Source organism: Watersipora subatra, chromosome 7 (genome assembly GCF_963576615.1).
Source record: "Watersipora subatra chromosome 7, tzWatSuba1.1, whole genome shotgun sequence".
Taxonomy (NCBI): domain Eukaryota; kingdom Metazoa; phylum Bryozoa; class Gymnolaemata; order Cheilostomatida; family Watersiporidae; genus Watersipora; species Watersipora subatra.
Window position 1 is genome coordinate 36,458,751 of NC_088714.1, and position 120,731 is coordinate 36,579,481.

Here is a 120,731-nt window from a genome sequence, read left to right on the forward strand (position 1 = left end):
GCCTTTACTGGGAATTCAACCCCAACCTGTTGTGCACATGTCAGGCATCCTAGACCATGATGCCCTTGAATGGAACACCAACCTGTTGTGCACATGTCAGGCATCCTAGACCATGATGCCCTTGAATGGAACACCAACCTGTTGTGCACATGTCAGGCATCCTAGACCATGATGCCCTTGAATGGAACCCCAACCTGTTGTGCACATGTCAGGCATCCTAGACCATGATGCCCTTGAATGGAACACCAACCTGTTGTGCACATGTCAGGCATCCTAGACCATGATGCCCTTGAATGGAACCCCAACCTGTTGTGCACATGTCAGGCATCCTAGACCATGATGCCCTTGAATGGAACACCAACCTGTTGTGCACATGTCAGGCATCCTAGACCATGATGCCCTTGAATGGAACACCTACTTTGTACAATATTTCTTCTGCTTTGCCTAAAGACGCACACATCACACAAATAAAAAATATGCTGTTTCTAATGCATTAGTCAATCAAACTCGCAACCAATTATGCAATGCACTGCTCAGCTCTTAGTAGCAACCATCTCGCTGTATATAGTGGCAATGTCGTTGTAACATTTTATTTTTCACATTAAACAATCATTTCCGCTTTGTAAAAAGACTATCGCCTACCGAAGAAATGTTGAAAATCGCAGTTAACCTATTCTATTTGTAAGCCTACAGATGCTCCACTCCGTTTATCAATTATTCATTCCCACCATCATAAAGGCATGGACACACTTAACACCAAAACATGTCACAAACCAAACACTCGTCTTTAACATCTAAAACATTTTGCTTTGTTTATCTCATCATCTATTTAGTAGCAAAGGCAATGTCGATGTCATTGCCATTTCCAAAAAATGTTAACAACAAATAGATCAACCACACCTGATGCCGGAGTGGTATCTTCATATAGCCCATCTTTTGGATTATGCATACATGCTATATAGCGGAGCAGTAATGTCACCACCTATCCAGCCGTGTATGAATTGAAGTCCACAAATCAGAAAGGAAGAATTGTTTTAGGATTAACATTAAAATATAACATTCAAATAGAGGGAAGAACATCTTGTGAGCTTCGCTCAATATGACTACAAAAATAAATCATGCTCATGTTAGTAGAACTCCTTTAAATGAAAGAGCCAAAACTGCTCGAGTATCAGCGCAACTACCTGACTTTGTGTATGTAAAATGCGTACTCATCATTAAAATCTTTACAATATACATTAATATTTTACAGTATGCGCAGTGGAATAAGATACAAGGTACACTGAGATCACTCAAACCAGTACACAAATCACAGGAAGACAATAGCTATTCATAGTACAACATAACAGTATGCTACAGCTATACAAGTCTATTAATATTTAAACTAGCACTAGATTGTCATAGCCTGACTTCAAAGCCAATGAAGACGTCCGTAACAAACAATGCGTGTAGACTGTTGGCCAGCTGCATGTGAAACACAGATGTAAACACTTGCTCTTAGCAGTCTTAGCTAAAATCCTTTTAATTTCTTCCCTTTGCTTTTCTTCTGACTCGCCTGTGTTGCCTGAAATGATGACTCCCCTGTCCAGAGACTACCGAGATCGGGAGTAAAAAAGGCATTGATACTGTGAGTTGATCCTGCATCGCTGTCACCCTTCATAAAGAAAGAGCAAACGATAGCAGCTGCTTACAAGTCTAGATGTGTAGCTAGACAGATATCTAAATCAATTTGGATTGACTCTTTAATTTGGAATCAAATCAAGTTTACATGATCAGTGATCATGGCTGATTATGGCTGAATACAGTGGCAACTGAAGACACGCCCAGTTACAGAGAGCAATTTAAGGTTGGACGCTACTCCTATCACCATTGGTGGCCTTTTTTTAGAAATTGAAAATTGACCAGTTGTTTGCAGGCTCGGTGTTCTAGACCAATAGGCTAATATATGTATAATACTAGTTGAATGCCTGACGTTGCCCTGGTAATAAAAAAGTCTTTGCACCAAAAATTTATTTGTATTTAACATATACATTTACCATCATAACTTTTTAACTTCATATCATGAAAAAAAAGTGTGTAAAAACGGTGAAGGTGTTTAAATGTGATATATAATTAGCAAGTAGTGGCTAGATAATGTATGATTTGTAACAAATGTTACAATGAAAAGTGAATCGATACTGATACAATTAAGACTAACTCAAGAAAAAGCAAAAGGAAAATCATGAATACCGTAAACCTCTAATTGAACGCCATGGCGCTATATTTTTCAACCCTTTCTATATAGTGGTGGTCAATTGGAGGTGGTGTTCAAATAGAAGCTGGCGTTGTATTTTTCAAATGGATCGTCAGAAGTTTGGGAAGATAAATTTAGCTCTTTTATGGGCGAAGTGAATGTTGCCTATATTTTGTCCTTTTTTCCGTGGGCATGTTAAACATTTTGGATGCAATACATCTGCAAACTTATCTCTAATTTGTCAGAGATCTTTGAATAAAATATGCATTGGAAAACCGAAAAATCTTTCTGCCATTTGTTATCTATTGCTCGCAATTAATCTGTGATGATATTATAGCCTGTGCCTTGTTTTGCAATTTGTTAAAGCTTTGAATTTTTTATTTCATCATAAATTTGGAGGCACATTTTTATTTATATCTATATTTAGCAATGTTGAATAAAAGCTCAGTGCACTCATAGATATGTTTGCTAGTTTTCAGCTAAAACCAGCTTTTTATTTGCAATAGAAAATGAGTTAAGAGCATCGATCCATTGTAAGCCTTGCTAAAATACTCGTGAGGATGCTATCAAACAATATGCTATACATCTGCAGATTTATAAGTTGTATAATGATAATCGATCGAATGCTACAAACATATATATATATATATACATGTATATATATATATTCATGAACACGTGACATAAACGAACCATACCTATATTACATGCAGAAAAAAATTAACGTTTAAAAAAAAGATTTGCATCATTTACTCGGATAGCTGTGTTCTGATTGTTTTCAATGAAACGAGCTTCTGGTTGTCTAATACCACAATGTCTTCTGACCTCAGCTCTCCTTCTGCACTGCTGACTAATCAATATAAGCGTTCAAACAATTTTTTCGGCAGAGCAATACTGTTACGCATTGCATTTAGCACAAAAGCAATGTGTATAAGTTATGCTCGCTAAACGCAACCTTCACCCTAAAACTAGTCATTCATCTACCATCGTAAATGTAAACCGTTTTTTATATACACGTACTTTGAGTACCATGACTGTGTTAAACAAGGAACTACAGTGCACCCTCAGGATACGATTACCTTGATATACGATTTTTTTCACTTTACGAAGTTGAACATGGTGAGATTTTCACCTCATATGAATTATATTTCACCATTCGAATTCAAGAAAATTTTCGCTCGAGTTCAAATCTGGCAGTCGGTGTGCTTATTACGTACGTCGAAATAACAAAGACGTCGAAATAACAAAGACACCGAACTGCGGTACACCAAAAACAATTTCACAACGTCTAGAAGAGGCATGATGACCGAATTCTCTCAGGTCAGCATTCCACGTGGGAAATTTTGTGAAAAGTGTGTAAGCAAGAGCGAATATTCATTTTTAGAGTTATACTCCATTTTAGTATAAACTTTTATTCAGCATACATATATAACTACAAGTACCCGGCATCTATATTTAATTCGTTAGCTATGGAATCTGAGACCGATACAAACGTTACAAGATGAAGGAAAAATGAAATCTATGACAACAAAGTTGGAGGTCATAAATAAATAGGAAGAAGGCGCTCGTATTGTTAATATTGCCAAGGAATATGGTTGCGATCAATTACCAATTGCAATTATTGTTATTAAAAACAAGAAATTTGTTAAAGCAAACACAAGGAGGAGCTTAGGACTGACGACTTGAAGGAGTTGAAGGCCATGCATGAGATCAGCATTCAAGTGGAGACAACCATTTAGTAGTGACAAGTAGAAGAGGCAGAAAAACCTACATGGGCGGAAAATTTTCGTTCAATTTATTTGTGTGGACTGGTACATAAAAACAATACTGTACAATGTATGTATAATGTATATCATTAATTTATCTTCTTTGTGTGGCATGTTTTTTATGTTTCATTTTATTTCATGTTTTATTTATTTCATTTTGATTTTGTTTTATTTTCTTGTTTAACCATGTCTTTGCAGGTGGGCCTGTTTTTTACTACGTAAATACAAATCATCGTATGTATGTAACTCATATGTAACTAGCTACTCAAGATAGTTGACGCATCCACATTACTTTCTAGAACTTGCTAAAGCCCTGCCTTCTATGGTATAAATACGTACAAACTTCTGCATGTATGGTTACATTGATTCTTGCGCACATTTCATACAAGACACGCTACTGTACAACCTTCTCTGGATCATTTTACAAGCGTTAGCTCGCTAGCAATTTTTTGCATTGCACCAGCATTTACACTGCACCAGCAAGCATCATCCTCAATAGGTCATCAAGTAGACCATTTTCTACATTGCACCAAGTTAGCTTATTTTCTTAAAGCATTCTCTGCATCAGCAGGAAAGATGTGTTTTCCTGACCATTTCTGTTTTTCATGACCCCAAAAGTGTTAAACTTTTTCTTGCAAAGTCAGTCGAAAAAATTGGACAGGATTATACAACTTCTTTTATTTTGCTAAAAAATTCCATTTCATTACGTATTAAATTTATTTTCAAGTGTACAGTAACATAATTAGCATTGATACGTCTTGGCCTCCTCTCTGCTCTACTCGCTACATGTACCAGCTCAAGTCACGTTACTCCAAAGGTATGTATATACTGAATAGTAAATAAAATTTCATTTTTTTCTTCGATGGCCATTAAATGGTCAAGTGTGCAAAAGGCCGCTTTCGATAGCTGCATCGCTCGGCCTTTCTTGTTGAATTAGGTTAAAAAAGGTTTTAACCAGACACGCTAAATGAATAATAAAGAAGCTAAAGACACGCTAAATGAAGAATAAAATATTCGTGATATTAAGTTGAAATTCAGTAAAATAGTTAAGACATACTAAAACTTAGTTTCATATGTGAGTTTAGTGAGCTAAACTTATTTGAAGTGAACTGAAAGTTTATGTTATACGTACGTCTTGAAGGTAAGAACTCTTTACCGTACGTACTGCATTTTGTACACACATAATGTTGCATTTTATTGCAGATCGCAACCATTAAAATACACTAAATACAATACAGTTATTGTAGTAACTACATATAGCTACTAAAGTTAATATACAATTTTGTTACTAATTTTCAATATGTACACATTTTTATAAAAATTTTGACGATTTCTACCAGGGGATGTTTGCATTGTATAATTACAATGGTCTCTATACCCCTACATACTAATTTTTCACCATACGATGCCAACCATGGAACAGATCAACATCGTATCCTGAGGGCGCACCGCACCATTAGCCTGAGCCAGTGATTGATTATTTCTATGGTGTTGTTTTCAAAGTTTTAATGAAAAAAATAAGAAAAGCTTTGAAATTGGAGGAGAGACTTAACTGTTATTGATGTGAACGAAACATTATTAATACGATTCTAAGGACACTTTTCTACTGATCAATTGATAAAATGGGCTCGTAAAGATCAAATAATGTCAAGATGGCAACAAATGGAGGTGACGCTCAATTAGAGAGTGGCGCTCTATCTTTTAACCCTTCTCTCAGGGCGCCGTTCAAATAAAGGTGGCGTTCAAATAAAGGTGGCGTTCCATTAGAGGTTTTAGGGTATGTTGAATCAATAATAAGAAAGAGTACATAGAAGTGTGTCCATAAAAAGCGTTAGTGTTGCTGCAGAATTATCTCTCCCTCTTTCTCTCATCGATACAGGTACTAACTTATCAGGGAGATATAAAAATTAAATACACCAGTGAAGTACACGAGGGTACTTTGTCTGATTGAACCAAGAAAGAATATAGAGGCAATTCCTACTCAAGAATGACCATGGGAACAGCCTTTTAGTTTTACAATTTCTAGCGATTGCCTTTTGCAATATACGGAATTGAAATTGTGCCGTTACAGTTACACTGTAACGGAACATTTGAAATGACACAATTGAAAATTACAAATAAAGATGAATAATGGATTTTGAAATAACTTAGAAAATTTCAAAAGAGCAACAAACGCAAAAGGTAATATTAATTCATAATAAAACGTACATACTTAGCTTTAATCGCGATAAAGCTATCGTAGATAAGCTGAAACAGATAAGGGTGGCTCAGCCTTGCGGTTAGGTGCGCGTGTTTGTATACTTTTACGGTATGCAAACACGCAATAGCAATGAGTTAAATTCCAGTGCGGTAGGAATTCTCATTGCTAGAATTTCAAATTCTAGAACTGATCTTTGTTATAACTAGCTGTACTACCTGGCGTTACTACCTGCGTAAAAATCTGCACAGAATATTGATTTGTATTTAACCTATAACAACATTTACCATTCTAATTTTCAAACTACACATCATATTTTGTGTAGTTGAAATAGTTCGAGAAAATAAAAACAACTAAGGTTTTCCAACTTTGGTCAAACGACTGTAATTTTCAAACTTCATATCACGAGGAAAATGTTTGATGCAGGTCAAATAAATAAAAATAAATAAAACAACTATAAAAGGATTTAGATGTAAATTTGAAATAATTAGCCATAGCTAAATCAAGCGGTTTTGCTGCGATTACAATAAAAGATGATTCGGTAATGATACAATATATACGAACTGGGAAAACAAAATAAAAATCCTGAATATGTTGAATTAATAATAACGATTATTGCATAGAAGTATGTGTATAAAAAAGATGAATGTTCCACCAGAAGCTATATATCCAAATTTTGAATATGACGATACTGGTGCCTCTCAATACTGGTACAAATGTAAAAATGAGATATACGGCAGTACTGTCTTTGTCTGACCAAACGGAGAGCGAATGTTAAGGCCCTTCCTATGGAGATAATATAATTCTCTGCGTGTGAAGAATTGGCCTTGACCCCAGATATAGTAATTGAACCTTACGAAAAATATTTTTAACAGGGCCATTGTAACACGTGGGCGCACTGCTCAAATAATAATTGAGTGTATACGATATAGGGAATATGATAACTTGATAAATCAAGAAGGCTTATGTAGCTCAGTGGTAAAGTGCTTGGAAAATGATCTTGTGGATGCAATCATAATGAGTTCAAGACCGAGCAGTAAAATTTTAATTCCAAGATTTTAATAGCTATAGCTGGAAGGACACGCATACCAACACTGATAAATATATATAAGTACTAGATAGTATCTATAGTACTAGCTGTACTACCGGACATTGCCTCACAAATAAAGTCTTTAGACAGAAAATCTATTTTTATTTAACATACCGTATACAACATTTACCATTCTAACTTTTAAACTTCATATCATGAGAAAATATTTTTAAGCAGTTCAGATGAATTTGCAGAAAAAAGAAAACAACTGTAAAGGCTTTCAAACTTTTTCAAATAACTACAACTTTTAAATTTCATATCATGAAAGAAGCGTTTTGTTGAAATAAATTAAGAAAAAAAAACTGCAAATGCGTTCAAATGTAAATGTGAAATCATAAGCAAGTAATGGCTAAATATAAACAGCTTAGCTATGATTACAATGAAAAATTATTTGGTATACGATTATAAGATTTTAGTTCGTTTCAGTGTTGGCATCATAATGTGAAAATATCGTATAGAGTGGTATAGAAAACCCATAGTAATTATATAACGCAATCACTGCCTGTTAAAAATCACCGTCATTAAAAATATTGAAACAACATGTTAACCTTAGCAACTTAGTAACTATAGTTACCTACAATAACTTTGGTGCATTTTATGGTTATGATCTGCAAAAATGAAACATTACAATGTTCTACGTGCAGAGTTCGTACCTTCGAGACAGACGTGTAACATAAACGCCATATCTAACTTATATGAATTTAGCTTAATAAAAACATACTTGAAAAAAGTTTTCGCAAGCATTTTATTAAACTTTTAACTAAGATTTTATCAATTTTTATCATCTGTTCGCGAACCGTTTAACAACAACGGATGACGCTGAACTGAGATATAATCGCCAAATTTTAATTTCGAGAAAAATTAATCTTGATACCGTTTTGGGGAAAACAAATTAGCCTTAGTGCAGAGACGAAAAAAGCATTGTGTTTCATAGAGTTAATAGAATTCATAGAACTTCAATTAACACACCATTTATCATGGAAATACCTATCAATTAATGCGCTATTATCAGAATTAAAAAAACGTAGCATGGCTGGGATAAAGTCTTCGGAGCAACTGAAATAAATTAAGAGAGCAAATAAATGTAGATATGAAATAAATAGCAAGTATGTAAACTATGAAACAGATGATTTTGTAATGATACAAATACAATTAATACAAACTGAAAAAACCCAATAAAAATTGTTATTTCGTGTGTAATATGTACAACAATTGCAAATTTTAATTTCGAGATAATCTACTGTTGATATCATTTTGCCGAAAATAAATTAGCTCTAATACGACGAGGACGAAAAAACATCGCGTTTCATAGAGCTAAAAGAATTCCGAGAGTTTAAATTAATATGGTGTGAAAATGGAAAAGGACGTATACGTTAAATAGTAAAAGTGAGCAATGGGAAGAGCTTCCGTGGTCTTGTGGTTAAAGCACTGGATTATCTAACTGCGTTCGAAATCTTTGTGAGTTCAGCAAAATGCGGAATTTTAACTTCAAAATTTTTTAAAGTTATAACTGGACATACCGAAAACAGACAAAAAACTTTGAGAAATACATATAGAACTATAAGAACGTACATTTTAGAAAAGATTTCGTTAACATGGAAGAGGCGTTTCTTGGAGGAGCAATTACCTGGCAGATGTCATAATCCTCGGGTTATGACATCCCTGCTTTACGGGTTTTCCGCCTTACAATACGGAACATGATGTTTTTCCATCCCCTCCATACGGTATTTTTTCGCCATATGACATCAACTAAAATGTCCCCCAAAATTCAAAGTTGGCGGTCGCGGTGTGCTGATATGCTATTCGCCAAAACTCCTCCCACTACACGTTAAATGCTCTCTCTCTCAGTTTGATATTTTTTGTGTTTCATAAATGCTTTGATATTGCGTGAGTGAAATGAAAATTGAAGAAAAGGAAGCAAAAGTGAAAATTTATTGTGTATTCTAGGGTTCAATATAGTATTCACTATGAACTTTAATTCATTATACAAATATACCTATATAACTTTAATTTGTTAGTCGTGGGTCCCAAGATGGATAACGACGTCCAAGGAAAAAATCATTACCACAGCCATAAGCAGATCATAACCACTAAATGCACTAAAGTTCCTGTAGGTAACTTTAGTCACTAAGATTAACACACTATTTTGTTACTAATTTTTATCATGCAAATATACAAATATAAATTTTTGATGTTTTGACCAGGGTGTTTGCATTATATAATTACTATGGGCTTCTATACCCTTCTATGACATTTTTGCCCCACAATGCCAACACCGGAACAAATTAATGTCGTCTGGCGAGGTACACTGTACTTTTAATAGACAACTGACAGTTTTATCAATAGCTTGTCTAGTGATAAGTTTATAACACTTCTCAAATACTGACTTGGATATTTATGGCCGAGTATTGTGGGTTCTCACATCAGCTATGTGGATAAAGGGCAATATATCAATACAGTCATACCTTGATATACAAGTGCCCTAACATGAGAAATTTGAGATAAGAGTAAAATTTCAAGCAAGATTTTGCCTTAAGATATGAGACAAATTACGAGGTGGTTTTCGATGAGGCCGCTAGGCCAAATAAGGGAGAGGTCGGTTTCGATGAGGCCACTAGGCCAAATAAGTGAGAAAAACGGCATTGCTCAGTCTTTCTCGTCGAATAAATTAAAAAACGGCTAAAAACGATAGTGAAAGCCAAGATGAAAAAAGAAAACGAAAACAGAATTAGAATCAAGATTGGAGTAAGATTGAGACTTATTTTTAAGTGTGTGTTTAGTAAGCTAAAGTCATTTAAGTTAAATTTAAAGTTTATGTTGTATTACGTAGCGTCACAAAAATGTAGTGTAGGCTACTGAACGCGCTGCCGTTAAGTCTCTCACCTGCTACCATCAGTCTTGAAAGTAAGAAATCCGTGCAATACTGTACATAATACTGTACATAATGTTACATTTTATCGCAGATCATAACCACTAGATAGGTTTTTGTTACTTTGAGCAGGTAGTGAATAAATTAAAACAAGGTTTTGCATCGTAATATTCTATTTGAAGTTGTTTTTTCAGAGGATGGGAATGGATTAATTTGTATTTAGTAGAGTTATATAGCAAATATTGCTTTGAAATACAAGAAAATTGACATACGAGCTCTGTCCCGGAATGCATTGAGCTCGTATGTCGAGGTATGACTGTATATCGATATCTGCCATATGGCTACATACAATAACGAACTTTGTCACTGCAAACCATAACTTTGGATAAGCATTGAAGCATAAGCTGCTCACTAAGAAGCAAGCAAATTCAGAAATGTTTCCAAAGAAAATGTGGTCAAAGTCAATTTTGATGTCAGGTTGAACCATAGAAGTTCTCCGAGGGCCAAAATAAAAGTACCATGTTGACAGACTTTCCAATATTTAAAATACATGAAGATGAGTGTGCATATAAAATGCGACTATGTTGAAATAACAAACCCTAAAGCGAGTGCGAGGGGATGCGAATCCAGCCTGCTTCTTCACTGATTTCAAAGTCCTTGTTGAAGCCTTAGAATGTCCAGATGTTGAACCGGCCCTGAGGACGCCAGCTTTGTTGGGCAGACCAGACAGAGAAGAGAGAGCATCGAGATCTTCAGAGCCTAGAGTGCTGCAAACAGTACCGACCCAGATACGCGCGGTGATTGGCTCGGTAAGTAGGAGATAATAATAAAGTTCATAAGCAAAAGAATAAACCTACTTCCACAAAATTATGAGCTCAGGTAGGGAGGCCAACATAGATGCCGGCAAATCCACACCTTTGTGGATTCAACATGCAGAACAATAAATGATTTAGCTGGTTGGTTTGAAAATTATAACTGGTGAACAAAGGCTGCCTTTCCTTGAGGTTCTTTCTCAACATAAGAATTGGTTGCTGATATCTGAAGACATGGAGAACATGAGACTACCGAAGCATTCCCTACAATGAAGTATCATATCACCAACAACAGGCTGGTGGTCTCCTCACCCTTCTTGTTCTTGTTTTGCCAAAATTGCTCTTCTTTCATCCCAATCCTTGTTTCGCTTGGCTAGTTCCTGAGAGATGTCTTCTTCTTTCCAGAGCTAAAATGTAGCTTCACTGCACAATCATATGCACTCCCAACCTCACACAAACCCGTCAACAATTGCTATCGAGGTTTTACAAGGTTTTAATTCAACCATTCAGTCGAATACTTGTAGATAACAACAAGGCATGTCCTGTTTTACCATAGATTTACTAGTGTAATGATAGAATTAATAACGCTAACTAAGCAGTCCACCTACCCTAGGACACTTATATTTCGCTAGTATTTAGTTTCGTGAGTAGCATACAGAGTAAAATTTCGCAGCAACTTAATTTCGCAGCTATGATGAGTGCGAAAATATAGTGATGTGAAAGTAAATGTGATGAAACAAACATAATTAGATTTCTCAGGTTAGTTTAGAAAGTATAATTTCTCAGGTGAGGTTCTCAGTATACTGAGCAGGTATACAAACACAGTCTACCAGTTAGTATACTGAGCAGGTAGATAAACACAGTCTACCTGTTAGTATACTGAGCAGGTATATAAACAGAGTCTACCAGTTAGTATACTGAGCAGATATATAAACAGTCTACCTGTTAATATACTGAGCAGGTATATAAATAGAGTCTACCTGTTAGTATACTGAGCAGGTATATATACACAGTCTACCTGTTAATATACTGAGCAAGTATATAAACACAGTCTACATGTTAGTATACTGAACAGGTATATAAACACAGTCTACCTGTTAATATACTGAGCAGGTATATAAACACAGTCTACCTGTTAGTATACTGAGCAGGTATATAAACACAGTCTACATGTTAGTGTACTGAGCAGGTATATAAACACAGTCTACCGGTTAGTATACTGAGCAGGTATATAAACACAGTCTACATGTTAGTACACTGAACAGGTATATAAACACAGTCTACCTGTTAGTACACTGAGCAGGTATATAAACACAGTCTACCTGTTAGTACACTGAACAGGTATATAAACACAGTCTACCTGTTAATATACTGAGCAAGTATATAAACACAGTCTACCTGTTAGTACACTGAGCAGGTATATAAACACAGTCTACCTGTTAGTATACTGAGCAGGTATATAAACACAGTCTACCTGTTAATATACTGAGCAAGTATACAAACACAGTCTACATGTTAGTACACTGAACAGGTATATAAACACAGTCTACCTGTTAATATACTGAGCAGGTATATAAACACAGTCTACCTGTTAGTATACTGAGCAGGTATATAAACACAGTCTACCTGTTAATATACTGAGCAAGTATATAAACACAGTCTACATGTTAGTACACTGAACAGGTATATAAACACAGTCTACCTGTTAGTATACTGAGCAGGTATATAAACACAGTCTACCTGTTAGTATACTGAGCAGGTATATAAACACAGTCTACATGTTAGTATACTGAACAGGTATATAAACACAGTCACCTGTTAGTACACTGAGCAGGTAAATAAACACAGTCTACATGTTAGTATACTGAGCAGGTATATAAACACAGTCTACCTGTTAGTGTACTGAGCAGGTATATAAACACAGTCTACCTGTTAGTACACTGAGCAGGTATATAAACACAGTCTACCTGTTAGTATACTGAGCAGGTATATAAACACAGTCTACCTGTCAATACACTGAGCAGGTCTATAAACATTCTACCTGTTAGTACATTAAGCAGGTATATAAACACAGTCGACCTGTCAGTACACTGAGCAAGTATTTACACACTCTATTAACCCAGAGGTATTTAAACTTTCCCTGTAAGTTGATCGCAAGGCTCATGATACTGGCCAGACTGACCAACTGGAGACATAGAGACATCAAACCTTGAGTAAGAGATTGCTGTTAGAGTCACTTCCGGCTTCTTTCTCAGGGTCATAGCTTCGCAGCAACACTGGATCTATAAATGTTTCCTGATGAGAATCGTAGTATTTTCCCTTCTGATGATTCTCAACGAACACTGCACTTTGCTCGAAAGTCAGTCCACATGACAAGCACCTGTCAAGCATGTCGTCGATTTTTAAAAGATATTCGCGGTATCTTGGGAAATGAGAGAAGGTAAATAGCATCAACAATACTGATTAGCTCAACACTTGCTTTCCAAAGCTGAATCTAGAAAAAAACTGAGCAATAACTTTCCAATAGCCAGTACTTATGCCATTTCTATAGCTATTCCACTTATGCCAATTCTAATAAATCGTCTAAGACCTGCTGGTCTAACAAACTAGTAATTATGCTAGTCTAATAAATTGTCTAAAACTTGCTGGTCTAACAAACCAGTACTTATGCCATTTCTAATAAATCGTCTAAGACCTGCTGGTCTAACAAACTAGTAATTATGCCAGTCTAATAAATTGTCTAAGACTTGCTGGTCTAACAAACCAGTACTTATGCCATTTCTAATAAATCGTCTAAGACCTGCTGGTCTAACAAACCAGTACTTATGCCATTTCTAATAAATCGTCTAAGACCTGCTGGTCTAACAAACCAGTAATTATGCCAGACTAATAAATTGTCTAAGACTTGCTGGTCTAACAAACCAGTGATTATGCCAGTCTAATAAATCGTCTAAGACTTGCTGGTCTAACAAACCAGTAATTATGCCAGTCTAATAAATTGTCTAAGACCTGCTGATCTAACAAACCAGTAATTATGCCAGTCTAATAAATCATCTAAGACCTGCTGGTCTAACAAACCAGTACTTATGCCATTTCTAATAAATCGTCCAAGACCCGCTGGCCTAACAAACCAGTAATTATCCAGTGTCAGGTGTCATCAGCAACATTTTTTTCCTATCAAGGTTAGTTTCATTCAAAAATCAGGCACAACTATAGAAATTGGAGTTAAAATTAAACCTAGGTAAACCATAGGACTGAAAGTTAAATTTCAATAATAAAGAAGGTATTTCTAGACATGATCTCACTAGCGCTCAGCTCACGTGTAGTAATCTATACTCGGCACTAGCACTCAGCTCACGTGTAGCAATCTATCCTCGACACTAGCGCTCAGCTCACGCGTAGTAATCTATCCTCGACACTAGCGCTCAGCTCATGTGTAGTAATCTATACTCGGCACTAGCACTCAGCTCACGTGTAGTAATCTATCCTCCACACTAGCGCTCAGCTCACATGTAGTAATCTATCCTCGACACTAGTGCTCAGCTCACATGTAGTAATCTATCCTCGACACTAGCGCTCAGCTTACATGTAGTAATCTATCCTCCACACTAGCGCTCAGCTCACATGTAGTAATCTATCCTCGACACGAACGCTCAGCTCACGCGTAGTAATCTATCCTCGACACTAGCGCTCAGCTCACGTGTAGTAATCTATCCTCGACACTAGTGCTCAGCTCACGTGTAGTAATCTGTCCTCGACACTAGCGCTCAGCTCACGTGTAGTAATCTATCCTCGACACTAACGCTCAGCTCATGTGTAGTAATCTATCCTCGACACTAGCGCTCAGCTCACAGGTAGTAATCTATCCTCCACACCAGCGCTCAGCTCACGTGTAGTAATCATCCTCCACACTAGCGCTCAGCTCACATGTAGTAATCTATCCTCAACACTAGCGCTCAGCTCATGTGTAGTAATCTATCCCCCACACTAGCGCTCAGCTCATGTGTAGTAATCTATCCTCGACACTAGCGCTCAGCTCACGTGTAGTAATCTATCCTAGACACTAGCGCTCAGCTCACGGGCAGTAATCTATCCTAGACACTAGCGCTCAGCTCACGGGCAGTAACCTATCCTCCACACTAGCGCTCAGCTCACGTGTAGTAATCTATCCTCGATGCTTGAGGTACAGTTAGCCTGTCTTGACAAACTGTTGTTTTGCGGAGTTGTCCCCCCGTCAAATGGGTGAGCAACACAACAGCTTGTCACAAGACGTACTGCACCTGGTGCATCAGCTGCACTTATAGGGAGTTGGTCTTTTCCGTCTATGCGGCTTGGTTGTGATGTTATGTCGGTCACTCCATTGGTAATCATATTGAATTTCGCGCAAAATTGTATGTAGAAAAAAAAAGATTACAACGTTTAACCAGCGATCAGTCTCTGCGGTAAACTTTAGCAGAACTTGAGAACTTAGGCAACAACAGCGAAGTTTTATTTCTATTTTTGTATCAGCCAGTTTTATTTGTTCTAATGGATTTTATTTTCAATTTATTTTATTCTTAAGTTCTACTAAAGTTTACAACAGAGACTGGTCTTTGGTTAAACGTAGTTTTATTCTTTTTACATAAATTTTGCGCGAAATCCGTTATGATTACCAATGGAGCGACCGCCATAACATCGCAGCCAAGCAGAATAGATGGAAGAGAACAACTCCCTTTCAGTGCAGCTGATGCATCAGGTGCAGTACGTTTTGTGACAAGCTGTTGTGTTACTCGTCCGCTCGACGGGGTGACAACTCTGCAAAAACAACAGTTTGTCAAGACAGGCTAGGTACAGTCAACCCGCGACTTACAAGCAGCCCAATATACAAGATGTTTGATTGATGAGTTATGATTCAAGCCAAATTTTGGCTTGGTATACGAGCAGTTGCTTTGAAAAAGGTGCCACTATATGACACGTAAGGGAAACATGACCCAGGGTAAGACGCAATATAGCCTTTCCTTTGCTCTTACCATACTTCAGACATGAATATAAAAGTATTTAATTAAAACATAATTTCAGAAATTCCAGTGATGATGGGGTGCTTTCTAGGCACGGCATGCATTAATTCAGTTTCAGTTATGTAAGTAAAATGAAATTAACTTGATTGACATACGATTTAATTGATAATACAAGCTATATCACAAAAAACTCAAATTTGTATTTCAAGGTTTGCCTGTACTTAGTAACCAACGAACGTGTTTAATATAAAACGCTACAAACAAATGACAGACAATGGCATTAGTCAAAGAAACTCAAATGGTACCTCTTTAAAATGAGCAATAGGAAACGAGCTCTTAACTTTTTATAAGGAATACGAGATACGACTTTAGGCGACCAAAAGTAACATATGCATGTAGAAGAAACTACTGTACAGCATTGCGCTAATAATCAAAATACAATAAGATAATCTAGAATAAGAACCTACGGGAAACTATCCACAGAATCATTTGCAACTCCATCAGTTTGAACTTTACAGATGGGGCAACCATCCCTGGCGGGCAATAAAGAATTCTTCGATATAAAAAGCGTTGCACCCAACGGATCTTCAGTGCAATCGTCCATTTGTTGTCCTACTACGACATCATACCTAGAGCAGAAAATGCAAAGATAGAAATATTACAAATACAGTAAATATAAATGATAACTTCTATATACAGTCATACCTCAATATACAAGTTCCCCAAGATAGAAGAAATTTGAGATAAGAGCAAAACTCTGAGGTAATTTTTGCTTTGAGATACGAAACAAATTTAAAGGTTGACTTGCAACAAAATTCACATTACAGTTATTTAGTATTAAAAGATTCACCATGTCTTACTCTGCTGTGTGGTAGGTGCAAAATATATGGAAATGTGATTACAAGCTCTTAAAAGCTCAAAAACAAACAACTAACCGCTGCCATCACGAAACCGCCGTAGATTGGAACAAATTTATTTCTCTGACTTAGTCAAACGAATTGGTTATTGTTTTGACACGTGATGTTCTCATGTGAAATGAAAGGCCAATAAAAGGCTCAATATAAAACTTCTCGTAGCACTGGTTTATGACAAACACTACGGGTTTTACGGAAGAGCCCTTACCAAATATAGATGCTCGCTAGTTTACAGTTTTGTTTCGGCTTGGTTTAATCGTCTAGTCATAATCTGATCATGTGACCCATACTACCTGCCAAACAGCGCGAATAATTTCTGCAGCATTATTTTACTATCACAGGTGACCAACAGGCTCGTCATGTTTATCAGAGGATGATATGCAATCCTTCGAGCAACACAATGTCGTGTAGAGAGATATAAAAGCCCATAGTAACATATTACAATGTACTATGTGCAGCACATACCATAGGCAATTTTTACCTTCGAGACGGATGTGTAACATAAACATTGAAGTTAACTTAAATGAATTTAGCTTACTGAACACATACTTGAAGCTCAGTTTGGTACATACATGTATTTTACTGAACTAAGCTTCAACTTTGTCATTATCAAAAACTTAGTCGCTTATTTGTTTCTGGTTTCCCTTTTGCAAAAACTTATAGCAAATAAAGCTGAACTGAGAGAGTGAGCGAGCATCACATATCTTTCAGGCATTGTGAGAGGGATTTCGACAAATAGCATATCGGCATCTTCGTTATTTCGACGTATTTAGCAAACCAACTTCTAAATTAGAAGTGTGTGTTCCATATTGTGTGAAATTGCGTTCCACATCGCAATGCGAAAAAATTGTATAACGGGGACATCATAAACCAAGGGCGCACGGTATTTGAATGCCACCTTTATTTGAACTGCACTTCTAATAGAACGCCACTATAGAAGGGTTGAAAATAGAGCGCAACCCTTTAATGAGACACTACCTTTACTTGACCGTCACTTTGACATTATTTGATCTTTACGAGCCCATATTAGAGAGTGATCCATAGAAAAGTGTCCAACAAGATGGTACTAATAATGACTAATAGCGTTATAATGATTGTAACAATACTTACAATAATACTAATAATGCTACGCCAATAACAGTTAATTTTTTCGTTGTTGCTATAGTGGTTGGCATGGTTTTAGTGATGGTAGGCCCAAGAAGATCGATCATGACAATCATCAGAACTAAACTTTGATTCAAAGTCACTGAGGTCTACACCTGATCGATTGTCTTCAGATTCGTCCATAATTTGGTTTACATTTTAACCTAAAAACTGTAAAGCGTTATGATGAACAATTAGAACACTCTACAGGAACATTGTACGACTTATTAGCATCCATTGTTGTGGTGTATCGAAGTCCATTTTCTAACTTCAAAGCTTTAAGGTTTTTCTTTAAAACTTGCTCCTAATAATAAAACTTTGAAAGCGGCACTATCAAAATAATAACTGCATCTGGCTAACATCTTTTACTTGTTCCTTGTTCAAGTCGGTCTGATTATTTGACGTATGTGATAAAACAGTTTAGCAAAAATTCTGAAGCCGACGACATTGGTGTTGTTCCGCCCGAATGAGAGCACAAAATATAGGCGACATTAGCATAGCTCCGCCAGTAAAATTGGTAAATTTACTTTCCAAAAGTTGTGACAAGCTAGTTGAAAAATACAGCGCCACCCTCTATTTGAATGTCACCTCTGATAAAAAGCCAATATAGGTGAGGGGTTAAAAATACAGTGTCATGGTGTTCAAACAGAGATTTTACAATAAGTTAAGTTTAAATTTTATGTTATGTTCACAGTTTATATTATGTATTGTCACAAAAGTGTAGAGTACTGAACATGTTGCCATCAAATCTCTTTTATATCTTCGTGAGTCACTAGCACTCGTCTCCAAGGTAAGGACTCTACACTTAGCTTTACTATAGGCTATACTCAATCTTTTCAAGTATAAATCGCGGTGTCCCTCAAGGTTTTATTCTGGGTCTAACCTTATTCTTAATATATATATTAATGATTTTGTGTCTTCTACTAATTTTTAAAACCTATTCTATATGCTGACTATATAAATTTATTTTTTGAGTCTAACAATTTGAATGACATTAATATAATAATGAACTTCAAAAAATTGAACAATGGTGAAATACAAATAAATTAACTGTAAACATGGACAAAACATTGCACATTGTAATGAGAAATCATCAAAAGAAAATTAAATTAGAAAAATCAATTAAATTATTTGATTTGGAGTCAAAGGAGACATCTTCAATCAAATCCTTAAGAATATATTTAGACAGTCACCTGATATGGGATAAACATCAATAAGCTAAATAAGCAGATAGGATCTATGTCAAGCCTGATTAGTAGAAGCTCTAAATTTTTACCCAGAAGCATTATGGAACTAATATGCAACGCGTTTATTAACTCTAAAACTAGTTACTGACTGGGGTCATGGGTAAATGCTCCATTTAATTATTTAAAAAAAACTAAAATCACAAAAATGTCTAATGCCTATATTTAAAAAAACACCACTGACTTCATCTCGATCCCTGTTTGTTCAGCTGTCTGTGTTGCCTGTTGACAAACTTTACTAGTATAACATTCTCTTGATAGGTCATTTAAAGTTTATTCAAGTGATGACATAACAGCAAAAGATTCACACTATAAAACCAGATTTTTAGGAACCTCTCTACCTTTACCATTATTTTATACTGCTTCAGATAAAAAAAGAATTGAATACAGAGTACCATCACAATGGAACAGTCTTCCAATAGACTTATGCAAAACCTTTGCATCTACTAGTTTTGGAATTAATGTTAAAAGCCATTTGTTAAGTCTAGATTAATCCAAACCTGCTGTTTGAGTGTGCCAATTCCTGTAGGCCCAGTGCTTCCACTAGCTGCAGTGCTACTGCGCATGTGATATTCAACATGCCTTAACAAGTAGTAACTTAGCTTTCATTTATTTGGTTTAATTTAATCAATATTATAACCATATCTTAATTTTGCTTAATGTTACATTCCTACTAATTGATGAAATACACACACGTACGCACACATACAGTATTGTAAATGATAATGCTAATTTTTATCAGAGCATAACCACTATATAGGTACCGTAACACCTCTAATTGAACGCCACCTCTATTCAAACGCAACCTCCAATTGACTGCCACCCTGAGAGAATTGAAAAATAGACCGCCACTCTCCAATTGAACGCCACCTCCATTTGACTGCCACTTTGACATTATTTGAACTTTACGTGTACATAATATCAACTGATCAGTAGAACAGTGTCCACAAAATCGTTTTAATAATGAATCGTATATATCAATAACAAATAATTTTCTCGTTGTCCAATTCCAAAGCTTTTCATTGAAACTTTGAAAGCAGTACCATAGAAATAATCAATGAGTCTCAGGCTAGTGGTAGCGCTCTGTCCAACGTGGTCTTTCTACTTCGAAGTAACCTACATATATAAAAACGGCTTAAATATACGATGGTAGATGAACTTTCAGAGCAACGCTATAGAAACAATTTTTGTGTCAGGTTAATATTAGTTCCTTGTTTAACGCGGTCATGATACTTCGAGATAATGGCATAAAAAGTATAAAAAACCGTTTTCCCACGACCACACGAGCGGAGCGGAAGTGTGGGAGTTTTTATGATAAATGCATGTGCACACAACTTACGAAAATTATTCATCAACAATGAGACGAACCCTCGTCAAGAAATTTCATCCACAAATTTAAGCATCGGAATGTAAAGTCGTTAAAGTATAATAACGATACAAAACACATTTAAACCTATTTAAATATGTTACCAAGTCTTTGTAAACCTTCGATAATATCTTAAAACTTACCCATCTGATCGGATTATACACAAATAGACAGATTAATTTGAACGAAAATTGCCACAAAAAGCTTGAAAAGCTCGGTTTAATAAAAGTTAAGACCGAAAATTGAAACACCAATAAAGCCGTGTGACAGATAGTAGAACTATTTAGCAGTGCGCATTTCACGAGAAAACCGTGCTCATTTCATCAGTCTATGGCATTTTTTACTTGTAATCGAATTTATTCGAAGGTTTCTGTAATAAACGTAGACCGTTTGAGGCGTAGACCGATTTACAGGTACGAAATTGTGGTACACAGTTTATCAGCCTGTGTTTTTTGTCCAATCACCGAAGGTTTCATTATTTGAAACGTTAGCCGAAATTCTTTACAACTTATGTACAAGCTAGGGCCAAACTACAACGCCCCTTCATGACGAGAACGTTTTTTGCTAGTTTTATACGCGTGAATGCTCCTACTCGCTTTCTGTTAAAGATCGCTTATCAAAACCATTCTACATTCAACGCAACCAACTTTCAAACTGTGTCTAATACACAGTAGCTTGCCATTTTACTTCCAACTTTGCATTTCAAAGTTATAATAAACATATTTCTTTATTGTTGTTGAATTACATACATTACAGTAAATTAGGCCTACTGTAACAGCTTTATAACACTTTTATAACAGCTTTTATTTTGCTGCAGTTTGCAGAAATCTTCCAGACGCGTGAACGCTCATAGGTTTTCTATTATTGCTGTATTACTATATTAACAATATTGGTTATTTTAATAATATCAGTGCATTTTACTTATAATATTGGCCAACATTGCATTTCTCCTATTGCAAGGGAGAGATATAAACGTGTAATATTTTCCTTTCATTGTTGTTGTTTGTCATGACCAAACACTTTTTAAATAAATTTTCTAAAAACCTATATAAATACCACAACTTCTTAATATTGCTACCTATGACGTTTTGAAATGTAAACAAAATTGTGTATTGGTTTTCTATTATTACTGTATTAATAAAATTGATTATTCTAAGAATATCAGTGCATTTTACTTCTAATATTGGCCAATATTGCATTTCTCCTATTGCAGGGGGAAAATATAAACATCTTTTCCATTCATTATTGCTGTTTGTTGTATATAATAACACCCACACCCAGTACATTACAGCTACCATTGCAGTTATCTTATTGCACTGCAGAGCCATTTGATTGCTAATATTGCATTTCTCAACCATCAGTACCCTTTCTTTTTTGCCGATATCTCTGGCCATCTCTTTGGTCGTGGGCTGTATGACAGTGGAATTTCTAGTTTAAATTTACTATGGTAGATAGAACTTTTGAAGCAACGCCATAGAAATAACTAATGTCTCAGGCTAATAGTAGTTTTTTGTTTAACGCGGTCCTAATACTCCCAACGACATGCATATTTAAAAAATGGTTCACAAGTTTTGGACCAAAAGTTACGTTTATTGTGAGCAAAACGTTTACGCTTTGCATTAGTGATAAATGTAGAGCGAGAAAGTTTTGCTTGGCCAAAAATTGTTTGGACGCTAATATCGACTAGTTCAGCAGTGCAGAAAAAGAGTTGATGCCAAAAGATATTGTGGAAGGCATTGGCCAACTAGAGGATGTTCGTTCCATCGAAAGCAACAATCAGAACGCAGTTATCCGAGCAAACAATGGAAATACATGTACTTTTGTTTTAAAAACGTTAATTTTTGTTTCTGCATGTAATATAAGTATGGTTCATTTATGTCTCGTGCTCATGAATGTATATATGTATCATTTAATAGATTATTGTTGTATACCTTATAAATATGCAGATTTATAGCATGTTATTCAATAGCATCCTTGCGGCTATCTCAACATGGCTTACAATGGATCGATGCTCATAACTCCACTTCTATTGCACATAAAAAGCTAGTTTTGGCTGCAAACTGTAGCAAACATATCAGTGAGTGCAATGAGCTTTCATTAAACAATGTTAAATATAGATATAAAATAAAAATATGTCTTCAAATTTAGAATGAAATAAAAATTGAAAACGTCAACAAATTGCAAAGAAGGATACAGGCTATAATATCATTGCAGGTCAATTGAAAGCAACTGATAGACTGATTGATATCAATTGGTAGAGATCTTTCTTGGTTTCTTGATGCACATTTATTAACTCATCCGCACCCGACTAATTTCTAGGCGACCCCATATACAGCAAATTTTTCAAAAAGTTGCCGTAATTCAAATTACTACTACAGGAGACAGACTTGAGATAATTTACTCATTCAAATTTCACAATAACCAGCCAAGTCTCATCTTTCAAATTCTATTATATTTATATAGACAACTCATATCCCATTTATGTAGATTCGTGCCTCAAAGAAGGTAGTTTCAGGAAATCTCCAATTTTGAAAAAATTGTCATTCGCTGACACAAAGTTAGATTTGCACCATAAAAGTTGAAAAATATACAAAGTTTGACTGAAATTACTCATTTACTACATACAATACATAGTTATGAGTATTATTGATACGATATGCAGTTAGTCATGAACATGAAAATTATGAAACTCTAACTTTTCCTCACAAGTATCATCCTTCAAACAAAAGCATAGCAAATCTATATGCCAATATAACTCAAATAAAACGCCATAAAAATGTTTCAAATAATAAAAATATGTTCGACAACTCTATTCTTGACTTTTCAGACTTCATAGACAGCTCTAAGAATCAATATGATCCTATCGAAACTGAAAGATGTTAGTCTGACTGCGGCTGGCAGCCTGAAGATTGCATTTTTATTTGAGCATAACGATTCAATTTGGCAAAATTAAAAGTTGACAAAAACTTTGAAACATTAAAAATAATGTTTTAATTTAATTTATGCAGTCTTTCAATGCCTTACCACTTCTGAATCTGCATATTTACTTCTGAAGTTAAAAAAAATTATCGCGAACGGTAAAATTTCAAGTCGGCAGGCACGGTGATTTCCGGTTTTGGTAAATGTTGAGATGGGTGTGCTAATTTAGTTATAACTTTTGCCAGGGACGTCATAGAGGCATAAATTAAAGTTTGTCTGATTGGCCAGATGTTTTTCCTTCTAACTAATCAAAAATTATTTTTTATAATTTGAAAATAACGATGCAAGGAGTCAGTAGATTTCAGACGCGAGTTAACTCGCGTTGGGTGCTTAGCAACGTTATAAATAGGTGAGTTAACTCGCGCCTGGGTGCGAATGAGTTAAGAGATGTTTGACAAGTTAGAGGTAGGTTAGTAGATTTATTACATTAAATATGTTTAATATTGGTTCACCGAAAAGAGAGGGCAGAAAATAGGCGACATTCGCTTCGAAATTACGGCAAAAATACGGCAAAATTTTTCTTTCGAAAATTCTGACGAGCCAGTTGAAAAATAGACCGCCAGCCTCTATTTGAATGCCGTCTTCAATTGACCGCCACTATTAAAGAAGGTTGAAAAATAGAGCGTCATGGCGTTCAGTTAGAGGTTTTATGGTAGTTGTTCCTTTGTGAGAGTAGGTGGTGAATTAGAGTGATTAAAAACATGTTTCTCCATTGTAATATCCTGTTTTTACAAGGTTTTGCAGAGGATGGGAACAGATTAATTTGTGTTTATTTATTTTATAGTGGATAAAATTAACTTGTTGAGAGAATTGACATAGTCCTCAGTCCAGGAATGCGTAAAGCTTGTATGTCGAAGTATGGCTGCATTTTTAAAATGCTAACTCATACCTGTATACATGCATACAATGAGATGAGGGTGCCATCTGTAATTAATTAGAACCAACTCTAAAACATTGACTAATGCAAAAACATTGAATAATGCATGTTCTAGTGACATTGCCAAAACAGCGGATAAAAAATTACAAACCAGACTTGGCAGTGTTTGCTAACATCTATTGACATGGAGGGGCTCTCAATGACTGGGCCAGCAGCCTTTGTTCTATCACACAGTTGTTCTGTCTCAATGTTCTTTCTGTATGTTTGCTCAAATAGATCACCTTGGCCTGTAAAGCAGTGCACAAGGAATAACAACTTCTGTAGAAGTATTCTCCTCTGAAGAAAATAAAAAGCAATTCCCCTTGCAAGGGTAGCTTAACAGATACAAATAATAGTGATCAGTTAGTGATCAGTTAGTTCAACTAGACCTCGCTAGCTTCTACAAAATCACTGTGAAAAATGATCTTACATAGTAATGTAACTGATAGGTGCAAGTAAGGGAACCAGCCGTCAACAACTCAAAAATATATTGAGCATACCGAAGTTGGAAAAAATCAAGATGTTGCGGGCAAATCAAAATGATCAGATTTTTTATATAAATCGACCTTTTCAATTTTTATAAACTTTTTGAGGTGATTATATTTATACTGCTTCCAGCAATACCAAAATACTAATTTTACACGACCAAGCCTTTAGATCTGCAATTGAAGTTTGGTAGGAATATAGTAGTTAAACTGCAGTGAGTTACCATTAGAGACGCCCCGATTCTAAAATCATCAGCCGATTCAGATACCGATTCACCGATTCTTAATTAAAAATAATCCGATTCAGATCTTTTGTGTTGCATAAATCATTGTTCATTTTATTATAGAAAATACAAATACTCATGTATTTATTTGTAATTATGGGAAAAAAGATTTATATATATATATATATATATATATATATTCACATACTGATATAGGCCTACCGCGCATGTAGTAACAAAATAGTCTATGATTCTTGTAATTTGTAATTAATAATAGTAATTATTGTTAGTGGTACAGCTCCCCCTGTGTTAATGAAGTCTCTTCTATTGTTGAATGAACTGCTGCGTCTGTTCAGGTTTACAGCAAATCAATGTTTCTTTTAATTACTGTTAGTGATTCAATTACCTCAGTGAGAAATCTTTCTTCTATTACTGTCAATGTAGCAAGTCGTATTGAGAAGGGACTCACTCGCCACAGATGATGGAGGACAGGCTAAATACCAATAAGCCACTGGGGTTATTTTGTATGACACAAATGATACATTGTATCATCAGGATCAAAAGAGAAATAGATAAATTTATGCATCGTCTGCATGAATTACTTTTGTAATGCTAGTAAATAGAAATACTACACTGAATTCTTGTTTTTGTTATCTTGTTCGTGATTGGTTGCAATAAATCCCATTGCTATAATTGGGAAATGCCACACTTTGTGATCACGCCCTGGAAATTGAGGTAGAAGTGACCGCAGCTACTTACAAGGAAAATATATCTGTTTTAAAAGAAAGGAGCAAAAACGCCTTTACAAGCACAAATCTTTGGCCAACCGGCAGAACTTTGCAATAGTAAGCCACGAGGAGAGTTCTGATGATAACTTCCTTACCAGCCATGTAGTAGCGAGAGAATCGCCTTTAACATCTACCCAAGACAGTGACAGCGATATAGAGGTGCTATTACCAAAATAACTAGTCAGAGAGCACCATTACACGCTAGTATTCACTTATCAAGAGTATCAGTTTAATTGTATTGCTCTAGACAACCGCCATAGGCCTATAGACTAAACTGTTTATATTTACTCCATTCATCGTTTGTAAAATTTTATTTGTATTTGAAATATTTTATTTGTACTCTCAAGTTTGTAATAAATTATAATATATCTATACATGAAGTAAAATATATAATTTAATCATGTTTGCTGCAGCTATATCAAGGAGTTGTTGTCGATGAAGGGGTCTAGGTTGACTGGTTGCTTCTCTGCCAATATTCCTGCCTTGATGAATATTACTACTTGTCTTTAGTTTTCGTAATCGGAGTAGGTTGTTTCATTCTTAATCTGCAGTAAACACAAAAAAGAAAAAATATTAATAAGTGTTAAGGAAGTACAAAAACAATAGCTGAAGTATTTAATGAAAGCGATCAGTTTTTAAACAAAATTAACTAATGCAGTTAATTATGGAAAAACGTATCTGCACTGCAAATCAAATACATACCATAATGTCCAGATCGGAATCATGATCGTCCTCAACTTCGGTATTAGAGATTGATGGGGTTGATTTCAATGAACAAAGACTAGGAGAGACTTTTTGCGATGACGAAGACATGGCGAATAACTTGTGAAAACCTTGAATAATTTTGTAAAGAAGTTTGATGCAATGGCAATAAAACTCGAAGCCCGGCGATGATTTTAAAGAAGTTTTAGAACTCGGCTACGTTTAGTACTTCTGCCTAGCGGCTATTTTTGCGATGACGCCATTCTGCATATCTTGTGACAACCTTAAATAATTTTGCAAAGAAATGTGATGCATTGGCAATGGTGTTAGCTCAAAGCCCAGGCAATGACTTTTAGTATTTATATTAAAAACTAGCCTAGCAGCTAGTTTTTAATTTGATGCAGTAGTTAGTCTCCCTTGTGATTAAAATTAGAACTAATTATTCACGGAATTTAATTCGCGAAATTGACTGTTCGCGAAATCGTGAATTTTTATAACCAACGAATATTTTCATCCTGTAGGGTAATATAAAACTGACTTGGGATGAGAAAGGCAAGAATCTTAGACACATGGTAATGGATAATACCAATGATTTAGAATCTTCTATATCATTGCTAATACAAAGAGTGACCAATTAGAAATTAAACTAATAACAAACTAATGAATTGAATGAGATTTAGAAGCAGTTAAGTTGGACCACTGTATTAAACACCCATTAGACATGACTGAAAATAACTAGACGAGATAGCTTTTGTCTAAGGTTGGTTGAATTAGATTCCTGCTTTGAAGCAGCATAGTGTATTCTGATTTTAATATAGCGATTTACTATAGTTTTGAGTAGATTGGTGGCATGCACTGTGCATGCACTGTGCATGAGACAATAATTCTCCGAGACATCCATCCACCTATGTAAGCTCTATATTGTTAAGTTTATTGTCCTTCTTCAGTATTGTGATCAAATTACTTTGAATCCTATTCCTCTGCTCTAATCGACAGACTCTCTGCTGTAGAGTTTTGATTCTTCTTTTTAATATTGAGATACGTATGACAGCAGGCTGTTTAGGTCTACCACCGCGTTGGCAGCTCGTTGTCGAGGCTGTAGGTGTGTCCTGATTGCTAGAAGCTGCAGGTTGCTCATCATCATGGATAGTAGTATCACCAGGTGTAGTATTTTCAGGGTCAGGTATTATGGTGCTGGCTGCTGTCTGAGATGTTCTTCCACGTTTCGGCAGGCTTTCTGTTCTTATGGTTGGTGTCTGTATTTTCACAGCTTTTGGCTGAAGGTAGGTTGGATAAGCTGTAAATATTGTAGGTATTACGTCAGATTTTAGCATTGGTTTTCTTCCAATACCTCGTGGAATCTTGTAGCAGTCTTTCTCAACATGTTCGCTGCATAATACAGAGCTTGATGTTGGAGTCCAATCCTGTCTTCGCACCGCCTTTATCCAAGCATTACAGGTTTAAGCTCGTTTCTCGTTTGGAAAGCGATGAAACGCCAGATCTGGGCATTTCTCAAGATTGCTTGAACATCCATAGGCACAGCACCAGCTTGACATTTTCTTAGCCTAAACATTAACAATACATACACGTACATGCAATAGAATGAATATCATTACATTACTCGGAATGAGACAAAAAAGGCATTCGATCAATCATGCCAAGCTAGATTACAACCCTATCAGCTGAGAGACAAGTTTGTAATATGTGTTGTCGTAATCAGTCTAGACACTCTTTCTTTTGATAGACCCAAGCATTCATTCACTTCACTTTCAGTTCAGAATAATCATTGAAAGGTATGTTCATTGTTATGAGACCATGATAAAACAAGTAAGTTTAGTTGAGTTGGTAGTTGGTTTGTTTCCAGTAGTTTCTTACAACACGAACCAATGATATAGTACACATGCAAAGGTTAGGTTTACCAAGTACTTAAAATTTGTATTGTGGGTTCACATACCTGGGGTGTTGTAGTCTCCTCTGATGACATTTCACCAAGAATTTGGTCTTATTGTAACGTTTATGACATAAAAACTAGTTGGACAAGCATGCTTTCACTACTAAACTCATTGCTCAGCTGAAGGCTCTGTTGCAATGATGCACATCACTGCGACGTAACGTCGTGAGAACAACAGCCAATTATAGGCCTCACTTTTGCTCCATTGTAATGATAGCTATTCGCCATTCTAGGGTTTACTATATCTATGGGTAAGAGTAACAAACTTGCAGCTGATGATCTTTATTAGCGTAGCAGGCTCAAATACTGTTTTCTGCTAAATATTTGATCTGTAAAAAGTATTTCAAGTTTCAGATTATTTAAGACAAGATCGACCGATACCGAAACTAACACCCCTATCGGCACCGATACTAAAATCGAGGCTACTCTAATTACCAGTATTTCTGACATGTTACCAGTACTTCTGACATATTACCAATATTTCTGACATGTTACCAGTATTTCTGACATGTTACCAGTATTTCTGATATGTTATTAGTACTCGCTACATATTATCAGCAATTGCTACAAATAACATGTTACTGGCACTTGTGAAATGCTACCGGCGCTTGCTGTATATGCTAAACAAACCATAAGCATATTCAAGTAAGGTAGGCTCACCTGTAATATATACCTCATTTAATGGAAATTCCACACAACGTAAAGAATTTATGTAGTTGTTGCTTAGTACTACATGTGAAAATTCCATATAACATGTCAAGTTGTGGTGCCAACATAAAGTGACACGTCGGTACAAGTTCTCAAAGTTTATTTGAATAACAACAATCACATAGTCGGCCTTTAAATATCGATTTTTCTCCCTCTCGACGCACTTAAGAGAAAAAACAATGCATAGGGTCATCTCTAATATATATACAAGTACCATGGCAATCTAGCTCGCCATGAAAGACCATTAGTGTAGATGACCGATAGAGAATCAGTAGCTGCGAAATTAGTCAGAAATACGTAAAAGCAATCGATTGGTGCAGGTGTTGAATGTTGGAGTGAGTTGGAGTCCTTCAAAAGCTATCTTTTATCCTAAACTCAAACAGTGGCGAAGAATACACGGACCAGCACCGCTCTTATTATGGTGAAAATATATTGTTTTGTTTTACTCTAGACACTTGAGATGCCTTTTAGTATTTTTCGTTTGCAGAATAGGCCTTCTTGATGTCTAAAAAAAGAATTCAATGTCAACTGACTTTGAGAGTGTGAGCTGCCCTTAACGATGTGATCGCGTCAAGCTTTTGTTGATTTTAACAAAAAAGTATCGATTTTTTCTATCAGTTGAGATGTTGTTTGCTGTTTTACGCGATCTCATTATCAAGATACTTGAAGATAAAAATTGACAAAAATTGATCGCGGTAAAAATGCTCGGAAAAAGAGGTGCCCAAACTTGCCCAAAATTATGTACACAGTGAAACAGCCTGTCTCTATCTCTTGTATTCACAGTCATTGTGATAAAAGTCTAGTCCTACGCGGCTTCATTGGCATATATTTTATTTTGAAGCTACTCATGATTGCTAGAATAAAATGGTAAATCTAGCTACAGATACATTATTATAAATGTTTCAAATGTCTCAAATACGAGTAATCAAAAATTTGTCATATTTGTTTTCTCTCAATGCTGTATAAAACATTTTAGTACCAGCTACAATTCTGCTAGTTAACTATTATTTAAGCTATTCTAACTAGTTGACTTATTTCATTGCGGCCTTTGTATCAGCGAAGTTTTCAGTTGCTATCCACACCGGACACTAGTGACTAAATAAAATAAGCAAGCCACATCTTTGAAAAGAATATGTTCGAATATACGGTGAAACCAACTGCATCCCTAAAAAAGTCATGTATAGTCAACGTTATCCAGCCATTATTAGTATCAATTTGTGAAAAAAAATTTAATGGTCACATTTGATTAGTTGGTTCAAGTACAAAACAAATGGTTTTATCAGTTGACCAAAATATTGAACGCAAAACAACATCAATTTCTTTGAAATCAATTAACCCACTGATTCTGGCGAAGGGTTAATACAGCCATTCTTGCACCTGGAAGGCAAATTGTGGGCTTACTTGTTTTGACATAGTAGCGTGGAACATAAAATCTTTTGAGCTTTTAATATTTGATCCGTTGGAATTGAGTCGAGCTATGCAAAAGTACCTTTCAATACAGCTTTGATTGCACTTCATACAACCATCTATCAAACAAGATATTAGCTCAGGTGGCAACAGGGCCAAGACGTATTCAACATGTTCTGCAAATCATGTTTTACAATATCTTCAACATTATTATTTTATTATATAACTTTTACAAGCTAAAGAATGTTCATCTCAGCATAAAGTTTTTATTAAAAGCATCCATTCAAATCGTGGCCACTCACATAGTTTCAGCTCATATAATAGGACAAACATCCATTCACGTTGTGGCCATTCACATAGTTTCAGCTCATATAATAGGACAAATTACTGCAGTAAACTCGAACGAAACAAATCATGGTTTGTGCAGCACACATTCATGTCTCTCTTTCCCATTTATGACAGTTTCCACACTGACACAGCTGCTCCGCAGGTGGCGCCACATAAACATCCTGTTATCTATAAAAACAAATGTAATGAATATATGTCATTCATAGATACGTCGCTCTAACGTGTCTATACTGAAAGCTTTCAATTTGAGAGTTGAATAGATTGAGAGTGTAGAATTATAAAATGAACAAATGTTTAACAAAAGCATAAGTATGCCAAGCCAACAATTCAAAGATTTATTTCTGGGAGTTAAAGATGAGCATTGATCAATCCATTTTCCTCACTTTCTACAAGTGAGGAGTGAACGGAATTCTAGTCGTAAATCTAATTTACTAGCTAAAACTGCCAAAAAAAATTTAAAGCAGATATTATAGCTAAGCGAAATGATAAAAAAGTTATGAAAAGATGATGGGCAATAGCTAAAAGTTATAATTTTATTTAGTATTTATATATTCTTGAGTAGTATGATTGTTACCTTTGGTTTAGTATATATAAATAGGAGACTCAAAGTTAAAGATAGATTTTCCTCCATTCTCCTATCTTCCTCAGCAGCATAATGCTCCTGACGTCTGTCAGTTTTAACCATAAGCTGTCTACTCAAATCTTTAACCACCTGATGCTCAGAAAACCCTGAGTCACCTTCGCTGGAACTGGAAGCATTGTTACAATTCTGTGGTTCGTCAATACACGTGTCGATGCAGTGATGCAGTAATTCAGTAAATTAACGTTGTCAATTAATTCAGTAAACGCCGATAGGGGATCTAGTAATTGAGTAAAATCCCTAATGATGAGCATCTTCGATATCACAGACAACGTGTTTTACGAGCGATAACATTTATCATAACCTATATCAAAATTTCATGCTGATGATTGGCTAAAGAGATCTTATATTTATCGCTCGTGGGCTCTTTTCATACGTGCAGTGCACCCTTAGGATACGATGTTGATCTGTTCCAGGGTTGGCATCGTATGGTGAAAAATTCGTATGTAGGGGTATAAAGACCATTGCAATTACACAATGCCAACATCTCCTGGTAAAAACCATCAAAATTTTATAAAAATGTGTACATATTGGAAATCAGTAACAAAATAGTATGTTAACTTTAGTAACTATAGTTACCTACAGTAACTGCATTGTATTTAGTGTATTTTAATGGTTATGATCTGCAATAAAATGCAACATTATAATGTGTGTACCAAATGCAGTACGTACGGTAAAGAGTTCTTACCTTCAAGACGTAGGCCTACGTACAACATAAACTTTCAGTTTATGTTGCCAAGCGATGCAGTTATCAAAAGCGACAAGGTGGGTATGCCCTGATATGCAGGACATACCCACCTTTGGAATAAGGTGGGTATGTTTTTCAATGTTTTTCAAGAATGTTTTCAGCGAGCCGCATTTCGGCGTATTTGTTATTTCGACGTACGTAATAAGCATACCGACTGCCAAAATTGAAATCGAGCGAAAACTTTCTTGAATTTATATAGCGAAATAAACTTCGTATGATAAGGTGAAAACCTCACCATGTTCAACTTCGTAAGGTGAAAAATCGTATATCAGGGTAACCGTATCCTGAGGGTGCACTGTGTATCAGGGTAATCATATCCTGAGGGTGCACTGTATATCAGGGTAATCATATCCTGAGGGTGCACTGTATATCAGGGTTATCCTATCCTGAGGGTGCACTGTATATCAGGGTTATCCTATCCTGAGGGTGCACTGTGTATCAGGGTTATCCTATCCTGAGGGTGCACTGTATATCAGGGTTATCCTATCCTGAGGGTGCACTGTGTATCATTATAGCATTCCGCTCATCATCATTAGCACCCGCTCGAATCTGAGCGTTTCAAAAAATGGTCTCATTCAAACGCCTATATCTCTGGACAGGGTTAGTCAACAAAGACAAAAATGACATCAAATTGTAGCTGATGTTTTAGCCTTTTATTGGTCTTAATTTCATTAAATCGACCTTTTTGACGCAATCACATCTTTAACTTTTTGTAAAATTACCGTAATCGCGGACCCTATATCCAAGTGAAAGCAATAAGGAGAAGAATTGGCGATACAAACCAATGATACTACAGTTATTGTCCAGTCATTAAATTAAAAAGTTATAGTTTTTTCCATTTCAAAAGGCAAAGGGGTTGATTTGGGACGATCTTAGAACGGATCAGGCAATTTACAGACAGGTATTTTACTGTTCGTATAACATAAAATCCCTATAATGGAAACATTCCCATAATGGATTAATTACGTTGTAGGAGTGTCTACTGCACTATGATACTCCCAGCCAACAAGTTTAAAGCATGTTAAGTAATTCAAAGTCAATACCTGATAACATGTGAACTGTAAAAGCATCTTTACTGTATCTGGTGGCTGTTAGTCCGACTAGTCCAGTGTTGAGCCTTGCATCTATAGTAAGTCTGTCAGAGATAGGAGGCTTTGTATCATGGAAATGAGAAATATCTGATGGCTATAAAAGTGAAAGAACACTTGTTTGGAGTATAGCAACTGTCATAACATAATGAAGGCAATAAGATACACATATCTGTCTGAGTCACTGCGCAATCATTCTATTTAGCCATGTTTACGTATGTTTGGAGTTGAATTTTACGCATTTACAAAAATGAAAACAAAGTAACTCAAGGTCAAGGTTGATTCATCACCATTCTATACGAATGTAATAGATTACTTAAAATTCTACCTTTACAAATATGACTACTGAATAAAGTTGAAACTAATCTGGTAAGGATTAATTAATACTAATTTATTAATACCCTCCTCATGCTCTTTCTACTTATCATTTGCTGATATTCTTTCTATGAACATCATACTAACATTGTTCCTATTACTATCATACTAACGTTGTTCCTATTATTATCATATTAACATTGTTCCTATTGCTATCATATTAACATTGTTCCTATTATTATCATACTAACGTTGTTCCTATTACTATCATACTAACATTGTTCCTATTACTATCATACTAACATTGTTCCTATTACTATCATACTAACATTGTTCCTATTACTATCATACTAACATTGTTCCTATTACTATCATACTAACATTGTTCCTATTACTATCATACTAACATTGTTCCTATTACTATCATACTAACATTGTTCCTATTACTATCATACTAACGTTGTTCCTATTATTATCATATTAACATTGTTCCTATTACTATCATACTAACATTGTTCCTATTATTATCATACTAACATTGTTCCTATTAATATCACACTAATCTTGTCCCTATTAAAATCATGAGCCACTAGCTACACTAGTAGTAGGCAGTAACTCCATAGTAGGATGAACAGAATGGAAGGGAAAACCTACATTAAACCACAATATTAGTAGCCACTTAGAGTGCTAACTATGGAGAGAACAATATAATTTCACTTTTCTTTCGCCTTCAATTTTATCTAATTGAGTTTAATCAACAAAATATCAGCACTGTGAGTAGGACCCAGGTGCACGCGTTGAGACGACAATCATCTTACCATGCCATGATCTGCTCAAAAGTTATGGTAAACATACTCTGAATCCTTGCTAACATACAAGCCTTGTTTACAACTTGATTAACTATTCAATTTGTTAAGGGTTGGATCAACAGCAAGCATATTCAATTATTTCTTTATAGTTTTTAAATATAAACAATCCTTCCTTTTCACGTGATGGTAAATACTCTAAACACGGAGAAGCATCACGCAATGTCGATGTAGGCAACAATCTTCAATTTTTAATGATTCGGCTTAGCGTGTAACAATGCTGTGGTATTTTCACACTGGCACAAGTAACAATGCTGTGGTATATTACACTGGCACAAGTAACAATGCTGTGGTATATTACACTGGCACAAGTAACAATGCTGTGGTATATTACACTTGCACAAGTAACAATGCTGTGGTATATTACACTGGCACAAGCAAGAGAAATTCAAGTCTGGGATAGCACGAAGGACAAATGTTATGAGCAAGTGTTGCTACAAGTCTAAAATGATGAGGAAAAAGGATCTGTGAGAGACAAAAAAGAAAACCATAAAGCAAACATTGTGAAACATGATCAAAGTTGGCATGAACAACATTGAGAAACAGGCAGCTAAAGTTGGCATGAACACCATTGAGAAACAGCCAGCTAAAGTTGGCATGAACAACATTGAGAAACAGCCAGCTAAAGTTGGCATGAACAACATTGAGAAACAGCCAGCTAAAGTTGGCATGAACAACATTGAGAAACAGGCAGCTAAAGTTGGCATGAACAAAATTGAGAAACAGGCAGCTAAAGTTGGCATGAACAAAATTGAGAAACAGCCAGCTAAAGTTGGCATGAACAACATTGAGAAACAGGCAGCTAAAGTTGGCATGAACAACATTGAGAAACAGGCAGCTAAAGTTGGCATGAACAACATTGAGAAACAGCCAGCTAAAGTTGGCATGAACAACATTGAGAAACAGGCAGCTAAAGTTGGCATGAACAACATTGAGAAACAGGCAGCTAAAGTTGGCATGAACAACATTGAGAAACAGCCAGCTAAAGTTGGCATGAACAACATTGAGAAACAGGCAGCTAAAGTTGGCATGAACAAAATTGAGAAACAGCCAGCTAAAGTTGGCATGAACAACATTGAGAAACAGGCAGCTAAAGTTGGCATGAACAACATTGAGAAACAGGCAGCTAAAGTTGGCATGAACAACATTGAGAAACAGGCAGCTAAAGTTGGCATGAACAACATTGAGAAACAGTCAGCTAAAGTTGGCATGAACAACATTGAGAAACAGCCAGCTAAAGTTGGCATGAACAACATTGAGAAACAGGCAGCTAAAGTTGGCATGAACAAAATTGAGAAACAGCCAGCTAAAGTTGGCATGAACAACATTGAGAAACAGGCAGCTAAAGTTGGCATGAACAACATTGAGAAACAGGCAGCTAAAGTTGGCATGAACAACATTGAGAAACAGGCAGCTAAAGTTGGCATGAACAACATTGAGAAACAGCCAGCTAAAGTTGGCATGAACAACATTGAGAAACAGGCAGCTAAAGTTGGCATGAACAACATTGAGAAACAGCCAGCTAAAGTTGGCATGAACAACATTGAGAAACAGGCAGCTAAAGTTGGCATGAACAACATTGAGAAACAGGCAGCTAAAGTTGGCATGAACAACATTGAGAAACAGTCAGCTAAAGTTGGCATGAACAACATTGAGAAACAGGCAGCTAAAGTTGGCATGAACAACATTGAGAAACAGGCAGCTAAAGTTGGCATGAACAACATTGAGAAACAGCCAGCTAAAGTTGGCATGAACAACATTGAGAAACAGCCAGCTAAATAGCACAATATTGAAAAATGGCAAAAGCCAACGAAGTTCAACGCTTCTACATCTAATGATAAGAAGTTATTATTACCGGTGCAACACACGCGAGAAACCATTGCATACAGTGAGCTCGAGAGGATTGTGACTAACAGCAGAACAGTGGAGAATGTTGTGTTTAGTGATGAGTCAACAGACATTATACAAAATATTCTAGCAGCAACTGCAGGTGATGAAAAAAAAACTGGAAAGGTGTTTAGCCCTCAGCTGTTTATTGCCAATGGCTATGTAAGGATTGCTCCATTTCAGTAATGATCTGGCTTGCACGTTTGCTAAAGGTATCACTGGCGAAGAATGCTGACAAAACCATCAAGGTTCTAGGACAGGCATGTCCAACAGGCGGCCCTAGGGCCGCACCAAGCCCTCGGTTTGGTTTTTTGTGACCCCCGAATGCCAGCATATTAAAAAAAATGCTCACCAGTTTATCTTTGTTCTTAGGTTATAGTTATCGAACACTGCAGCTATGGGTAGTGCGCATAAAAATGCACCAACTAATATTATTGAAAATTTCGAATTCTCTATCTGCTTCTTGGAAATTCCCTTACAACCTTTGTTTCTATTAGCTGATTGAACATCTCAAACGGGAATCTTCAATCTGAGCTGGGGAATGTTTTGCAGCTTGCTGGGTGCTAGCTCAATAGGGGAAGGTGGGGCAGGTAGTTCAATGGGGCAGGTAGTTCAATGCCAATTTCTGGGAATGTTAATTATGTTTTGTAGTTGTCTGTTCTTACCTCAGATCAAAGGTCATTTGGCCACCATTTTAGGTCAAGAGAGGAAAGAGCCAAGCACATGGTGAGTGAAAAAATTAATTTCTGTAATTTTCATGTCAAAAAGTAAATATTACTAGGAGCATACACAAGGATGCTTTTCCTTTCAATTTTATCTTAGGCTAAAATAAATTAAACCATGTAAAAGCACTTTATCTGCATTTCTTTTCACTATTTTCCTGTTGCTTATCTACTAAATGATTTTAGGATATGGAGAATTTTTTAGAAATTGGCCATGTGGGGCAGGTAGTTCACTGGCCAAATGGGGCAAGTTGAGCAATTGCACAACCTACCCCACTTGTCTAACAATTTATTCACTAGCTTTAACAAGATATGGTTTGTAATTTTATATTAATTCTGGTGCTGTTTTAGACTAAATATAGTACGCAACTACAAAAGAAAAACAGAGCGACAAGCTGTATCACCAGACATCTTAAAATCTGCTGCTAAATTGGTGCAAGATGGAATGTCCGTTTTGAAAGCTTCCCAAACAAAAGGCATCGAGCGTATGACATTAGTCCGATACATTAAAGCTTCAGCTAAGGAAGGAGAGACAGACAGTGTGGGATATGCAAAGTGTGCCGCAGTTAAACAGATTTTTAGCCCAGCGCAGGAAGAACAGCTAGCCGAACACATCAAATTGCTTGATTCAAAATTCTATGGCCTTAGCAAGGAAAAATCGCAGAAATTGGCGTATGACTTCGCTTCCCAAAACAATCTGACAGTTCCAAAGAGTTGGACAAGAGACCAGAAAGCAGGTAGCCTGTGATATTATAATAGGATATTCATGTGTTCATCAAAATGTTAGGCAGAGCAGAGTTTCCATTTGACTTACTAGTTTCTTAATACATGTAGTTGTGTTACGCAGGCCTACGCTGTCTGATGTTATTTAGTTGCCCTATGCATATATTACAATCATAAGGTATGTCATTTTGCAGGTGTCGATTGGTTTCGAGCTTTTGTGCGTCGCAATGCTCTATCCATCAGGACTCCTGAAGCGACTTCCTTAGCTCGTCAAGCCGGATTCAACAGACCTGCAGTGGAAGGATTTTTTGAAAAAATTAGGCTCAGCACTGGACAGGTAAGATTTTATATCTGCAAAGTAATTGGTTTCTAGAATGAAACACAAAGTGAGGGAAATGTTTTTGACAATTTTACGTTTGTTTGTTATGTCGGCCACCACTACTAGTGTTCTAGCAACTGCAAAATTTATAGTTATTATAGAATATATTTCTGAAAAACTAATTGCAGGTTTAAATTCACTCCTCAAAGGATATACAATTTGGATGAGACTGGGGTGACGACGGTCCGAAAACCAAGGAGAGTGGTCAGTAGCAAAGAAAAAAGACAGGTTGGTGCCACCTCTTCACAGGAGAGGGGGGAGCTGAGCACCCTTTGCTGTTGTGTGAACGCGGGTGGAAACCACATTCGTCCATTTTTCATCTTTCCTAGAGTTCACATGAAGGACAGTTTCCTGAATGGAGTACCGCCTGGTACGAAAGGTGTGGCAGTCAAGACAGGTTATATGAATGGAGAGATCTTTGCAGAGCAGTATTTACCCTTTCTCATTAGTCACACTCACTGCACTGTTGACGATCCTATCCTACTTATTCTAGACAATCACTCCCCTCATATATCACTGAAGGTGGTTGAAATCTGTAAAAATGCAGGAATTGTTCTTCTCACCTTACCCCCGCACACCTCACACAAGCTGCAGCCCCTTGATAGATCTGTGTATGGCCCACTTAAAGCATATTACTACCGTGCTCTCGACGACTGGATGAGAACAAATGCTGGAGCATTTGTTTCAATACATCACGTTGGCCAGTTGGCAGCTAGAGCGTTTGTCTTGAGCATGACGCCAGCGAATATACAAGCTGGGTTTAGAGCATCTGGGTTTTCCCCCTTCAACAGAGACATCTTTACTGATGACGAGTTTCAGCCTGCGGAAGTAACCGACCAACCAATGGAAGACCCAAACTCTGCTGGTGTTGAGCCACCCTCGACTCCCATAAATTTAGCTCCTGGCACACCATCTACTAGTACTTCAGCCGTGATTTCCATCCCCCATGCTCAAACTTCAGGAGTTGAAAAAGTCACGACCCTAACTAAACCGATTATCTCAGTTACACCAGAACAAAGACTGCCTCTTCCAAAGGCCCGAGCAAGGAAGCCATCAAATCGCAGAAAAGTTAAGTGTGCTATACTCACCGATACACCAGAGAAGAATGAATTAGAGAATGCCCAAAAGCAGAAGGAAAAAAAAACACAGAAAAAGAAAAAGCTCACAGAGTCAGATGAAGAAGATGCTTACGCCACGCAGCTGGAGAATGAGATGGTCCTTGCAACCGACTCTGAGAGTGCCGATGACAACGAAACAGAAATGCCGACAATAGTTACTGCAAATTCCGTGACTAAAGGCTCTCACGTGCTTGTGAAGTATCAAACAGCAAGGAAAACGAAAATTTATTATGCTGGGGTGGTGCTTGCTGTCGACGCAGATAAATATGAAATAAACTTTTTGCACAAGGTAAAAGGGACGGCAGCCTCATTTATATACCCAGAAACAGAAGACCGGGATAATATCGACCTCGAGTCGATCACCATGGTGCTGGGTGACCCAGTCAGTGTCGGCGGTACATCCAGATCGGTAGCGAGGGTAATGTTCCAAGTAGACTTGTCTGGGTTTAACATCCAGTGACAATGGCTTCCCATCCGCAAATGCACCTGCTTAATTGCAATATAGTACAAAAGTTTCCAACATTGTTTGATGTTTTGTTCAACTTTTCGAGTTTCATGTCATAGCTGATATTGTTTAATTTTTGTTTACTTCATTTTATGCTTCTTGTAATATTGTAATTTCTGCAAAAGCTTTCACAATAAACTTCACCTAATCATTAGTATTATCAACATCAGCTGCTCAACCTGCCCCTTAGCATTGCTCAACCTGCCCCAGTCCTGGGGCAGGTTGAGCGACTTGACTTCAGGCCATGTAATGTAAATTTGATATGAATCGTAAAGTCTCTTGTAGTTTTTGTTAGAGCATGTTATTAACAACATATAAGCAAACTAAGCTGCCAATTTTGAGTAAGAAAATCCAATAACTATGGGATTCATGCCAAAAACAAAAAATATATGAACTACCTGCCCCACCCTCCCCTACGTATTGCTCAGTTACAATCATGACCACACGCAGGACAGTTGACCGCGAGGGAAGAGTATTTAATAGCAGTTGGAAATTGCAATACTTTATCAAATACCACGGGGAGACACAAGCAATCTGCGTCATATGCAATCAAGTAATCGCTGTGCTCAAAGAGTACAACATAAGGTGGCATTATACAACTCGTCATAGCGCATATGAGCAATACTCAAGTCATGACAGACAGGAAAAATATGACTCGCTATCATCCAACCTGCAGCAACAGCAGCAACATTTTACAAAATATGCAGAGATTAGTGAAAAAGCCACAAAATGCAGTCTCGCTATTGCTCAAATAATTGGTCAACGACAACTATCATTTCAACATGGAAAATTTGCCAAGGAAATAAGCATGTTTTTTTAAATTGTCAGATTAGAGTTACATAAAACAACTATAGGCGTGGAGTTGTAGACCTTAAAAAACAGAGGCAAGTTATAACTCCTTGCATAGCCTGATATACCAAAAGCTAAAATAAAAATTTCAACAAAAGTTTGTGTGGTTTGCCATTGTCATTGTTATTATATTTTTGTAACTATCAATTACATTTATATTAACCTTGCTTTATTATTTTTAGGCACCGGCAGTGTTTGTGGATGAATTCTGCCCTAATAAAAGGAGCAATTTAGAAAGTGTTGTTCTGTCAAGAAACACCATTGCAAGAGTGGAAAATCTGAGTAAGGACATTGAGCGTACAATGAAAGCCCAGATTAAGAAATTTGTTTATTTCAACATAGCATTAGATGAGAGCACAGATCTGTCTGACACTTCTCAGCTTGCAATTATGATACGGACGTTGATGAGTTCAACGTTACTGAGGATTTTCTAATAATGAGTAGTCTTCATGTCACAACAACTGGAAAGGATGTCTATGAGAGTCTATTAAAAGAACTTGCTGAGTTCAGCCTACCACTGGAGAAGATGTCTGGCATTTGTACTGATAGGGCACCTGCAATGGCAGGGAAAAACACTGGACTAATAGGTCTTTTGCTCAGCTCTCACTGCAGGGATGTTCCTCTTGCGGTGTACCATTGTGTCATACATCAAGAAAACTTAGTAGCGCAAACTCTGAGGATGGATCATGTTATGGGTCTGGTTGTATTCACTGTTAACTTTATTCGATCACAAGCATTAAACCATCGACAATTTAAAATTAAGCTTGAGGAGATAGAATGTGAATACAAAGATGTAGCATGTTACTGTATAGTCAGGTGGCTCAGCAGCGCTAAAACACTGCGAAGGTTATACAGTCTGCTACCATAGATTGATTTATTCATGAGAAACAAGGGTCGTGAGTGTGATAAGTTCAAAGATCAACCCTGGATCACTGATTTGGCATTTCTAACTGATATCAGAGCATGTCAGTAGTGAACCTTCAGCACTAGGGAAAGGAGCAGGACATATCTCAACTCTGGAGATACATCACTGCATTCAGGACAAAGCTTGAGCTGTGAGAGCAGCGACTCCGAGAAGAGAATTATGCTCACTTCAAAACTTTGTCAGAGCATCAGCAGAATGGCCAATGCGTTGAGGTCAACTCTGAGCAATATGCCAACATCGTGTCAGATGTAATAGCCGAATTTGCAAGATTTTTTCAGTTTGCAGAAACTGAAAAGAAGATAAAGATATTTGCCGATCTATTTTCTGTCAACCCTAGCAGTGTAGCAGCCGAGTTGTAGATGGAGCTCATTGACTTGCAGGCTAACGAACGTCTCAAACATCTCAGCTCTGAACTCACAGAGTTTTATCATGATTTCTTTCCAGCTGGCACATATCCAGCTTTACCTAAGCATGTTCTTCGAATGGTCAGCTTCTTCAGCTCTACCTACTTATGTGAGCAGTTCTTCAGTCGCATGAAGCATACCAAAAGCAAATATCGCACTGAACCAACTGATGAGCATCTAGCTCAGCAGCTCAGGATTTCATTTTCAGACATTAAACCTGACCGAGACAGGATTGTACGAGAGAAGCAGTACCAAGTGGCTCACTGAGAGTAGTATGCTCAGTACCATTACCAGTGAAAACCATTACCAGCACCGCAATATCTCTTCAACAAGGACACTGCACATAAATTTCCTATGATGCTTTTTGTAATTACATGTATATGTATTTAAAACCAATATTTTGAGGAATTTGCGATTTTGTAATTAGGCCTACATGTAGTTAAAATTAACATATTGACTGTGGAGAATGAGAATTACACTTGATGGATGGAATCATGTTTTGCAATATATGACATTATGGTAATTCAATTATTTGCGATATACATAGCAGCTACATGTACGTGTGGTCCCAGCCTAGGCTTGACTTTACATAATGACCCCACTCTAAAAAGGACACCTCTATTCTAGGAGATAAACTATTCCAAAATGTCATAAGTCAGTGAATGGATGACCGGCTGCTTCAAGGTGATAATGCACCTTTCCCCCAAGCCGAAAATGTGTGAAAAAATGGGGGGACAGATCAAAACATCTCCTTACTTGATTGGCTAGATCAGAGCCCAGAACTGAACTAAATTAAAATCTCTGGCATAGAGTTGACCGTCAGATACGCAAAAACAAACCAACGATCACCAGGCTACTCACCGCAACATAACCATCACAGATGAAATTCAACGACTCTCTACTACACAGGGTGTCAAACTGTTCTTGAAAACAAAAAACTAAAAAGTGTTGAACCGTGTACCCCTCTAATGGCCAATATCAGAGCCAGCTGATGCTTTTCAAAGTGTTGCTTAAATAGTATGACTTGAAACAAGCAAATAATATATATGTAATGTAATAGTGTACAGACTTATTATTGTCCACCAACAAATAAAAATATATACCATGTAATGGTGTACAGACTATTATTGTCAACCAAAAAAAAAAAAATATCTAATGTAATAGTGTGCAGACTTATTATTGTCCACCAAAAAAAATGAAAATGTATCACTTCGGCCAATATAATCATTAACCGTTTCACTGTCAAGCATGTACAAATTTAGCTGTTGGCCTACTGCCAGGCATTTTACGGAAAAAATCCGATTTTGTAGCATGATACATATTCACTATTTTTTCAAATTTGAACATCATTTAATAATAAATTGTTACATATTTTATGTTGCTAACATGTTTAGAAACATGACCATGCAAAAATTTTTAATGTAGCTATATTATATGGCTTGCTATAGCTATGTGAAGCTATAATTTTAAAAAATGACCAGATGTTTGATACAAAGGTCAACTGTCAATGGGGTGAATATGTTACAGGTATGTTTATTTTATGTAAAATTTATTCAACTAACAAGTTCAGAGTATAAACAATAAAAATAATTAATTTAGTTTTGCTTTTGAGAGTGCTAAAGTTACGTTTAGCTATAATAAGCAAAAGACACTTTACAAATTTGACACTTTATAATGAAATCAACTGTAAATTATTATACACTTTACAAATGAATTTGGCAACTTATATTTTACTGAAACAACTTACGGTAGTTACAACATAAATATAAACTGAAACAAATCTTTAAACGCTATTTCAACACTTCGACGAGTAAAGTCTTTTTGAGTGTGATATTTTTGGTAGTAGGGCACTGGGCATAGGGCAATGTTAACGCCTTTACCATCTTTACATTGTCCACATCCAAAGCTGGTTTGTCGTCTCTTGGGTTCAGTACGGGAAGAACTACACACAAGGCATTTTAGTCTATATGTTTTGTCAGCACATCTTGTCAAAAAGTGGCGCTCAGTAAGGCGAGCTGGTAAGAGGGATGTGATTGATTTACCTATACTGTGACGACCTTTGCATGCATTCGGGTTAGATGGTAGTGTGCTGCATAAAGCTTGTGCGACCTTCCTTCTAAAAGCTGCTGCATCCAGAAGTGAATGAGGATTATCTAATTGGTATAGAATAAACGCATTCACTAGTGCAGCTTCTTTTAAGAAATAATAAATTGCATGGTACCATTTCTTTACCTTGTGTGGGAATTGGTGAGTAGCGCATTTTTGGTCGAACAAGTCAACACCACCTATTGAAGCGTTGTAATTTATGGCTACATTGGGTTTTTGGATACTTCTGAAAACAGTGAGGCTATGCCAATGTCGTATCTCTTTGTCACTACAGCCAGATCCATCAATATTTGATAAAAAATTGATCCTGGCAGTGTCTTGCCATGTGCATGCAAGTAAATCGCCTTTCCTCATAAATACTGGATTGTCACCCTTTTTCAACTTTAGGTTAGCAGGCTTTAGGGAGCTTGGCATGTGCTTTCTGGAAACTCTTACAGTCCCACAAGCTCCAGTGTTCAGCTATTGCAGTGCATCAAACAGATCTGGACTTGAATAAAAATTATCCATGTAAACATGGTACCCACAACTTAAAAAGTCATTTCCTAACAATCCGACTACAACATTGTAGTCAAGGCCTTTGTTTTTGTCGACAGGATTCTGCTCCTTCCCGGTGTAAACTTTATAGTCCAGTAAGTATCCTGTCTTACTTTTGCAGAGTGACCATATTTTTATGCCCCAATGTATAGGCTTGTATGGCATATATTGTCAAAAGAAAATCCTCCCTTTGAACCTTCTCATCATTTCATCTATGCTTAGTTGACATTGAGGTATGTAAGACTGTCTTGCAAGGGGATTCAGCAAAGAAATTAGGGGAGATATCTTGTATAATGGATCATATCCTGCTTGCCCTCTAGGTATTCGCTCTTCATTGTCGCAGAAATTTATGAATATGTTCAGGAGTTGAAATCGGTTTCTTGACACTACTGAACGAAAACCTGGAGATGCATCTAAATCACCAAGAGCCCAAAAATCCTCAATTTTTGGTTTTGAGATTACACCCATTAGAACTTGCAATCCCACATAAGCTTTAATTTCTTCAGTAGTGGTACCTTGCCATTTGTTATATCTTGAATGTTCACCAAAATCCATTGGGCCATCAAGGAGCTGCAGAGCATAATTGTTTGTGTGATCAGCTATCATTTCAAAGGCTTCCTCAGGGAATAATTGATAGAAATACTGTACAGGGTGCTTGTCTATAAGGCTAAAAAGTATACCTTGTCTTTTAGAGTATTGAGGACACCACACGGGAATGTATTGTCCATCGTGTGGCTGCCAGTTAGAGCTTCCATTACCATCATCTGAAATGTTCGATATTAACGCAGCACTACTATTAATTCCATCGTAGTGAGAGCTATCGCTTTCATTATCTGTGTAATCGCTAAAATCTGAATCTGAATCAGCTATAATGTCTTCAGCATGAGTAATTCTTCGTTTTCTAACTCGGGATGCACTTGCGAAAGCCATAAAAACACTAAATAGTTCGGACGTCAACACGAAAAAATGTTCGTTTTGAAAATGGAAATTTCTCAACAAAAATTTTTAATTGGCTCACTAAATTAGCCTAATTTTTTAGATAAATCTTCGGACAACACTGCCAATCTCATAAAACGAATAAAGATCATTGGTTAGGTTGTCAACAGATAATAAAAAATAACTACTACGCAATTGCTAGGAAAGTCGCAATAATGCGTCTATGGCAGTCGTCCCACGAAAACGCATTTATACATCTACGGCAGTGAAAGAGTTGATAGGCAACTTTTGTTCAGCATTTTGGTTTAGATATGTGATTTTAATGCCAACTATAGAGTAATTGAATATATAGTACACGCTTGATGACCCAATATACTATGTGTAAAATTGTCGTAATTGTGAAATTTAATTTTCCTATAAAGAAATCCAGTTCATTTCACACACCATTATTGACATTATCTGAATGCGGAGAAACAGTTGAAGGCAACATGTCTGTCATATATACCTGGCTGCACTGCCATATGGGAGTAGACCTGATTATGCTATGGGTGTAGTCTATCACCATAGCAAACGTCTCCTGATTGGTGGGACAGGCCAACACAAGCAAATCAGTGTCATTGTCTAGCTGGAGAGAGTCCACAAGCATTGGCTGTGCAAGGACAGGTAGAACTTGATACATCACTGGGTATCTAAAATCATATTATGTAGTATAGCCGAATAACATCAACACTTCAAGCACAAAATATGTTTCAGATAAAAGAATGGCTATTCAAAACTGAACATTGAAGATGGAGAAAACATTCAGTTATTTTGAATGGGAGGCTATTTTCATAAAAGAAATCTGTTTAAGGTTATAAAGAAGGTCAATACAAGAATGAAAGCTTTGATATGGAGAGCTCGGTGGCTTCTATGCAAGCCCCGGTTTGGCAAAAATGCATTTGGTACACGTGGAAATACATAGCTAGCTTGCTATATATTAGTTATATACCGTAAAACGTTTAATTGAACGCCACTTCTATTTGACCGCCACTGTGAGAGAAGGTTTGAAAAATAGAGCGCCACTCTTTAATTGAATCCCACCTCCATTTGACTGCAACTTTGACAATTTTTACGAGCCCATAATATCAATTGATCAGTAGAAAAGTGTCCCAAAATCGCATCAATAATTTATTTACATCAATAACAATTAATTTTCTCGTTGTCTAACTCAAAAACTTTTCGTTTTTTTCGTTAAAACTTTGAAAGCAACGCCATAAAAGTAATTAATAACTGTCTCAGGCTTATCATAGTTTCTCGTTTAACGCAGTTTTGATACTTTGAAGTACATCTGTAAATGTATATAAAAACGGTTTATTTTTATGATGGTAAATGGTCGACTAGTTTTAGGCTTGAGGTTGCATTTAGCGAGCAAAACTTTCACGCATTGCATTTGTGCTAAATGCAACACACTAGAAAAGATCTTAGATGCAAACTGCGCAAAGATGCATCTGAGACCATCCAACACATCATCAGTGGATGCAAGCAGCTAGCTGGAAACACATACACCGAGCGAGCGGCATAATCATGTTGCAGGCGTTGTGCACAGAAGTCTATGTGACGAGTATGGCCTTAATATACCACAACACTGGTGGGAAGCTCCTCGTAAGGTCAATGCGAATGACCGCCCTAAGATCCTCTGGCACTTCTACATCCGGACTGACAAGCTTGTCCTAACAAACCAACCAGATATAGTGGTGGTGGACAAGGAGAACAAGAGGGCTACTTTTATAGAGGTACCCGGTGACCACAATATAGCCAGCAGAGAAAAAGAAAGAGTGGAGAAATATCTCCCTCTTGGAGAAGAGATTGAAAAATCTTGGGATGAATGAACAACTGTAAATCCAGTAGCCATTGGGACACAGGGCGTAATAATACCTGCACATAAAATGTGGCTTACCCAGATACTAGCAGCAGTCAACCGAAGTGAGTTGCAGAAAAGTGCGCTATTGAGAACAGCTAAGATCTTGAGGCGAGTGCTCAAACTCCCAGGTCTTTGGTAAGAGACCGAATTAGAGCAGAAATTATCACTTATGTAGATTAACCGGGGTGAGAAAACAATTTACTTATACAGAATACACTATATATATATATGCCAATATTTTATAATCTAGCTACAGTGCGTCCTCATCGTACGATTTTAATCCGTTCCAAATCATAAAGCAAAAATGCCGTATAGAGGGGTATAGAAACCCATAGTACCCATATGTATGTGCAGTGGCAGCAGTACGTACTGTAGGGAGTTCTTACCTTCGAGACAGACGTATAACATAAATGTTGAATTTAACATAAATAAATTTATTTTACATGAAGCTAATTTTTAATATGTATCATCATCTAAAATCTCATTATCATCATCTTTGTCATCATCTAAAATGTTATCACCTATCTGTTTCCAGTTTCGGTTTCGTTATAATTTATAACGAATAACGCTGAACTGAGAGAGAGAGCAAGCATCACATGTCTTTCAGGCGTTGTGGAAGGGATTTTCTTTATTCCAATGTATTCAGCAGATCCACTGGCAAATTTGAAATTCGAGAGAAACATCTGTTGATGTCGTATGCAGAAAAATATGTTGAATGGCGAGAAAGAAAAAACATGATTTGTGACATCGTACGGCGAAACAACCGTATAACAGGAACATTTGTAACCCGCGGTGCACTGTATTTGAATGCCACCTCTAATTAAACGCCCATATAGGGAAAGGGTTAAAAAATAGACCGCCAAGGCATTCAAATAGCTTTTACGGTATATAAATTATTTTTTATTGATCAATTACGAAGACTTTTCAATGGAAAAAGCTATCATCCCACGACCAAACATGAGCGAAGCGATTGGTTGGGAGATTTATGATAAATGCACATGTGCACACAACTCACGAAAATTATTCATTAACGGCCGTCGCAAACCTTTGCACCGAAATCTCATCAACAAATTTAACCATTTTTGTGTAGAGTCGTTTAAGTATAATAATGATACAAATCACAAACAAACCTATTTAAATATGTTACCAAGTCTTTAACAGGTTACCGCAATATCCTAAAACTAACCCATCTGATCGGATTATACATAAATAGACATTAATTTGGCCAAAGATCGCGATAAAAACTTGACAAGCTTTTTCTAATCAAAATTAAGACCGGCCAACGAAACGCCAATAAGGCCGTGCGACAAATAGTAGAACTATCAAGTCGTGCGCAATTCACGAGAAAAACATGCACATTTCACCAGTCTATAGCATTGTCTAATTGCCGAAGGTTTCTGTAATTAACGTAAAAGTACTGAAAAGTTATCGTTTCTTTTTTGCCGATTCTACAGGACTCTGACATTTTGGACACTTATAACGAGTACTTTGGTATTCCAACTGATGTCCAAAGCAGTGAAAGTAAACGAAATGACGATGATATTTTTCTAACGATTCTTATAATATTACCTATAAAATTATTACAATATTTAATTGTAAGAATAATTATTTGATTTTATAAGATTTAGTCATAAGAATAATCATTCGAATGTACAAGATCGAAGTAAATAGTGACCGATGGTGTGCAATATGTTACTGTTATTATTTTCTAAAGATTTTGTTGATGGTACTACGGCTGTGCTCAATATTACGGTACTGCCAAGCCATTTTTAATATCTGCAAAATTAAGTAATAGGCCTACATTTTCTTATAGATATACATCTATTTCTATGACAACCAGCTAAAATCTGTTTAGATGATTAAATTCAGCATAATTCTTTAGATATAAATACAGAAATCTAGATAAAAATCCCAACTTCTTGATATTGGTTGCTATGATATACAGCCCCCAGCAATATATATAATTATATATATACACGTATATTACACAGCAGCTTGCCATTTTACTTCTAATATTGCATTTCTCTTATTGCAGGGAGAGATATAAACATATAATCTTTTTCTTTCATTATTGCTGTTTGTTCTACATAATAACACTCAGTACATTACAGCTACCATTGCAGTTCTCCTATTGCACTGCAGTGCCATTTGACTGCTAATATTGCATTCGTCAACCAGCCGTACCCTTTCTTTTTCCATTATCACTTTGGTCATGGGCTGTATGACAGGGAAATTTCTAGTTTAAAATTACCAATGACGATAAAAAAATACTTCAAATAATGCTTGGTTCTCATTGTAATCATAAACTAGCACTATCATTCAGCTTGTTTATAATTCAAATTGGTAACATGCACTGATGGTTATTATAAGTGTTCACGTACTTGGGAAATCTTTCATCTACTGATAGAAGTGTGTGTTGAGCAAGAATATGATGGGTGAAATCTCGAGATTGTAAAGATGTTACGAGTAGCTCCTCCTTCTGGAGAAATGTGTTTGATGGCACCTCAAACAGGTCCATATGCATCCTTGATCTTGTGTCATATAGGGAACACACTGTAGGATCTGTCATGACCAACTGACGGGGATGACAAGAGTAATGCACCTGTAAAAAGAGTGCTCTTATTGTGACATGTAAGGTGCTGAGTAGCCTGTCTTGACAAGCTGTTGTTTTTGCGTAGTTGTCCCCCCCCCCCGTCGAGCGGCGAGCAACAACGGCTTGTCACAAGACGTACTGCACCTGATGCATCAGCTGCACTTATAGGGAGTTGTTCTCTTCCGTCTACACGGCTTGGCCGCGATGTTATGTCGGTCGCTCCATTGGTAATCATAACGCATTTCACCCCAAGATTTATGTAGAAAAAACAAGATTACAACGTTTAACCAAAAACCAGTTTCTGTGATAAACTTTAGTAGAACTTAAGAATAAAATAAACTTAAAATAAAATCCATAAGAACAAATAAAACTGACTGATACAAAAATAGAAATAAAACTGACTGAGCGCACAAATAACGACATGTTTCGTCGCTGTGGTTGCCTAAGTTCTCAAGTTCTATTAATGTTTACTGCAGAGAGGGGTCGCCAGTTAAACGTTCTTATCTTAATTTTTCTACATAAATTTTTGCGTGAAATCCGTTATGATTACCAATGGAGTGACTGGAATAACATCGCAGCCAAGCCGCGTAGACGGAAGAGAACAACTCCTTGTAAGTGCAGCTGATGCATCAGGTGCAGTACGTCTTGTGACAAGCTGTTGTTGCTCGCCGCTCGACGGGGGGGGGGGGGGGGGACAACTACGCAAAAACAACAGCTTGTCAAGACAGGCTAGGTGATGAGGTGCCTGTGTATTAGCATAAATATCTGAAGGGGATGAAAGAAGCTATGATAACATCTCATCTCATTCTCTTTATACATTACATTGTATAAAAACATAGAGCAAGGTAGAATATTATGGTGTTGAATTCTTCTTTTGATATGCTCATGTACCTGAATATCATGAACAACCTAGGTGCTACACCTTGAGAGAATATCTCTGGTATACCCCTGTACACTCAGACATAACCTAGGTGCTACACCTTGAGAGAATATATCTGGTATACCCCTGTACACTCAGGCATAACCTAGGTGCTACACCTTGAGAGAATATCTCTGGTATACCCCCCCCCCCCCCCCGTACACTCAAGCATAACCCAGGGCTACTCACTGTCTCTAAAGAGCTAACTGATGGAAACCTCGGAGTCCAATCAGATAGGAGAAGCGTTGACTGGGCTGACTCGGTCCATTTGTAGATACAATGGTCTTGCACATATATACACTCAGGAAAGTATGGGCTGAGTGACACATGTTTTATATTAAACTTCTTTACCATGTCTCGTTGTTGTGTTGTGTCACTCGCTGTCGTACAGAATGCCAAAGCGTGTCCGCTTCTTCAAAAACAAATAGCACGTCAAAATACCTGATTTCAGGGATGTTAGTTTAAATATATTTGCAAGCCACAAAACCAAAACAAACATTTTAGCTTCCATTCTGTTCGCGTAAGAACGATGAGGCACAGCCACGCAAGCAGGCAGTAGAAATGACAACTGCTACTAATATAGCTTAGGAACCTAGTTGCTCTTTGCATGGTGCAAACCAGGAAATATTAAAGGGTTAATATTACTGTTGTTGTAACAGGTTGGTAGAAACAAAGTACACAGAATACACAGAACTCCTTACTGATTCACGAAAACGATATGGCATATAATCGACATCTTGTAGCAACAAGCAGGCAGTAATCTCTAGTATTTGCAAAGCCCATTCAAATGTAAGCTGTCTGACCTTCTCTATTATAACTACCTCATCAAGTGTGTCTATCAGCACATACAGTCATGGGACTGAATCACTGCCACTCCACATAGATGTGTCCCCGTAGAGTGATTGAACATAACTAATAAAACATCTAAGGTTGATAAAAACAGATGAGAAGTGGTTACAATGGAAAAACAGTTATTTCATTGTTTTCTGTATTGGGAGTAGACTTCCAACTATTCACTTTATGAGCATACATACAGAGCAAGTCCTAATTATAAGGAAACACATGGTGCCAATAAATCCAACAGCTCTCACAGCAAGTTCCTAACGATGAGTCATTGTAATTTCTCTTTACAAATGAAATGAATAAGCATGCATACATGTACACAGCCTACCTCACAGCCAAAAATAACTCCGAGGAGTACGCCTGCAGCGCCACTTGACAAACGGTGTCGTCACTCTCATATAGTCCTGCAAGGCGCATGTTTGTAAGGCCAGGTCCAGCACCTAGCTATGGACAATAAACAATTGTTACATCTTACCAAGAGCCTTTGTTAAAGGTTGACTTCAACAAAATTCACATTACAGTTATTTGGTATCAAAAGATTCACCATGTCTTACTCTGCTGTGTTGTAAGTGCCAAGTATGTGGAAATGTGATTACAAGCTCGTAAAAGCTCAAAAACGAACAGTTTATCGCCACCATCACGAAACCGCCATATATCAGAATCAGTTTATTTCTCTGGTGTAGTCAATCCATTTGGTTATTGTTTTGACACGTGATGTTCTCAAGTGAATTGAAAGGCCAATAAAAGGCTCAATATAAAACTTCTGAGAGCACTGGTTTATGACAAACACTTCGAGTTTTATCCAAGAGCCCGTATCAAACATAGATGCTCGCCACTTTACAGTTTTGTTTCGGCCTGGTCTAATCGTCTAGTCGTAATCTGATCATGTGACCCATATTTTTTGCCAAACAGGGTGAATAATTTCTGCAGCATTTTTCTACTATCTTAGGTGACCAACAGGCTGGTCATGTTTATCAGAAGATGATATGCGATCCTTCGAGCTAAGGTTAAAAAATTAAACAAATTTTTACGGTAGGTTTTGAGATACAAGTGCTCAAAATGACAGCATTACAATGATGATGAAATAGACGCGTAAGAACAATAGACATGGTTTTATTGAATGCGTGAAGTATATTTATGAAGGTATACTTCGACGAATAAGGTTGCATGAAAGTATAAACAGAAGCCATCTTGTTCTAGTACATCCCATTTGATCCATTTTGAAAAGAGATTCTAATTTATGGCAGTTTCGTGATAGCGGCGATTAACTGTTCGTTTTTGAGCTTTTAAGAGCTTGTAATCACATATCCACATATTTTGCACCTACAACACAGCAGAGTAAGACATGGTGAATCTTTTGATATCAAATAACTGTAATGTGAATTTTGTTGCAAGTCAACCTTTAAGGTCGCTGCCAAAATGCTTGCATTTAAAACACAAGTAATCAAAACTCAACACAGAAACATTTTTTGTCAGAGTCAGGAATGGCTCGGTTAGAACCCAGGGTTTGGTTTAAACTCAGGGTTTAAAGCAAGCGGTTTAAACCAGTTGAAAAAAATCCGTTTTTACGGTTTTTTTCATTATTTTTTGCGAAAAACAATATTTTAAGCTCCTAGTCGTTCCTGTGCGGTAGAAATGCAATTATTAGCTGTGGAAGTTCATTTAGCACATAGTAGTAAGGTGGTGGTAGAGCTCAAGTTGCAACTACATGAAATCCTAGCAAAACAATGAATTAGTGAATTTCATTTTCAAATGCTTTTATCAAGTGATATGATGATCCTTTACTGATGAAATATAAAAACCATGTGAAATATACTAATCCCATCATCGTCTCTAATAATGAATGAATACTTTCTCAAGTCTGGCTAGCGAGAGAGGATTGTTTATAACTAGAAGTTGAAACAATAAAATCCCTTTGGGCAAAAGCTTTAGCTTTGCAAACTAATATTTCAATTATTGGGCAAGAGCTAAACTAGTTGGATTGTTAGAATTAAATTTATCAAGTTTTTGTGTTTTGAAAAGTTAAATTTGTGTCTTGAATTTCCAACATGCTTTGCAAACAGGATCCCATTTGGCAGTTTTTCACTCGAACTGCGAAAGGCACAGGTTTCAAGGCAAAATGTGATATGTGTGTCGTCGTAATGCAAGGTCAAGCGGATAGGCTTGAAGCACGCGTAGCAAAATGTGAAGCTGCTCTTCACTAGCACACAATTAATCACTGGGATTAAAATTCCTACTTATACATAGAGCTGTATGTAATATATTCACTTTATGTGATAAGGTTTCTGCCCTGTATTTCTTCATACACGTTTGATTAAAGACTCATTCTGACATTTCTATGTTTTCTCTTTTGTTTTCCCCATAACAACTCCTACAGTACCATCTTTAACAGATGATTCCACATATATGTTCAATACTCAATCATGCAGCTATAGTAAGTGACAATAATTAGCCTTGAAATTGCAAAAATCTTGGTCAAATTATAAAAACCGGTTTAAACCAAAAAAACTAGTTAATTCGGTTTTTTCATAAAAGCCGTGTTTTTTCCAACCCTGGTCAGAGTAGGTTAGCAGCGATTGAGCTGGCAACTTAGTTACATATTTCTTCCTTGTTTTACACAAGTCCATTTAAGGTCATAACATTCATGTGGTAACAGTTGGGACACATACACAAGTAATAAACACCTGTTGGTGGTACCAACCTGTTTGACTGCGACACCTGACATCTGAGAGCCAGTGGTATGTGCTATATAAGCAGTGCCAGCTACATGTGTACAATTTAAGCAGCCACCCAAGTAGTGAGTGGGCAGAGTCGGCACCCTCACATCAGAAAATAATCTATAAGCATGAAGTGATTAACATGTTTCTACGTACAGATTCAAGAACTAAAGTACTGTTTTTAAAGTCCAGATGACAACAAAATGAAGTTAGTTGTCTAACAAGCAATTAATGAAGCACTAACGATGGCTTATCTCTAAGTAGTATCTCATTATGGGGGAGTGCATGTTCGTCTCTTGTATTGCAACAAAAGTTACTCAGAGAAACTCAGGACTGTTAACACTGGGCCCAAATCTTCAAACAATATATATCACTAAAAACTAGCACCGGATGTAATATATATTGCTACCAACTATATCCAGATGTATTATGTACTACTACCGACTATATCAAGATGTATTATGTATTTCTACCGACTATATCCAGATGCATTATGTATTACTACCCACTATATCCAGATGTATTATGTATTACTACCAACTATATCCAGATGTATTATGTATTACTACCGACTAGAGATGCCCCGATTCTAATTTCACCAGCCGATTCAGATACCAATTCGATATACCGATTCTTATTAAAAAATAATCCGATTCAGATTCTTTTGTGCTCCATAGATTATTGGTAATTTTATTATTTAAATATAATGCAAAAAAATACAAATATTGATGTATTTATTTGTTTGTATTTATGAAAAAAGATATTCATGTATATATATATTCACATACTGACATACCGTGCATCTAGTAACAAAACAGTCCATGTTTCTTGAAATATGTTATTAATAATGGTAATTACTGTTAGTGGTACAGCTTTCTCTGTGATAATCAAGTCTCTCTTCTACTGCTCAACGAACTGCTGCGTCTGTACTAATCTAGAGCAAATGAATTCGTCTTTTAATTGTCGTTAGTGATTCAATTATCTCAGTGAGACGTCTTTATCTTCTATCACTATCGATGTAGCCAGTCATACTGAAGAAGGACTCGCTTGCCACAGATGATGGAGGACAGGCTAAACACCGTTAAGCCACTGAGGTTATTTTATGCGATACAAACGATACATCATATCGTCAGGATCAAGAGACAGAGAGAGATAGATAACTTTATGCATCGACTGCTCAAATTACTTTTGCAATGCTAGTAAATAGAAACATTACACCACATTCTTGTTTCTCATTATGGTTCTTTTATTTGTGATTAGCTGCAATAAATCATATTGCTGTAATTGGGAAATACTGCTCTTTGTGATTACGTCCTGACTGAAGCCAAAATATTGCTCGGCTGTGTGGCTGTTTATTAGGCTATAGACATTAAATAGATTGTGTGACAGGCCCGGAATTCATTAGGTAAAAGCAAGGAACTGGCAGCTGATGATTTTTTATTAAAGTTGCAGGCTAACATACAGGCTTCTACTAAATAGTTGATATGTAAAAAGTATCTGAAGTTTCCGATTTTTTAAGAAAAGATCGGCCGATACCGATTCCGATACTTAACACCCATATCGGCACCGATACCGATTCCGATATCAACATCGGGGCAACTCTACTACCGACTATATCCAGATGTATTATGTATTGCTACCGACTATATCCAGATGTATGATGTATTACTACCAACTATATCAAGATGTATTATGTATTACTACCCACTATATCCAGATGTATTATGTATTACTACCAATGATATCGAGATGTAATATAGATTACTAACAACTATATCCAAATGTAATATGCATTACTACCAACTATCACCAGATGTAATGTAAACCTCAGAGAAACCACATATGAAGAGAAAAACCTCTGAATAATCGCATATAAAATGAAGCTGTTGTACAATAGACGCCCCTACAATATATACAATCCATTCAAGGAACATTTACCTTATAGGGATTTTACGTTATACGAACAGTAAAATACATGTAAATTGCCTAATCTTGCCAATCTTAGATCTTCCCAATCATAGCACCATGGTCCTTCAAAATGAAAAAAATACTAGACTCACCTTTTGAATTCAAAGACTTTACCGTAACCGTAGTATTTTCTGTTTGTATCGACAACTTTTATCTTTTTTCTTATCACTTCAATGGGTTAAAGGTTCAAGATTATGGTAATTTTGCAATGAGTTATGGAGAACACACGCCTTCAATGTCATTTACTTCGACTGCCTCTCTTATTCTAGACAGCAACGTCAATTTTTCGAAAAGGACAACAATAAATGTTTTATATGTCTAAAATATCGTAAAACAAAAATCTAACTTTACAACATGAGTGGTGTATATCTGCCCGTCTGCCTATTGGCCGAAAAGGTTCAAGGTTATGATAAAAGATAGCTTTTGATGATACTCCAACTTGTGACATTCAGATCGGTAGACCAACACTATAACACATACATCGAATAATTGCGCAGCTACTTATCACACCTGATACCTAGCACCTGAGCCTGATACCTAGCACCAGAGCCTGATACCTAGCACCTGAGCCTGATACCTAGCACCGGAACCTGATACCTAGCACCCGAGCCTGATAACTAGCACCTGAACCTGACACCTAGCACCTGATACCTAGCACCTGAACTTGATACCTAGCACCAGAGCCTGATACCTAGCACCAGAGCCTGATACCTAGCACCTGAGCCTGATACCTAGCACCGGAACCTGATACCTAGCACCTGAACCTGATAACTAGCACCGGAACCTGATACCTAGGACCTCAACTTGGTACCTTGCACCTGAACATGATACCTAGCATCTTCTAGAATAATCAAAATGAACCAAACTACAAGGTATCCTAATAATTACCTTGAATCATTGTGGAAATCACAGAGCACTCGTTTAATGAGAGGACACTTCGTGAAATACTCAATTTCCTCTTGTAGGCGAGTTGAGCTAAGGTCTGCAGATTCAACGTCTGGAGGATTTGCTTCTCGATATCTTTTCTGTAAAGTGAGGAAAATATCTATATCTATATATATATATATATATAATAGATATCTATAAATATAGGCTATCAGAATATCATTGCAATTATAACATTGTACTAAACTATGCAAAATACATAGCTGGTACATCCATAAACATACTTCATCTTGCTAACTTTACCACTGTATAGACACAACTGGCGATAAGTCAGAGGGCAGCCGGAGAGACTTCAGACGCTATATCTGCTAGGTACAATATGGAAGACTATTCGTAGCCTGTTTCAGAAGAAAATTAAACAGTGGCTTTGGGCATGAAGACAATCTCAAGTCATGTGTGTCCAGTTTCAGCACAGAGATTACATTTCGTCACCAACCAATTTTACAGTCAATATGCATTTTTAAACAAAATAGATGAGTGGCTGAAAGTTGCTGACATAAATTCCTAGTTGACTGGCAAGTTGCAGGCACCGTCCCGCCATACACTGTAATTGCGAATACTCAGTCTAACAGTACTATATGTACTTACATTGATTGCTTCACCATCTGAGTCACTGTCATCACTCTCAGCTACAACAGAGTGATTCTTAATGATACAATGCAAGAGTAAATATTAATATCCATAAAACCGTAATAACCAGTATGTATATGTATATATGAGGAGTTCATTTCCAAAACCAGTTATTTCCGATTTTAGCATTTTTCACAAACAAGAAAAGTTTGTATACTCGATATTGTTCAATATAATTGGCATAGTTTTTAGCTAATTCTCAAGACAAATGACAAAGCTAGCTTATACTTTCTTTTTGTTCAACAATTTTGTCAAGAAGCATGGTAAACAGCCAACAGATTTCTGCATTTTTTTTTCAAAAGCAGTTATTTCCAGAAATAACTGCTTTTGACATGAAAGAATCAGCAACCAGTGATTTAAACAATAAGTCTTAGATAATGGTCTGACTTTAACCACAGCTTTAGGTGAACTAATAATTAATGCGGACTAGTTACAAGCGGTGAACCAACATGTTATATACAATAATATCTCAAAAATAAAAACATACCATATATCGTTTTACTGTAAAATGCATCTTATTTAGAAAGAAATTCTCTACAAGACATGTATAAAATTATTTATTAAATCTCACACTCGCAACTTTTTTTTGCGTTAAACAAATGGGGTGTGTTTCTTATATCTATGAAAATAACGATCTGGTTTTGCCGTTTTGAAAAATAATTGAAAATGAATTGTTAAGCCAAAAATTTTTTATTGGTTGCACGTGATTGGCAATAAGGTTGTTTAAGACATCCTTTGATTAGTCTAGCTAATGTTTGGGTTTTGTAATGAAAAGAAAAGTGACACCCTATTGATAAGGCGATCCATCGTTTTATGGTCTGTACTTATTTTACTGCGCAAGCCGATACATTGGCTTGCGAAAGAGTTAATAGCAAAAATAGTAGTAGATTACTAATACTAGCACTAGTTAACTTTTGTACTAAACACAAACAAACATGCATTGTGTTTGATGTGATTGTTTCATTTTTCTTTGCCTTCTGCAATTTAGTTAAATTTTGGTTTCAAGCCAATTTAACAGTAAAAGGTTTAAATTAATTACCTTCTACATTCTCTTTATTCTTTTTACTTTTACCAGGTCGCGTTATTTGCACAGGTTCTTCCAAAAAGTCATTTAATGTTGCTACAGTAGAATTACTTGTTGAAGATGCATCCATCATGAAAGCACAGAAAGTGGAGAGATAGCTTACAAAACTAAGTCAACGAATCAAAAAGCTGACCTAGTTTTACAACAACCAATTGAAAAGCAAGCACAAAAATAACTGCTTTTGGAATGAAACCCAAAAGGAAATAACTGGTTTTGGAACAAAACAAAGATTTTAGTGGGTGCAATGTATGAGAAATAACTGGTTTAGGAACAAAAAATCCATTGAACAATGTACTCATATTATTAGAGTATAATTTAAAATTAAAAAATCAAAAAGTGCCAAAAATGGAAATAACTGGTTTTGGAAATGAACTCCTCATATGTATAATAGAGATGCCCTGATTCTAAATTCACCAGCCGATTCAGATACCGATCCGATATACCGATTCTTATTGAAAAATAGTCCTATTCAAATACCGATTCAGATCATATAATATAATTATTCATTTTATTATAGAAAATATAATTATTGATGTATTTATTTGTTTGTATTTATTTATTGAAAAAGATATATATATATATTCACATACTGACATACCGTGCATGTCGTGACAAAACAGTCCATGTTTCTTGCAATTTGTAATTAATAATAGTAATTACATTACTGTTAGTGGTACAGCTCTCTCTGTCATAATGAAGTCTCTCTTCTATAGCTGAACAAACTGTTGCGCCTGTACAAGTTTACAGCAACTCAATGATTCTTTTAATTACTGTTAGTCAATTCTCTCAGTGAGAAATCTCTTTCTTTTATCACTATCAATGTAGATAGTCGTACTGAAGAGGGACTCACTTGCCGCAGATGATGGAGGACAGGCTAAACACCGATACGCAACTGGGGTTATTTTGTACGATAGAAATGATATATTGTATCATCTGGATCAAGAGAGAAATAAATAAATTTATGCATCGTCTGCTCAAATTATTTTCGTAATGCTAGTAAATAAAAATATTACACTGCATTCTTGTTTTCCTTCTTTGTTATCTTGTCCGTGATTAGCTGCAATAAATTCCACCGCTGTAATTGGGAAATACCACACTTTGTGATCCCGACCTGACTAAAGCAAAAGTTTCCTCAGCTGTGTTGCTGTTGATCAGGCTATAGACATGAAATAAATAGTGTGGCAGGCCCAGAATCCAATAGGTAAAAGTAAGGAACTTGTAGGTTATCAGTGTAGCAAGCTAAAATACTATTTTTTACTAAATGGTTGATTTGTAAAAAGTATCTGAAGTTTCAGATTTTGAAAGAAAAGATCAGCCAATATCGATTCAGATGCTTAGCACCCATATCGGCACCGATACCATAATCAGGGCAACTCTAGTATATAGGTAAGAAAAGTGTTTTATCAATATACCGTAAAACCTTGATTTAAATGCCATGGCGCTCTATCTTTCAACCCTTCTCCCTTATAGTGGCGCTTTATTACAGGTGACGATCAAATAAAGAGTAGCGTTGTATTTTTCAAACACTGCATCAGAATATGAAGATAAAATTTGATGAATGTCGCATATATTTTGCACTCTCCTTCGGGCGGCGCGACATTAACCTTTTTGGGTGCAAAAAAATTGCTAACTTGTCATAACCTCATACTTGTCGTAAATCTTTGAATAAATATGCCCGGGAAGCTGATATATATCTCTACCAGTTGATATATATTGCTTGCAATAAACCTACGATGATTTTATAGCCTATCTTGTAGCCTGTGTTGCAAATTTTTTGAGCTTACAAGTTTTTTAATTTCGATTTGAATTTGAAGGCATATTTTTCTTTTATAACTATAGTTAACTAAGTTGCATAAAAGCTCATTGCACTCATTGATATGTTCGCTACAGTTTGCAACCAAAACTGGTTTCTAAAGCCTGGTTCCTATATCGATTGTGAGACTCTGGCAGTAACTTGTGCAGCAAAACGCTTGCGACGCTAGGCGGCATCTGTTCATATAAAAGCTGCATCGTTAAACGTAATCGCGTAATCAAATTAAATGTTCGCTCGCAATGCCGTTTCTATAATGGTAACCTTCACCCGTACAGTGCATTTCGAGAAGGTTTTGTCTGCGGCCTTTTGCAAAATTCGAACAACACTAGACTATTGCGTTGCCGCCGGCAACTACCGGCGGTACGTTCCCATTTCACCGCTAATAGCCTGCGGTGCTGTCGCCGGCGCTTTGCAATGTATATGGGAACTAGGCTTTATCTGCAATAGAATAAGAGTAACGAGCATCGATCCATTGTAAGCTGAATTCAGATTACCGCAATGCCATCAAATAATATGCTATAAATCTGCAATTTATAAATCATATAGTAACAATAATAATCTATCAAATGCTACACACATATCTACTATATAAACGGCAATAGTTGTCTGTCTGTCTGTCTATCTGTCTGTCCGCTTTATAGAGTACCGTACTTTTCGGACTATTAGCCGCTACTTTTATATAAGGGCGTGTCTATTCTGTGGTTTTTTTTACCGCTAGGGCGCATTAACGGGAATCTCCGGTTAGTACACGCCTCTATTATAATACGTAACCTACTATTCATCGTAGGGATGGACGATAAATACTGATATGCTAATAGTATGAGTTGTCTTCTCGATATATTGAGTCACCGATAACTCCCAAATATGAGCAGTATAAATAAATTATATGGCGCTTTTTTTCGATTCGATCGTACGAAGCAAACTTAATTAATATGAGTAAGTAGTAAAATTAAATTAGTAGTAAATATTAGTAGTGAATTAAATAAAATTTACTACTCTAAATAAATTAATGAGTAGTAAATTACATCTAATTAATATTTATTGCCAACGTGTACCGGGAAGGTCATGTGAACATTTGTTTCTTGCAACCACTAGAAAAACGCTGTTCTCTATCTACTATATAAACGGCAATCGTTGTCTGTCTGTTTGATTGAGTGTCCGCCTTATAGAGCGGTCTTTCCTTTTATCGTCGTACGAATTTCGGTCGTACAAAGCGAACTGAATTAATATGTGTAGTAACAGTAAACAAATTATAGAGCGGTCTTTCTTTTTCCATTCGGTCGAATGAAGCCAACCGAACTAATATGAATACTAAATATCGTAATTTCGTAATATGGACTAATAGCCGCTACTTTTCTCTGACGATTTGAGCCAAGCGGCTTATATAAAGGTGTGGCGATTCTGTTGTTTTTCTTTCACCGCTCGGGCGCATTAACCGAAATCCCCAGTTAGCACGCTTTTTAAACGGCAAATTTTCTGCCGTGTTAAAAAGCGCCTTCCTGAGTTCTGCGGCCTATACAAAGGTGTCTATACAGCTATACAAATGTACTATTAATTAAATAAAATAAATTAATGAGTAGTTATTTACATGCAATTAATACTTACTGCCAACGTGTACCGAGAAGGTCACGTAAACGTTTGTTTCTTGGAGCCACTGGAAAAACGCATTTCTCACCTACTAAATTTCCACATCAAAAAGGTAAGTGTTTCTTATACGATGCTGTATTGTATATGAATTGCCACATCTCCACTACTTAATAACGTTGGATTTGCCGCTGTTCGTGATAGTGGGTCATGTTCATTTCCTTCAGCAGCCGAGTTACTAATTTTTTTCCAGCTACGAGTAGGCCTACTGTAACTTACTATTACAGAACTTTCACGAGTACTCCGAGGGTTGCGATATGCTATTGTGAAAAGAGAGCAGCTGCTATCGACTTACTGTCACCCTGCATCAGCCATGACCAGCTATACGTCGCCTGCTCAAAAGTAGGCACACGCCGAAAACTGTTTCTTCATACGCCCGACAGAAAAACCAAAAATGTTGTCTATCCGCAAGTGTTGCGTTGAACTAAGGGAGAGAGAGAGAGGGAGAGGGGGAGAAAGGGAGAGGGGGGAGAGAGAGAGAGGGAGAGAAGGGGAGAGAGCGAGGAGGAGAGGGGGAGAGAGAAAGGGAGAGAGAGAGGGAGAGAGAGGGAGAGCGAGGGGGGAGAGAAAGAGGGAGAGAGAGGGGGAGAGGGAGAGAGAGAGGGGGAAGAGGGAGGGAGAGGGGGAAGAGGGAGGGAGAGAGAGAGGGGAGAGAGGGAGAGGGGAGAGAGAGAGGGGGGAGAGAGAGAGAGACGGAGAGAGGGGAAAGAGGGAGAGATGGAGAGAGGGAGATGTAACTGCATATTTGGCGTTGTTTTACAGTATGAAAGCCAACTCTCAATAAACCTTATGCTGCCCGTGAATCTGTTACTGTAGGCGGGTAATGCAGCTAGTATATATATATTCAAGAACAAGTGACATAAGCAAACCATAATTATAATACATGCAGAAACCAAAACTAACATTTAAAAACAAATATTAACATTTTTAAAACAAAAATATTAGCATCGCTTGTTCGGCCAGTTGTGGTCTGATTGTTGCTTCTGTTAGGAACCATTTCATATTCATTTGACCGTTCAATACTTTTTACTGTGTCTTCTGACCTCAACCCATATTTTGCAAAGCTGAGCTAGTCGATATTAGCTTACAAACAATTTTTAGCTGAGCAAAACTTTTACGTGATGCCATTCTGAATACACTTCTAGCGCAAATAAAGAGAAATCGCTTTTAATCTTTAATGAAGCCTCAAGATGTTAGCCTCAAAATATGTAGTAACAAAGATTCCATCGTAAATGCGAAAACTGTTCCCTTACAACGATGTATCAAGACCTCATTAAAAAAGAAACTAATAAATCAGCCTGATACAGAACTAATTATTTCTATGGTGTTTTATGAAAGTTTTCGCAAAAAGACCTAGAGACTTGGAGTTGAAAAATGACCATCGATATGAATAGAACCAATGAATGAATCGTTATTGATGTAACCGAGTCATTCGTTATTAGTACAGTTTTGTGGACACGCTTTTTATACTGATAGCTTGCTATTATGAGTTTGTAAAAATTAATGTCAAATAGTTAGTGGTGGTCAAATAGTGGTGGTCAAGTACAAGTGGCATTCAACTAGAATTGGCGTTCAATTAAAGAATGGGCGTTCTATTTTTCTAGCCCTTCCCCTATAGTGGCGCTCAAATACAGAAGGCGCTCAAATACAGAAGGCACTCAAATAGAGGTGGCGGTCAAATAGAGGTAGCTTCAAATACAGGTTTTACGGCATACTAAATTTGCAGACCACAAAGTACAAATAAATTTTGACCATAAATGTTTCTCCTTGTATTTCAGTTGCGAAGATTGATGCAACTGAAATCTTGCAATGAAATCTTCTTACGTTACCAAGTATTTCAGCAACTCATATGCAAAAGGCAATCAAAAGTATTTGCTCACACTATGACATCTCCTGGCTATAATTGTTTATGGCACGATACTTTCAACTATTTCCAGCCACCAACGCCAAATTCTGAGAAATTTATTTGACAAATTCGTTGGAACATTTGATAAAAGGAACGACAAATGAGAAAGGAAAAGTAAGATTAGAGACAAACTATGTGTATCAGGTAGAGCAGTTGACAGTTCAGTCATGCCCCAACAAACATGAGTATCGTTATCTAGTGAAAGCATATACACTTCGAAAACCTACAATTTAAAAATCCAACATACTTGAAGAGAGGTTGGACGGCGCACCCCCATCTGTCTTCAACTGAAGAAGAAGTTTCTTAGCTTGAGCAGTTACTTCCTTAACCTCCTGTCCATAATTTATAGTTTTACGTTTAGTTAATGGTATTCTGTAGAGTAATGCTTCCTTCATTTGAGTAAGTTCTCTCTGCTCCTAAACAGACATTGTCTTTCCTTACCCATACATTATGAATAGTCTATTGATGACCGAGGATGACAGCTATGATAGTAGTCTTACAATAAAGCGGATGGTATTGTGTCTGGCTAACCAGTAAAATATCCTTTGCAATATAAAGTACTGGATTCAAATACTGCTTCTGGAGTTATTCCCTCAATATATACAGCTATAAATGGCTCCAGTATATCTACTATGCATTAAAAGGAGGGGTGACAGGGGCCAAGACCTTGTCACCCAAACAAAAACGAACTACGGGCAATATGTTGCACATAGTTTTTCTTGTCTGAGACTGTCATGCAGCTTGTTTAAAAGAGCTTAATATTCCTCATGAAAACAAATCCTACTAGAAATGGCATTGCCCGTGTATTTTTATAGCATCTTATTTCTGGGATACGTATCGCCGAGGAATTAAGTCTATTCATCTTATTTCTGGGATACATATCGCCGAGGAACTAAGTCTATTCATCTTATTTCTGGGATACATATCGCCGAAGAATTAAGTCTATTCATCTTATTTCTGGGATACATATCGCCGAGGAATTAAGTGTATTCATTTTATTTCTGGGATACATATCGCTGAGGAATTAAGTCTATTCGGGGCCGCTGTCTATGAATGCCAGAAATTTTATAACACTTGCAATAGTGTCTTGTTTGCTTTACTCGCCTTGATTAAATATTACTAAAGTAGCATAAATACAATATTTTCAAATTTGCAAATGAGTTCCAACTTTTTGTTATTTGTAACTTTCCGTGTTTTGCAGTGAGCAGCCATGGAACGCACCTTCACAGAGAGTGCAGACAGAGATGACAAGCCTAAAATTGGTTTTGACAAAGTACAATATGTAAAAGATGATATCGTCTGGTCTGTGTAAGATTCTCATGTAATATCTACAACCAAGAGCATTGCAAAGATTATTAACTGTAACCAGTAGACACTATAGCTGTGCAATATGAGCTTTCTGCATTTTGATACGATATGCAATCAATATCTACGATATCGATACGATATTTGCATTACTAATGACTAATGAATGTTAGGTTTTACAGTGACATAAATGACAACTGCATTGCAATGAAACCAAATGCTAGAAAGCTACTTTGAAAGGAAAAAGATCTACTCCAAACTAAAAACATCAAAACAAACTACAACCAAACACAACTGACTGCAACAAACTGAAATCCAACTACAACTTTCTTCTATAACAATAACTTTTTTAGGACGAGCAGTCGTTACTGATTTCTAGTATTGCAGTAAAAATTATAAAGCCCTGGTTCCATTGCTCTCCTCATTCTCAATGAGAAACTTTGACGCGCCCGACGACTTTCTTGCTGGACGACTTTCTTGCTGCCACCCGCCACGAATAGTGTGCAGTAGCAATAGCACTTCTGGCTGTGCATATAATTAATTTTGACACCACAAGCAATAAGTCATGCATAAACTGAGGTCAATATTTATTATCTAATTATAAATATTGGTTTATTAACAATATAAACAATTTGGCCAAAATATTATAACTCAAATCGATATAAGCTTAGCATTACATGACCATGTTGATATGGCATTAACATCGACACAAATCGACATGTCGATATATCGCGCAGCTATAGTAGACACATATCAAAAGGTAACACCGTTATCAGGCACCTGAAGTACTTGGAGACCTGGGTTGATGAGGTCGCTTTGGACTGCAACATTTGGAGGCATCGAAGGCAGAGCGCATGAAGTGGCTGTATATTCCATAGGCAACCTGCTTGAGACAGCCTCTGTTTCCCCATTTCTTTTGCACAGCTACAATACCGAAAACCAACATGTTCTAAAACTTTCAGGTATCTAACCATGATGGTCAGACTGCGTCATCAAGCTCACTTCTCCAGAGTTACACAATAGAATTTGGCACTTCAAGCAAAATATAAAAATTATGTAGAAATATCAGAAAAAGTAAGTGCCTAACACATGAATATGCCAGGTGGTCAAACATGTATGAGTAGTTTTGTAAAATAAGCGCAATTACTGATCCACCAACACACGACAACAGCCTCGCCATAGTATTTAAAGCACATAAATTACATTTTTTTATTATTATATATTTCAATACATCAGTCTTGGCTTTCGAATGAGCCTATATTCAATACACAAAGAATAATAGAACTATGAAAAACGAGGTGTCAAAAGTACGTCCTGCAAAAAAACACTTGGTTCAGGTACTCAAAATGTGACGTCATAATTCTCATTTAGCCTTAGGTTGTCGATCCCTTTCGCTGCCATTGAGGCTGCGTTTTTCTGTAACAATCAGTGCTGTTAAACCCGGAGAGCGCTAATAATAAACTAAGATTCTAAATAATCAACAATGCTCGCAATACCAATACAAACACATGTTCTGGGTTAATTAATTATGCTTCAATAAATGTACTGTCGTTGATAAAGGTAATGAAATCACATCGATTAATTTATGACCTGCGGTTGCGTGGCCCTAGGACTGAATGTCAATCGCACTTTCGCGAGATCACGCAATGCTTGAAATTAGTTAGTCTCAGTCGTCACTCTTAACATCACATTAAAAATAAAGATCTAGGGCATAATATCATCGGGAAAATACTGTATGGTTCTTGGAGTCTGAGGTACTTATCATAGAAATAATCTGTACATGGAGAACTAATGACACTGATTCCTTTGTCATCTTCATTGGTTCTCTGAAGTTGTCCTATCTTTGCCTGACACTAGGGTCATTATCGTAGTTGATAAATATAAGCGGTAAGCAATAAAATAGGCGGTAAGAGCACACAACACCGCATATGAAAAGTGTGACGTCACAATTTTCGAGACTATGCCAGTAAACCTTTTTGCGGCAGAGCTCTGGGGAAATTCTATAAACACCAACCAATATCTGTCTCACCATGGCAAACAATAGCTCATTCGAAAGCCAAGACTCTGATGTATTGAAATATACAATAAAAAATTATGTAATTTATGTGCTTTAAGGCTGAATTGTTGAATAAATCAAAATCTCAGTTTCATGACACATTCAACATGTCAACTGGAGGGTGGCATGGAGTTTTCTGGTATAATTGGAAGGAGGCCCTTATGATAATATTTGGAAACTAAAAAGTCATTTAAAGAACTAGAGGTTAAAGTTGACTACTTTGCTCTCATCGACACATTGAACTAAAAACTTCTGGAAGGGCAAAGGTCATTTGCGAGTACGGAAATCCGGCCGACGTCATTATCAGTTAGCATTTGAGTTACTTTCATTGTGTTCAACGTGAGAAAGAAATCTAATTTCAGATTTAACAGCTATGGAAGATCACGAATACACAGCTCAATCAAAGGAACAGACTACTGAGATTACTACTAATAATTTATGTACGAGAGAGAAGGGTGTAGGTGCACAGTGCTATTGCTATTCCATTAACTGAAAAACCGCAAGAATGGACTTTTAAAGGAAAAGGCATGACATTTCACAAGTGAGTCACTTCTACAGCTACTAGTTCTATTACTATTGCTCAAGTCTATGACTACTAATAGTTGTGCTACTACTAGTTAGTACTGCCACTAGTTAGTTCTACTACACTAGTCACTGGGTGAGTGAGAGTCGATCAGTGCCACTACTGAGTGTACGAGTTTGACTGTATTTTGTCGGTGATTAGATAAATTTATAAGCTAGTGAGTGAAATGTTCTTCCTTCAGAATGAAGGTTTTTTATTATTTAAATTTGAAATTTTTTTTATATTAATATTTTGGAACTACAACCCATTAGGTTATTTCTAAATATTTATATTTGAAGAAAATGTTTGCCGTGCTTATAATATTATTTATTGTTGTACCTGGATCTAGCTAGCAGTAAGGAGATAAGAGTAATAATACTATCGTTATTACTACTGTTGCTAACTACTACAGTTTCATTTTAATTTTTAGATTTCCAAACAAAGCAACTGAGAACTCTCGTTATTTACAATGGTATCGCAACCGCAGGAGAGTGAATAAGCCTGATCCTTGAGCACTTATCTGCAACGAACATTTCAATGATCCATGTTTTGACAGCAGGTTAAAACATTCGACTGAAGTCAATTAAAGGTAATATTTTTCAATGTTGAATGATACTTTTCAATGATTGAATTTAAAACCATATTGTCAAGCACAGTGCTGCAAGGTTGCTCAACTTAATGTAGCTATATCTAAAAAAAATTTAGAAACCTCAAACAGCACGCAAAACAGTGACAGCTGCCACAGCAAGTGCCTATGAATATGTCTGCAGCTTAGCAGTTGTGTGATCTGTTCTCTGTGATTCTTCATCTTCGTTTCTGGGATTTAATGTCCAACCCATAAATTATGCTGTCCTTTTTATCGTGTGTGAACTGTGAAAATGTTTTTTTTATTTCCTAATTGTTGTAATAAAACTACATAATACCCCTACAAATCATAAATTCCAAATTGATAGCAATAACTTGCAATTTAGAACACAAAACATCTTTTTGGAACAAAAAAATTAATGTAAATAAAAAAAATCAAATAAATTAATTTTTTTGATTTAAAAAAAATCATCGATTTTTAACAACCCTGCCTACAACACAACAGAGTAAGACATGGCGAATTTTTTCATATCAAATAACGGTGATGTGAATTTTGTTGCAAGTCAACCTTTAAGCTTTATGCCTAAGATGGGTTATGAATGACTTCCAGTGAAAATTGCCACATTTTCATTTTACATAGCGATATGGTAGCATTTTGAGCTGTTTTATTTTCGTTTATTTTATTAGTTGTATTGTTGTATATTAAGGGTACTATGTTTATGTGAATAAGACATTCATTTTTGTTGATTTTATGTAATTGTTATAATTGATGCTTTTGTTTAGGGGGTTGGAATAATAATCCTACTGTTACTCAGTTTAAGGCTACCTTCGCAAACTTATCAGCAAATGTGGTGCAGAATCAGATGCTAGTAAGACAGGTAATGTTACTGCTCAAAACGAGATTCTCATCATACAGGCTACTCCAGAAGTTGATCAGTTTGTGGAACTCAATGATTTCAGATTTCAAATTTCTGTTATAGGTAACAGTATAGTCTATATAGCTGGCTACATTGTGCAAAAGCTAACTAAAGTGCTGTCGGGACATTGGCCGTCAGTTGCTGGTTACCACTAAGTCAAGTATCCGGTACCGACATCTCTATACTCTACTCAAGCTACAAAACAATGGAGGATTGGTGCGTCCATCAGACGATGTCATCAGGATCCTGCTAGTTGCAGATCAATACTTTCGTATTCATACAAAGCTAGATACACTCCATTGTGTGGAGTATTTTATCAGTAGTGTAAGATCTAGTGATGTGTTATGCTTTGGGAAACACCTTACGGATATGGCAGATGGCATATCCAACCACTGCGTCATTGATGAACAACCTTATTCAGTCGTTTTATGATCTCCGACAGCATCATTATGCCAAAATCCTACACTCAATCTGCAAGGTGCATCTTTGTGGCATACAATACTAAAGTAGTACTTTTTAAAGGCCAGTAACAATGTAATCACTGTAATATTCATCTGCAGCTGTTGTGCTGTTATTCCTAATCTGATTTAATTCTAAGAAACTCTGATGCACCTTGGCTCAATATCCAGTTCTATACAAATCTCCTTTTACACAGTTTCTGTAACGTGTATGTATAAGTTTAATCATCTGATTACACTAATTCCTGCATTTCCTTGTTTGCATTATTTTGATTATCCTCTATTACAACTGTTTTTAATTTCCGTTTAGTTGCAGTAGTTTATTCCATCTTTTACAGATACTGTATTATACATATTATACATTCATAAGCTATTATCACTTAAATCTTGAAAACCGTTTCTGTTTTGGCAGCATACCTATGTGTTGTTTTTATCGAAATACTTCATGTGCTAAGTTTTTCCATATGCATTTATGCATATGTAATATAAATTTTGATATAATGGAACAGTTGTTATTTGCCTGAATATATCATTTGCTGGGTTTATGCATTTGTAATACAACAGTTTGTATGAGCAACATGGTCCACGAAAATCTATTTTACATCTACTTATCATTTGATATATCCCACTCCATATGTTACAAATAGGTTTTCTTCTATCAGGGCACTCTAAACGTTGTGTAGGAGGAGCTTTCATTAACACCCAGCTGAAAAATAACTGTTCAACATGTACATTTCTGTCATTTTTCGCCGTTTGTTTACAAACGGAGCTAGCGTTCGATTAGCTCTCCAATATGGCGCCTACGTTACGTATTATTATCAACGTAAAAGTCACGTGATTGCCATTCCAGGGGTTTTAAGTTCAATGGACACACCTATCCAGACCTATTAATAGACTTTGCTCCCGTCAACACACCTATCCAGACCTATTAACCTAATTATTATTATTATCCAGACACTCAACTTACCAATAGACGCTCTTGTCCCCAAGCATGGAAAAGGTCCCATGGCTGGCCTTTCTTCGGAGTCCTGTCTTCCCTTCTATAGTAGTAGTCAAAGTGTTCATGATCTGCGTAGCAAGATAGAGGCTCCGGAGAAAAACCATACTCCAAATTGGACATGGTGCTGTGAAGAGTGCATACAATGATCAATTATCTAGGCTGAATCTGTTGGAAGAGAGATCCAGAAAATGAACTTTGCCCAGATACTAAACTTCTGCCATGATAATGGCATAATTTTCCTATTCGTGATGAATTAATTTTTTTTAGAAAGCTAAGAACAGTAACAAAATAACAAACCAGAATTACATGTTTTATCGTTATACAAAATCTACTCTCTATTTAGAACAAACTTTTTATGGTCACGGGGTGCTTTAAAACCCAAGCTATGACATATCTCAATGAGTGACAAATTTTTCAAAAATAAAACTACAGCAACCAAAACCGTTTTGTGTACACTGTTGGTTAGGCTTTCAGATGTCAGAGGTTATATCAATTTTAGTATATTTCCGTTGCCGCAACCAAAATAAAATCTTTTAATAAAAAGGTAAAATAATTCGTGTTTCCTAAGAGTAACGCTAGTTTTGGTTTTCAATTTGTGTTTGGTGAGCTCACAGAGCCAAACAAGTTTTAGATAGTACCCTACTAATTAAGCGTACCCCCAGCCGACCAGTAGAACTAACTTAATATACCTACAGGAATATTAAAGGTAACACAACTGGACATTTTTAAAAATCAAAATTTGATCGTAGATTTATTACAGCGATCGATTTAGTTACCAACAATGGATTAAAGTTAATCTATCAATTTCTTTGCAATTTCACCAACAAGTATCAATATTCTAAGTAGCATAACTTGATTTTGAAACATGAACTACCTGCAACAGCCAATCTTTTTTATTTCATAAATGTTTGTAAAAGATGAAGTGTCGATACATGTTCAATTTGGACAGAGCTTGAGGAATACTGTTTAGTCCTAAATAGCTTCAGTCTTCAGCGAAAACTAAAGCTTGAAATTATATTCACTCACAACATTTCAATAGAACAACTAATAAAAAACATATCTAAAGGGGTATAAGAAATGGTAGACTATCGTAACTCAGCAATACGGCTTTTAGGAATGATGTATATACTGAGTTTTTTATCATTAATGTGTCCTTACTATTTCCCAGTAATTGGCCCAAAATTTGTTTGTATTTCATAATTTTTAGTCTCAGTAGACTCTACTTGAGACATAAATTGCAATAAAATTTGCAAAAGTAAACACACTTGTTGTCAAAGCAGGTTTAATGTGAATTGACAGAGAAAGGTCTTTTATACAGTTTTAGGTTTACGAAGCATTTAAAGAGTAACTGCAAGTCCACCTTTTGGTGCTAGTTGATTTATGAGAAAAAATAACAAAGTATGTTTTCATGTCTAGGCAATAATCAAAATTGATCTCTTCAGCATTGCCATACAAGACAGATGCTTGCATAAACTGGCAGTATTCTAAGTATTGAAAACTAGACTACTTTCTAGCTTAAACCTTTACATACTGGGCACCACATTACCTAACTACATAACTAACTGGTTGAACTTATGCTTAAAACCTGCATCAAGTGAGTACCAATAAACACATAGAGCAGCATTAGCAAGATGTTGAAGATAAAATTGGATGGCAACTTTGAACTTGGAAAACTTTTCTAATAAAGTTGCTACAATTGCTTCCCAATAATCGCTGTTGTATTCAATACCTCATTTTACTTCTAAAAAGAACTCCTCGTTTTTGTCAAGGACTATTCAGACATGCTGGTAGAAGCCGTCATTATTTTCCAATATATTATTAAGATTTTCATTTACCTAAGTCATAGATATAGTAAACCTTAAATTGGCGAATAGCTATCATTACAATGGAGCAAAAGTGAGGCATATAATGGGCTAATGTTTTCCCGACGTTACGTAGCAGTGATGTGCATCACAGCATCAGAGCCTTCAATTGAGCAATGAGTTTAGCAGTGAAAGCATGCTTGTCATACTAGCTTTCAAGTCATAAATGTAACAATAAGAACAAATTCTTAGTGAAATGTCATCAGAGGAAACTACCACAACCCAGGAATATCCTGAATTGCCCATAACAAGACAGAACTTGAACTCAAAACAAGAAACTCCAAACAATATCATAAGCTATCTATGCCAATTAAAGACACCAAGCGGAAATTTGCTAGTGGAAATAATAGGAAAAACATCATTGGCTTTGAGTCAGCAGCCAAATCTGTACATGGCAGTGCTCAATATCTTTTCAGAAACTACCCTTACATCAACTACTTCCTAACCTTTAACATCAACCAGGATCACATTGAGACTGTTTTCCAAGATGGGTCTATCCATAATCACCATTGTTACAATTAGAGCAGAAATTTATTTATAAAATATTGGTATTGGATTTAAGATGATTTTAAATCAGATATTCTTATAGAGCCCAACAAGCTCTTTCGAATGATGTATAATATGTAACACTAAAGTTAATTTTTACTGAGAAATCTTTTAGTTAGTGTGTCACTCGCGTTACATCAGAGAAATATGCATTTTGAAGAGCTAGTTGCTTTTCCTTAAAACTCTCTGATTTGGTGGGAAGCACAATTATAAAAACTTATTTGTTTTATTTGAGAGAAGCTTGCTGACATATGCACTAAAATTTATACAGATATTAGATGGTAGTGGTGAACTACATGCTTGTAAACATGTCACTGCTGTTACATCCAATTGTCACCATTGTTACGCTTCTTATATTCTGTAAACTTAAAAGTATATAAGTTCACTGCAATGAGATCAATAATGGTATTAAAGCTACTGATTACAATATATATAGACAAGCCTCAACTTGAAATGTTTTTTATTGGTTTCCAAGTGTAAAATATAATAATATAATAATAATAATGCATGACAAACATGATGAAGCTTAAATAACGTAAGATGAAACAATGAATATTGATCATGCAATTGTGAGAATGTACTAACAAAATGTTTTAGATCATTCTGCATGCTCTAAATCTTCTGTAAAACAGTACTGACCTCTTTTAGAGAAAGTAGCACAAGACAGTGACTTGGCTATGTGATGAAATTCTACCCATGCTATATTTTTGTATTAACAACAAGTGTTTTTTGGCCTCACTCTTTAAAAAAAACTGTACTTCAGCTTCGAGGGCATCTACAATTTTTACCACTCCTACATAATGCCTAGAAGCTTTTTTTCAGGCAGCAATGTTAGCACAAAGTCACCTTCTTTCAATGTGCTTGCTAGTTGTTTGATGGGTTCGGAATTGCACTCACTTTCTGGATCACTAATTGCATGGTCATCAGGATCAAAAGTAAAAGGTTAAAACTTTTCAATGGCATACTTTTATTTTTCTATTTCTTGGTTTTATTTTATCTTTTCTCATCTCTAATGCCATGTTCCAACAATGATAGTCCAACTGTCATTGCTAGTTTATGGACAGTCTGGCAACCTTTGCTTGGGCTGTTTAGAAGTGCTCGATCAATCTTTTTACAGCCTCATCTTCAGATTGTGGGTTGCCAAATTGGGAAGTGGTTGCTACAAAAAATGAATTGAAACTTTAATAACATTTTTTTTTACAAAATACTTGAAACAACAACTTAAAACATCCATAGTGTACGCAGATGTAGTAAAGCATTAAGTTTTTTGAAGAAAAAATGAATGTACATACCTGGTAATTTTACTTTCAAGTTTTTTGCGATCTATGTACATGTATTGTTGAACTCTAATTCTTGCTTTTTCTCGAGTTTCCTCGAATTGATCTTCTGTAAGTTGAGCTCTTCTTTTTGTTCTACTCTTTTGATTCTGACTAGCTTGGGCAGTCAAATATTGAGTCTAGTGTTTTGAACATTGACGTATTTTGTTACGATATTTACGCATCTGCTCTGCTGACGGTGTCTTATCCATGTTGAAAGCAGAAATGACCAGCAGACTTTCCACCTAACAATATTCTCTTTCAAGCACTTGTTGCAAGTTACTCACATGATTGGATCGGATTAAATTTTGAACCATTCTAAGTATCGGAGTCGCAAGTCTTAGTAATACATTTGTAAGGTAGCAACCGTTTGCTAACTTGCTAGAAGAAGCTTGTTAAGTTCCCACAATGGCTTAAGTTTACAATATAATGAGTAACTCATACATGAGAACATCAGCAACACCACAAATTACTGTTAAATGTGAAATTCACTCAAATTAATCCTAGTTAGATGAGTTGAGGGGTGTAACAATGGTGACAGTGTAACAGCGGTGAAGCAAATTTTGGAAATATGTGCAACTTTGAGCAAAACTGAAATTAGTTAAAGGTACAGCGTATAAAGTTAGCGTTGAAAACAAATTACTACTAATTTTGAACTAATAATACAAGTGTAGTAGAAACTTATTGATGTTTCCTGTCACCATTGTTACTCAAAACATGCCAACTTATAAAAGAGCCCCACACCAATAGATCAGTGCACACAATATCAATTTATGCATTAACGAGCAGCAAAGCCATTGTGAAATCTATTACAATTAGATATTTGTGTTCAGAGTAATATGTATACCCTGTACAAGCATCTCTATCTTGCCATTATGGCTATAAAGTATTTTGTGCAAATACACTAACTTTAGCAAACTATTAAAACATGATAGAGGAGCACTACCCCCACAATTATTTTCTATTTTAGGGTTTAGTATGCATACTTCATTTGTGAAGCATTATTTTAATGAAATAACTGTTTTGAAATTTTGCCAAAAAATCCATTTATTTATGGATAGACCCAGATACGATCTAAGGGTGGCTATAACAATAATCCAGATGTGCAGCGCTTAAGATCTGCCCTTCGAGCACTGTTCATAAAAGCAGATATCACACCAAGTCTTAATGCGAACTGTATTGATTTGGATGTGAGCAGGGCTGAAAAAACTGGCCAACTACTGCTACATTCTCTGGCTAGAAAGAAGAAGAAAGCAGAGACAAAAGCTGAGGAAGGTGAAGATGAGGAGTTCGGTGATGAGGAATTTTTCTAACTCATATGTGATGACTGCATCAAGTTTTTGACCGATGTATAAGTAGTGGGAAGTAGAAGTGGTGACGACATAACCCTATTCTCAGTTGAAAACAAAGGAGGATTGGTGACGCAGAACTCCAATATGTATTGCTGCAGAAAGGTGCTTACGTTCACACATGGAGAGCTATGGTATCACACAGAGAGTTATTAAACAAGTAACATCACAGACAATAACATATGTCTTATTACATAACTTCAAACAAGGTTTCACATCCACAGTGCATGCCACCAATCTACTCAAAACTACAGTAAATAGCTATATTAAAATCAGAATACACTATGCTACTTCAAAGCAGGAATCTAGTTCAACCAACCTTAGACAAAAACTATCTCATCTAGTAGTTATTTTCAGTCATGTCTAATGGGTGTTTAAAATAGTGGTCCAACTTAACTGCTTCTAAATCTCATTTGATTCATTAGTTTGTAATTAAATCAATTTCTATTTGGTCACTCTTTGTATTATCAATGATATAGAAGCTTCTAAATTATTGGTATTATCCATTATCATGTGTGTAAGATTCTTGCTTTTCTCATTCAAAGTTCTTATTTAAGTTTTATATATTTTCAATAAAATATGCAGTCTCAGATGCACAAACTATGGAATAATTGTGCAGGTTTTAGTGCTAAGTCAATAGGAATTCATAGATTAGCTGATTCACTCTACACATCACCATGACGTCGCGTCATGCTATTTATAGGCTTCACTTATTTTGATGATTCGCATATCTAGGGTTTACTATCACTATGTTTCCATGGTGCGCAGTACTGCGAAGCAGCCCCCTCCGAAGTCGAGGGGATTGTACGTTTCCATGCTGCGCAGTGGTATTCAGCAAATACCGCAAATTAGCCAGAGAAGAGAAATTGTATAAATCAAATCGCCTGATGGAGAAATAGAATCGATCACGGATACCGAACGTCATAAACGGTCTTTTTATGATTCTGTCATCATTATACTTTTATTTACAATAAACATTCACAAGGTTTTACAAACCTTAACACACTTTTTATATAGTAATATATTTTTAATAAGTATTTTTAAGTAATATATTATTTAAACGTTAATTTAGGACTTGCCACCTATTTTTCGAAAAGCGTTGGCATCGATAACAAAGTCCAGGAAAGTAATCACCTCATCATCCTCGTGAATGCAGACCATAATTAAATTTAGGTGAAAGAAGATCGGAAGAATAGTAAAAAACAAGATTAGCAGGACATCCTTTGTACTAGTTTATGGCCCTCGAAGAATCCGTCTCCACGGCAGGAGAGCTATGCGCAGCCACTGCGCAGTCGCTGTTTCCTTGCTGCGAATTTGCACTGGCTTCGCACTGATCAGTGCGCAGTGATTTCAGTGCGAAGACGCCGTTTCCATGATTTGGAGATAGCGCAACTCCGAAGCACTGCGCATCATGGAAACATAGTGTATATCTATGACCTAAGTGCTCTATTTACACTCATCAATAAGGCTTTAACTTGTTGAATTTGCCATGCCATTTTCAGCATCTATCTAATCTGCGAAAATGCTTGACTTCTACATTGGTATATTTTTCAGATAGGAAATTAAATCAGAAGTTACTTTGAATCTGCCCAAGTTACAATCTGTTGTATTATGGAATTTGTTATGCTCAAGCTATATTGGTGTCGGAGCTCAAGGCAGTATAGGTGGTCTTGGTAATTAAGGTGAGTGGATAAAGCTAGTGAGTAAAGCTGGTAGATTGGGTAGTGAAAGGCAGTATTGGAAGGATATAAGGAAGGGTAGAAAAGACGGACTCTCTTCTTCTACTTCTTTACATCAATACATGTGTATGTTTTCTTTTATACAACATGACACGGTTTACGAAGTTCTAGAATTTTCTTTTGTGTATTATCGTTAAGTGATAATTTTTTGGTTTCGGTGTAAGTTTAGCGTTTGATAGGACCCTTTCACGGGCGTGCAGGTGAAGTGGTAGTGTGGTGTGGACGAGTTGTGAGGCTGTGAGGTGTCGAAGCGGTGAAGTATCGGTGTTGGAGAGGTAGAGATATTTATTACTTATTAAGTGGTAGGAGAAGGTCAGAATTACAAAAAATTATACGAGAGCGGTGGAGTAAATTTGTGGCGGGAAAGAAACGTATTGTGTTGACATTTATTGATATTTGTTGACACGCATTGATATTTAATTGACATCGTTAATTTACTGAATTACTGCACCGACACATTTGATTGATGGACAACAGAATTGTAACAATGCGAAGGTGACTCATAGTTTTCGGAGCGTCAGGTGATTAAAGATTGGAGCAGACCGATTATAGTTAGAGCTGACAGGCGTCAACAGCTTTATGCTGCAGAGAAAGATTGTATAATGGAGGTAAATTTATCCTTAACTATGAGTATCCTTTGCATATATTCTAAACTAACGGTAATAATTTTAATACTCATGAATACATCTACTAATAAGCCAAATTATAACTTGTTGCTATCACGAATCATCGTTTCACAACTTTTTATCGTTTCATCTAGCTATAACATTTGCTTAAAATTTTCTTTGGCATTTTTAGCTAGTAAAATAGATTTATGATTAGAATTTATGTTCATTTCTCACTTAGAGAAAGTGAGGAACATCGATTGATCAATGCTCATCTTCAAACCTCAGAAAAAAGCTTTGAATTGTTGGCTTTGCGTATTTATGCTTTTGTTAAACATTTATTCATTTTGAAAATTACACTCGCAATCTATCTAACTCTCAAATTGAAAGCTTTCAGTAGATACGCGTTAGAACGACGTATACATGAATGACATTTGTTTTATTGTTACAGGATGTTCATGTGGTTCACTAGGGGAGCAGCCGTGTCGGTCTGGAAACTGCCATAAATGGGAAAGAGAGACACGAATGTGTGCTGCACAAACCATGTTTTGAGTTTGCTGCAGTAGATTAATTTGTCCTATTATATGAGATGAAACTATGTGAATGGCCACGACATGGATAGATGGTTTAATCAAAACTTTATGCTGCCGACAAAAATTGTTTGGCTTGTAAAATTGTTTATAATAAGATAATATATTGTTGAAGACAATGCAAAATATGATTTGCAGAACATATTGAATACATCATAGCCCTGTTGCCATCTTTGCTGAAATATTTTCTGATGGATGGATTTATGAAATGTAATCCGAGTTGTATTAGCAGGTACTTTTGCATAGCTCGACTCAATTCCAACGGACTATAAATATTAAGTTCAAACAATTTTATGCTCCACCCACTAAGTTAAAACAGGTGAGTCCACAAACCGCCAACCAGGTGCAAAAATGGCTTTGGTTATCCTTTGCCAGAATAGGTGGGTTAATCTATTTCAACGAAATTGATGTTGTTTTGTGTTCACTATTTTAGTCAACTCATAAAACCATTCGTTTTGTACTTGAATTAACTAATCAAATGTGACCAGAAAATTTTTTCTACAAATTGATAATGATACTAGATGATAATGACTAGATAACGTTGACTATACATGACTTTTTGGGATGCAGTTGGTTTCGCCATTCATTCAAACTTTGATATTTTGATAAAATATCGGCTTCGATATTCATATTGATTTGAAAATTGACCAAATATACAATCATCCACTGAAATATATCGTCACATCGAATTATATCGTTTTATCGTGCAGCACTAATCTGTAGCTAGATTAAAGATTTTATTCTAGCCAACATGAGCAAATGCAAATTAAAATTTATGCCAATAGAGCCGCGTAGGACTAGACTTTTATCGCAATAGCCGATGTGAATACGCGAGATAGGGACAGGTTGTATCACTCGTTACATCATTTTGGGCAAGTCTGGGCATGCTTTTTTAGCCTGAGAATTTTTACCGCGAACAACTTTTTTCGATTTTCATCTTCAAATATCTTGACAATGAGATCGCCTAATACAAACAACTGATAAACAAAAAGAAATGCTTTATTTTAAAATCAACTCAAATTTGACGCAACTCCATCTTTATGCCAGTTAAGCCGTTTTTGCTGAGAACCATTATTGCTGGGTCAAGTTGTTCCAGATGATGTCAAATTGCAAAACCTGACAAATAAGTCTGACAGAGAGAGCGATGTTAAGAAAAGTCACACAGGTCAATATTTGTGGACTTGTGAAACCAAGGGAGTGACGAGTAGTGTATGCGCAGTAATAGAAAGGTAAACCGAAAACCAGCTCAAGGACCGTGGTGAAGAAATTGGTAGTCTATGGGGACAGCCCAAGGCACCAGAGAGATGAAAGTGTCTATGGGACATAACAGGAAACACAGTCACACTGACGTAAGTGAAGGTGCTAAGAAAGTAGATGAACCAGTATCTGTAATGGAAAAGGTTTGCTCTTTTTAGCTGAGGTATCCAGCAATGGAATGTTAGACAGAGATGGTTATAAGAGAAAGGTAGCAGAGATTGAGAGAGAGGAAAAGGAGGTGCGGAGGAAGTCGAAGGAGAAATTGGCTAAGCTAAAAGCCATACATGAGGCAGCAGTCATGGCGTTGGAAAATGTCAAGGCATTCAGGGTAGCTGTGCAGAAGTTAGGCGAAGTTCAGAGGAGAATTGCTAGTAGCAGACCTACACTGGTGGAAGGTGAGGTCGAGCTGGATAGGTCTGGGCCTATATTAACTCCCAGCTCTGTGATGCCATCCCCTGTGCAGCCGATTACGGCCCAGGTAGAGACCTACAAGATGCCTGTCGAGCCTGCCTCTTATTGGGGAGAGCGAGGTAAAGACAGAAGAAACGGAGATGAGGTTGAGGAGCCATTACTGACCCAGCCAAAAGACTTCGGGCTAGTCGGGGTTGGTGGAAGTAGTGTTGGTAGAGACAGTGGTCACGGTGAAAGTATTAGTAGCTGCCGAGGTCAGGGAGATGGAAAAGCGAGGGCAGACTGGCAATGGAGCTGGCAGTAATGAGGAGAGTATTTTTTACGGTGGCACAGGGTCAGACAAGCCAGAGCCTATGGAGACTGCCCTAATTGAGTCAGGTAACGAACAACACAAGTAAGGTAAGTTACTACGCCTGCTTGTTGGTAGTGATGGGTGGCCCAAAACAAAATGAAAAAAAGAAAGGGCATGTTGTATTATGGGATTTGTTAGGCTCAGGCTATATTAGTGTCTGAGCTCAAGGCAGTACAGGTGGTCTTGGTAATTAAGGTGAGTGGATAAAGCTAATGGGTAAAGCTAGTAGATTAGGTAGTGGAAGGCAGTATTTGAAGGATATAAGGAAGGGTAGGAAAGACGGCCACTCTTCTTCTACTTCTTCACGTCAATTCATGTAAGTGTTCACGTTTATACAACCCAATCTGTTTGTGGTGATGCTGTGTGGAAGAAGCTGACGCCCACAAAATATTGACAGACGATTATAGATCGTGCTCATTTGCTAACTAACCGTGAGTCGTTGAATTTAACTAACCTATTGCTACCTTTGCCCTTACGAGCACAGTTGCTTCAATTTTCTGGCCTTGACTCTCTTTTTTTCATTTTAGGTATTTCTTTCCATCTTCGAATCATATTGCTAATTCATATCAAAATAACTTCGTTCCATTGCACTTTATGTGAACTTACATTTTACAGTTCTATCTTCGGTTATCACGTTCTGTTTGTTTTTATATGTTAACTTTACCTAGCTGGTGACGTTGTATGGTACAGCAACCATTTATATGTCCTACTCAAAGCAGCACTCATAATCATACCCATACCTGCCAACTCTCACGCATTGGGCGTGAGACTCACGCAATCACCCCAAAGAAAAAATGAAAATGCGTGAGCAATGCGTGAGATTTTTGCTCCAATTTCAAAAATTTTATATATGCTATCATTGATACATCAATTGCCCCAAAACCAAATCTCACGCATTGCTCCACTTGTGGGTTGGCAGGTCTGATTATTCATACCGTTTGACCGAATGTTTTGATAGTTGCAAACAATCATGTCTCATAAGCAATTTTCAGATATAACTGCTGCAACATTAGTTACTAACAATAAGTTATTTGTTTTATGCTATCAAATACATATGGTCAAAGGCGCCACTACAACAATAAAAAAAACAACAAGGCAACCAACGAACCACGCTTCAGCGCAACTTGCAGATTTTTGTGAAATACGTTCTTGCCCGCGATTTATGGACGATTAGACGACAGACTCTTACACGACACTTTTGATCCGAAAGGCGCCAACTTCAGGCAGAAGGACGACAGCGGACAAAAGGCGACAATTCCGGGCTAACAAGATTATGCGCATTCTAACAGCGCATATGTGTTAGATTTTTTATTATGAGAAACCTACGTAAAATTTGGTGAATTCTAAAATTTTCTATACTTTTAGTATGTCACAATACTGTCGTGAACTAACGTGGTCAGGCTATGTTGTCAAATGCGGGTCTTTGCCTTTCCTAAGAGCTATCTTCTCATGGAATGTTGCAAACATTGAACTCAAAACCCCTGGAACATCATCATTATGCTAAACTCGTACATTCAAACTGAAAGGTGTATCTTTGCGGCATAAAATACTAAATTAGTCCTTTTTAAAGGCCAGTAGCAATGTAATCACTGTAATATTCATCTGTAGCTGCTGTGCTGGTATTTCTAATTTAGTTCTAAGAAACTCTGATGCACCTTGGCTCAATATTCAGTGGTATACAAATCTCCGTTTACATAGTTTCTGTAACGTGTATGTATAAGTTTAATCATCTGATTACACTAATTTCTGCATTTCCTTGTTTGCATTATTTTGATTATCCTCTATTACAACTGTTTTTAATTTCCGTTTAGTTGCAGTAGTTTATTCCATCTTTTACAGATACTGTATTATACATATCATACATTCATGAGCTATTATCATTTAAATCTTGAAAACGGTTTCTGTTTTGGCCGCATATGTGTTGTTTTTATCAAAATACCTGTGCTAAGTTTTTCCATTATGGTTTATGCATATGTAATATAATTTTTATTATAAATGGAACAGTTGTTATTTGCCTGAATATATCATTTGCTGGGTTTATGCATCTGTAATACAACAGTTTGTATGAATAATATGGTCCGCGAAAATCTATTTTACATCTACTTATCATTTATTATATCCCACTCCATATGTTATAAATAGGGTTTTTTCTATCAGGGCACTCTAAATGTTGTGTAGGAGGAGTTTTCATTAACACCCAGCTGGAAAATAACTATTAAACATTTACGTTTCTGTCATTTTTCACTGTTTGTTTACAAACGGAACTAGTATGTATACGATTAGCTCTTCAATACGGCGCATGCATTACGTATCACTATCAATGTACGAGTCACATGATTGCCATTCCAGGGGTTTTAAGTTCAATGGTTGCGAAGCTATTGATAGCCTGTGTTCCGCACTTGTTCGTCAAATGTAAGCAACAAAGTTACCATTATTTTCTATGAATAAAAAGCTATGGTTGAGGCACTGTAACTAGAAAATTAATTGCTTTTCTTCATTTTTAGTAAAAGTCGAGGCGTGTTAAAGGAAAGCTTTTGGGACAAGTCTCATCATTTGTTTTTATGCACGACAGGCTGCAACGGTTAATTTTCTCAATATTGATTCTCTCTAAACACATGTACTCAATACACATGTTTTGAGTATGTGTGTTTTACTACATGAGTTTATCTTTTCTTATTGGTGGCAAGTATTAATTAATTGTGTTAGAGAATATATTGTTGTTGTATTGGTCTGCCCACATCTTTGATTTGTGCACAGCCTGTTCCACTCATGCACTCATAACTACCGTAAAAACCCGTGTATAGGACGATACCGTGTATAGGACATGACGTCGTGACATAGTAAGACACTACCGATAAATGCTGGCTAATGACTTTAATTTATGAGGCGCACCACTTGTTCCTGCTCTAGTGTGTCCGAAAGAAGAAGAGAAGAGAGGACTCAGTGGATATTTGACCAGGCCTGCCAACCCTATTGGGGCATTAGGATTTGGTTTTGGGGCAATTGATGTATCAATGATAGTACGTACATATATATAAAATTATGGAAATTGGGGTAAAAATCTCAAGCATTTCGCACGTATTTTCATTTTTTCTTTGGGGTGATTGCGTGAGTCTCATGCCCAATGCGTGAGAGTTGGCAGGTATGTATTTGACCCCAAAAATGATGGAAAACCTATGCAACTGTTGTTAGAAGTGGATGGGGAGAATTATGTTATGCATAACTAATCCTAATCTACACACAACACCAGTGTTGAATTTTATTTGTCATTTCATTCTATTTCAACTATGTTCAGTTTGTGTACTTTTGCTTTGTCATGTGGGCACTAATTTGATTATTACTGGTTTGGGTACAAGTGAAGGTGTTAAGCTGTTGTAAGCAGTACTGATATTTACCAGCAAAAGTTAATTATTTATTCTATAAGTTCAATAATTAAAATACACAACTAACAAAATTCTAAACAATAATATTGATGACAAAAGGTTAAAATAGCCAATACAAGTTACACTCTTACTCGAACGGTTGTACATTTTCGCTTGCTCGAACTGTTCGGTCCATATGGCTGCGAGTTTCGATAGTCAGATGAGAGTCATGGCAGTCCTTATATGTAGAGGCTCAGTGGTTTAGATAGGGAAGTAGAAAAGGGTCAGTTGATGACAGAGAAGGAGGCTCCATAGGTAGAGGGAAGAGATAGAGGCTCCAGAGGCAGAGGGAAGATAGAGGGAAGCTCCAGAGGTAAAGAAACGCTACTCAGCAGGCAGAGAGAACCTCAGCTGGTATTTCAGAGAGAGATCGATCGGTAGACAGACAGACGCTGAGTCGTTGGAACTGTTCTCTTTTAAATATGTCTCTGATAGCCTGTGAGAAGGTATTTAGGCGCTCAGGTTCTGTTCTTTATGTTGCAGAGGGTTAGCAATTGAGTGAACTTGCCTCAAGTACGTCATGAGAGTATAATGATTAGAAATGATGACTAACTCAAATTGTCTCCGTCGTGTCTAGTACAGGTCTGATATCTTTCAATGGTTTTCTGGCATGTCAATTGATGTCCCTTTCTTTATGGGCTACTTCCACAGGAGGTATCTAAGCTGCTTATAGATGAGTAAAGGATGACCGTCTTTATTGATGGTCCTCTAATGTATTAGGTGTCGTGTTCATTGTGATATTGTGTCCGTCTCCGTGTTTAGCCATTTCTCCATTATGCTATATGGGTTCGTTCATACTTCTATACAACAGTGTAAAGGATGCATCCTAATTTTAGTCCTAAATTTCTATCAATTTCTATCGAAACCTTGGTGTTTTATATAAATTTTTGTGAAATCAATCGACATTTTCGAATGATATCACGAAATCATTCGAAATTCGTCAAGTCGAATGATTGGTGACAGTGATCGGTGCTGATGTTAGACGTCTTCCGATGCCGTACAACCAAGGTTAAATTTAGTTCCTATCCAAAAATTCCTGCAGTCGCGGTATACGGTAGAGAAAGTTTACGTTCCCATCCTGAAAGTCTCGCAACATTGTGCTTAATTCTCTCTCACTACGATCCTGCGTGTAATTGATATGGGAAATAATGAATAACCATAATTTAATTAGAATGGTGCATCATCTTCATTTTGCTACCAGCCCGAGGTGAGTAGTTGTTGAGTGGAGCCTTGTTGTAAAAATGATAACTAACCCTAAGTCGGGCTTGCATACAGGCTAGACCATCACAAAAGGAGAGCACAAAGTTCAGCAACAATTGTTATTGAACTTTGTGCTCTCCTTCTGTGGTAAGCTAGTTTCTTCTGGGTGGTCTTATTGTTTATTATTATTTGTCATAAGAATTATTAAATTACAAAACATTTACTTCAACATCTTAAACACCCACTCCTCTTTTTCCTTGATAATATTGTTGCTTGTCATGTGATAAGTGGATTGTGGTGGCAAACTTTCGGTTGTAACTGCACAGATTTATTAAAACTGAAGGTTAACATAAATCTCTGTCAATCAATAATCAGTAGAGGCCCAGCCAAAAGTGAGTACAATGTAACAGTATTTATACCCTGCACAACATTACTCACTTACTCTAAATGATTGTAGCTGTCTCTCTGTCAGCATCACTCTTCAGAACAAGATTGCATGGGTCAGTAGATATGCAGTAGGCTTAGATGTTTCTTATTAGTCCGAGCCAAATACCTTATTATTTCTTAAATTACTATTATAGTTTCCATGCTGTTTGCTTACAGTTTAAAGACAATAAACTGATTCCGGGTCGTATTGTTGTATGAGGCAGCCTCTGCGGTGCAGAGGCAAAATTCCAGCACCCAGGCCGGCCAAAAAGGGTGATTTTCTTGTTGTTTAGTGGCTTTAGTAAGTAAAACTTTTTTCTTACAAAGAAAAAGTATTTTGAGGAGGTCTCCACAGCGACAACCATACTTGACCTTTTATCAACCTTGACACAAAGATGTCTTTTCGTGTAATTGCAAAACACGGTGATTCTTACATCATGCTGACCATCAAGGATCAATGATGCCTCATTTTTATTGTCTAATGATCTTCAGGCAGCAGGGCAGCCAACAAAAAAATATAATTAACATTTCAGGACTTTTTTCTGCAAAGTAATTAAATATGAGATATTTGTCTGACAATAGTGCGATTGAGATGAGACTATGACATCACATTTCTCTGCAAACAACACAACTGGTCGAGATTGAATAAAAATATTTTTGTTTTAGTGATTTTTATTTTCTAATGATAAAAATAAATGAATTAAATAATAAATAAATATCGTTATATATCTTTTAATTTTGAATGATTTATTCTGCATCAATCAAATTCGAAGAGAGATAATAATTTAAATATTATAATAAAAATAAAGCAATAGATTATTTGATTTGTTTTATAATGCATAACTAAAATATAAATATATTTTTGTATTAATTAATTATAATTATGAATTATTCTACCAGTTCTTTTACCAATCAGAGTAAGTGAGAGTCAGTCTAAGTATTGTTTGGTTTGGTCTCTCACACTCACTAGTCTAGTTTCATGAACATGAAGCTAGTGAAGTATTGTGTAAATTTATAAAATTGATTGTGATTAATCCTTTAAAGTTAATAACATGATTATAATTAGTTTAGTATTCAACTAACTAACTCAACTGAGTTACTGTCTCACAATTTCTTTCACTTACTGCCTGACCCATCCCTCTCTTTGCTGAAGGAGAACGAAATGAGTTGTTTGTTGAGCTCACAATAACATAACTAAAAGAATTACTTGCTGCTGTTGATTTGATAGATTCTAGTTTGTCGAAAGTGTTTGTATCTCATTCAATTGACTTTTTCAGGAAAGATATTGCAACAACAACAGAAGAAGCCACTGTTAGCATTGATAATGCCCCATCAGTGTCTTCAGTTTCTACATCTACAAAGACTATTACTGGCGACAAAGCTGATACTGATACTTATTCGACCAGATGAGGCCAGTGATCGACTAGATGAGGTCAATAACCCAGTCAAAGGTGAGAATCTAGAATGCAAACTATGTCCAATCCAAGTACATCAATGCATTTTAATAAGAATTCGATTTATTTTGCTTCAACCCTTCGCTTGGTGACAGCAGCCAAACAGTTTCAGCTTATTCTTCAACGCTTGCATCACATCGTGTTAATTGGTCTAAATTCATTCATGTTTTTTCTCTCTTACAGACGAAACCTATGTCAAATTCCACTAACCAAGCAGCTTCAAATTTCCTGCAAGGGCAGTTAGTAACAGAAAACGTTCATTCAGCCATGATTGGATTGTGAAGCATTCCTGGGTTCATTATCTTACGAAGTCTGATAGAGCTTTCTGTGGTGTCTGTATAACAGCGGCTAAGAAAAGTATGTGTGCTTTGTTTTTACTAACATACTTGCTGATGTATTATATCCGCTCTGTTATTCAAGGTGACCATGGTTCAAGTAATCACCTCCCCTGATGTTTAAAGATAGATAGTTAAGCCACAGTTGTCTTCAATTAATACAATTAACAATTGTTTTGCAGAACTTCTTGTTCCTACACGTAAAGCAGAACGAGTATTTATCTACCCTAGGACACTTATATTTCGCTAGTATTTAGTTTCGTGAGTAGCTCACAGAGTAAAATTTCGAAGCAACTTAATTTCGCAGCTCTGATGCGTGCGAAAATATAGTGATGTGAAAATAAATGCAGTGGAACAAACATAATTATATTCCTCAGGTTCGGTTCACCGATAAAAAAATTCAATTTGCGACTAGTTTGTAATTGTGAACCGCAGGTAGAATGATGTGGGCAAGGTCGATAATGCAATTTGATCGCTTGCTGCCATTTGTTTCTTGCACTATCAACAGGCCAGTTTTCACTGAGGCAACTGGCCGGCTGAGCCGCCCTAACTTTTTGGGAATTTTTTACGGTAAGTACGTACAGTCCAACTCGAAAAACTCGCCCTCAGATAAAATGTAACATTTCATCTCAAACACAAGGTCAACTCAAACGGATTTGTTTGGTCAGTTCCAACGCAATGATAAATTCCTTCAGATAACTCGACCTCAACATCCTTTATTCGAAAAGTTGTTTGCCCAACGGCCATGGACGCGGTTTTTATCACTGTAGAATGTCACTTCATTCCAAGCCATAGAGACAAACATCAACTTCTAGTAGTTCTTAGGCATCATTATTATCATCATCAGAGGCAAAATATTTTTTGTTAACGACTTTTATAAAGGTTTGCAAAAGATTCAGTTTTATCAATCACCCGCTTGGCCGTGTCCCATCGAAAGCGTAAAAGCCTCCAAATGAACTTAAAATAAAATCCGCAAAATTGATCTTTGTTAAAACGCTCAAAAGGAAAAGATGTTTTTTTTCTGAGCGTATTAACTGCGGTCATGTTTTGCGTATTTTAATTTAAAAACGTCTCGTCAGTCACATCACTTAAAGCAAAACAAATCTAAAAAAATTACAAGTTATTGAAGAGGTGTCAGTGGTGAATCCAAACCTTTCCAGAGCCATGCTGCTTGTGTAGTACTGCGAGTGTCAGTGCATGTGTCTTATTTTCTTTCAACACACGGTGCTCACTGCATTGATTGACGTCCCCAGCAAACGATAACGCTAACTAATGCATGTGCATTGACATCAAATTCCTATCATTATAAATCATTCCTAATGGGAAAATAATCCTAAATAATTGCAAAATAATAACGTAATAAATTTTGACATCAAATTATTTTGTCGGTTTATATTTTAACGATGCTATAGTGGTCGTTAAAAACGTTAAAATAAATGTCGTTATAAAATTCAATTATACAGTATCAATGAACAAAGCCATTTAGTTTCGCTTTTTCGCTCGTTTGTTATGATAGTTTAGTTTCGCACATAAAACTTTCGCGAGAGGATGACACCGCGAAAACGCGAAAGTTAGATGCCGCGAATACATAAGTGTCCTAGGGTACGATGGGTTTTCTGGCTGGGCCAATCGTGGAAGAAATCTGGATGAACATGCAGCTAGTAACTATCACAAGGAAGCCACACTGAAGCAGTCTGATAGCATTCCAAAGGTAGACGCCATGCTTGATAGAAACATTGCGGAGGAAAGAGAATAAAAAACATATGTGTGAAGTTGTGAAGGCACTTATTTTCTTAGCTCGTCAAAATATAGCTATAAGAGGTAAGTGTTGATTCAAGCCTATCACAAAAAATCTACCCATTTGTGCAACAGGAAAATCTCTTTGGTGTAATAATCATCTGATTTGGCGGAAATAAAACAACGATTCAACTTGGCACTCGTTCATATGATAAGAAAGGGGCCATTCAAACACTCGATTAGAAAACAAAAACTAATGACTCTGTCCAATGGCTGTAGGACAGACAACTCCTAATGAGTTCATGATGAATCAAAGCTCTCAATCACCTAAGGCTATTTGGGTTGATGAGCATATATTACATGTGAGTGTGCTTGTGTGCCGTGTGATAATATTAAAATAAAGCCTGCGATTCCCTGCCCCATTTTGAAATGGTAGCATTGATAGGTTGCAAATGTCATGATTCTGATTTTATCTCTTTATTATATGGTGTGCCATTGGGGTAATTACTTTGGTCATAAATAATAGTCTCACATTTCAAATTTTGCAGGATCCACTGTAACCAACCCAGAAGCTGTAATAGCCCGAGAACCAAACTCTAACCTCAGCCAACTGCTTAAACTTATGGGATCCTCAACTACTGACTTGGAGAAGTGGCTTCAGTCTAAAGTCACTTACACCTCTCCTGATAACATCAATGAGTTACTCAACATAATGGGGCAAATGATTAGCCGGAAACTGACAAGCCAGATAAGGGAAGGTAGCTGGTAAACCTTAATGGTTGATGAGAGTCCTGATGCATCAAATAAGGAGCAGTCAACTTTCTGTTTCAGCTGAGTGTAAACAACTTGCTGTTTGCTCTAAAATTTGGATGCCACACAAGCCCCTTTCTTTAGTGCAATATATCTTGGTTACAGCTTTAAACTAGGCCCAAACCCTAACTCTAAACCCAAAACACAATCTTACAAAAAATTCTCTCCTTTGGTGTCATCTGCTACAGCAGACTTAAAATGGATATTTGTAAAGTGACCTTGTTTATTAACTCAATTACACAATGTCATATTATAGATGGGTTAACAAGAACTTCCGTTGCCCATGAGGAGTTCTTGGGGTTGTACCATGTAGACAAGACTGGTGCTGTGACTCTTTTCATCACTATCAAGGATGTAACCTTGCGCCTTGGCCTGCCACTTGATCTATGTCGAGGACAATGTTATGATAGTGCTTCTGTCATGTCTGGTGTGAAGAATGGTGCTGCTGCAAAGGTTTTAGAAGTAAGTGAGTGTGCAGTGTTGGCATGGCAAGGTTAGATTACAAAGCCCCTTAAATATATATCTACTTTGGTTGGATTACCAACACTGCATTTAAGTTTCAGTCAAATTTCCCAAACAGAGACACCCAATATATAAAAGTATTTTTTGGTATGGTTTAAACAAATATGCTTGGTTCAAATGCATAGGCTTTTATGTTCACAAAGTTGTCTGGAATGAAGATTTGATACATACTGCTTTGTGCTACTAGTTACTTAATCAGTGAACTCATTTTGTTTTAGGTCAACCCTAAAGCCCTATATGTACATTGCTACGCGCATTCACTGAATCTCGCTGTGCAGGACACCACCAAGGACTGCTCAGTGATGAGAGATTCCTTGGATTTGTGCAATGAACTGATAAAACTGATTACGAGTAGTCCGAAAAGAGAAGCGTGGCTAGAGACTATTAAGAAGTGTTCAGGGGAAGGCGACTCCGCTGGCAAAGTTAAAAGATTCTCCTCTACGAGATGGACTGTGAAAGCTTCCGCTATGAAGCGAATCATCGATAACTATGGTAGTATTCAAACCCTGCTAGATGAGATATACGATGACTCCTCAGACCGTGATACCAGCGCTAAAGTGTTAGGACTATCAACTAAGATGGAACAGTATGACTTTCTATTTGGTAGGTTTACTCATATATTTCGCAAGCTCAACTAAATGGAGCATGATCCATGTCCTCCTAGTAAAATCTCAACTGTAGTAGCTCACCTGTTACATTCAGTCACAATGATAATGTGACAATGTTACGTATATGAGAAGTCTCTTATGATTATATTCATAATGTGTTTTGAGGGATGTCAATGGATATTATTAAGATTTATTATATAGGATTGTAATTGTCATCTCCTTCTCTTAAGTCTCATTTCAACAACATAATGTTTTAGGATTGATTCTGACACTCTAAGTATATGCCTACAAAAAGAGGAGCTAACAGCTAGTGAGGCCAGATGTATGGCGATTAATATAGTTTCTATAGTCAATAACATGAGAACAGAGGAGTACTATAAGAAGTTTCACAGCCAAGTGGAATCCATGAGAGAGAAACTAGGTTTGTCTTACTCAATTTGCTTGTTAGGCATGAAAGCATAGTGTGAAATGGACCCGGTGTCAATCAAATGCAAGTAGAATATAAAAACTCAAATAAGCCCATGCAGCAACGAGCTAGTATCAAAATGGTTCCCAAAATATCAGCTACAGCTATTTATGCTACTGGTTTGTTGCCTAATGTGCAGGGGAGGTTTAATAACACGCTCTTTATTTCTTATAGATGTGAATCATTCTGTGTTGCCGAGAAGGAGAAGACCAAGCAAAAGGAAAGATGACAACCAAGATACAGCTCATTCACATACCAATACCTATGATTTGTACAGACAAGCATTCTTCCAAGCGCTGGATACCATCAAGACATGCATTGAAGATCGGTTCAACCAGAAGGGTATGAGTGCCCACATAGCTTTAGAGCAGCTTTTATTGAAGACTAGCGCAGAGGAATCTGTAGAAGAAGAGCTTAATACCATCATCAAGTTTAATAATTCAGACTTTAATTGGTTGAGTCTAGAGCATGAGCTCGAGCTCTTGTCACTTAGTGACAGTAAGTTCAATGTGATATCAGAGTTCTTTGCTTGGATAGCTAAGGGGCAGAATAATTCCGTGTATCCTCAATTATCGAACATCGCCAAACTTCTTCTATTAATGCCTGCCAGCAACGCTGCAACCGAAATGTCCTTTAGTGCCATGAAACGGTTAAAATCCGATATTAGATCATCCATGAGTCAGGTGAGGTTAAACTCCCTCATGCTGCTTCATGTCCACAATGACCTCACTGATACCATAGACATACAGGAAGTAATTAGACTATTCGCTGCCTATCACCCAAGGCGTGAGAAGAATCTCTAACTTTGTTTAATTCAAAATCTACCATCTTCAAATTTAAATGATCTTTAGGAAAGAACTCTGATATTACATTGAACTTTGAGTCACTCAGTGACTGGTGCTCTTGTTATAGATCTAGATAGCTTAAGTTAGTTTCATTGTTCTACCATTATTTCTTCTCAGCAGAATCACAATCCTTCTAATATTCAATTTTAAATAATCTTTAGTCTTTTATTTATAGATTTGCTGTTTAGAGTTTATTATCAAATCTTAATCAATAATCATAATATTTTTCTTTCTTACCCCTGGCACAAGTTTACATACCACATGACATGTATTCAATAATTTGTACGGAAGATGATACACATCAATCTTCATGATTTTTGAGAAATTTTTTTAGTATTATGCTTTTTTGTATAAGTTGCAATAATACATTTAAAACTGCTCTCAGATAGGGTCTTTTGTGTGTGTTCTGTAAAAAAATTTTTGATATGCGGGAGGGCGTTGCACCCCTCCCGAACCCACCCCACCAGCTGCAAATGGCCACTCGGGCCTTCGGCCCTCACAAGTCGCCTAAGGGGCTACTTGAGATATTAAAAAAGGCATCCTAAAAATGAACAATACAGCCCTGAACTGATGACTACTCTATCACAATGTACATGGTACGCGGGTTCAGCAATTTAGATGATCCGCTTCATTAAATGATTTCATGCTCAGTTGTGTCATATAAAATACCTATTTAACCGTGTTGTAGAAAGAGATTAATTCTGATCATCCATCAGTGAGAGAAGGTCGAAATCTGGTTCAGGTCAAGATAAAAATAGATTGCCCTCTCAGATGGAAAATAAGAGAATAATCAGATATCCTGATTTCAAGGTTGGTGTTTCAAAGTTGTCAAACATTTCAAATGACAATATCGTGTCAATGCCAGTACAGATTTCTTTCATAACTATTCACTACCCTAGATAGTGGTGCCAACATTGAAATAAATTACATGTTGCCACCCCAACATTCTAGGTATTGTCCTATGTCAACTGCATAAATTTACATCGAATTTTTCCAAACTTGCTAGTGATATTGAGCACTTATTTTGTCTCCTTGGAGTGATCAGTGTCATTTAATCAGTTATCAAAGATAATCAGTTATCAAAGATAACATTTATACCAACAACAACCATTATTAAAAAATGCTACCTTAATATACAAATATTCGCCATTTCTATTACGCTTTAAATAGTTTTCGAGCGCAGTTCAGTATACTTTCTTGGTTTAGGTAACAGATATCATTGTTTTTCTTTTTTTATTTTTCATTGAAACTTTCACATTCCCTTAATTGAATGTCATATGAAAGCCTTTGCTTCTGTTAGATAGGATCCAATTCCACCACTACAGTTTGTGTGTTTCACTACTTTATGATTGTCTCTTTGAAGGTTTAGAGAAACATCTGGACAAGGGGTTGGCTTTGGCAGCTTAATCAGTTCAAGCACAAAATGGCTCATTATTTGGAACTAACCTTTACCAAACTGCATTTGATCAGCAGAAACTCAGGGCACATGTTGTGCCCTGTTTCCAGCAGGGTGAATGAACACAGTTCCCCCGATTACAACTGCCATCAAAGATCAGACAGACCAGGGCCCACACCATCTGTGATAAGGTAAGAAATTATTGATACAATCGTGCGAATAATTACATAATTCTTTCGCATGGCAAAAAACCCCTTTGGTATCAATGACAAGATTAATGAAACACACCTGGGAAGGGTTCACAAAACACACCTGGAGGTGTTTCAATTATCCCGGAAAACCTCCAGTGAAGGGTCTTTTGATAGTTATAAGTTTGTGAAATTGGTGTCTCAATCGAACTTTTTGCACTTTCCGTTCTTCAAAAATTTTATATTCACAATGCATTGGTTTGCAGAAAAAATAACATCTGGTCTTGAGGTGCCGTTATCAGTTTTAGTTTGCGGGAAATGAGAAGATAACAAAAATTGTTATCTTCATTTATTGGAACACACACCTGGCTGGTAGTATTTTTTTATTCATAGTAAATGGTCAATTCACAGAAAATATTTCGATGATGATGAAAGGAATATTTATAATAGGATTTCCATACTTACCGTTAGCAAACCAGCAATGTTCATTTTAGCTATTCTGCTCATGTCGATGGCCTCGTGACCACAACGATTTGGATGCGCCTGGTGGAGAGATGGTACTGTGTGGCAGTTGCAATGAGTGGTTTCATCATCGGTGCATCATTATGAAACCTCTTGATTTGGACCCTTTCACTGGAGCTGTGGATCTTGAATGGCAACGTAGGTGTGATCCTCAAGGTCAGGCTTTTTCGTATTTACATACATGATGCAAGATTTACGTTATGGCATATGTATAAAGATGTATAAACTTGTTCTATATGGTCATGACGAAGTTTTAAATCTGCTTGTGTCAACAGCTACTGTTTCCGTTTATATTTTGTAACATCTCATTTATATGAGGGAGGTGCTTTTTTCTGTTTCCATTGTGGCCAATTAGCTCCACTAGCCATCAGGGTGGCTTTTTTGTGTTTCTAGTATATACATGTTGAGAATTATTTGAATACTCGTTTTTAGATTTATTGATATAAAGAGCTCAAAATAAATTAAAATAAGTAAGGTAATGGAACAAGGCCTTTCTCTTGATATCAAAGACGATATGGATATTACACAGATCTTGTGTCAGTTTCGCTGGCCTAACAGGCATATTCTATTTCAAAGCAATTGATTTTGCATATTGTGCGTGTGTGCAAACAAAAAGACAACCTTAAGTTGTAGATAATGTACAGTAAAAGCATTTAGTTGTTCATAATGATATCATAGGTCCCTTGGCTCAATAAACCTACCGTTTGGCTCATGGGCCACAATAGATCATCTGTAACTTTAGAGGAGCACAATTCTGACTTATTGTCAATCTGGCAGCGCAATCCATTTTTATCGCGTCCTGAACCAGATTCGCTATTCACTCACTGATGGATGATCAGAATTAATCTCTTTCCACAACAGGGTTGAACGGATATTCCACATGACACAACGAAGCATGAACTCACTGAGTGAAGCAGATACAAAGATTAAGCTGAAACAACAAAAAGTAGCAATTCATCACCGATGTTAACAAAATGCATATTATAATTTGGGTAAAAAAATCAGACAATTCTGATACATGTAGAAAAGTAGCATTGCTATTGATATCTATCATGCATGCAGCACGTCAGCCCTATACACGAAGTTACCGATGTCACCCACTTGCACTTTGTCTTTGTATTGCTGCTTCTTCCTTCTGTTGATATCTCAGCCATGTTTACATAACTTTTTTGAACCAACAATCGTACTCGGGATATTTCCGATAAAATGCCTGGACTTCTTTGCAAGACGCTGAAGATAAAGTAAATTTTGGAAAAAATTACAGCACCCCCAACAGTAGCAAAGTTTATATATAAACATATATCTATATATTGCATAATCTTTCAAGGATTCAATGATTCATACACTATTAGTAACTAAACTGAAAACCTAGTGTAATATCACTAAACAAAAACGGACGACTAATCAATCACGCTTGCAATACATGCAATAAAATCTGTCACTCGAGACACCATGCTAGCCCAGACAGGCCTGATTGAACATTATATGTATATATATTTACATATATTTTATACATGTACATGTATATATATTTACAATGATATATATATAGATATACATATTCAAGCCTCTAGGTAACCATTTTCAGAAGAGCTTACGGGCATTGAGTGGAGCGGTGAAGCTCTTGTCTTGCTTTGTGACCACATACTTTACCGTATGTCTCAGCTCATATTCTTTTATCTACACTTAAAGATCATCTAAATTGCTGAACCCGCGTACTATGTACATCGTGATAGAGTAGCCACCGTTTTTAAACTGTAAGCAAACAGCATGGAAACTATAGTAATTTAGGAAATAATAAGGGTATTTGGCTCGGACTAATAAGAAACATTTAGGCCTACTGCATATCTACTGACCCATGCAATCTTGTTCTAAAGAGTGATGCTGACAGAGAGACAGCTGCAGTCGTTTAAACTATGTGAGTAATGTTATTGCAAACAAAGTCTACTTCCATCTTTTCTTTCACAACTTCCTGATAGACTTTCAGCGTGAAGGCAGTACACTTTAGATGTACCCATAAACCGCAATTGTCACAAGCAAAAGCTCTGTTTCTTTTTGTAACAAGTCATTCACAATCTACAGAAAAAATTTTCTTTGCTATCTTCCTTGCCATTCTGCTACTGTTAAACTGTTACACTATAGGATATTGCTGCCTTAATTTAAATCTCGATAAATTGCCAATGCCTTTCTTCATTATTGCAACTTAACTAATTTGCTTTGTCTTTGAAACAATACAAAGTTGTTGTAATAAATCCACTCAAAATCTTCCAACTCTTTTCATAAATACTAAGCCGGTCAGATTGCGGCGCGTGCGGTACAGTACAGCGGTGCGTAAAATTATGGCAACTCTTTTTAATTAATTAAATGAAAGTTTTCTTTGTTCTATGATTACAAGTAGTTACTAGCTAAGCTTAGCTTTAATCCCAAAACTCGGAGTAGACTTGTCAATTATTGTATGTCTCCAAAATATTCATTGAAGTTTTAATATCTGGTCTCAGTCTTCTTGTGCAACGCGTTTGGGAAACATCTGAGGAGCTTGGCAACATTGCGAGAATAGCTCAAAGCAAAGAGCCGGCTATAAATAGATTCTGGCCCAAACCACTGCAAAGTCTCAGGGTTTACATTTTCACCTTGTTTGAGTGAAAACCAATGCTCAACAACCCTTCACACTTTTTGTATATTTATCTTTTTCACGAACTATATACATGTGTTATACACGAACTATATGCATGTGTTATACACGAACTATATACATGTGTTATAAATGGACTATATACATGTGTTATACATGAACTATATACATGTGTTATACACGAACTATATACATGTGTTAGGTTTTTATTAAATGAGAACAATAGAGTTGAAATATACAGTCTCAATCGCATATTTAAACAGCTGGCAAATTCTGCATAAAAATTATACACACTATCGAGTCGCTCAGTTTTGGTGATTCTCAGCACAGCAGCCTTAAATGACATATAGCATATGTTCTATTGTTTGGCTGTAACATTAACTGAAGTTATCTCAAATTTTGTGAGCTACCATTAGAATAAATTATTTTTAGTGTTTATGTCCACGGTCAATCAACAAATTAGGTCTCAAATTTTCTATGTAGGGCTGCGGTCTTGACTACCTTACAGCCTCGATGTCGTCCCATACACTGTATGGGATGTTATGTCATGTCGCACCCACATGACATGTGGGTGCGACATGACATAACATCCCATACACTGTATGGGATGTTTTAATTTACAGTGTATACGTATTATAAAATGTATTTGTATATATATTTATATTCTGGTAATATAATCTTGCACTGTGAAGTCAAATGACACATATAATAGTTATGGTTGTGACCATTACAAAAAACTATTACGGTACATTGATAAGTCCTTATAGATGACAAAATGTAAAATGTGTTGCAATAATATTCCTATAAATCATTGTTTGAATATATATGCAGTTGCATTAACAGTTCAGTAATGAGCATGTCACGACCATGCAGTGTAAATAACAAGTGGCAGGCAACTCTAATTAAATCCATGCGCTCTACCACTGATTTACAACGGCATATTCATCAAAGATGTTTTCATATACTGCCTAACCCATGCGCATGCTAATTATTTTAGCATTGCGTTACGATGCCCCTGTTCAGAAAGATTTTCGGACCGAGTATTTGCAACGCGATGCTTCTTCATCTTTTTTCGTTAAAGCTAGTAATTTCTCTCGAACTTAGAATCTGGCGATTTTTATACTGATTATATACGCTACCAAAATATATACGTTGCATCGACATTTCGTAGTTTACATACTTGCTATTTATTTTACATCTACATTTAGTTTGCTACTAATTTATTCCAGCTTCTCAGAAGATTTTTTCCTAGCTATATTATGTTTTTTTGGATTATGATTTGGTACCTTGCGTTCCATAATCATTAAATACTAAGAAAATCTTTGTTCGTTTAAAAAAACTTTTTACGTTGTTTCTTTTAACTCAAATTAAAACATATTTGTTTGTATGGATATTTTTCAATTTGTTATTTCACATTTATTTTAAAGGCGAGATAGTAAATTAACAAGTGCAATCTCCTTTCCTCAAAAGACGAATATTGCGTTCGTTACACGCGTGTTTCACAAAAGTTCTTATCAGTGTTCGCTTTGTGTATTAGCTCACACATTCTTTTTTTCTAAACCTAACCAATTAGTAATTCGTAATTATTTTCGCATTTTACAAGAAACATTTGTAAGATTACTGTAGGATTACCTGTTAGATTATCAGTGAGATTTACTGCAAGATTTATCGTGTAAGATTACAAGTATCAGTTATTCTTTACTCTCTTATATTTACATACTTTGACAAATATATATAGATATATAGATTTACATACTTTTATTACATTTATGAACATCTTATAACTTTTGAAGTTGATAGTATAAGTTTTTAAAGTTTCTTTCATTATCGTTATTATTTCAACTTGCATTTTTTTAAACATAATTTGAGTATCATGTTTGAAATTTAAACATTATCCATTTTCCTATCACTATTATTATTACTTAGTTATTTTCCAATCTTTATTATGAATATTAATTTTTCATTCAACCAATTTTGGCAGACATTGCTCCAATAAAATTTTGACTGCAAAATACTACCATATTTTGTCATATTTTTTTATTAATCTGTTAAATATACCGTATGTATTCTCAGAAGTTACACATTCTCTAAGGCCTCCAGAGAAAAGAACCTGCAATGATTCATCAGAGGAAAGAGAAGAAAGACTTAGAAAAAACAGGCTAAAGAAAACCGCTGCTAAAGCCTTGGAAACTGAACTGCAAAGAAACAAACGCTTAGCAAAGGCTAGAGATAGAAGAGCACAACTTCGAGCATCACAGACTGACGAACAACGTGCACAGATTTTCGCATGCCAACACTGGCACGAACTGAAATAATAGAATTGTATACCAAATAATGTTTGATTGTAATCGTAGTGAAATAGATTATATTTAGCCACTACTCTCTAATGAGTTCACATTTACATTTAAACAAATTTACATTTTTATTTTTTCTAATTTATTTCAATGAAGCACTTCTTTCAAGATATGAAATTTTAAATTTCAGTTGTTTGAAAACCTTTACAGTTGTTTTATTTATTTTTAATTTAGTTGTCCTGCACAAAATCTTTGCTTCATGATATGAAGTTTAAAAGTTGCAGTTGTTTGACAAAGTTTGAATACCTTTACAGCTGCTTTTATTTCCTCTCTTAATTTATTTCAACTACTCTAAACACTTCTCTCATGATATGTAGTTTGAAAGTAAGAATGAAAAATGTTGTTTTATGTTAAATACAAATCAATTTTCTGTCCAAAGACTTTTTTATTACCCAGCAACGCCAGGGTACAAGTACAGCTAGTTGAATATATAAAAAGCTTTCAACTACAGCTCATGCTTCAAATATATTAATTTTATTGCAATTTACCTACTTAAGTATGCAAATAAATATATTATACGGTTATTCAACAAGATACCGACAAAAAAATCGATAGATTGGAGTTCACAAAGAAAGTGTCATAGCAAAGAATCTTAATATAGATATCTCGTAAGTCAACTGTTTTAATATAGATTTTTGATGTATAATTTAGAGGAATTACGCTAATTTTACACTCACTACAGTTCATATGCGGAAAACACATTTTTCTAGTATTTTTACTTGCTGAAGTTTCCTCATTTCGTCAATTGAATCAGCAGATATATTACAAGTTTAGGATTTATTCTGCAAAAAATTACAAACATCCAGTACAGATTGATTTATTCAATTTTTCCATCTATCACATATTAGCACCATCATGTCAGTGTAGCCTGTCTTGACAAGCTGTTGTTTTTGCGTAGTTGTCCCCTCGTCGAGCGGCGAGCAACAACAGCTTGTCACAAGACGTACTGCAGCTGATGCATCAGTTGCTTTTATAGGGAGTTGTTCTCTTCCGTCTACGCGGCTTGGCCGCGATGTTACGTCGGTCGCTCCATTGGTAATCATAACAGATTTCACGCAAAAACTCATGTAGAAAAAAAAAGATTACAACGTTTAACCAAAGACCAGTTTCTGTGATAAACTTTAGTAAAACTTAAGAATAAAATAAACTTAAAATAAAATCCATAAGAACAAATAAAACTGCCTGATACAAAAATAGAAATAAAACTGACTGAGCGCACAAATAACGACATGTTTAGTCGCTGTTGTTGCCTAAGTTCTCAAATTCTAATAAAGTTTACTGCAGAGAGGGATCGCCAGTTAAACGTTCTTATCTTAATTTTTCTACATAAATTTTTGCGTGAAATCCGTCATGATTACCAATGGAGCGACCGGAATAACATCGCAGCCAAGCCGCGTAGACGGAAGAGAACAACTCCTTATAAGTGCAGCTGATGCATCAGGTGCAGTACGTATTGTGACAAGCTGTTGTTGCTCGCCGCTCGACGGGGGGACAACTACGCAAAAACAACAGCTTGTCCAGACAGGCTATGTCAGTGGTACATCTTGAAATGGTAGTATTTGTACGTTCAATAACGCATCGTCATATATCTTTGTATTGACATCATCCTTACCCAATCGAAAGATATTCTACAACATAGAGTAGAAGGACATGAAACGGCAATATGTTTCATGTCCTTCTACATATTCATGGAAAATATTGAAAGTAACATTATGTAATTTATTGTGTTTAGCTTGATAAATCAGATAACGTGCATATTTCTATTACTATGATATTGCTGTTGATATTCCTGCAATATGTATGTGTATATTGTAGGAAAATTACTTCAACAAGCAGGCGCTGTTGAAAAAACAGCACATTTTTACGAATTTTTAATAAACCACAGGCTATATGAGAATACAAACCATTCGGTTTTAATAAACAAGGCTGATCTTTTTTGCAACATGACAACAAAACTAATTCAGCACTTGTCCAACAAGTTTATGAAAAGCCCCCAAAGCCATATATAATTTACCAGAGTATGAATGCCCCTTTCACTGGGCCCAAAATGTGTACAGAAAGGTAAAAACAGTCGGATTTGCTACTCTATTCAAAGATGACAGTATCATTACAAAGATCATTGAATTTCTAGCCTTGCCTAAGATGCTTGCTCAGCACACTGAAGAATGTTGGGCCAGGTTGGCAAACAGAGATGACAGACTTAAAGATTCTGTTGAGTATATCAAATCCATGGGGATCACATCGACTATTTAGCCACCCACCTCGAGGTTACAGCTCACAAGTCCTACAAGAACCAACAATAAGGTGGAAGTGTTGCACCGGCAGTTCAATCCCAGGGCATTTGTCAATGGTGTCATTTAGCAACGTGCAATCTCTACAAATTAATTTTAAAACTATACGGAGGAGCTAAATTGGCAGTAATCGACGTGAAACTCATATCAACAAAGAAAGCAACAAAAGGCGGAGAAATCATCTAAGACAGTTTAGGGAAGCTGGTTGAAGCTAGTCAAGTACTTAGTATGAAAGTGATACACCAACATCCAGCCTAATGAAGGCATGTAGTCATCTTGTTTGTTACAATTATTTTGGTTGATTTAACTGATGAGTTTTGAAAGCCGCTACCAAGGACTTGAAATTTAAATTTTACATTACATAGATGTAAAATTGTAGTGTACAGCCTGATACATGGTGTTGGCTCTTCAAAGTTTTAGACTAATTTTACTGCTCAAAGGATGAATATTTTTGTAGTGCTACCAATTTTCATCACAATTACCAATCCTGGCAAAACACAGTTTGAACTCACGGCGCAATCTTTTGATCTAACAACTAACACAAAGTTATAAGAACTACTATGTAATATATATAACAAAGATATATATATCTTTGTTATATATATATTACTACTACTATGTATAAACTATCAATAATAAGAGCCACTATGTAATATATATAACAAAGATACATATATCTTTGTTATATATATTACTACTACTATGTATAAACTAGCAATAATAAGAACCACTGTGTAATATATATAACAAAGATACATATATTTTTGTTATATATATTACTACTACTATGTATAAACTAGCAATAATAAGAACCACTATGTAATATATATACCAAAGATACATATATCTTTATTATATATATTACTACTACTATGTATAAACTAGCAATAATAAGAACCACTATGTAATATATATATATATATATATATATATACCAAAGATACATATATCTTTGTTATATATATTGCTACTACTATGTATAAACTAGCAATAATAAGAGCCACTATGTAATATATATAATAAAGATACATGTATCTTTATTATATATATTACTACTACTACGTATAAACTAGCAATAATAAGAACCACTATGTAATATATATACCAAAGATACATATATCTTTATTATATATATTACTACTACTATGTATAAACTAGCAATAATAAGAACCACTATGTAATATATATACCAAAGATACATATATCTTTATTATATATATTACTACTACTATGTATAAACTAGCAATAATAAGAACCACTATGTAATATATATATATACCAAAGATACATATATCTTTGTTATATATATTGCTACTACTATGTATAAACTAGCAATAATAAGAGCCACTATGTAATATATATAATAAAGATACAAGTATCTTTATTATATATATTACTACTACTATGTATAAACTAGCAATAATAAGAGCCACTATGTAATATATATAATAAAGATACATGTATCTTTATTATATATATTACTACTACTACGTATAAACTAGCAATAATAAGAACCACTATGTAATATATATAATAAAGATACATATATCTTTATTATATATATTACTACTACTATGTATAAACTAGCAATAATAAGAACCACTATGTAATATATATACCAAAGATACATATATCTTTATTATATATATTACTACAGCTACTATGTATAAACTAGCAATAATAAGAACCACTATGTAATATATATAACAAAGATACATATATCTTTATTATATATATTGCTATTACTATGTATAAACTAGCAATAATAAGAACCCCTGTGTAATATATATAACAAAGATACATATATTTTTGTTATATATATTACTACTACTATGTATAAACTAGCAATAATAAGAACCACTATGTAATATATATACCAAAGATACATATATCTTTATTATATATATTACTACTACTATGTATAAACTAGCAATAATAAGAACCACTATGTAATATATATATATATACCAAAGATACATATATCTTTGTTATATATATTACTACAGCTACTATGTATAAACTAGCAATAATAAGAACCACTATGTAATATATATAACAAAGATACATATATCTTTATTATATATATTGCTATTACTATGTATAAACTAGCAATAATAAGAACCACTATGTAATATATATTACAAAGATACATATATAATTGTTATATATATTGCTACTAATACGTATAAACTAGCAATTAATAAAACACACCACAAGTGACCTGAATAATGGAATCATTAAGCTATAAAACAATTATTTCTTTGCTTATTGTTTAAATGCAAATAACTAGATCGTTTTGGTTCATTCATTCACTAACGCTTGTTTTACTATTAACTTGCCACAGGCAAACAGACCATAGTCAAACATATCGACTTATTAATACTAGTTCACCATAAGTTGCAAACTATTAATAAACTACAAACTATTAATGAATAGTAATTTGTAGTACCAAAAAGAGTACTCTCACCCTAAGGTAGCGATAATTTTATCAGACTGAGAGCATTTACCAGAAAATTGGTATTTTAGAAACACATCCAAGCCTTTTTTATTTGTTCCGAGGAGCCACCAGTAATAGTAGTAGCAGTGGTACTAGCAGTAAAAATGGAGATAATAAATTGATGCTGGGTTCTTTTTATTTTATATATAGACGTTTTTCCTTTCGATTAGTAGATAACCTTTATTAGTAGTATATTTTTGTCTTTCTATATCTTTGTCCAGCCCTAACCATTGGTTTTTGGTAATGGCCTCCTTAGTTTGTAGCCGCTGTTTGATTCAGTTGCAGATCACTGCTTAATTTTTTTGTCACACATTCAAGCAAGCAATTTTGTCCGAATCATATCGTTGTAGTGTTTTTGATGCCAGTTAGGACATTCGGCTGCTATCTGATGAAGGTTTCGAATAAACTGCTCATTTATCTCACCTCGGAGTTGTCTAACTTGAGAGTTGTGACCTTGATTTAACCATCATGGCGTTATTTAGATGGTTGTCTCTTGGTACAAAAAAACGAATGGAATGCCTCAACAGTCCGATCAAATAGAGTAGCTTCAGCATTTTCGGTGGCAATACTGTTGGTTGGGTCAGCTGCCCTAGGTGTACGTACAGTAAGTCGTTCATATCTTGTTTCAGCTTCCTCTCCCATCATGTATATGAGAGTGTTCACTTGTCTTCAGCTTCCTCTCCCACCATGTATATGAGAGTGTTTACTTGTCTTCAGCTTCCTCTCCCATCACGTATATGAGAGTGTTTACTTGTCTTCAGCTTTCTGCTTCCTCTCCCATCATGTATGTGAGAGTGTTTACATGTCGTCAGCTTCCTCTCCCACCATGTATATGAGAGTGTCTACTTGTCTTCAGCTTCCTCTCCCATCATGTAAATGAGAGTGTTTACTTGTCTTCAGCTTCCTCTCCCAGCGTGTATATGACAGTGTTTACTTGTCTTCAGCTTCCTCTCCCATCATGTATATGAGAGTGTTTACTTGTCTTCAGCTTTCTCTCCCATCATGTATATGAGAGTGTCTACTTGTCTTCAGCTTCCTCTCCCAACGTGTATATGACAGTGTTTACTTGTCTTCAGTTTCCTCTCCCATCATGTATATGACAGTGTTTACTTGTCTTCAGCTTCCTCTCCCATCACGTATATGAGAGTGTTTACTTGTCTTCAGCTTTCTGCTTCCTCTCCCATCATGTATGTGAGAGTGTTTACATGTCTTCAGCTTCCTCTCCCATCATGTATATGAGAGTGTCTACTTATCTTCAGCTTCCTCTCTCATCATGTATATGAGAGTGTCTACTTATCTTCAGCTTCCTCTCCCATCATGTATATGAGAGTGTCTACTTGTCTTCAGCTTCCTCTCCCATCATGTATATGAGAGTGTTTACTTGTCTTTCGGCAGTTTTTCCAGTTAGACCAGATGCCCTTGTGTATCACAGAAATCTTCTTTTTCATTCTGACCACCTTTTTTTTGGAGTTTGAAAGGCCCATTTCAGCCTCCTTTTGACCTCTTAATTTGGAATCTGCCATTTTCTTTTTCAACTAATCACAAAGTCATGTATTTTCTGCAACTCAATGTTGTTCAGACTGATGATACTCAATCAGCTAGTTGAATGAGAATTTAAAAATTTTTAGTTACCAAAATATATCTCCCTTCACTATCCAAACTGGCTGCTAAAAGTTTTGTAAGTCATGACATTACTGCCCTGACTACTAGTAGTATCCATTGAATATTATCCTGTTGCATGACGAAATATTTTAAGTTGTATTGGTTGAAATAATAGTCACTTAATTCAAAGAAAAAATTCAACAAGTTTTATTTAAATCCAACATGAATAGAAAGACATCCTCTATTAAAACTTGATCGATTAAAAACAAAATGCAAAATAGGAGTTGTCTTTTATTTACAACATTGACAAAATGATTCTGAGGGAGTAACTCAGAAATCCTTTACAGTCATCAGAGAGCTGCCATTAGTATTAAAAATTTTGTCCCACTTCATTTTACATGTAATTCATAAAAAAGTCAGGGAAAAAGCATATATAGTCTCATGGCTATGTTTCCAAAATATATGTAAGTACTACACAAAACAAACAAAATCTCATTTTCATTCTCATTCTCAGTGTAGTAGCTGCTCCTACAACGTACATCTGTTCTGACAGTGTTTACAATATTGGGATTTTACATTATACGAACAGTAAAATACGTGTAAATTGTCTGATCTATTCTAAGGTGTTCCCAAACTCGCCTTTCCGGCTCTTCCAAAAAAAACTAAACTTAACTCTTTTAATTTAGCGACTGTACAGCAAATGCAGTAGAAATAGTTTGTACCGACAAGTTTTTTACCTCTTATCATTTGCACACAATTTATAGTTCACGATTACGGTAATTTTACTATCAGTTTAGGCGAGCACACACCTTCACTCTCAATTTACATCATTCTCTTTTATTTTTCTCGACAGCAAGGTATAATATGCGAAGGAAAAGTACTGCAAAATATTTTGTCTAAAAATAAGCACAACAAAAATATATCCGTACTTATGCGTATTAAAAGTGGTGTCTGTCTGACCTTCCGTCTATCTGCTGCCTGGGTTCGAGGTTAGGATAACAAATAGCTTTTGACGAGAGTAAGACTCGAAACATACAGTTTGTTATACCCACACTCTAACGCTTGCACCACTAGATCGCCTTTACGTATTTCTGACTTATTGCGGCAGCTACCTACTTTTTGTGCTTTGTCTACATACCTGACGATTTCTAACGATGAACTAGATTGCCAGGGTACCGGTACATATGTATAATAGAAAAGCCTACGCATCATTTTTTCTTTAATATACAGCAAGACTGAAAGCATTATTTTTAAAGCTAACCACGAAGTTCTTGTTATTGAAATTGAATATGAGAATTTGCACAGACTACACTTCACCTTATATGGAACTCTTTACACTGTGCAAAGCAAAAAGTTTACATAAATTTTTTATGTTATGTGGAATTTACGTAATATAAGGTATAGCTTATAAGAGCATCTACTGTACTTACCTTCAACCGATAAGCAAACCAACTTGTCACCTTTCTGTCTAGAATTGTCTCCTTTCTATCCGCCTTGTCGCCATTTAAACTGAAAGTTTCATCTAAGCGTCTGTCGCCTTATCGACTGCTGCCCAACCGTCTAGTTACCATATAGGGTACATATGGTAGTGCGGTTGACTTGCCCTAAAACTTGTTTGAAGTATTTCACGCTTGTCGAAATTTTGCCGAATGACTCGCCTCAGTAAAAGCCAGGACAATAAGAGGAGACAATTAACACATTTTTGTAGCAAAATCAATTAGGCTATCCTCATTCATTTAAAATATTTTGGCTTACAAAGAAATGTCAGAAATTTCACATCATATCCATCATTTAGAGAACTTATAAAATTATAAATAACTACAAATATATTTCTTAACAATTGACCATCCATATCTAAGACAATCGATTGGGGCTTTTTCAAAATATGAATTAAGGAATCGGACATTTTTGCAAAAAATACGAAATAATAACTTTATCTATGAGTAATATTTTTGCTTAGTATTTTTTATGCAAATATCTTTGTTCAAGGTAATGATGAACTTAGAAACTTACTGAGCTGGTGCAACACTAGAATAGTAGAAATGATCTACATTTAGTTGTACATGATATTTATCTATCGAACAGTATATATGTATATACATATATATATTTACAAACAGCATATATATATATATATATATATATATATATATATATGCTGGTGTCAGCACATTAACTTTCTTAAAGTCTGTGAGGCAACTTAGTTGTTTCATGGCAGGAAGTCAACTCTCATTGGTAATGGGATTTGTGTCCCTTGCCTAAGCTCTGAGCTGCACTGATGAGGCTTCAATAGCCGAAACAGTACTGTCTGTAGCATGAGTATATATATATATATATATATATATATATATATATATATATATATATATATATATATATATATATATATATATATATAAATATATATATGTATACTGTTCTATAAACGACTAGTTGAGTACCAACACCACTCAGCTATATGTTCTATAAACGACTAGTTGAGTACCAACACCGCTCAGCTATATGTTCTATAAACGACTAGTTGAGTACCAACACCACTCAGCTATATGTTCTATAAACGACTAGTTGAGTACCACCACCACTCAGCTATATGTTCTATAAACGACTAGTTGAGTACCAACACCACTCAGCTATATGTTCTATAAATGACTAGTTGAGTACCACCACCACTCAGCTATATGTTCTATAAACGACTAGTTGAGTACCAACACCACTCAGCTATATGTTCTATAAACGACTAGTTGAGTACCAACACCACTCAGCTATATGTTCTATAAACGACTAGTTGAGTACCAACACCACTCAGCTATATGTTCTATAAACGACTAGTTGAGTACCAACACCACTCAGCTATATGTTCTATAAATGACTAGTTGAGTACCAACTCCACTCAGCTATATGTTCTATAAATGACTAGTTGAGTACCAACACCACTCAGCTATATAATGATTTAGGTATTTACTAATGATTATTCTTATTTAGTTTTTTCATTTGTTGATTCAGATATATTATTCAGATTCATTCTTCCATTTTAAACTGCCAACATTTTGTTATGAACGTCATGAGCCAGACAGCATTGTCCCCTACTGAACAGCATTGTCCCCTACTGAACAGCATTGTCCCCTACTGAACAGCATTGTCTCCTACTGAACAGCATTGTCCCCTACTGAACAGTTGTGACGGGCGGTTACCGCTATGATCTCATTAAGCAAACACAACTACTATTATCACTTGCTTTCATGTTTATTATGCGTCGACTTTCAGAATTTATATTCCGCAGCGTGTATCAATAGTTGCATAAAAGATGTGCATTCTTGTTGGCATGAAATATGACATACTGTTTGCATTTTATTCTTTAGATGTTGTGTGAAGGTGCTTCGGATCATAGAATACAAACAAAGGGTTATTAATGTCTTTAATGAGTGATTAATCTAATGGTGGCTGGAATAACCTAAAAAAGACAACGTAACCGTCACTCAGCTTTCATAATTTGTTTTTCATTTAACAGCAACTCCTAGCAAGTTCTTCTAAAGCATGACATTGTTCCATGAATTAGAGTCCTGATTATACATGTTATGTTAGTCTTCCTCACCTGTTAGTACTGATTATACATGTTATGTTAGTCCTCCTCACCTGTTAGATTTATGCTTTAGCTCTTCATTCACCAGTATTCAATCATATATTGAAGCCAGCAATATTGCTGTCTTCAAATTGCTGACTTCAATAACGCTGACTTCAATATCCCTGACTTCAATATCCTTGACTTCAATATTGCCGAATTCAATATCGCTGACTTCAATATCTCTTATTTCAATATTCTGGACTTTATTATCCCTGACTTCAATATCCTTGCAATCTCTTGTAAGTTCACAACTAAAGTTAAAGATCTTAAATTGCCCTTTTTGAAAGGCTTTCAGAGAAATCTCTATGAGGTTATTTAGACGAGTTCAACCAAAACTGGAATTCCTAACGAATATTCATGTTACAAGCGGTAACCAACTTGAATGATTTGAAGCACTTGTAATACCAATAATGCTGAATTTATAGATTCGCTACTGTTTCTACACATGGATTAGGTTGTTTGTGAGCTAGTCTACACCTGCTTGACAATGGATCACATCAGGAAATAAGTCTGGCAAATATTAATTTTAGACTGTGTCACTTATTTTTATTCTAAATAATGAGAAAACTTATGGATCACTTGAAGTTTTTCATTTCATAAAGCATGTTATAAGATGGCATTCTCGTGTTCCTTCAACTAACATCTAGAGTTGTCATTTCGTGAATTTTTACTAGATTTTATCCCCTTTCTTTGTAGGACTTTTATTCTTAGCGACAACAAATATTACATTTCAATAAATTTTTTCAAGTTTTAGAGGATAATGGTTATTTACATATAAAACTTGGAGAAATTAATTTTTAGCATTAAAAAGATTAGCAAAACTTTTTTGCTTAAAAATTGTCACGTGATAATTCTAATGCGTAGAAAATATGTAACCTTAGCAAAAATAACTTGGTGTTACTTTTCTTAGTCTATTAAATAGATAGAGTTTTTACACATTGCAAATGTGAAATGATAAGCATTATGAGATCTCATAATTCATCGTTTATTTTATGTTACACTAGCAGTAAATCCATGAGTAAGTAAAGTAGCAGTAAGTCCATGAGTAAGTAAAGTAGCAGTAAATCCATGAGTAAGTAAAGTAGCAGTAAATCCATGAGTAAGTAAAGTACCAGTAAATCCATGAGTAAGTAAAGTAGCAGTAAATCCATGAGTAAGTAAAGTAGCAGTAAGTCCATGAGTAAGTAAAGTAGCAGTAAGTCCATGAGTAAGTAAAGTAGCAGTAAATCCATGAGTAAGTAAAGTAGCAGTAAATCCATGAGTAAGTAAAGTAGCAGTAAATCCATGAGTAAGTAAAGTACCAGTAAGTCCATGAGTAAGTAAAGTAGCAGTAAGTTCATGAGTAAGTAAAGTAGCAGTAAATCCATGAGTAAGTAAAGTAGCAGTAAATCCATGAGTAAGTAAAGTAGCAGTAAGTCCATGAGTAAGTAAAGTAGCAGTAAGTCCATGAGTAAGTAAAGTAGCAGTAAGTCCATGAGTAAGTAATGTAGCAGTAAGTTCATGAGTAAGTAAAGTAGCAGTAAATCCATGAGTAAGTAAAGTAGCAGTAAGTCCATGAGTAAGTAAAGTAGCAGTAAATCCATGAGTAAGTAAAGTAGCAGTAAATCCATGAGTAAGTAAAGTAGCAGTAAATCCATGAGTAAGTAAAGTAGCAGTAAATCCATGAGTAAGTAAAATAGCAGTAAGTCCATGAGTAAGTAAAGTAGCAGTAAGTCCATGAGTAAGTGAACTAGCAGTAAATCCATGAGTAAGTAAAGTAGCAGTAAGTCCATGAGTAAGTAAAGTAGCAGTAAGTCCATGAGTAAGTAAACTAGCAGTAAACCCATGAGTAAGTAAACTAGCAGTAAATCCATGAGTAAGTAAAGTAGCAGTAAACCCATGAGTAAGTAAAGTAGCAGTAAATCCATGAGTAAGTAAAATAGCAGTAAGTCCATGAGTAAGTAAAGTAGCAGTAAGTCCATGAGTAAGTAAACTAGCAGTAAGTCCATGAGTAAGTAAAGTACCAGTAAACCCATGAGTAAGTAAAGTAGCAGTAAATCCATGAGTAAGTAAAGTAGCAGTAAGTCCATGAGTAAGTAAAGTAGCAGTAAATCCATGAGTAAGTAAAGTAGCAGTAAGTCCATGAGTAAGTAAAATAGCAGCAAGTCCATGAGTAAGTAAAGTAGCAGTAAGTCCATGAGTAAGTAAAGTAGCAGTAAATCCATGAGTAAGTAAAGTAGCAGTAAATCCATGAGTAAGTAAAATAGCAGTAAATCCATGAGTAAGTAAAGTAGCAGTAAACCCATGAGTAAGTAAAGTAGCAGTAAATCCATGAGTAAGTAAAGTAGCAGTAAGTCCATGAGTAAGTAAAGTAGCAGTAAATCCATGAGTAAGTAAAGTAGCAGTAAGTCCATGAGTAAGTAAAGTAGCAGTAAGTCCATGAGTAAGTAAAGTAGCAGTAAATCCATGAGTAAGTAAAGTAGCAGTAAGTCCATGAGTAAGTAAAGTAGCAGTAAATCCATGAGTAAGTAAAGTAGCAGTAAACCCATGAGTAAGTAAAGTAGCAGTAAATCCATGAGTAAGTAAAGTACCAGTAAATCCATGAGTAAGTAAAGTACCAGTAAATCCATGAGTAAGTAAAGTAGCAGTAAATCCATGAGTAAGTAAAGTAGCAGTAAGTCCATGAGTAAGTAAAGTACCAGTAAGTCCATGAGTAAGTAAAGTAGCAGTAAGTCCATGAGTAAGTAAAGTAGCAGTAAATCCATGAGTAAGTAAAGTAGCAGTAAATCCATGAGTAAGTAAAGTAGCAGTAAGTCCATGAGTAAGTAAAGTAGCAGTAAATCCATGAGTAAGTAAAGTAGCAGTAAGTCCATGAGTAAGTAAAGTAGCAGTAAATCCATGAGTAAGTAAAGTAGCAGTAAGTCCATGAGTAAGTAAAGTAGCAGTAAGTCCATGAGTAAGTAAAGTAGCAGTAAGTCCATGAGTAAGTAAAGTAGCAGTAAATCCATGAGTAAGTAAAGTAGCAGTAAATCCATGAGTAAGTAAAGTACCAGTAAATCCATGAGTAAGTAAAGTAGCAGTAAATCCATGAGTAAGTAAAGTAGCAGTAAGTCCATGAGTAAGTAAAGTAGCAGTAAGTCCATGAGTAAGTAAAGTAGCAGTAAATCCATGAGTAAGTAAAGTAGCAGTAAATCCATGAGTAAGTAAAGTAGCAGTAAATCCATGAGTAAGTAAAGTACCAGTAAGTCCATGAGTAAGTAAAGTAGCAGTAAGTTCATGAGTAAGTAAAGTAGCAGTAAATCCATGAGTAAGTAAAGTAGCAGTAAATCCATGAGTAAGTAAAGTAGCAGTAAGTCCATGAGTAAGTAAAGTAGCAGTAAGTCCATGAGTAAGTAAAGTAGCAGTAAGTCCATGAGTAAGTAATGTAGCAGTAAGTTCATGAGTAAGTAAAGTAGCAGTAAATCCATGAGTAAGTAAAGTAGCAGTAAGTCCATGAGTAAGTAAAGTAGCAGTAAATCCATGAGTAAGTAAAGTAGCAGTAAATCCATGAGTAAGTAAAGTAGCAGTAAATCCATGAGTAAGTAAAGTAGCAGTAAATCCATGAGTAAGTAAAATAGCAGTAAGTCCATGAGTAAGTAAAGTAGCAGTAAGTCCATGAGTAAGTAAACTAGCAGTAAATCCATGAGTAAGTAAAGTAGCAGTAAGTCCATGAGTAAGTAAAGTAGCAGTAAGTCCATGAGTAAGTAAACTAGCAGTAAACCCATGAGTAAGTAAACTAGCAGTAAATCCATGAGTAAGTAAAGTAGCAGTAAACCCATGAGTAAGTAAAGTAGCAGTAAATCCATGAGTAAGTAAAATAGCAGTAAGTCCATGAGTAAGTAAAGTAGCAGTAAGTCCATGAGTAAGTAAACTAGCAGTAAGTCCATGAGTAAGTAAAGTACCAGTAAACCCATGAGTAAGTAAAGTAGCAGTAAATCCATGAGTAAGTAAAGTAGCAGTAAGTCCATGAGTAAGTAAAGTAGCAGTAAATCCATGAGTAAGTAAAGTAGCAGTAAGTCCATGAGTAAGTAAAATAGCAGTAAGTCCATGAGTAAGTAAAGTAGCAGTAAGTCCATGAGTAAGTAAAGTAGCAGTAAATCCATGAGTAAGTAAAGTAGCAGTAAATCCATGAGTAAGTAAAATAGCAGTAAATCCATGAGTAAGTAAAGTAGCAGTAAACCCATGAGTAAGTAAAGTAGCAGTAAATCCATGAGTAAGTAAAGTAGCAGTAAGTCCATGAGTAAGTAAAGTAGCAGTAAATCCATGAGTAAGTAAAGTAGCAGTAAGTCCATGAGTAAGTAAAGTAGCAGTAAGTCCATGAGTAAGTAAACTAGCAGTAAATCCATGAGTAAGTAAAGTAGCAGTAAACCCATGAGTAAGTAAAGTAGCAGTAAATCCATGAGTAAGTAAAGTAGCAGTAAATCCATGAGTAAGTAAAATAGCAGTAAGTCCATGAGTAAGTAAAGTAGCAGTAAGTCCATGAGTAAGTAAACTAGCAGTAAATCCATGAGTAAGTAAAGTAGCAGTAAGTCCATGAGTAAGTAAAGTAGCAGTAAGTCCATGAGTAAGTAAAGTAGCAGTAAGTCCATGAGTAAGTAAAGTAGCAGTAAACCCATGAGTAAGTAAACTAGCAGTAAATCCATGAGTAAGTAAAGTACCAGTAAATCCATGAGTAAGTAAAGTAGCAGTAAATCCATGAGTAAGTAAAGTAGCAGTAAGTCCATGAGTAAGTAAAGTACCAGTAAGTCCATGAGTAAGTAAAGTAGCAGTAAGTCCATGAGTAAGTAAAGTAGCAGTAAGTCCATGAGTAAGTAAAGTAGCAGTAAGTCCATGAGTAAGTAAAGTACCAGTAAACCCATGAGTAAGTAAAGTAGCAGTAAATCCATGAGTAAGTAAACTAGCAGTAAGTCCATGAGTAAGTAAAGTAGCAGTAAATCCATGAGTAAGTAAAGTACCAGTAAGTCCATGAGTAAGTAAAGTAGCAGTAAATCCATGAGTAAGTAAAGTAGCAGTAAATCCATGAGTAAGTAAAGTAGCAGTAAGTCCATGAGTAAGTAAACTAGCAGTAAATCCATGAGTAAGTAAAGTAGCAGTAAGTCCATGAGTAAGTAAAGTAGCAGTAAGTCCATGAGTAAGTAAACTAGCAGTAAACCCATGAGTAAGTAAACTAGCAGTAAATCCATGAGTAAGTAAAGTAGCAGTAAACCCATGAGTAAGTAAAGTAGCAGTAAATCCATGAGTAAGTAAAATAGCAGTAAGTCCATGAGTAAGTAAAGTAGCAGTAAGTCCATGAGTAAGTAAACTAGCAGTAAGTCCATGAGTAAGTAAAGTACCAGTAAACCCATGAGTAAGTAAAGTAGCAGTAAATCCATGAGTAAGTAAAGTAGCAGTAAGTCCATGAGTAAGTAAAGTAGCAGTAAATCCATGAGTAAGTAAAGTAGCAGTAAATCCATGAGTAAGTAAACTAGCAGTAAGTCCATGAGTAAGTAAACTAGCAGTAAGTCCATGAGTAAGTAAAATAGCAGTAAGTCCATGAGTAAGTAAAGTAGCAGTAAGTCCATGAGTAAGTAAAGTAGCAGTAAATCCATGAGTAAGTAAAGTAGCAGTAAGTCCATGAGTAAGTAAAGTAGCAGTAAACCCATGAGTAAGTAAAGTAGCAGTAAATCCATGAGTAAGTAAAGTAGCAGTAAGTCCATGAGTAAGTAAAGTAGCAGTAAGTCCATGAGTAAGTAAAGTAGCAGTAAGTCCATGAGTAAGTAAAGTAGCAGTAAGTCCATGAGTAAGTAAAGTAGCAGTAAATCCATGAGTAAGTAAAGTAGCAGTAAATCCATGAGTAAGTAAAGTAGCAGTAAGTCCATGAGTAAGTAAAGTAGCAGTAAACCCATGAGTAAGTAAAGTAGCAGTAAGTCCATGAGTAAGTAAAGTAGCAGTAAGTCCATGAGTAAGTAAAGTAGCAGTAAGTCCATGAGTAAGTAAAGTAGCAGTAAACCCATGAGTAAGTAAAGTAGCAGTAAGTTCACGAGTAAGTAAAGTAGCAGTAAGTCCATGAGTAAGTAAAGTAGCAGTAAATCCATGAGTAAGTAAAGTAGCAGTAAACCCATGAGTAAGTAAAGTAGCAGTAAATCCATGAGTAAGTGAAGTAGCAGTAAATCCATGAGTAAGTAAAGTAGCAGTAAATCCATGAGTAAGTAAAGTAGCAGTAAATCCATGAGTAAGTAAAGTAGCAGTAAACCCATGAGTAAGTAAAGTAGCAGTAAATCCATGAGTAAGTAAAGTAGCAGTAAGTCCATGTCCAAGATTTCTTTCCTTTTTACTCAGATATCTGACTGGCTGTTTAACAAGAAGAGAAAAGACGGAAGCAGAAGAGACGGAAGCAGAAGAGACTGAAGCAGAAAAGACGGAAGCAGAAGAGACGGAGCAGAATAGACGGAGCAGAAGAGACGGCGCAGAAGAGACAGAGCAGAAAAATGGAGCGGAAGAGACGGAGCGGAAGAGACGGAGCGGAAGAGACGGAGCGGAAGAGACGGAGCGGAAGAGACGAAGCGGAAGAGACGGAGCGGAAGAGACGGAGCGGAAGAGACGGAGCGGAAGAGACGGAGCGGAAGAGTCGAAGCGGAAGAGACGGAGCGGAAGAGACGGAGCGGAAGAGACGGAGCGGAAGAGACGGAGCGGAAGAGACGGAGCTGAAGAGACGGAGCGGAAGAGACGGAGCGGAAGAGACGAAGCGGAAGAGACGGAGCGGAAGAGACGGAGCGGAAGAGACGGCGCGGAAGAGACGGAGCGGAAGAGACGGAGCGGAAGAGACGGAGCGGAAGAGACGGAGCGGAAGAGACGGAGCGGAAAAGACGGAGCGAAAGAGACGGAGCGGAAGAGACGGAGCGGAAGAGACGGCGCGGAAGAGACGGAGCGGAAGAGACGGAGCGGAAGAGACGGAGCGGAAGAGACGGAGCGGAAGAGACGAAGCGGAAGAGACGAAGAGACAGAAGACACGGAGCAGAAGAAACGGAGCATATGTATGTGAAGTTCAGATGAAGGCCAAACGATATGGAAATACATAGCAATTATGCAGTCTAACAAACATATGCACGTATACAACACGTAAAACACATACAACACGTACAACACGTCTAACACGTACAATGACAAACTGGGCTTTATTAATATACTAGTTGAATATAGGCAAGTTTAAAAAATGTAAATAACTGCCTAGCTGCAGCTAGTGGTCGGTCTTCTTTGAGCTGATTTTAAGGGAATTGGGACAACTCCTAGTAGGTGTTCCTATAGCTAATTGCAAATTCAACTACTAGTAAGGTATTGGGTCTGGAGCTCTTGGAATCTTCTTTTAAGTTCTCAAAGGCTTTTCTGGAACTTAATGATGTTCCCCTCACTCGGTATAACCTTAAATTTTATTAGCCAACATTACCGGTGTCTGTTAATAAAGTTCTGAAATATTTCATTCTGACAATATTTTATTAGGCTATCCTGTTAATAATATTAACAGAATAGCTGAATAAAATATTATTCATTTTCTTTTATGATTACAAATTACTAAAACAAATATTTAAATAATTAACGATTATCTTCTAAAAGTCTGTTATACATAACATATTGTGAATAGCATTGCACAAATTAGTCGAATCCCACTGCGGAAGCCTTATCAACAACTTATGCCTTGGCTAATTGACATCGCTCATTCACCCAGCAGAAATCTGGCTGCAGTACATTGCACTGCGTAAATGTACCTGCCAGGTGACTTCAATTTTCTTTGCTAATTACTGATTCTAGGGAAAGTGTCAATCACTGGTATTTTCGTTCATGCACTGCAGTAAGTGGCTAATCGCGCAGCCTTATGCCTGTATGTTGGAAAGCCTGAGTGATGGACTTTGCATGTATATCAGCTAATTTCTATGTGAATGTACACATAATTGGCTTTGGAATATGCTAGATAGCCATATTCATCTTTACTCTTGTTATTCCCATGGCCAACTCGCATTCAGTAACCACGACCAGCCTCCACTAACTTTGTGCATTTTATAGAAAGAAGACTCGCCGCCTTCTACATAGGTTTAATAGACTGATAATCAGTAAAGGAGTGTAAATTTCAACATAGAATTACACTCATTCAGGTGAGTAGCTTAAAAGGCTAAAGACAATTTTCTGGAAGTTTCTATTTTTGTATACAATCACATGCAAAAGAATGTGACCACCTTCAATAATCTAATATTTTTGAAATACACATAACCAGCAGAAATTTTACAAGTTTTTAAAGACAATACTCGGACTGGTATGTCGTTAATCAGTGTTAAATGTAAATATTTTTTTACTGTTTATTTCTTAATATCTTTCTATACTATTTTGAAAAAAGTTGCCGAAACTGTAAAAAATAATCGAATTTATACTCCTAGAGAAATGGAAATGTCAAACATTGTATAAAACGTCAAATAATTCAACACAATGTCTTGAGAAAAAGAATTACCACCTATTAGTTTTGGTTACTGTTTCATTAATATAGAGCAAACCTCATTCGTGAGGTTATTATGTAAGCAGGAGAGATAAACATTTACTTGCAAACAATACAATCATACTACTGTTACTTGTAAGCCTACATATTTAAGAATATAATGCTATATAATATAATGCTATATAATATTCTTTTATTTCAGTTGACTATATTGAGCTTATTGAGTCCTATAATTTTAGGGCATAATAATTATTGTCACTAGTACGCTGGCAGTCTGATGCGCTGTGAGAGATCATCATGTGTAATAGCTAGGTGCCTAAATATTCTTGTATGTGGAAAGGCAGTCGGGTGGCATAGATGGCAGTGCACTTTGCTGAAAATACAAATATCTTGGCTCAATCCCCGGGCGATGCAATATTTTTTCCAAGTGCTCAGAGTACATACAGAAGCCTGATTTACAGAAACTCACTCGGCTCTACCTAAGCCCAGATATAAGTCATGATTTTCACTGACACAATTCATTGCGCAGTTTTATGATAGTAAAAGTTCAGAGGACGCGAGTCAATTATCAGAAAAGTTGTTTAACTCAATATGATAGTTTTAATAGAATGAGAAACAGTTGGATACATAAAGATAAGGTTAATAAAGATGGTAGCTATATATAGCCAGATGAGTAAGTCTATTAAAATAGCTTTATGCATGCGGTTAGCTTGCAGTACTTTCATGTCACGAGTGCTTGCAGTGCTTCTTGCTGCACAAGTGCAAGGTTATAATGAAAATTTTAAGTAAGAAAATAATTTTGTTATAAAATAACTTCATTACGTTAAAGTTAGATCCAGATTAAGTCTAAATACATAATATAATATTACATAATAAATTAACAAAATAAAGTTGTCAAGTTTACAATGCTCTGCTGTGTTTATAAATAGGAAAGCATCAGACTTTAATTGCATATGTAAAACTCATTTTGGGTAAATAAAATATATGAGTCTATTTTAATAGCATCAACTATATTCTGATATTCAATTGTTAAAAATCTTTTCCATTGCATCTTCAGATTAGAGCTTTTTGAGACAATTATACTAACTTTTGACTGATGCAACATAAGGCATAGTTTGTTGGTATTGCAAAGATTATGTTGTGTTCACTTTTACTACGAACATTTCCATTAAATTTCCAAACTGCACAGTCGAGGTAAAGGTGATAATATCTTCAATCTAAAGCAAACTGATCAGTGGTCTATGCAACAAGTAATCCCATAAAAATTATAATCTCATACTCATACCGGTAAGTCTCCTGGTCATAGCAGTAAGCCTTGTGATCATACCAGTAAGTCTCGTGATCATACCAGTAAGTTTTTTGATCATACCAGTTAGTCTCATTGTCATACCGGTAAGTCTTGTGGTCATACCAGTAAGTCTCATGATCATACCAGTAAGTCTCGTGGTCATACCGGTAAGTTTCATGGTCATACCAGTAAGTCTCATGGTCATACCTGCGGCTCTATAAAACTGACTTTCCATTTATAGCAACCAAAAAAGACACCGAATAAAATACGTATTTGAAA

At 36.1% G+C, this 120,731-nt stretch overlaps 3 protein-coding genes across 4 annotated transcripts; 2 read left to right on the forward strand and 1 right to left on the reverse strand.

Annotated features, from left to right (window-relative positions):
* Window positions 1-1,015: 1,015 nt before the first annotated feature.
* On the reverse strand, window positions 1,016-82,907 carry LOC137399765 (uncharacterized). Its single transcript, XM_068085984.1, has 18 exons — window positions 82,865-82,907; window positions 71,697-71,853; window positions 66,932-67,075; window positions 65,094-65,262; window positions 58,358-58,398; window positions 57,713-57,849; window positions 54,841-54,976; window positions 52,468-52,583; window positions 51,486-51,708; window positions 50,166-50,386; window positions 46,390-46,573; window positions 33,571-33,712; window positions 24,639-24,774; window positions 16,432-16,593; window positions 13,176-13,347; window positions 11,280-11,374; window positions 10,754-10,922; window positions 1,016-1,654 (listed from the first exon to the last, which is right to left on the reverse strand). Exons 2-18 carry the CDS (start codon window positions 71,847-71,849, stop codon window positions 1,511-1,513), a joined length of 2,544 nt encoding a protein of 847 aa, XP_067942085.1. The 5' UTR covers window positions 71,850-71,853; window positions 82,865-82,907; the 3' UTR covers window positions 1,016-1,510.
* A 5,179-nt stretch (window positions 82,908-88,086) lies between these two features.
* Window positions 88,087-101,037, forward strand: LOC137399463 (zinc finger MYM-type protein 1-like). Of its 2 annotated transcripts, XM_068085593.1 has the most exons (12): window positions 88,087-88,255; window positions 88,442-88,615; window positions 88,776-90,414; window positions 90,879-91,088; window positions 91,397-91,602; window positions 91,881-92,265; window positions 92,528-92,691; window positions 92,911-93,078; window positions 94,270-94,391; window positions 94,945-95,168; window positions 95,660-95,843; window positions 100,393-101,037. In XM_068085593.1, exons 3-7 carry the CDS (start codon window positions 90,357-90,359, stop codon window positions 92,545-92,547), a joined length of 879 nt encoding a protein of 292 aa, XP_067941694.1. In that variant the 5' UTR covers window positions 88,087-88,255; window positions 88,442-88,615; window positions 88,776-90,356; the 3' UTR covers window positions 92,548-92,691; window positions 92,911-93,078; window positions 94,270-94,391; window positions 94,945-95,168; window positions 95,660-95,843; window positions 100,393-101,037. The 2 variants fall into 2 exon arrangements, with proteins under 2 accessions (XP_067941694.1, XP_067941693.1); XM_068085592.1 differs by lacking the exon at window positions 100,393-101,037 and having other exon boundaries at window positions 95,660-96,160.
* LOC137400724 (zinc finger MYM-type protein 1-like) lies at window positions 92,628-93,539 on the forward strand. The gene is made up of 2 exons (XM_068087059.1): window positions 92,628-92,691; window positions 92,911-93,539. Exons 1-2 carry the CDS (start codon window positions 92,628-92,630, stop codon window positions 93,537-93,539), a joined length of 693 nt encoding a protein of 230 aa, XP_067943160.1.
* Window positions 101,038-120,731: the final 19,694 nt, after the last annotated feature.

What these genes read in the sequence shown, in the direction of transcription:
- LOC137399463 (XM_068085593.1), top strand. Translation starts at nt 90,357, where the DNA reads ATGTGTGAAGTTGTGAAGGCACTTATTTTCTTAGCTCGTCAAAATATA. An exon ending in TCAAAATATAGCTATAAGAG is followed by an intron (nt 90,415 to 90,878) that starts GTAAGTGTTGAT and finishes CAAATTTTGCAG; the next exon opens with GATCCACTGTAACCAACCCA. An exon ending in ACAGTATGACTTTCTATTTG is followed by an intron (nt 92,266 to 92,527) that starts GTAGGTTTACTC and finishes ATAATGTTTTAG; the next exon opens with GATTGATTCTGACACTCTAA.
- LOC137399765 (XM_068085984.1), bottom strand. Translation starts at nt 71,849, where the DNA reads ATGTCCAATTTGGAGTATGGTTTTTCTCCGGAGCCTCTATCTTGCTAC. An exon ending in CAGGTGTCGCAGTCAAACAG is followed by an intron (nt 52,584 to 54,840) that starts GTTGGTACCACC and finishes TATTGTCCATAG; the next exon opens with CTAGGTGCTGGACCTGGCCT. An exon ending in ACAGCAATCTCTTACTCAAG is followed by an intron (nt 11,375 to 13,175) that starts GTTTGATGTCTC and finishes GCTACATTTTAG; the next exon opens with CTCTGGAAAGAAGAAGACAT.
- LOC137400724 (XM_068087059.1), top strand. Translation starts at nt 92,628, where the DNA reads ATGAGAACAGAGGAGTACTATAAGAAGTTTCACAGCCAAGTGGAATCC. An exon ending in ATCCATGAGAGAGAAACTAG is followed by an intron (nt 92,692 to 92,910) that starts GTTTGTCTTACT and finishes TATTTCTTATAG; the next exon opens with ATGTGAATCATTCTGTGTTG.